The sequence below is a fragment of the Dreissena polymorpha genome, chromosome 11, assembly GCF_020536995.1.
Source record: "Dreissena polymorpha isolate Duluth1 chromosome 11, UMN_Dpol_1.0, whole genome shotgun sequence".
In the NCBI taxonomy this organism is placed as follows: domain Eukaryota; kingdom Metazoa; phylum Mollusca; class Bivalvia; order Myida; family Dreissenidae; genus Dreissena; species Dreissena polymorpha.
Genome location: NC_068365.1, coordinates 33,917,329 through 34,061,507, shown reverse-complemented (window position 1 = coordinate 34,061,507; position 144,179 = coordinate 33,917,329). Strand labels below are relative to the sequence as shown.

General features: G+C 34.7%; 6 protein-coding genes and 2 long non-coding RNA genes across 17 annotated transcripts; 3 read left to right on the top strand and 5 right to left on the bottom strand.

The window, feature by feature from the left end:
• Positions 1-4,352: 4,352 nt before the first annotated feature.
• LOC127851397 (zinc finger protein 862-like) lies at positions 4,353-10,555 on the bottom strand. Of its 2 annotated transcripts, none has more exons than XM_052385159.1 (5): positions 9,537-10,555; positions 7,024-8,785; positions 6,415-6,652; positions 5,908-5,996; positions 4,353-5,690 (listed from the first exon to the last, which is right to left on the bottom strand). In XM_052385159.1, the coding sequence occupies exons 1-5, from the start codon at positions 9,646-9,648 to the stop codon at positions 5,411-5,413; spliced, it is 2,481 nt and encodes an 826-aa protein (XP_052241119.1). In that variant the 5' UTR covers positions 9,649-10,555; the 3' UTR covers positions 4,353-5,410. The 2 variants fall into 2 exon arrangements, with proteins under 2 accessions (XP_052241119.1, XP_052241120.1); XM_052385160.1 differs by having other exon boundaries at positions 6,514-6,652.
• Positions 10,556-17,821: 7,266 nt separating this feature from the next.
• LOC127851417 (vesicle transport protein SFT2B-like) lies at positions 17,822-32,888 on the top strand. The gene is made up of 7 exons (XM_052385199.1): positions 17,822-18,005; positions 21,633-21,719; positions 23,815-23,900; positions 28,232-28,313; positions 28,997-29,032; positions 30,212-30,300; positions 30,625-32,888. Exons 1-7 carry the CDS (start codon positions 17,943-17,945, stop codon positions 30,662-30,664), a joined length of 483 nt encoding a protein of 160 aa, XP_052241159.1. The 5' UTR covers positions 17,822-17,942; the 3' UTR covers positions 30,665-32,888.
• A 15,080-nt stretch (positions 32,889-47,968) lies between these two features.
• On the bottom strand, positions 47,969-88,684 carry LOC127851402 (pyruvate dehydrogenase E1 component subunit alpha, mitochondrial-like). Its single transcript, XM_052385170.1, has 9 exons — positions 88,523-88,684; positions 87,388-87,447; positions 84,409-84,582; positions 69,690-69,816; positions 63,303-63,394; positions 61,823-62,071; positions 57,473-57,609; positions 56,268-56,376; positions 47,969-49,278 (listed from the first exon to the last, which is right to left on the bottom strand). Exons 1-9 carry the CDS (start codon positions 88,568-88,570, stop codon positions 49,111-49,113), a joined length of 1,164 nt encoding a protein of 387 aa, XP_052241130.1. The 5' UTR covers positions 88,571-88,684; the 3' UTR covers positions 47,969-49,110.
• On the bottom strand, positions 78,246-80,876 carry LOC127851424 (uncharacterized). The gene is made up of 3 exons (XR_008035752.1): positions 80,468-80,876; positions 79,229-79,319; positions 78,246-78,960 (listed from the first exon to the last, which is right to left on the bottom strand). It is a non-coding gene; the product is annotated as an uncharacterized LOC127851424 (long non-coding RNA).
• LOC127851423 (uncharacterized) lies at positions 79,431-80,048 on the bottom strand. The gene is made up of 2 exons (XR_008035751.1): positions 79,828-80,048; positions 79,431-79,671 (listed from the first exon to the last, which is right to left on the bottom strand). It is a non-coding gene; the product is annotated as an uncharacterized LOC127851423 (long non-coding RNA).
• Positions 88,685-90,619: 1,935 nt separating the features above from the next.
• LOC127851396 (uncharacterized) lies at positions 90,620-95,722 on the top strand. 3 transcript variants are annotated; one of them, XM_052385157.1, is made up of 6 exons: positions 90,620-91,444; positions 91,536-91,697; positions 92,168-92,388; positions 92,666-93,202; positions 93,299-93,429; positions 94,611-95,722. In XM_052385157.1, the coding sequence occupies exons 3-6, from the start codon at positions 92,226-92,228 to the stop codon at positions 95,547-95,549; spliced, it is 1,770 nt and encodes a 589-aa protein (XP_052241117.1). In that variant the 5' UTR covers positions 90,620-91,444; positions 91,536-91,697; positions 92,168-92,225; the 3' UTR covers positions 95,550-95,722. The 3 variants fall into 3 exon arrangements, with proteins under 3 accessions (XP_052241117.1, XP_052241116.1, XP_052241118.1); XM_052385156.1 differs by having other exon boundaries at positions 92,088-92,388; XM_052385158.1 differs by lacking the exons at positions 90,620-91,444; positions 91,536-91,697; positions 92,168-92,388; positions 92,666-93,202 and having other exon boundaries at positions 93,225-93,429.
• A 2,587-nt stretch (positions 95,723-98,309) lies between these two features.
• On the bottom strand, positions 98,310-120,502 carry LOC127851411 (uncharacterized). 5 transcript variants are annotated; one of them, XM_052385189.1, is made up of 7 exons: positions 120,359-120,497; positions 118,002-118,159; positions 104,427-104,498; positions 103,222-103,307; positions 102,338-102,525; positions 101,651-101,777; positions 98,310-100,676 (listed from the first exon to the last, which is right to left on the bottom strand). In XM_052385189.1, the coding sequence occupies exons 3-7, from the start codon at positions 104,491-104,493 to the stop codon at positions 100,539-100,541; spliced, it is 606 nt and encodes a 201-aa protein (XP_052241149.1). In that variant the 5' UTR covers positions 104,494-104,498; positions 118,002-118,159; positions 120,359-120,497; the 3' UTR covers positions 98,310-100,538. The 5 variants fall into 5 exon arrangements, with proteins under 5 accessions (XP_052241149.1, XP_052241151.1, XP_052241148.1 ...); XM_052385191.1 differs by lacking the exon at positions 120,359-120,497 and adding an exon at positions 119,300-119,405; XM_052385188.1 differs by lacking the exon at positions 118,002-118,159 and having other exon boundaries at positions 120,359-120,502.
• An 11,303-nt stretch (positions 120,503-131,805) lies between these two features.
• LOC127851409 (superoxide dismutase [Cu-Zn]-like) lies at positions 131,806-142,992 on the top strand. 3 transcript variants are annotated; one of them, XM_052385184.1, is made up of 9 exons: positions 131,806-131,979; positions 134,038-134,123; positions 134,932-135,119; positions 135,839-135,965; positions 136,461-138,865; positions 139,515-139,600; positions 140,958-141,145; positions 141,949-142,075; positions 142,612-142,992. In XM_052385184.1, exons 1-5 carry the CDS (start codon positions 131,889-131,891, stop codon positions 136,602-136,604), a joined length of 636 nt encoding a protein of 211 aa, XP_052241144.1. In that variant the 5' UTR covers positions 131,806-131,888; the 3' UTR covers positions 136,605-138,865; positions 139,515-139,600; positions 140,958-141,145; positions 141,949-142,075; positions 142,612-142,992. The 3 variants fall into 3 exon arrangements, with proteins under 3 accessions (XP_052241144.1, XP_052241143.1, XP_052241142.1); XM_052385183.1 differs by lacking the exons at positions 131,806-131,979; positions 134,038-134,123; positions 134,932-135,119; positions 135,839-135,965 and having other exon boundaries at positions 136,603-138,865; positions 140,994-141,145; XM_052385182.1 differs by lacking the exons at positions 131,806-131,979; positions 134,038-134,123; positions 134,932-135,119; positions 135,839-135,965 and having other exon boundaries at positions 136,603-138,865.
• Positions 142,993-144,179: the final 1,187 nt, after the last annotated feature.

Sequence of the window (144,179 nt, the reverse complement as noted above, 5' to 3'; positions counted from 1 at the left end):
GCGATGGTTGGACGGTATTTCAAAAAAATAAAATAATAAAAATAAATATTTGTGTTTTTTAACCGGTTCAAAAAAAATATTTTTTTGGGGGGGTGGGCGGTGGGGTATAGTGTGAGGGTGTGGTGGTCATTTGTGAGATGATCTTAAAAAAAATTAGGGGGGAGGAGGGGGGAGGAGGGCACGGGGGATGGTTTGGGTGGAGTCTATTGTGGTATGTCAGTTTAGAGTAGTTTTGTCAAAGTATCAATCAAATCTAATCATAAATAAAGAAGTTATGGCAATTTTAGCAAAATTTAATAATTTGACCTTGAGAGTCAAGGTCATTCAAAGGTCAAGGTAAAATTCAACTTGCCAGGTACAGTAACCTCATGATAGCATGAAAGTATTTGAAGTTTGAAAGCAATAGCCATGATACTTAGAAGTAAAGTGGATCGAAACACAAAATTTCACCATATATTTAAAATTACTAAGTCAAAAAAGGGCCATAATTCCGTAAAAATGACAACCAGAGTTATGCAACTTGTCCTTTTACTGTACCCTTATGATAGTTTGTGAGTGTTCCAAGTATGAAAGCAATATATATGATACTTTAGGGGTAAAGTGGACCAAAACACAAAACTTAACCAAATTTTCAATTTTCTAAGTATAAAGGGCCCATAATTCCGTCCAAATGCCAGTCAGAGTTACATAGCTTTGCATGCACAGTCCCCTTATGATAGTTAATAAGTGTTGCAAGTATGAAAGCAATAGCTTTGATACGGTAGGAATAAAGTGGACCTAAACACAAGACTTAACCAAATTTTCAATTTTCTAAGTATAAAAAGGGCACATAATTCTGTCAAAATGCCAGTCAGAGTTATTTAACTTTGCCTGCACAGTCCCCTTATGATAGTAAGTAAGTGCTGCAAGTATGAAAGCAAAAGCTTTGATACTTAAGGAATAAAATGGACCTAAACACAAAACTTAACCAAAATTTTCAATTTTATAAGTATAAAAACGGCACATAATTCTGTCAAAATGCACGCCAGAGTTATCTAACTTTGCCTGCCCAGTCCCCTCATGATAGTAAGTAAGTGTACCAAGTTTGAATGCAATAGCATTGATACTTTCTGAGAAAAGTGGACCTAAGCGCAAACTTAACCGGACGCCATCGCCGACGCCAAGGTGATGACAATAGCTCATAATTTTTTTTCAAAAAATAGATGAGCTAAAAAATTGAATATAAACCGACAGAACCGACAGAAATGATTCGATGTACGATGTGAATCAAAATTTAGTTTAAGTAATAGGACACAAAGAAACTTTTTTAGTTTACGGATCATTTCGGCCAGGGACCTATTTCGGCTTAGAGGACTGAGAAAGTCATGTAAAATATCGAATATAATATATATGTTTTATAAACAACTGGTAGCAAGTTATAAATATATCGGCAATATACCAACCGAAAAGCACTTCATGCTGTTTATCATCTTATACGTAAATTGGTGTATATGTTTTAAGTATTTCTAATTGACGTGAAACTCTTAAATAGAAATTGCAGCATGACTTTTAGTTAATGTGCTTTGTATTAATAATAGCGATTTCAATCGTTCCATTAAAACCATTTATTGTGCGAGCATCGAGACACTTTTGAGTTAATGATGTTAGCACAATTCAAGCTGACACAATAGTATCAGTTTGTAATTATGTGTAATTTCATTCGCACCTCTCGCTTAACTCAACGTTCAAAGGCACGCGCACTTTCACACTTTATTAGCGCCGTCTTTAATCTGTTCTATCTCTATTTAAAGAACAGATTAATGTGAACTTAATTAACACAATTATTTTAACTAATGCAAGCTAGAATTAATATATGACTACTTGCTATACAATCAGTATCATTCGAAAATGGATCTTATTTAATTGTGGTTTCTTCTTTGAACTCATGCTGTCCGCCGACATTTAGAATAGGTAGTGTCAGTAATAAATGTATTGCTTCAGATTGTTTGCGGAAAAGACGTGTATTAAACCCACCTAGTTGCAATAATCCAACTCTCAGCTATTGACCCTCTGAGCTGTACGTATGTACTCATAAAAGCTCAGAGCATTTAAGAAGAACTATAAACCCACCAATACAGAATGGACTCATCCGCGTCAGTTTTAATAATATTGAATATAAAATAATAACATCCATATCCACATAACACCGTAAAGCATATTTTGAGATATTTCCAGAGTATGGCAGAATGTATTTCCAAAGCTGAATGCACCCATCACTGTTTCGCTTCATGATTGCTCAGTTCAAAGACGCGCGAAAGTTATGCTGGCATATGTACTGTCTACAACGTCAAATTACACGCTTTGCATCAAAGTTGCTAAAAATAACTATAGAACCGATACAACTGGCCTTGTGGCAAAGTGACAATTTTTGCATGAGCTAATTGATTACAAAATACATGTAGGCGTAATAATTGACCGTTTGATAAGGCATAGAAAACGGCGTGTTTGTCGCACGTCTACCGTGAAGATGGCACATGAAATAATTAAAGGGCGTCGGAATTTTCGATGGGATTAAATACGGAGGCACCTTTATCGGCGAGTAGAAATAATTTCCGATTTATATAGGCTATTGTGTTTAGGTACCACCCGTATGTTGTTGTTTTTTTTGTGATAGCCAGCGGAAATGTTTTTTTTTCACATTTTGTATTTCATTCTTAATTTAATAGCCACGCGAAACGGTCAAACAAAGTTATTGGATAAAGTGTAATTGTGCAAAGTGTAATTGTGCTAGTGCATTCGGAAAATGTCGCAGAGAAACCTTTTCGAATTCGGAATCGGTAGTAACTCTGAAAGTGGGTGTAAGACGCCAACGACAAAGCGTACTTTAGATCTAAATGACAGTGCTCCTAACACCCCCAAACGTGCGAAAGGAGAACATATGACATATTACTCTGCTGTATACATGAAGTTAATGTTGTATTAGAATACATGTTTTGTATTTATTAATCATTGAAATATTGTGTTTAAATGCATAGTGTTGTAGTGACAGTAAAATGTAAGAAATAAATGTTAACATACATGTATCTTTTTATTTGTTGCTTTTTATATATTATATCTCAGTAATTTGCTTAAATTGCAAAAAATCATTGACTCTCCTGCGTTATTATTAGGACTCTCAGAAGTTTGATTTTGACTCTTGAAAATATGGTCCCAAGAGTCCTTGACTCTTGAGATTTGAGGTCTAAGGAAAGACCTGTCTACCGATAAAACAGAAACTTGTTAAATGGTAAATAGAAGTTATAAAAAAGTTAATTTAATCTTTCAGTTTCTCTAAATTTGTTCAGTGATTCGAATTTTCTAAGTTTAATTGACATCATGCCTATTGCAATCGAGTACTATAGCTTTTTTAATGTAACCTTTTGACTCAAGGTAGACAACGTGTGTAGTGTATATTATTTGCAGATGTGCATGGAACTATAGACTTTGCGTAGTTTAACACGCTGTAAATAAACAATTTTTACATGGATTTAATGGGAATGAAATAAATTGTTTGAGGTACATCGTTTATTGCGGCAATGTTTGAATTATTTCAGAAATTATTTTATTTGTTTCCTTAACCGCTTGACTGAAGGTAATTGGAGGATATATTTATACTAGCTGTGTGATCTTATAAGGTAATGTCAGAAGTTGTGCGACAATGCTGGGAATTAAAAACAAGAGCTATGCATAACAAGTGCCACACTCAGCTCAGGGTTTTCAATAGGATTCTTTGTAGCAGGCTTTTGAGTTATTTGAGGAGGCCAACCTGCTAGGGGGGTCCGGGGGCATGCCCCCCCGGAAATTTTTTAAAATAAAGGTGCCAAATCGTGGCTTCTGAGCGATTTTTGGCACATATTTTACATGATTTTCCTCAGTTAAAATAGAGGATATTAATGTGAATTGTTAAGTCCTCAGGTTACATCAACTCTCAGGGGTGTCAATTGCCCCAAATTTGAAATCCTTAAAATTAAATTCTGGGTGCCGATAGGGCCTACGGTGGGTTCCGGGCACACCCTGGACAGGGGTCCAGGGGGCCAGAGGCCCCCGGAAGCACCTGCAATTTAGCTTATTTGAAACAAAGAAATTGCTTCTCCTGAGCTTTAAGACACCTGTATTTTTAAGAGATTCAAAACAGAAAAAAAATACTTTGGCTTGCAAATATGATTATATCACAATCTATTTCTTTAAATTTTCATGTAGATGCATGGGTGTGCGGTGGAATGTCCCCATCGGGGGCGATGGGCCCGGGCCCTAGCTCAATGTATAATTTCTGTGCAGTACATAACATGTATTCTTTACAGTATTAATGAAAATCTGCATTAAACAAACACTGGAAATTTTAACATTTTAATAAGCTGTAACTTCCAATAATGACAATGACATTTCAAAATTATAATGTGGACTAGTCATTTTAATTGGTTTAGTTATATATTTAAAATATATAACTAAACCAATTTAAATGACTAGTCCACAAGTAGTTATTGCAAATTGGAAGAAACAGTACAAACTGTAAACTTCTTTATCACCTGTCAAACAATAACATTCAATATAATTAATCTCTACTTAACACGATCCCATTTTACCACGAGTATGTGACTAGCAATTCAAATAATATTACCAAAGGAGTAAGTAACCTTAAGAAAAATAAAGTCTGATAAACATCACAATAATTAAAACAATAATACTGAAGCATTTTATGAGCAAATACCTGAACATTTATAAGTAATACTGTGTTAAGAGTACACAATAAAACAGTACAATTACAGTGTTAACTCTTAGCACATGAGATCATTAAAACAGTTGCAAAAATTGACCTGTCAGACTACCAAAGAACAATCTCAATATAATGAACCTCCACTTAACACAATAACATTTTAACAAGAGTTTATGACTAGCACTTCAAATGAAATTACCAAACGAGTATATTACTTCATAAATTACAGTCTGATTCAGACTGTAATTTATGAAGTAATATGACTGATATAAGATGAGTATATGTCTGGCACTTTAAGTTACATTAACAAATGAGTACATGAACATGACTTAATTAATAAAAGTCTGATAAAAAGAAGTGTACATGCTAAGCACTAGCACAAATTAAAATACCAAATGAGAATATTGAGAGATAATGAGTGTCTCTGCAACTATCAAGATTTTGATAATAACAGGTATATATAAAAAAAATTAAAACATGTTACACCAATTTGAATTTTAATAGTACATTTTCCAGAATAAAAAAAAGTTTCAGATGATTCTAATCTAAACTAGATTAGAATGTGACCCAGAATCAGATAGTGAATTATTGGATGATGATTGTTGTGGCAACTAGACTAGTTGCCACAACAATCATCATCCGATAATTCACTATCTGATGATTGTTGTGGCAACTAGACTAGTTGCCACAACAATCATCATCCGATAATTCACTATCTGATTCTGGGTCATATTCCTTTGATGCCAGGTTAAGTTTTTGTATTGCTATATCAACAGCTGTCTCAATCATTGTAAGTTCATCATTCCCCTCAGTAACATCAGTTTGGACCCCAGCATTCACAAGTGTAAGAACTGGTGCTGATGCTGAGGCCCTTTGCTGCTTCGGGGGAATCTTCCGTCTCTCCTTCTTGTCTAGCCACAGCTTGACTGCTGACTTGACATGCTGCTTGGCTTCAGGACTTAAATAATAAAATACATGTAATCAATATGAAAATGTAGCATTTTTTTCAGATTAAATTTTACTTTTGAACTTTAATTCAGATTACATTTTACTTTTGAACTTTTTTTTATTTAAAGAAGAGTATGAATGGCCCATTTATTATAGAAGACACTGTGCAAGATCATGAATGACATAACAATTTTGTCAGAGGACCCCTGGAAAAGATGCCATTTTACCTGTTTGGCTCAGGACCATTTATGCACACATGCATCAGGGACTCCAGCATAGTTGTGCTAAGTCTGTTGCGTAGCCTTGTTTTGAGAGCCTATAAATGAGATTTAATGATTATCAAACAATACAGTTTAATTCCATTTTTGGAAAGAAATGACTTGGTATGAGACAGCTGTGATATTTTTACAAATTTTCTCATCTGAGTCCTGGGACTCGATAACTTGCAAATCTATGAACTCCCTAAGTGAAAGAACCAGTCCAAATATTAAACTATATTATATTTTTAGAAATTTCAATGCATTTTTGGGACCCACATAATTCAAAAATGTACATCACAAAAGGTTTTTGTGACGCAGGACTTGCAGGTAAAAAAATCACTGAGACAGTGAAAAGGCTAAAGTCATTTGAAGTGATTTGTATTTACATATGAAAAAAAAATGCTGAAATTTTAGAGAAGCAAGATCTGTTAACATTTAAGTAAATAAAAGACAATCATGTTCCAAAAGTGTAACCTTTAGAGTGCTGGCTCCTCTTTCAGGCCATGCATTTGAAACCGGAAGAGAGGCAACAATCTCTATGATGTGCATCATGGTTGGATAAAGCTGTCTCACAGCAGTGTTTCTCAATAGCTGGAGGATACACCATTCTGTTGGTGACGTCTTGGACTCTGGAGATTTCACAGACACTGGAATATGGGGCTTCATGCCATCTCTGATGTGATATTTCAGTCCCTCCCATTCAGCTTTCAACCTTTAAAAATTTGCATTTGAAGAAAAATGTGTTACGAATTAGATTTTTCTTAGATTAGTTCAAAAATGAATCCAATGGAAATAAGTGGGGGTTTTTTCTCAAAAAATCATCCAAACCTATATGCCTAGCGTGGTCATCACATTTTGCAAAATGATAATCAACCTTAAGGAAATATTTGTAAAAACATTTTTTTTTCAATTGTGCAAGGCTCTTTATCTTTGGTTTTAATAAGTTTTAATAAGCATAATAATATTTGGACCATTAAACATTAATTTAATCAAGATTGAGATTTCGTGCATCAAAGATTGAAAACAGCTACATATCCAAATTGAAGTATTAAATAGCAATACGGTTATGGGACTTTCAGATACCTGTCTCCTTCCTCGGGTTTATCTCGGAAGTAATGTTCAGCCAACACCTGCATCTGAGTTTGACCATAGTAGCGGATCTCCTCTCTCTGATCTGGCACCATCATCGGATCGAAGATGTTGAACGCCTCCAGCACAGGGGAACTTTCACAGAATCTTCGGTCGATGTTCTCGATAAGTGCAGCTATATAACTAGCAAACAAGTTCTCAAGTTCTTTTGCTTCTCTTGGGTTCATTTTTATGTCCGAACAAACATCAGTCAGAGACTCAACATCTTTAGACAGTCTTTCTATCGGTGCATTGTCCTCTAAAAGATCTTTTAACTTATCTTTTGTGCGATTTATGGATGGCACAATGGTTGCGAAGGTAATAGATCCAGTCTGGAAATCTTTGGACAGGTTGGCAAGGATTGGGAGGATGTCGTTCAAGATGTACACTACCCCAAGGAATTTCAGATTCTTCATCTTTCCAAACAAACCAGAGGCAACTGCGTCAGTATCCTTGAAGAAAGCTAATGTCTGCAGCACTGACTCGTAGTCCTCAAAGACAGCTTTGATTGCAGCCTCGAAACTCAACCACCTTGTGCTTACAGCCTTCTTCAAACGCTTTGAAATTTTTTTGAAAGCCTTACCTTCAAAGTGGATTGCTTTTAGTCTGGCCTGTATTTTAAGATATGTGGCCATTCTCTTTGGGGAATTGTCAAGAAACTGCCATACCTGTCTGAGAACAGTTTCCACAGTACTGATGTACTTTAAGTCAGTGTTACTGTCCGTACATGCTAGGGCTAACCTGTGACATATGCAATGGACATTGAGCAGTACTGGATTTATTTCTTTGAGTCTGGCAGCAACTCCTGTTCTTTTTCCCATCATAACTGAAGCACCGTCCGATGTGAAGCCGGTAAACTTTTCCATCGACAATCCATGACCTTCAAGTTCATTTACAATCACAGAGGTGATTGCCTCCGCATTAGGAGAGTCAAAGTTGGCCAGTAAGTTGTTACACGCCAAGAACTGTGTCGCAATGCTGCCTGATTCTCTGGAAAAAAACTGGATAAAGGTGACCAAATTTTCAGTTACGGATATATCTGACACCTCATCAGTAAGCACACCATAAGCACCAGCAGATTTCACCTTATTAATTACATCGTTTTTCAAGGCCTGTCCTAAAGTTTGAAATATTTCTTGGTGCGAACCTTTAGAATTGTAGTCGAAGTACTTCAAGTTCTCAACACCAAATGTCGTTTGTATGTGTGTCAACAATGGAATAAAATGCTGATTTGCAATAAACGACTTCATTTGAAAGTATGCTGTGGCAAAAACTTGCTCCAGAACTATATTCTCAGATTCATGCTTTTTGATTATTTCCTTTTCAAAGATAGAGCTCTTCTGCATAACAGCACTATCCAGAGCAGCTGTATGCAGATTACAGGTTGAGTGAACATTCATGGCATTTATTTTCATCCGCACACTTGGTGTTGCAGCAAATACCTCTTTCTGATTCTGGGGATGTTTCATACCATATTTCCTACACGGCAAACAGTACATACCCTCTCCCTCTATGTAACACAACCACCATCTTTTTGCTGTCATCCAATTATGTTGAAATTTCTTGGGGATTAAACGTTGTTCTTCTTGATGACTGATGGAAGTGCAGTCCGTCTTGCCACACACATGAACATTGTGCACTTTCTTCGATGAGTCGAACAGGGTGGTCAATGCATTCCTACATTCCTCAGGACTCCATGCTTTTGTTTCATTGACATCTGTGAATAAGGAAAATATATCAAGATTTGGAGCAGGAGTGTCTTGCGTAGATGTGACAGAAAAACCTCTGAAGGTTTGTATGGGATGAAAATCCCAAGAATCAGAAATAGTTATGTCTGTCAAATCTAACCATGACACATACAGTACATTCACTGTAACACAAGGTCCAAATTTCACTTTTGTGCATGAAAATAAATGCCATTAATGTGCAGGCCATTTTATGTCGGTCAATAGCGAAACATCGCTAATGTTGTACTTGATATGTACAAACCGACTTAAAACTAGTGACCTAAAAATCAATGGGGGTCATCTGCGAGTCATGATCAATGTACCTATGAAGTTTCACGATCCTAGGCCCAAGCGTTCTTGAGTTATCATCCGGAAACCACCTGGTGGACGGACCGACCGACCGACAGACCGACATGTGCAAAGCAATATACCCCCTCTTCTTCGAAGGGGGGCATAATAAAATGTATTTGTATTTGCACTTTGAATTAAACAGTTGCTTGTCCAAATCTACAGCAGCTGCAAACATTTTGTATTTTTGTCATACAAGAAAAGCATGTCATTTTCTATGTGCAGTATTATTATAGAGCTAATAATATGTTTAAACCATGCAGAAAGATTGCTTCCCAGTTTGTTTGTTTTTATATGAAGTTAGCCTTGGTTAAAAAATCATTTTGCAAAATTGAATGATCTGACGAGTACTAAAAGTTTAACATACTTACTGACCATAAATATTAATGTTACCTGTGGGTGGTGTACATGTTTGTTGTTTTGGTCCCTCAGGTTTAGAGTTTTCTGTACTTGTACCACTACAACTATCCACAACATGGTAGGATTCTTCGTTTGCCTTTGACATCTGCACTTGCACGGGTTCAGATGTCTGTAAATGTATGGGTTCAGATGAGCATCCTGCACTGGCATCACTGTGTGTTTCATGACTGTCTTTTTCTGAAATAATTGATTATTCAGTTTATAAAGATTGTGTGCCTGTTGACATGAGAATAATTGTTTTTATTATATACCTATTTAATGCTTTTAACAAAATACAGGTTGTATCAATCGTTGAAATAAAAAATCCTGTATTACGCTACTCGCTGTTTCCAATTCCGTATTACCATACTAGCCGGACTAGTTCGACCCACTTAATGTCGTCACATTACACAAACCAAAAATAGAAATATTTTACAGTACGAAATATATTACAAGGCACATCGTGTGACGTCATTTCTGTGACAAAACACATAAGTTTTATCTAAACTCTGTGAGGACATGTCGGACGTGGTGTTTATCAGAAGTAAACTATGTGTTAAAAAACGTATTTTGGAGTGTGTGTTTATCATGCAAAAATGTATATTTCGATAGGAATACAATAAAATAGCGTGGTTCAAACTTAGTTTCGATAAAGTCATGGAAGATAGAAGAGGCTGTGCATATTGTTTTAACGTTTTTGTTATAAACATCGGATTAAAGTTGTCAACTTATTAATTGTTATTAAAATTGGATTAATGATGGCATTAAGGTAAGCATGTCGGAAACCTGTGTTTTCCCGGTTCGAATGTTTACACGTTAATTTACATAAACTGTATTCATACGCGTCTTAAATAAACTATGGCGTACCGTTTTAGTCATTGTTTTGTCAGTTTTGTTAAAGTAAAAAATACATTTGTTAACTGTTTTCTTTAGTTTTCGTTAGTTGTTGTATATAATAAAAGGAATATTACGCTAGTCAATTGTTCCAAGAGTTTGTATCACTCTCGTGGCTTGTGCTATTTCGCATCACACTCGAGGCTCCGCCTCTCGCGTAATACGCCATCACACATGCCACTTGAGTGATACAAACTCTTGGAACAATTGACTAGCGTAATATTCCGTATTTATTTGGTTAATTTAGGCAATTTTTTTTTTGAAAAAAAATCGGGCATAGGTTGCCCCAGCTGATGAAATCTAAGAATTTAAATATTTTGATGAGGAAGCTTCTTTGGGCCATTTTTTTTCAAATAAAAATTTGGACATAGCCTAACATTGCACTGCCAATTCAATATATTGAGCATTTTAGGCAACCAGGTCCAACCTTAAGGACATATCACTTTCTGAAATGGTCAGAAGTGGGTGGGGTAATGTTTTCATTAGAACTGGTTCATGTATCACTGAATTATATGTAATTTTAGTTGTGCATATTGTTCCAAACTATATATAGAATGCTTATATAAGGAATTATTATTTTATATTACCCCACCCACGTCTGACTGTTTCAGAAAGTGATATGTCCTTAATCATGAAAAAAATCAGGAGAGTTTGGGGCTCGAGAGTTTCATTTATCCTAATGAAAGACTCACCCTCCTGTAAAATGTGGTAACAAATAAATCCACTTACCGCTCGGAGGATCAAAACTCTGTGGAGAAACCAAACATCAACGAAATCTGTCGAAAATCGAATAAGAAACGAAATGTAAGTGTAGCAGGAAAGTGCATTTAATCGGAGGTGCCGGTAAATGATAAACGTTAACAAAACTTGAACAAGATAACTTCAACAGCGAACTTTCGTTCTTACTCGAAACACAAACGAAAAAGTCGTTAATTTTTCTTTTTTTTGACATATCCGGCAATTGTTGACTTTGCCACAGTTTGTGACCTTGAATCAAAGTCGTACAGTCTCGTTACCCACTCCGCGATTGGACAATTATATCGATACGACCAATGAGAACGCAGTTAACATATATCGGTTAAGGTTGTTTACTTCCGTTTCAGACAGTTAGTATATTAACGAATACTTAATATCTCGTCATCGTCGTGAAAATTTGCCGATTTTTTTTAAATATTTTCTTTCCGAATTTGAGCCGGCCTGAATAACATTTGAGGCGGTCAAATCGGCCGGCGGCCGCCTCCTAATGAAAACCCTGTCAGCTACGGGTGCAGTTTTGAATAAATGAAGGCTTGTCAGATTATTTTTTTTTAAAAAGGTTACAGTGACCTTGACCTTTGACCTAGTGACCCCAAAATGGGTGTGGCGTGTAGATCTAATCAAGGTGCATCTACATATGAAGTTTCAAAGTTGTAGGTGGAATCACTTTGATTTTAGAGCCAATGTTAAGGTTTAAGCACAACGCGGACGGCGGACGACGAGCTGGCTATGACAATAACTCTGGTTTTCTCCGAAAAACGTAGAGCTAAAAAATGATCCAAATATCAGTCTGGAATAATAATTAACTTCAGATTTTTAAACTTTCCTTAATACTGTATCATTGGTTTTGGAAACATTACTTTGTGAATAGATATATATGATCACACACACCCATAAACCAAGGACAGCTGACATGTGACTAGTCTAGAGCCGGCCTTGGACGGAGGCTGGAATTAATCTCAATCAATGCACCAATTAGGTTGTTGTTTACTTACCAAATGTAACCGAAGTATCTACGTCTGATACTGAACTGCTATTTGTAGCACAGTTAGCAATTAAGTTTGTTTCTGGTTTCTCATCCTCAATCTGAACTTCTGCAAGTTCTTGTGATTGCGTTCCAAGCTTTTGCCTACTGCCCCACTTCTCGGTGACATGTAGGCCTACTGTTCGCCGGCTTTTCCCCTTGTACACAGTTTTAATAGAATGAAGCTTTCGCTTCCGGATCATTGACCTGATGTTTAGTTAATTTAGGCTGATCACTTTATTATCCCATAATTATTTGTATTCTATAATTAAAATAACACAGACACGTTTCTCCCGCGAACGCCGGTACGTCAGCATTATCAGACGATTGACTGTATAAGCGCCTTTCAGAAAGGTATAATTTGCGGCCAGATAAGACTTGACGTAAAGCTGAAGCGCAATCGAACCACCCCAATAGCTTTTAAATGCTTATCACTGCGCAGGCAAATTTAATTAAAAATAATATCATTTATAAAAAAGAACAGCGATATCTCGAAAATATTTATTCATAATACTACATAACCGGAAACTATATATTTTATATAGTTATTTTAAAAGTAGCACTAAACTGAATTCTCGTCATAGGTATCAAATTGTGCTTAAATCGTGTAATCTGCTATAATTTATTGAAACCCAACATCCAGAGTTCATATTCGTTCGAGCATTTTAAAGGCAGGAAATACAATCAGCTATGCAATAACGGCATAATTCCTCACACGTGGCACACCATTGTCCGCCAAATGAACAAGCACCGTTTAGCGACAGCATCTTTTATTAGTGTTGGCAGTAGTACTAAAATTTTACCGCGGTAGGAAAGGCATCTTTTATTATTAGTAGTAGTCGTCTTAAAAGTCTAATAAGTTTCTACTAGTAGTAGCTAATAAAACAGGATCGGGTGTTGGCAGTTGACGTTACGAAACGTGTCGTAACAGCATTGTATTAAAATCTGTCGCGGGAGTGCTTTTTGGTCTTCACATGAAGTGCTTTTCGGTAGGTATATTGCCGATATTTATCCAATTTTGGGCATTAATACATCATAATAAACACAAGGTAGTATCAATATGCATGAAATATAACCATTTATAACTAATTTAGTCCGTTTACACACAATAGAAGCGCAAGTTTTCATATATATTGCGAGAAATTGAGTGCTTTTCGGTCTTCACATGAAGTGCTTTTCGGTCGGTATATTGCCGATATTTATCCAATTTTGGGCAAAATGTAGTATAGACATACAATCATATAACCATTAATTAACTAATTAAACCCGTTAACACACACTAGAAACGATATATTACATATATATAGCGAGAAATTGAGTGTTTTCGGTGCTTTTCGGTACTTTTCGGTGATTGTATGCACGTAAATAACTGTGTATAGACATCGTGAACAATATATAGTGAGCAATCTACCCATATATACAATATATAATCATATCATAATATATATACACATATATATAAGTACTGTTCACGGTACTTACCGAAAAGAGAGGCGCAACTTCAAAAACGTCCCTCTCGTACATAAACTGGAGCGTTTTATATCCAGAATACGAGAACACTGAGTACGATCCCTTACACAAATAATCAGATAAGTACTTTGTCTGGCTATGTCCCACTACTAAAGCCAATGCTAGTAAATAAAATCAAACACAACAATTCGAGCACAAGGTCAATTAACACACTTTATATCAACATCGATTCGTAAAAGGTTTACTGTATATGATTTATATCGTGATCAATGCTAGACTTGTATTGCAGTTATGATTTTTTCTTAACAAAAAACTTCTTATTTAAGTTTTCGGATCGGAACGGTTTGACAACAAGCTGTATACCTACCCAAGACAGAAATCTTCGATTGACAGTTAGTAAGAACAACATGCCAAGAGCAGATATACATAAGTGGCACTAACCTGTGATCGCGACCATTGTATCCTTAATTGGCAGTTGTTGTTACTGTGTCCCCGGAAAATTTCAGGGTATTGCATGAGCCATGTCACCAAATTGACATTTTACTGGTAATATCAAGGTCAGATGTAGCAGTAACAGACGGAGTTACCGTGACTTAGTGGTCTAAGGTGCCCATCTACCTACCCAGGGGTTGTGGATTTATATGGTATCTTTTCATATTGGTATAAACACGGCCGTAGGAATAGGTCCATTGTTTAAATTACAATGGTATCAAATTATGTATGGTCGGTTGGGAAAGTGATGATTTTATAACCGCTTTCACCTTTTCCGGGTAGTCCTAAAGGCATTTGCGCGTGTAAAAACGTTAAAATAGGCCGACTTTGACCGCGATTTACAGGCTGAATCTGAACCTGCCTTAAAATATTTTTACATGGTTAGAAACTGTGGAGGTTATCCTGTACAACAATACCATTATAATTAATATCGAGTCAATAATACTGTTTTTATAACCCCGTTTACCTTTTCCGGGTTTCCTTAAGGCATTTGCGTGTTTAAAACCCCCCGTTAAAACAGGCTGACTTTGACCGCGATTTACAGGCGGACTCTGACCCTGCCATAAAATATTTTGACAAGGTTAATAACTGTGGAGTATCTTCTTTATAACGGTACCATTATAATTAATATCGGACGAATAATAATGCATTTATAACCATTTTCGCTTTGATGCTTCGCCTTATTTCATATTATGCTTTCTCACAATATTTTTTACATATTTAGAAACAGTGAAAGAATACCATAACAACGGTACCAAAAATGTATGGTCGGTTGGAAAAAGGATGCTTTTATAACCCCTTTTAGCTTTTCCGTGTTTTCCTCAAGACATTGTTCTGTGTAAAAAAACACGGTATTTTTCGGTCAACTTTTACCGCGATTTACAGGTTGACACTGTCCCTGCCATAAGATATTTTAACATCATTAGAAACTGTGGAGGTCCTTCTTTGCAACGGTACCATTATTATTAATATTGGACGAATAATAATGTTTTTTATAACCCCTTTTACCTTTTCCGGGTTTTCTTTACGGCATTTGCGTGTGTAAAAAAACCGTTAAAACAGACCGACTTTGTCCGCGATTTACAGGCCGATTCTGACCCTGCCATAAACTATTTTATATATTATTAGAAACTGTGGAGGATCTTCTTGACAACGGTACCATTATAATTAATATCAGACGAATAATAATGTTTTTATAACCCCTTTTACCTTTTCCGGGTTTTCTTTACGGCATTTGCGTGTGTAAAAAAACCTTTAAAACAGGCCGACTTTGTCCGCGATTTACAGGCCGACTACGACCCTGTCATAAAATAGTTTGACATGGTTAGAAACTGTAGAGGATCTTCTTTACAACTGTACCATTATAATTAATATCGGACGAAAAATAATGCATTTCTAACCATTTATATCGGTTCCGGGTTTTCTTTACGGCATTTGCGTGTGTAAAAAAACGTTAAAACAGGCCGACTTTGTCCGCGATTTACAGGCCGACTACGACCTTGCCATAAAATATTTTGACATGGTTAGAAACTGTAGAGGATCTTCTTTACAACGGTACCATTATAATTAATATCGGACGAATAATAATGCATTTATAACCATTTATATCGGATCTGGGTTTTCTTTACGGCATTTGCGCGTGTAAAAAAACGTTAAAACAGGCCGACTTTGTCCGCGATTTACAGGCTGACTATGACCCTGCCATAAAATATTTTGATATGGTTAGAAACTGTAGAGGATCTTCTTTACAACGGTACCATTATAATTAAATTTCGGACGAATAATAATGCATTTATAACCATTTATATCGGTTCCGGGTTTTCTTTACGGCATTTGCGTGTGTAAAAAAACGTTAAAACAGGCCGACTTTGTCCGCGATTTATAGGCCGACTACGACCCTGCCATAAAATATTTTGACAAGGTTAATAACTGTGGAGTATCTTCTTTATAACGGTACCATTATAATTAATATCGGACGAATAATAATGCATTTATAACCATTTTCGCTTTGATGCTTCGCCTTATTTCATATTATGCTTTCTCACAATATTTTTTACATATTTAGAAACATTGGAAGAATACCATGACAACGGTACCAAAAATGCATGGTCGGTTGGAAAAAGGATGCTTTTTTAACCCCTTTTAGCTTTTCCGTGTTTTCCTCAAGACATTGTTCTGTGTAAAAAAAAACACGGTATTTTTCGGTCAACTTTGACCGCGATTTACAGGTTGACACTGTCCCTGCCATAAAATATTTTAACATTATTAGAAACTGTGGAGGTCCTTTTTTGCAACGGTACCATTATAATTAATATTGGACGAATAATAATGTTTTTATAACCCCTTTTACCTTTTCCGGGTTTTCTTTACGGCATTTTCGTGTGTAAAAAAAACGTTAAAACAGGCCGACTTTGTCCGCAATTTACAGGCCGATTCTGACCCTGCCATAAACTATTTTATATATTATTAGAAACTGTGGAGGATCTTCTTTACAACGGTACCATTATAATTAATATCAGACGAACAATAATGTTTTATAACCCCTTTTACCTTTTCCGGGTTTTCTTTACGGCATTTGCGTGTGTAAAAAACCCTTTAAAACAGACCGACTTTGTCCGCGATTTACAGGCCGACTACGACCCTGCCATCAAATATTTGACATGGTTAGAAACTGAAGAGGATCGTCTTTACAACGGTACCATTATAATTAATATCGGACGAAAAATATACATTTATAACCATTTACACGATTCCGGGTTTTCTTTACGGCATTTGCGTGTGTAAAAAAACGTTAAAACAGGCCGACTTTGTCCGCGATTTACAGGCCGACTGCGATCCTGCCATAAAATATTTTGACATGGTTAGAAACTGTAGAGGATCTTCTTTACAACTGTACCATTATAATTAATATCGGACGAATAATAATGCATTTCTAAAAATTTATATCGGTTCCGGGTTTTCTTTACGGCATTTGCGTGTGTAAAAAAAAACGTAAAAACAGGCCGACTTTGTCCGCGATTTACAGGCCGACTACGACCCTGCCATAAAACATTTTGATATGGTTAGAAACTGTAGAGGATCTTCTTTACAACGGTACCATTATAATTAATATCGGACGAATAATAATGCAGTTATAACCATTTATATTGGTTCCGGGTTTTCTTTACGGCATTTGCGTGTGTAAAAAAAACGTTAAAACAGGCCGACTTTGTCCGCGATTTACAGGCCGACTACAACCCTGCCATAAAATATTTTGATATGATTAGAAACTGTAGAGGATCTTCTTTACAACGGTACCATTATAATTAATATCGGACGAATAATAATGCATTTATAATCATTTATATCGGTTCCGGGTTTTACCTAAAAGATTTCCGAGTTTTCCGGATATTTCCGGGTTTTATACCTCCCGTCAGAAATGAAGATACGATTTATATGAGTAAACGCTTTCATCCGAAAAGCTAAGACTATCTTAAAATATGTCGACTCATTGCACTATGCATGTCTTTCTTTGAAATATTTACTGAAATAAAAGATACCGATGTAAACTATGATCTTTCAACGTTACTGCTTCTGCCAGTGAGATTAAACTTGTTAAATTATAGTGACGTGTATCCATAATTTGCAATTTACACTACATCAGTTCTTTTTTGTGTCGGAAAAAATTAACAACATCCGGTTTCAGACGGGGGATGTTCATTTCTATTTATAATCAAACTTCGTATAATTCTACAAAGACGGCACACACATAAACAAGTATCGATATGGACAAATTGAAGAAAACACTTAGTGGAGATGACGATGAGGAGAAAGGAATCGTTTCTAGTGTAATTACTGAGAGCTCATGTTTGATAATCCAAACAGCAAATTTTATTTTCTACATACTTTTAGAAAAGCATTTTTTCTTTTTATATTGCACTTCTGTGCATAATGTGCTATTGACTCATGTCTTATGATTTTGTTTCACATCAGTACTTATTTGAACCTGCAGAAAATAAGTTTTATTTTGCTCATTGACATGGTCATATGACACTGATGAAAATGAGAACAATCCAGTTCCTGCTTAAATTCTCGGTGCTATATAGGCCACCATATAAGACATTTGTAGTTTCAGTCATGTATTACTTCAAGCTGCTATACCAATACCTATGATTTATTCAGTACACAAAACAAATCTCTAATTGTTTGATTCAGTTGTCAGTAGGTAGGTATTTCAAGATTATGCATTAATTATGTGAACTAATTCATCTTTAACCAGTGCTCGAGCTAGGATTTGAAAAGGGCAGGGAGGGGGTTGTTTTTTATGCCCCCGGATCGATAGATCGGAGGTATATTGTTTTTGGCCTGTCTGTGATTCTGTCGCAAAACTTTAAGGTTACAGTAAAGCTTTGCAATAACTTTTAAAATATTGAACATACAGTACACTCCACGCGTTTTCCTAAAAAAACGCGCTCCCTCCGCGGTTTTTTTCTGCTAGCGAGTGTTCACGCGGCGTTGGAAGAGCGAGGTGAACTCGATAATAGCTCAGTGTTACGCCGCATTCGCTAATTCCCGCGGCGTGTATTACTTTAGGCTAGTCGGTAAATGCAGACACTTTCCGTTCTTATCAGTGACCGCCGCGTTAGCAGTGTGCCACTGGGCATGCCAAAAAATAAAAACATTGTTATAATAAATTGTTTAAATACTGTAGTACATGTATAAAAAAGATAATTGTATAGAAAATTAATACGTATAAAAATTATGTTTTTTAATTCACAGGTACGTCAACAATATGAATTAATATAATACATTTGACAAATTAATATTTAAATCATAACACATATGACATAAGAATAAATGTTCCGTAAAATTTCCAAATGAGAATAATAATAAGTAATCCGAAACACACTACGATTTTTAATTGTTAACACGACGTTTACAAATGCTTCCAATATACAGTCATCATGTATATTTCCCGACAAAAGCGCGCGAAAATTATGCTGCAATGTAAAAGGTCAAGGTACAATGTATACTCCTGCAAAGCGTGCGTGTATTGATTTTTTTTATACAAACTTTGTAGCGAAGAGAACATTGAATTTTGTTGATTTCGGTTAAAAGTTTCTTAGGTATTTTTTAACGAAATTATATTGCGAATAAGTTGATATTTCCTCTAAAATAATTTCAAATCGAACACGCCGAATCTTTATCGTTACGGTATTTTAGTAGAGTAATTATTTTAACACTAATGGTATTGTTAACTGATTAAAGAAGACATCTGGGCGGAACTGGATGTAAAGTGTTTGACGTTATGAAAACACGCAAAGCTTGTCTACTGACCTATTGTGTAGACTGCTGTCTGCAGTGTTTTGACAAAAGGGATTAACATGTGTGAATGTCACTCTGCCGATTTGGTCCATAATTGCTGTTTTGAATGTCGACGCAACAAGAATACAACTGTGAATATTAAATGCAATTATCAACTCAATAGTTACCACCTTCTTTTAGCAATCAATGGAATAACCTACCTACAAAGAGAAAATCAATGCATTAGCGAGCAGAGAATTGACTTTGTTCCGACAATTAAAACCATTCCTTATGCATTCGTTGAAAGTGTTTACTTGAGTAAGTTATGCCTTTAGACAGGAAGCGGCTTTTCTTTGATTACGTCAAACTGTCAATTCACACAGATTTGCGAGATTTTTAGGGTCCTTGGTCATTTGTTTATCCCTTTTGTCAAAACAACACATAACGCCAAACACTTTATCCAGTTCCGTCCAGATGTTCTCTTTAATCAGTTTACAGTACCATAACTGTTTCAATAATTACTATACTAAAATTCCTAACCATAAAGATATTTGAATTGAAATTAATTTGGAGGAAATAAAAAATTATTTGCGATATAATTGTGTTAAAAAATACCTAAGAAACTTTTAACCGAAATCAACAGAATTCAGTGTTCTCTGCACTACAAAGTTTGTATCAAAAAATCAATACACACACACTTTCCTCGCTTTTCAAGCATAAACCTTGAACTTGTACATTGTAGCATATTTTTCGCGGGCCTTTGTCGGGAAATGTACATGATGACTGTATATTGGAAGCATTTGTAAACGTTGTGTTAACATTAAAAATCGGAAGCGTGTTTCGGATTACAAACAATAATTCTCATTTGGAAATTACAAGGAACATTTATTCTGGTGTTATATGTGTAATGAACTAAATATTAATTGGTCAAAATGCTTTACGTGTTGTATATTCATTCATATTGTCGACGTACCTGTGAATAAAAACATATATGAATTGTTTATACAATTATCTTAATTTTTATAAGCCACAGTATTTAAACAATTTTTAATGTTTTTATTTTTTGGCATGCCCAGTAGCACACTGCTAACGCGGTGTTGCGCGGCGGTCGCTGATAAGAACGGAAATTGTCTGCATTTACCGACTAGGCTAAAGTAATACACGCCGCGGGTATAGCAAACTCGGCGGAACGCCGCGTTTTACCTTGCTTTCAAACTCCGCGTAAACGCTCGTTAGCAGGAATAAAAACGCGGAGTGAGCGTGTTTTTTTGGGAAAACGCGTGGAGTGTACTGTACATGTTAATTTATATGTTATTAATAATTGTTAGAATATATTATTTTATTTTATGCTTTCCGGTGGTTTATAGAGAAATATCAGTGAATTAAAACTGATAATTTCACTGTTTCAAACAGTGAAAATTATCGGTGAAAATTATCAGTGAAAATTATCGATAATTTTCATTGTTTACTGTGAAATTACGTCATTTTTTTACGAAATGATGTCATTATCTACGTGAATTTCTTTGGTTTAACTCTTTAACAATGTACTTTAACGGTGAAAAAAAGCATGATATAAAATTTGTTGGATTCGGTGGAATATCAATTTTAATTCACTCGTGACCATAGAAAATATATATTTTCACTCGTGGCTGCGCCACTGGTGAAAATATTATTTTCTATGATCACTCGTGAATTAAAATCGATAATCCACCGAATCCAACAATATCCTCTATCTCATTTTTATTAAACCATTCAAATATAATGGCTACAATGAGGAATAAATTAAATACAATGTAATAAGAGATGCATAAATTATCATATGTATAAAAATATATTTATTAAAGGGCAGGGGGGCCCTTGGAAGGGCAGGGTGGAGATTCGGAAGGGCAGAGCAGGGCGCCCTTCAATTTAGGCCTAGCTGGAGCACTGTTTAACACTGCTCATCTCAATTTCTTAGATACACAGGAATCCTCAAAACCAAACCTATTATGTTGTTCAGTCTTCTGGCCTTTACTTAAATTGCGAAAAATCCCAGAGAGTACAAGACTCTTATGTATTTCAAAATATTGAATATATTATTAAGTTCACAATAAACCAAACTTACTGGACAAATTTTTTCAGTTTCAGTATAGAGAGAGAATAAGCAATATGTGCTATCATGCGTTTTTCAGATATCAGATGCAAGCACATTAAGTTGGAGCACACGGATCAAGGGATTTGCTATTTGTTTCATTCTTGGTATCTCATTCTCCATATTGGTATGAACTTTTAACTTACATATAGTTTATTTATATAAATGTTTGTACCAGTACAAGTGGTTACTCTGCAAATTAGGAGTTTTCAGCAGAGTGTTTTATAAAAGTAAAGCCTTTATTCCAAAATATGTGAAAATGTGCCTGGATTTTCAGTAAAAGAAAGAAGTAATAACATTGCAGGGCTCTTTTTCCTTTTAACAATTTTGACACGAACATTTCACAAATCTAGTAAGGCCACTTAATAAACTTAAACTTAACACTGAAAAGGCCATTTTAAAATTGTTAAAATTTTACGTTTTGGGCTTAAAACTGCCAAAAACGGCCATTTCACAATTCAAAATTAAAATTTGATTCAATATTTATGCCCCCTTCGAAGAAGATGGGGTATATTGTTTTGCACATATCGGTCGGTATATCGGTCCGTCCACCAGATGGTTTCCGGATGATAACTCAAGAACGTTTAGGCCTAGGATCATGAAACTTCATAGGTACATTGATCATGACTGGCAGATGACCTCGATTGATTTTCAGGTCATAAGGTCAAAGGTCAAGGTCACAGTGACTTGAAATAGTAAAATGGTTTCCGGATGATAACTCAAGTATGCTTAGGCCTAGGATCATAAAACTTCACAGACACATTGATCATGACTGGCAGATGACCCCTATTGATTTTCAGGTCACTAGGTCAAAGGTCAAGGTCACAGTGACTCAAAATAGTATAATGGTTTCTGGATTATATCTCAAGAATGCTTATGCCTAGGATCATGAAACTTCATAGGTACATTGATCATGACTGGCAGATGACCCCTATTAATTTTCAGGTCACTAGGTCAAAGGTCAAGGTCACAGTGACTCGAAACAGTAAAATGGTTTCCTGATGATAACTCAAGAATAATTAGGCCTCGGATCATGAAACTTAATAGGTACATTGATCATGACTGGCAGATGACCCCTATTGATTTTCAGGTCACTAGGTCAAAGGTCAAGGTCACAGTGACAACAAATGTATTCACACAATGACTGCCACTACAACTGACAGCCCATATTGGGTGCATGCATGTTTTACAAACAGCCCTTGTTTTTCATAATTGAGACAAGATATTGACAGTAGTACGGCTTTTCTAAGGGTTTAGATAGAGTTTACCACTCAGAATTTTGTTGTAAGTGGTTGTTTGTTGAAAGAAAGTGTCAAGCAATGAAAATAAAGCTTTAATGCATTATTTAGAGATATTTTAATAGGATCCAAGTATTTAACATGCTTTTACTATACCTATTCTTAACAAACTGAATTTTACAAAATTTACAAGTTTGCACTTGTTTTTTTTCACAACTTTCAGAAGTTCTTGACTCATTTTTTCATGAAGTGAGGGGGCCAGGGCCGCTTCATAAAATCAGGAAAAAAAGCCCTGCCTTTCTGTCTCCGATCTGATGTGACTTAAAAATTACAACCTTAGTTGTTGCAATTGCATATCTGCTTTTAAACACACATTAAATAGATAATTGTAAGCTTTTGATAATTACAAACTTAGTACTAGTAGCTGTCTTTGTGTCTGTCCATAGACACAAACTCTATAAAGAGTTGAATGTGCAACATTCAAACTTGCAGGCATTGATCCTTATGATATGAAGTTTGATGTGTGCAATTTTTATCATCCCACATTTATAAATTATAAATGTGGGATGATTAAAATTGCACACGTTTAACTAAATAATATCATTTTTTATTACGAAAGTTATGCCCCTTTTTCATTCTAAACATCATATATAATCATTCTACACATTACAACATGCAGCATTCCTTTTACATGTTACAACATGCAGTGTTTAATCATGCTACACATGACAACATGCAGCATTCATGCTACATGTAATGTTATTACGTCAAGTGTTTAATCATGCTTCACATTACAACACGCATTGTTCATGCTACATGTAATGTTACAACATGCAGTGTTTCATCGTGCTACCTATTTCAACATGCATTGTTCATGCTACATATAACAACACGCATCTTGTAGAGGATATTGTTCTTGACTATTGTAAGAAATTCTGCCTCCAATTGAGACCATAATAGCACAGTATTGTTCCAATTTTTCAGGGTTCCTGTCTGTTGTGGCTGGCCAGTAATGGGCTGACACTGTTTGCAATATTCTACACCCTAGGAAATATTCTCTCACTTGCAAGGTTTGATATCTCATTAGTTTCTCTTGCAAAGATATTGTTAAACATTTAATTTGTATGAGTCATGTTTTGGGACAAGAGGGCTTAATGCAAGTGTTTACAAGCTTGTCCCAGATTAGCCTCTGCAGTCCACATAGCTAATCAGTGATGATCCTTTACCCTTTTATGGAATATTTTGTTTTATGTATTTCCCAGTTCCCAGGTAATGTGGTTAGCCTATGTGGACTGAACAGGCCATTCTCATTCAACAACTATGTGCATGCATTATACCCCGTTTTACTTGACAGTCCCCATTTTAATTTTTGTCAGACACACTAATTCTATTCTCGCCAATTACATTCAAGTTTGTGTCTGGTATTTATCAAATTATTTTGATTGAGCACATTTGTGTAATGTTAATATATTGAAACTGCTATAAGAAAGCTGCATATACATGTAAGTTGAATTTAATATGTGAATTACTTCTTACTCTTTTTTACTTGATATCATCACAAGATCACAAACTTTCAATGTAAATTAAGGTGGATGTCATGTTGATATGTTATTAAATTTAAGAAAAACATATCGGAAAATGACTTTCTTCATTTGTTTTTTTCCAAAATCTAAAATCTACAAATGTACGTGTCCACCAAATAATCATTTTTTTACAAAATAAAAACTGAAATTTTAATGCCAACAAATATAAATAACTTGCCAGCATAAGGTAATTACCTGATAAAATTCGCAAGTTTATTTAAAACACAAATCTTAATTTTTGTTTTAGCCACCTTCCACACAAAAATAAACAAAATGAAATATTTCTACAGCATTCAGAAGTGCATGTGTCTGTATGAATATCCATACTACCTGAAAACTTATTCAGGTTGTGACTTCTATGCAGGTCAGGCCAACATAAACATATTTCAATGCTGTCAAACCTTCATCCATATCTACCTAATGCCACACATACATGTAGAGGTCAAAGGTCAAAAATGAGCACAACTTGTCTGGAGTGTAACCTGGTCATTTATCAGACATTTCATAATTACGTGTCACAAATGACCTCACTTTAAACAGTGTAAAGCATGTGTCCTTTTAAGAGTCAAAGGTTCTACATACAGTATAAAGTAAAAAATATGACTATGACAGCATGCCTTGACTAAATGCAGTGTAAGATACTAACGGAAGTCCGATAGTCCGAGACTCCTGTAAATGAGACTCGGACTCCTTGTTTTGTGTCAAGGTAGTCAGTCGGACTTTAAAAATATCTTTGAACTATAAAAAATCCCTTTGTTTACCTATTCGTTTTACAAAATCAGAATGTCGGCACAAAAGACTTCTAACTCAGAATAGTCATAGTGGAACATTGTCTACAAAAACGTTTAGTTGCATTTTGTTATTGTCACATTAAAATTGTTAAAATTTAATATTCACCTTGTACATACTGCAAAAAGGAAGTTTTTTAAACGAAGTCATTATGGCACACTTCAACCAATAAGGAATATTATAGACAGCTGGTCTTTTGATAGTGAGAAGTGTCCAATCGAAACTTAGTGATGTCGGAAGCATAGACACAACTAGAACAATACCATCATCAAGTAACAAGGTCGAGGCCACTAGATAGAAAAAAGAGGAGTGCAAAACTAACTTAAAGAGGAGTGCAATTAAAAAAAGAGTGGTGCAGTGAATAAAGGAAGGTGCATGATACAAAAGTCAAACATCATTAATAAGACAATTTTACACTAATTTCAAGTTTTGTCATAAAAAATCATAATGTGAAGACAGCTGCTTGTTCCAATCAACAATGTGTCCCTTACTGAAAGTACAAGGTCACACTAGGAGTGCAAATGAAAAAATCAACATAGCACAGTTAGTCTGGACTGTAGTTTCATATTTGACCAGGTTTTTAAAATAACTTGCTACAAATGATCACTGTGTTGAGCTTGCATGTTGTGCATCACCCAAGTCCCCAGTGCAAATGTCAAGGTCACTATTGCAGGGCAAATGTGGGCATAGAATATCGTATTATTGAATTTTTATGCAAATAATAATTCATCTGCTTTTCTGGTACATTTTGGTTTGATAAAAACCCAATCAAACTCTGGATCTCCCAGTTCCAAATCAAACTCTGGATCTCCCAATTCCAAGACAGATACTTTACTGCTTGGCCATAAAAGCTAGCTCACATATTAATGCAGAATAAGTGCACTTTAAACCCACCCCTACTACAAATCCTCAAGAATAATGATATGTGGCCATAAAAGCTAGCTCACAGTGTTTTTCCCAGGAGGGCAAAGGGGCATGGCGCATTACTTTCAAAAAGGGCATTTTAGCGCACAGTTTAGGCAAAAAAAGGCAAAAACGTTCCGTTATTACCTGAGTTAGGCAGAAACATGTAATCGTATCAGAGGCAGTTGTGGGAAAAAAAACTAAATATAAACAAGCACATTTACTGGTAATTGATGTATTTAACTTACTTTGATTTAAATTAATATATTTACCTTGCAATGTACGTTTAAGTTCCATGCTGTTTCAATACACTGTACAGCACGACAAACATAATAAAGCAATATATGCATATGAATCTGATTATACACAGATGCACACACATATAAATAAAACCATGTTTGTCTTATCCCATTTTCTAACTATACTCTTGTCAGATGTTTAACATTGCGAGTAAAGTGATCGCTAACAATATGCAAACACTCGTTTCCGTGACATACATCCACTGAGTAGATTACAAATAAATATGTTGTTGCTATCTAAAACATTTTTATGCGTCGTTGATTATCACAGACATTTCGTTAATTCCTAATAAATGTATGATCTCCATCGTTAATTCGATTGTTTACGACATTATTTGCCTTTTTTGCCGAGTCACAATTTAATTCTGTATGTCCGCCATCTTGTTAATTGTAAGCAAAATGTGCGCATAGCAACATAAAATCGTATAATACGTCAGCCTAATACGCGATTCGTGTTTTGTTTAAATAGTATACGTCTCAGTAATTATTTAAATAATTAATTATCTTAAAGACGATAACGATAAAGAATTAATTTGTTTGTGTTTTTAAATGTAAATATGCGTAAAAATATATGTTTTGATATAACTGAATTATGCATGAAATGCACAATTTCCACGAAGATAACATCGAGTTTTTAAAAATTCATCAAAAGTCTCCGAAGTAACAGTCCATGATTTTATCATGGAGGAGTACACAACACCGATCGATAAGTTCGCTTGGTATAACATAGCCTCTGACATTATCGATTGAAATTGACATGGGGTTATTCACGCATTACTTATTCACAATCGCGCGAATCTTCGCTGCCTTGGCGCCATAATCTTATGTTAGTCGGCTTAGAAGTTTGGTCAAGGGGCAATAAAGATGTTATCAATAAGGGCGGAAAACAGCGGGTGCTCATGAAAGGGCAGGGCGGCAGCCTTTCGAAAGGGCAGCATGGTGCTAATTGGCTGTGAAAGGGGGCAGCATGGCGCTACAAAAAAGGGCATGGCGCCGCGCCACGCTAAAACGGCCTGGGAAAAAACACTTTCACATATTAATGCAGAATTAGTGCACCTTAAACCGACCCCTACTACAAATCTTCAAGAATTATGACATTTGGCCATAAATGCTAGCTTACATTCTGTATTAATGCAGAATGCGTGCACCTTAAAGGGGACTTTTCACAGATTTTGGCATGTGTTGAAGTTTGTCGTTAAATGCTTTATATTGGTAAATCTAAACATTAAATTTTAAAAGCTCCAGTAAAAAATCAAAAATAATATTTTAAAAGGAAAAAAAAGTAGCCCGCAGCAGGGCTCGAACCAGTGACCCCCCGGAATCCTGAAGTAAAAACGCATTAGCCAACTGAGCTATCCTGCCAAGCATACATAAAATGCGTATTTTATACGTTATATAAGCAATCTTCGTAGTTTCACATATTTACACGACAACAACAGAACTCTCCAAATTATTCAATCGTTTCCCGTTGCAATGCTTTATAATTTTTAGGTTTTTAAATCGTCAAAAGATGCATATAATGACTATATTAGACCATGGCAAATGCTCAGTAATACTGTTTCCTCACAAATATCATAACTAAACCGAAAATTTGCGAATCTGAAACAATTTTTTTCAATTTTGTCAATTTACCAAACTTGAAAAGATCCCTATAAGCCCACCCGGGATACCTCTACTACAAATACTGAAGAATTATGACATAAAGTGTTGGCAGAGTGCTTTTTTTGTGTAAACATGTGTCATTTTGTCATCAGTGTCTATTGCACATCTCATTTTTTTATTGTTTAATATCCAACCACTTGCATGCAGATGTTTGTTTATTTTTAGCACATGTTTTCTGATGGGTCCTCTCAGTCAACTGAAGAAGATGTTTGCACAAACAAGAATATTTGCAACCATTCTTGTCATTGTATGATTTTATTTTATTCAACCTTGATTGCTAGCTAGCTAGCTGTTTAAGTAAACTAATCAATTTCAGTGTTACTTTTCTTTTTATAAGATTTTAGGTAACTGCTCATAATTCCCAATTCAATGTGTACTGGACCCATTTCAAAGCAGTGAAAGCAAAAACAAACATTGTTATCCCTTAACCCTTACAGCGCTGGAACCGAATTTGAAAGACCTTTGCAAACAGTTTGGATCCAGATGAGACGCCACAAAACGTGGCGTCTCATCAGGATCCAAACTGTTTGCTATTCTGATAGTATTCTTTGAAAAAATCGAAGAAAATGCTAATTTTAGAAATTCGGCAGACAACGTTTTAGCAGATGACAAATTTCCCAGCATGCAAAAGGGTTAAGAACTCAACGGTTCCAAAATGCAAATAAGGCTTATAGTCTCTTCTGGCTTTAAGATGGATTAAATTGTGAATGTAAAATAGCTTATGTTAAAAAACAGTTTGACCATGTCTGTCAAAGAATACTAAACTATTTTTTTAAAGCTAAATCTTCAAACAAATAAAAAGTGTTTTGATACCCTTCATAGTAGCCTTTACGCGATAAGGAATAGGGTTAATTACAGTTTCTGTGTTTGTTCCTTTCTGTGTGATGTTCTATATATATATTTTGTTCATTTTGCATTTTGTCACTTTAGGTTATGCTGATTTTGACTTTGGTGTGTGCATTTGCAGTAAGTATTTTCTTTATATGCAAACTTTTGAGGACTTTTATGCCTCCGGATCGAATGATTTGGTGATACATGTACATGTATATCGTTTTTGGCCTGTCTGTCTGTCATTGTCTGTCTGTATGTCATTGTATGTGTCACAGACTTTAACCTTGGTCATAACTTTTGCAATATTGAAGATAGCAACTTGATATTTGGCATGCATGTGTATCTCATGCAGCTGCACATTTTGAGTGGTGAAAGGTCAAGGTCAAAGGTCAAATATATGGCTTCAAAGCGGCACAGTAGGGGGTATTGTGTTTCACAAACACAGCTCTTGTTTAATATTGTTACTTTGTTAGAGTCACTGTAGAATAATATTCCCAATTGCAATGCAAGCATATCTGTATTGTACAAAAACTTCATTATTGTTTGCATCTGGTGCTGATGCAGGGGTCAAGTTTTACTGTCAAGGTCACTGAATATTTGAAAATAGTCTTGTCATTTACACAGTTTGTAAATATAGAAAAAATATCTCCACACAAAATCATGGTAAGTGTGTCTGGTGGGATCTTTTGTAAATAAGAGTAGAATAACAAACCTACTTAACACATAGTTTTTTTAGAAAAAAAGTGCCAGAAACTCTGATGAGAAGAAGAAAGGTCAAGCTCTCATTTAAACCAAACTAACAATGCTCTTTAGCAAAGTGAGATGATAGGGGTATATATAAAACAGTGTCACCTCTATTTGTATATGTTTAACAAACATTTTGCGTGGTCAAAGATGAGTTTTGAACAATTTACTGTTATTATTCGTGACACTATTGTTACCTGTTTGACCTGCCCTAATAAAAAAGCTATAGTTTCCTTAGAATAGGAATCACAGTTAGATGCTAATATATCTAAACAAGCTTGATTGTTTTGAGCATTGCACTGATTCCTGTTACACATCACATGTTCCACTGAGCCTTGATTTATGCGCGTAAAGTGTTTTCCCAGATTAGCCGGTGCAGTGCAAACAGGCTATTCAGGGAGGACACTTTCAGCCCAAATTGGATTTGTGTTAAGAAGACACACACAATTACATAAAAAGGGGAAAGTGTTGTCCCTGATTAGCCTGTGTCAATTGCACAGGCTGATCTGGGATGACACTTTACGCTCATGCATCAAGCCATGTTTTCCCAGATCAAGACTATTGTTTCAGCTGAAGAATGCCGGGCTGACACTGCTGTGTTGTATAGTACAGTTCCTGGCAATGACCTGGTACGCCCTGTCGTACATACCATTTGCAAGGTAGGTGTGACACTGTACCAAAACCATAGAATTATGTTTCAGCTCCAGGCAGAGGAGTGTGTGTAAAACTACTGTTTTGGATTGGCATGTACAACAATTCCATGCTTGATATACTGCCTTACAATCAAGTACCATCTTTTAAAAATTTCTGGACAGATTTTATATAAATCCTTTTAATTGAGCCTCGATTAATGGAAGTCTCTTGTGCAAAAAATCCTGCACAGCACAGTGGCCTGCACAGGCTAATCTGGGTCGACAATTTACGCACATGCATTAAACCCAGTATTCCCTGGGCACTGCTCCATTGTTTTATTTCATTTTCAGAGACGCAGTGAAGAAGTGCTTCGAAAGTTGTGTGTCATGAAAACAGCAATACACTCAGGCAAGAAAGGCTATTTACTGCAAAAATATTGTTATGTGCCTATTGGTGTATCTATGTGTTTTCACCAAGAATTGCCATTTAATTCCGTTTTCATGATTAAGTCTACACATTTTTATTTTCCTTTAAATGTAGTTGCGTTATTACTTGTTTATATTATGAGTTTGTGGATGAAATAGAATATCAAAAGCCAAAGCAATATTTCTGAGAATTTTGTGCTATACTACTGTGCCTTTGCATGGAATATGTAACCAGGGTATACATCTTTTTGACAAGATATTCACTGATTTAAAATATTGACATCACATAGTGAGACAAATATAAAATATTATGTAATAGTATATACGCTACTGTTACTTCTATTAACGTGTCTGAAAATTTAGTAAACTGATAAAAATAGTGAAAATATGAGAAAAATATATTTACTTTTGTTATTACCATTAATGAATGTAGATTTTACTGTTTTATGTATTTTTATTATCCCCCGCCAACGGCGGAGGGATATTGTTTTGGCGTTGTCTGTCCGTCCGTCTGTCCGTCCGGCAATTTTATGTCCAGAGCCATATCTTGGAAGTGCTTTGGCGGATTTCATTGAAACTTGGTATGAGTATATATATGGATAAGAGGATGATGCATGCCAAATGGCATTGTACACCATCTGTTAATAACGGAGTTATGGCCTTTTGTATCTTAAAAAAATGCTTTTTTAGTGTCAAATGTAACACTTTTGTGTCCAGAAGCATATTGGTGGGGGATATAAATTCAACGAATTTGCTTGTTTTCTTTTATTTTTTATTGAACCCAAAAAATGAGAAATTACTCACTTTCTGCTATGTATTTATTGCTGCTTCTTTGTGAAGTTAATCTTTGAAAGAAAAATAAATTTTGTCGTAACATATGTAGGCTTAATCAAAATGAATATAAAAAATCAATATGTCTGCTGTTTAAAAAATTGGATGTGGGAACTAATTAACCATGAGGGTCCACTTAATTTTTTTTATAATTATTTTACAAATTTTAAGTGTAGCAAATTACACTGAAATCTAACCAATTTGTTGGAGCCCTATGTTCTCACTGAACTTAAGCAAGAATCATGCATGATTATGGCTGTATTATATTTTATTTCATATTTTTGTATGAACAACATAGTGATTAATCATTATCTAGAATATTATTGATTGAAACATGTCATTTTTTCAATGAAGTTGGCTTTTGCTTTAAAGCTTTGTTAATTATACAAGTAGAACACTTTAGTGAAAAAAGTGCTTAAATGTTACTTGATGTTAAAAAAGAACATTAATGAATTTTTGGGTAATTATTTACCGGAGTTCAATTTTATTTTATCTCCACGATCACATGGATTGGTGTGGTTTATCTTGATGTTTTTCATACCTCTGCAACGCATTTAATACAAAATACAAAAGTTGAAATAGTATAGTTAAGAATTCAATCAATAGTTGAGGTAAAATAAATATGTTGGTCCACTTGTTTATAAAACATAAGATAGCATTTATGTCATCAATATATGAGCCGTGCTCTGTGAAAAGGGGGTTTAATGCACGGGCTAATCTGGGACGCACTTCACACCAGTGTATTAAATACCATGTAAACTCTGTAAATACCCTTTTCACAGAGCACGGCCCATATATAAACATAGTTTAAAAGTGTGTATCTCTATTTTAGAACCCTGTGTTTGTGACCGCAATGTAGCTTCATTACTTTTATTTGTCTCTTAACTAATTGGTTATTGCTTGTAATGATTGTGCAAAGTTAAGAAATGGTCTAGAATTGATCTTGTTTGTGAACAATACAGATTTTGTTTGTTAGTTTTCGTGTACTCATAAAGCTATTAATTTTTTTAATTTCACGTCATTCTTAATAATTTGAGTGCTATTGATACATATACTTAACAGTAAATTATATTTTCAAATAATATATTTTTCTTCCTCTTTAGTCTCTTAGTATATTACCTTCGTCATTACGTTAACTTTGGATTGTCAAGAAAGGTTTATGGACCATTATAATTAACATATATATGAATGTATTTTCATATTGGAAAGTTAAATCCATTTGTTTGAACATCAAAATTGTTATATTTTCATGTATGTATTTATGTTATTGCCTGAAAGATCATGCATAATTATAATGGATATTGTATATACTAAGACACATGTTAAGTGTTACTGTGTAGTAAATCTATTCATAATTTCGTCTTGTGTTATTATTTATTGTTTTGCAACGTTTTTTTATATTTTATCTACATCTATTGGGATAATACACAAAAAAGCTCAACATTAAGTCTATGTTGAGTATAGTGTTGAATGTTGCCTGTCAGGCTTATGGAATTTAGGTCGATATTCAAGTATTGTTGCTTTTTGTGCTGCATTGGTTTAAGTTGATAATACCATGCTATTTGATATTGGATATGGTCAAGTTTGAAGTTGAAAAGCATGTGTTTATACTCAATAGTCAACACTACATAATATGCTATAATACTCACCCATCAATATTGATGACCAACAACATTTAATTTTTGGTGCAACATTTTTCTCAAAATCTATGGTGAAAAGGCGACATTCAAATCTGCAAATGCTGTGTATGCTGTACCCTTGGGGTCAAAGGTACATACATGCACTTTAGTTATAAATTGGCATAATATATGTATATTTTTACCGTTGGTATTATAAATGTATTACTTTTGCCATATATTTGTAATCATGGTAACATTTTGCGCGACCCAACTTTATTGAAAAGGTTTGCAGTCTCTTCAAACAATGAAAGAACTTCTAACAAAGCACCTTCTCTGCAAATTTTTACTTTGATCTTATAAAAATGTCAGGATATGTAGACCAAAAATCTACAAAATATCTTCTATACGCAATTTAAAAACATAAAAAATCTACAAAATAAATACAGTAAAAACTCTTCAAATGTAATAAGAATCAAATATATTAAGGTTTATAAAATACATTTTATTGTTTTCTAACATTGTCATTGGTGCTGGTTTTGTAACTAAAACAATGATTGGATTATTGACCCACCAAAAGTCATAATGTGTAACCGCAATAACATACTGTAATTGCTAGCATATTATAAATAACCATGGTAATATATTTATATCAGCAGTTACACTATGTAAATGGTTACAATTTTATGAGTGTTGTCACATCTGCTTTTAGCTTAAGTGTGTGTATGTACTTATGACCCTAACAGTATTGTGTATGCAGTGTGTTAAAATTACGTATTGCTTCTCGTATAAACCTCAAACACAGATAACATTCCAATCAGCACAAACAAGGTTTTGCAGTGGTGGAAAATAGCCCTTGTTTTTTTTTTTACTCACACATAGCCATTGTCCTTACACATAGCCCTTGTCCTTACACAAAGTCCTTGTCCTCACACATATTTTTTGTCCTAACACATAGCCATTGTCCTAACACAGTCCTTATCCTCACACATAGGATTTGTCCTCACACATAGCCATTGTCCTCACTCAAAGCCAATGTCCTCACCCATAGCCCGTGTCCTCACACATAGCCATTGTCCTTATACATAGTCCTTATCCTCACAAAAGTTCTTGTTCTCACATATAGTCATTGTCCTCACACATAGCCATTGTCCTCACACATATCCCTTCTTCTCACACATAGCCATAGTCCTCACACATTTCCATTCTTCTCACACATAGCCATTGTCCTTACACATAGAAAATGTCATCACACATGCTCATTGTCCTCACACATAGCCCTTGTCCTCACATATAGCCATTTTCCTCACACAAATCAATTGTCCTCACACATAGTAATTGTCTTCAAACATAGCCCTTGTCCTCGCACATTACAAATGTCCTTACCCATAGCATTTGCTCTCACACATAGCAATTGTCCTCGCGCCTGGCAATTGTCCTCCCACATTTACTTTGTCCTCAAACATAGCAAATGTCCTTTAACATAGTCCTTGTTCCCACACATAGTAATTGTCCTCACACATAGCTATTGTCTTCACACATAGCTATTATCTTCACACATTGCCATTGTCCTCATATATAGCCCTTGTCATCACACATAGAAATTGTCCTCACAACTAGTCATTGTCCTCATACATAGCCAATATCCCCACACATAGCCATTGTCGTCACTCATAGCCCTTGTCCTCACACATGGCCATTGTCCTCACACATGGCCATTGTCCTCACATATAGCCAATGTCCTATCACACAGCCAATGTCGTCACTCATAGCCCTTGTCCTCACACATGGCCATTGTCCTCACACATGGCCATTGTCCTCACATATGGCAATTGTCCTCACACATGGTCATTGTCCTCACTCATGGCCATTGTCCTCACACATGGTCATTGTCCTCACACATGTCTATTTTCCAAACACATGGCCATTGTCCTCTCACATGGTCATTGTCCTCACACATGGTCACTGTCCTCACACATGGTCATTGTCCTCACACATGGGCATTGTCCTCACACATGGCCATTGTCCTCACACATGGCCATTGTCCTCACAAATGGTCATTGTCCTCATACATGGTCATTGTCCTCACACATGGTCATTGTCCTCACACATAGCCCTTGCCCTCACACATGGCCATTGTCCCCACACACGGTCATTGTCCTCACAAATGGTCATTGTCCTCACACATGGCCATTGTCCTCACACATTGTCATTGTCCTCACACATGGTCATTGTCCTCACAAATGGTCATTGTCCTCACACATGGCCATTCTCCTCACACATTGCTTTTGTCCTCACACATGGTCATTGTCCTCACACATGGCCATTGTCCTCACACATGGCCATTGTCCTCACACATGGTCGTCATTGTCCTCACCCATGGCCATTGTCCTCACACATGGTCATTGTCCTCACATGGCCATTGTCCTCACACATGGTCGTCATTGTCCTCACACATGGCCATTGTCCGCACACATGGCGATTGTCCTCACACATGGTGGTCATTGTCCTCACACATGGCCATTGTCCTCTCACATGGTCATTATCCTCACACATGATCCTTGACCTCACACATGGCCATTGTTCTCACACATGGTCATTGTCCTCACACATGGCCATTATCCTCACACATGGTCATTGTCCTCACACATAGCCCTTGTCCTCACACAAAGCCCTGTCCTCACACATGGTCGTCATTATCCTCACGCATAGCCCTTGTCCTCGCAAATAGCCCTTGTCCTCACACATAGCCCTTGTCCTCACACATGGACAATGTCCTCACACATGGTCGTCATTGTCCTCACACATGGCCATTGTCCTCACACATTGCTATTGTCCTCGTACATTGCAATCGTCCTGGTAATTGTCCTCACACATAGTCAATGTCCTCACATATAGCCCTTGTCTTCACACAGGCATTGTCCTCACAATTTGCCATTGTCCTCATACATGGTCGTTGTCCTCACACATAGCCAATGTCCTCACAATTAGCCCTTGTCCTCACACATAGCCACTGTCCTCACAATTAGCCATTGTCCTCACACATAGCCAATATCCCCACACATAGCCATTGTCCTCACACATAGTCCTTGTCCTCACACCTAGCCAATGCCCTCATGCATGGTCATTGTCCTCACACAAAGCCCTTGTCCTCACACATAGCCAATGTTCACACACATGACCATTGTCCTCACACATAGCCCTTGTCCTCACACATAGCCAATGTCCTCACTCATAGCCCTTGTCCTCACACATAGCCAATGCCCTTATGCATGGTCATTGTCCTCACACATGGCCAATGTCCTCATGTGTAGCCCGTGTCCACACACATAGCCTATGTCCTCACTCATTATTAGTTATAGTCCATGTCCTCACACATAGCCAATGTCCTCACTTATAGCCAATGTTCTCACACATAGCCCTTGTCCTTACACATAGCCATTGTCCTCAGCCATAGCCCTTGTCCTTACACATAGTCCTCGTCCTCACACATAGCCAATGCCCTCACACATAGCCCTTGTCCTTACACATAGTCCTTGTCCTCACACAAAGCCAATGTCCTCACACATAGCCCTTGTCCTCACACATAACCATTGTCCTCACACATAGCCAATGTCCAATAGCAGGCAGTGGTTAAAATACAATTCTTCTGTATGCTGTTGATTCTGCCATTCTTTTTGCAGGTAAAAACTGGACTTGCCTTGAAAAAGAACTGACAGATGAATTACAGTCTCTCAGTCAATGGTTAATTGACAATAAACTCTTCAGAACATTTAATGCTGATGACAGCATGACTCCGACAGACCCTCTAAAACTTTGTGGGAATATCATTTATACATGGTAAATTACACTCTCTGGAAAAGAGTTTTGTGTAAATGGAATATTCAGGGCGATAATATGCCTGAATTTTTTTAATGTTGACAGTGCCATAATAACCCCATAAAGTTGAGAAAACATGGTTTAACGGTTATAAAGTGAATTTGGAAGTCTGCGTAAGGTGTTCTATTACGGGTATTAACAATACTCAAATGGACCATTATAGCTGTAAAATTTCATGATAACAACCCTTTCGACCTGTAATTAATATACGTTGGACACACACTGGATAAGTGTCTGTTTTTATTCCCAGCAACCATCTTAAAAAATCTGCATGATTCCAATCGCGTCTTTTGAATGTAGTTTAGAAATGAAACGGTTTAAATTTCATGTTACATGCCCATTTGACATTGACCTTTGACCGGGTAACTTCAAAATCAAAAGGCATCCTCATTTTATCCCAAGTTATCGTCATACCCATTTGCATGATTGTAGGTCAAAGTGTTATCTTGCCTTGGTTAATGGACTATCCAACTCAACTATTACAAACACAGGAACCGGTGTAAATCCATATTGCCCCGCTTCCTCGTAGAGAGCATAGCTAGAGCTTTGTCACAAAGCGACTAAACAAACCACACCGATATGACATTTGCAAAGCAGCTATGCCCATGGCAGCAACTAATGGATCAATTCATCATGTGAACATTGTATCTACACTACATAACCCCCGTTCACACATAGACGCCGCTTCTACTACGATCAAAGCGTGGCCGATCGTGACAAATCGCAGGAGAAACGTAGTAGAGTCTTCATAAGCGCAGTATGATCGCGGTAGAGTCTTCATGATCGGAGAGCTCTACGCTCTCACCACGCTTACTTTGAACATGATCAAAACAAGCGTAGCGGGATCGTGGCTTACAAGAAACAAGACGAACAAGACAAAACAAGTCCAAATGAAGACCAAAATTTGCCAAATCGTTCGTTTAAGTCTCAGATCGGCCTCGATCCGCCCCGATCAAAATCTTTTTCAGATCGTGGCTTGATCGGGATGATCGTCGTATAGTCGAGCTTTGTGAGAACGGGGTTACATTATTTGCTTGAACATATTGAAGTAGTTAGCTGAACAAACTTAGACCAGTTTTAAATTTTGCCATGCAAAATACGAGTATCACATCATGCATATATAGCATTTGCTCTTCGATCCAATTAACAATAGTATAAATAATAAACGGGATAAATGGTGCAATCGATCATCAGAGCAACGGGCGAATTTACATGAATTTTAATTAGCACTAAGGAATGGATACGTACTTAATAGAGGTCCGAACGAGATTACAAATGTTTTATTACTTCCATTGAAAGTTATTTTTTAGGTAATTTCGTTTTGTGACTTTTTATCGATTGTGATATTAGGCAAATCGAGTTTTCTTTACATAACGATCGTTTAAAAACCATTTCAACAGTTGCGGAATATGCTTTCGAAAACAGAAACAATTTTAATAGAATTTCGCAATCGGACATTTGTATTTTAAACAAAGAGCACGGATCTTTGTAATAAACTGATAACATTTTTTAAATCTATTTGTGATGACGTGTATTATTGACGATATATGTACCTGCTGACATGTTATGGAAAGTTGTGGCTTGCGGTTTGTCATTTCGTCATACAATATGAACGTGAAATAATGGTGGAGCGTTAATATGTTAAGTACTACATGGTTACGTAAAATAAACAGTTATAAACCAGACTGGATCAATCTTATTCAGCCTTTTTTCTATTAGCTACAATAGATACATGTTTCTACTTACGGTGTTTAATTTATTGTATTGATTTATTTGTGTTTGACAAAGTTTTTAATTTCATTCCCATCATATGATTGAGTTATTTGAGATGAATAATATTAATGACTTAATCTTTGCATGTGGTTTGTAATTGTGCAATACAATATGAACTTGAGAATAATGGTAAAGCGTTAAGATGTCAAGTTATATGAAGAATTGTCAAAACGCCAAAAGTGTCTAACTACACTGGATAAATAATATTTAAAAAAGTGTATCTATTAAATACAATAACAAATATTTTTGACTGTGTAACTAGTGGGCTTGGTTTATTTGTGTTTGACGTCTTTTTAAATGTGTTGCAATCATATAATTCGAGTACAGTAAGCTACATGCACTGGGCTAGCTTGAACAAGGGACAAAATTGTCAAAAAATATATTTATAAATAGAGCTTTGTCACAGACGTGACGTATACCCCCACATGCTGTATTGACAAAGAATAGTTTTCATGCTGTCTTCACAAAACAAGAGAAGGTAAGTTATGGCGATTTTAAAGAATTCTTATGCCATTATCATTTATGGCCATTTTGACCTATTGAATTCTTTCGCATGACACGCCGTCCAATGACTGTGATCAAAATTAATGTACAGAGTCATTTTAAAATCTCACAATGAATGGCAAAGTTATTTCCCGGACAAGCTCATTTATGGCAATTTTTGACTTTTGAACTCCAAGTGTGACCTTGACCTTGGAGATATCGGCGTAATTCTTCGCATGACACACTGCCCAATTTTTGTGAACAAATGTACCGAATAATTTTAAAATCTCACTACGAATGACATAGCTATGGCCCGGACAAGATCATTTAATGGCCAGTTTTGACCTTTGAAATCAAAGTGTGACCCTGACCTTGGAGATATCGACGTACTTCTTTCGCATGACACATTGTCCAATGATGGTTAACAAATGTGCAAAATGATTTTAAAATCTCACAATGAACGACATAGTTATGGCCCGGACAAGCTCATTTATGGTCAGTGTTTACCTTTGAACTCAAAGTGTGACCTTGACCTTTGAGATATCGACGTTATTCTTTCGCACGACACACCGTCCAACGATGGTGAACAAATGTGCCAAATGATTTTAAAACATCAAAATGAACGACATATATATGGCCCGGACAAGCTAAGTTATGGCCATTTTTGACCTTTGAACTCAAAGTGTGACCTTGACCTTGGAGACATCGACGTAACTCTTTCGCGCAACACAACGACCAATAATGGTGAACAAATGTGCCAAATGATTTTAAAATCTCACAATGAACGACATAGTTATGGCCCGGACAAGCTTGTTCCGCCCGCCAGCCAGCCTGCCCTACCGCCAGCCCGACCACCCGCCCGCCAAAATTCGCCAATCTAATAACCAGTTGTTGTTTTTCCCTTCGGAAAACCTGGTTAAAAATCTTTACAATAAACCATTCTCTTCTAACTGTTCTTATTTATTGAATGCTTTTGGGAGAAAAAAAGCATTCCATACCGCTGGCCGCGAATTGAACTCAAGACTCTTTGCAGCCTTGCGCTCTACAAACTAAGCAACTGGCTTTATTGACAAATGTAAAGCGAGTATATGCAATGTAAATGTCAACACCGTTTTATTAGTATTAAACCAGCTTATACACGAGGAATATTACAGCTGACATTAAATTACCTCTGTGTTCACACAATTGATCGGTATTTCCAAACTGTTAAGTCTACATTTTTTAAATACATGAATGATATTTCGGTTATATTCTACTACTTCTTCGGAGCTTTAATTATATTTTTCCATTTACGTTTCTCTGCTTTGAAGAATAAGTAAGAGAGTATCTATTTGCTGTACTTGTTGACAGCACTCGAATTTTAAACATTTCACAACTCTATATTGAAATTATATTTAAATGACAAAACACATTTCTTGGTAGACACTCCTTTCCAAATGCAATAACGGAAAATCATGTTTGTATTTTATGAACATTCAATAATCCCCTTAAGGGATCTTTTCACGCTTTGGTAAATTGACAAAATTGAAAAAAGTTGTTTCAGATTCGTAACTTTTCGTTTTAGTTATGATATTTGTGAGGAAACAGTAATACTGAACATTAACCATGCTCTAATATAGCCATTATATGCATCTTTTGACGATTTTCAAACCTAAAAATTATAAAGCGTTGCAACGCGAAACGATTGAATTATTTGGAGAGTTCTGTTTTTGTCGTTAAATTTTGTGAAACTACGAAGATTGTTTATATAAGGTATAAAATACATCAACAATGTGTGCTAGGCTGAATAGCTCAGTTGGCTGAAGCGTTTTTACTTCAGGACTCTGGCGGGACTCCAGGGGTCACTGGTTCGAAACCTGCTCCGGGCAATGTTCTTTTCCTTTTTTAAAAATTTTTCTTGATTTTTTACTGGAGCTTTTACGATCCAATGTTTACATTTATTAATATAAAGCATTTAATGAATATGTTAAAAAAATGCCAAAATCTGTGAAAAGGCCCCTTTAGCTTCCCTTGCGGTTTTCAAATGTCAAGACTTTTTGAACGTGGAGGTAATCTATAAAAGGTTTGAATTTCGGTTATTGCAATTCATTGTCCTGCTCCTGTTTAGGAAAAAGGTTTGTAAAACAATATTTAATATATTTAAAAGATTCGTTTATTTATTTGTGATATTGCAGTAAATGGCAGTTTTTGTATAATTGGGCATATGTGCCTCTATTGAATTTATACTGTTAGCAAGGGTAAAACTCTATGACGTAATGCATGTCAGGTTTCAAAACGAGGACAATATTAATGCTTGCTGCCGACATATGGCAACTATTAACTAACATTGAACATGTCATTCCAGAAACAGTGCGTGTTTTCAAAGCTGCTGCGAATGATTTTGTTGTTTTATGGACAGTAGTCAGCAATTGCGTTTGATCAAAGCAGATATTATATTACTCAGTGCAATATAGACATAATTTTGTTTATGTGATTTCAATTAGACCATTGTCATACAGTTAGTTTACTATTGATGTCAATTCGACCATTTGTTAAATCACCCTTCGTATATTAAAGGGATCTTTTCACGCTTTGGTAAATTGACAAAATTGAAAAAAGTTGTTTCAGATTCGTAAGTTTTCGTTTTAGTTATGATATTTGTGAGGAAACAGTAATACTGAACATTAACCATGCTCTAATATAGCCATTATATGCATCTTTTGACGATTTTAAAACCTAAAAATTATAAAGCGTTGCAACGCGAAACGATCGAATAATTTGGAGAGTTCTGTTTTTGTCGTTAAATTTTGTGAAACTACGAAGGTTGCTTATATAAGGTATAAAATACGTCAACAATGTGAACTCGGCGGAATAGCTCAGTAGGCTAAAGCGTTTTTACTTCAGGACTCTGACAGGACTCCAGGGGTCACTGGTTCGAAACCTGCTCCGGGCAATGTTCTTTTCCTTTTTTTATTTTTTTTCTTGATTTTTTTACTGGAGCTTTTATGATCCAATGTTTACATTTATCAATATAAAGCATTTAATGAATAAGTTAAAAAAATGCCAAAATCTGTGAAAAGGCCCCTTTAACATAAATCTGAAAAATTTGCAGAAAAATGACGATGTACGTGCTGATTCTAGCGTTTGTTATCGCGTGCGTCTATTGTCAAACACAGGTGGTTAGCGTGTGGCTATGATATTAATTAGTAAAAACATCAGTTTGAATGATAAATAATCATATTATAACGAAAAATTAACTTTTCTGAAAAAAAAATTCACTATCAAATATATATATAACAAGGTATGCAACTCAAAATCAGCCCAAAACGGGGTGCATCGCTTTGAACAGCCATATCTTCATAACTTGTGCAGCGATTTTCACGATCTTGGTCTTATTCAACGCAGAAATGAATTTCCTTTCTGAAAATGTATATGTCTTGCAATATTTTTACAAATGCTGGGTCAACTTTTAAGAAATAACACGATACACAACTCGCACTACCCAGTTGACAGTGATCATGCTGTCTTTAAGACTGAAATCTTCACGGAGTAAAGGGCAACTTGCCTACAAAGTTCATGTAGTTCGATACCATAATTCAATAAAACGTATGAAAAAACATTATTACCGTTCTTGTCGTTACATTATGCATCAAGACTAACTATCCAGCCCCGTTTGAAACCTTTTTTTACATACATTTCAACTAACTGACATTTAAAACATACGAGTGATTTCATTGGTCCAATGCGGAGGTGTGTCTTTACAACTGGAGTTTCATTCATAAAGACTGCGTGATCACTGTCAATTGGGTCATGCTAGTTGTGTATCGTGTTATTTCTTAAAAGTTGGCCCAGCATTTGTAAAAATATTGCAAGACATATACATTTCCAGAAAGGAAATTCATTTCTGCGTTGAATAAGGGCGCCTAGATGCAGAATGGACACGTCCCTTAAGCCGTGGCAGGAGTTTGGGGGTTAGAGGTCATGTGGATAGAGCAGGGAACTGGGGAGTTGGTGCTACGTTTACGTTCGGTCGTAAAAGGAGAAGCGCTGAGCAGGTTCGATCAAATTTTGAAACATTCTTTACCCAATTATATCAAGAGGATAAATTTTAACGTGATATTTCGATTGTTTATCTTGTGTTTGACTATTACCGAGCACAGGTGGTTAGCGTGTGGCTATGATATTAATTAGTGAAAACATCATTTTGAATGATAAATAATCATATTATAACGAAAAATTAACTTTTCTGAAAAAAAAAAATTTCACTATCAAATATATATATATATTTGATAGTGAAATTTTTTTTTTTCAGAAAAGTTAATTTTTCGTTATAATATGATTATTTATCATTCAAAATGATGTTTTCACTAATTAATATCATAGCCACACGCTAACCACCTGTGTTACCGAGTGACGACCATGTATAACTGAAAAAATAAACAACATATATTTTGTTTGAGTAACACATGAATACAGTAAGTTATCTTTGTTGTTTTACGACGAAAATTGCAAAGTTAAGGCATTGGTTCCTACTTCGAACACGAAACGATCTTAAAGAATGCCAGTAACATCTGCGAAAAAAACTTCTACAGTTGCATGTGTGTTACTTTTGTAAATGCTATGTTATCGGAATAATTAATTAGAGTCTAGTGAAGATCAATAATAAATCGACAAATAGTATAATATTTCATTAACCATGTACAAAAATTGTTCGAAATCTGTATGTTTCGTGTTATCTTAAAAGTATGTAATTGTATTGAAGCTGTGACATATTTCAAACGTTGGATGCATTGTTTGTAAAAAATATCCGCTGATGCGTTTCAGAAGTTTTTCACTCTAAGTTTGGAAGTGGATAAGTGCAACTTCAATTTGTATGATGTCGACAGAGACGATGTGATAACAAAGGAGGAGCTGGTAGCGGTGTTTGGAGACGACACGAAAACAACTGCATTGTTTGAAGCGCTTGCTATGTTATCAGGTGAGTTATTATGTACAAGGATTTCGCACCATAATTCTATCACCGTTATTTCATGCACAACGTTTTCCGTAACTTAGCAAACTTAAAGATTTTATAAAAATTTTCCAAATAGGTTTGCCCACGGACGATGTTTTTGACTGAACCAGTATGTGCAATATAATCAACCATAATCCATCGGATACGTGTATTTGATAACACAATGTATACTTCGTGTACGTCCACTGATCCCCGTTAAGTACACAAAATTATTTATTAAAGCCGCAGTCCATGAAATCAAACGCCCATATTTCGGAATGTTGCTATATGAGCGTTTATTGTGATTATTCGTTTAATAATATTTCGTATTTCTTTAAAGCCTATACAATGTCTATTCTTTTCATGTACACAGCGCTTGGGATGAACTTAACATACAATTACTGACATGCTGTTTTACTCTATATTGTAAACAGTTTCGGCATTCCGAAGAAGAACAAGTTACCAAAGCGTTAAACCATTGTTTACGTACTAATTTCGATGCGCTTTTTTTGTTATTTTGGTCTGTAAGATAACAGCTATTCCTTTGCAGTGTTAGGACAGACAATGACCGCAAGATATTCCTCGCCTTTTTTTTCGGTTCGCATTTTTCGTTTAACATTTTTTTTTTTGCAGGTGATGGGATTGTTAACAGGGAAGAGTTCCTCTATGTGATGCCTAGAACAGTTGAAGGATGTTGAACTGCTGTTGCTGTATTCGTCCTTACAGAGTCTTACCTTGGTTGTAAAAATGTTAAGGCACACTTGAAGGAATATTGAAACAAAAACGCGATTTATTGCACGATTTTAAATGTTGATATTCGAGGAACCAAAAGAGTACACCGATTTAAGAGTTTATACCTATATGTTTGTTATAATGTTCATGATGTAAACCGTTCATACAGTTGTTTCCCAATAATGTTAGAATGTCAGCATTAATTGTTTACGTATTAGAATACTTATTGTGTGCATCTATTTTTAAAGGCAAACTATCATAAATCGAGATAATTTAGAAACTCTACAAAAGGATAGTCACGAGAAAACCCCCTTACCATACAATTTTTATTGTTTATGCATATTTTGAACCTAGGTGTGTTTTATATCTGGAAAAAACCCGTTAAGGGACGAGAATATAGTGCCTTAAGGAAGCTACCCCGTACCTTAATTTTGTGAAAATTGCATATATACGAGTAACATATAAACTTTAATTTAAAAACAAATACATAAGTGTAGATTATATATTTATAATATAGAAAGTATATTTTATGTAGTAATAAAGAGTAAATGAAACGTATGGTATGATTAAATACTCATGTATTTTTTTACGATTGTCTTCGGGATTTTAAAGCTGCTGTTAACAATAAGGCAATACATCATTAATGTATCCTAATTTCATTTACAATTATACCATGTAGCTATTTACACTTAACGACAAGTCATTGCAGATAAGCATATGTTTACCGTAAATGTGTATACTTATTCAAAAAGAATTTCAACCGAAGACAGTCTATCTTAAGAATTATAATAAAAATAGTTCGCATAAATTGCTAAACAACAATTAGAAGTTGAAACTATTATTTGGTTAGACCATTTTTATGTAACATTTGTTATTTGCGGCTTGCAAGCAGAATCGAAACGGTGACATGCTGCTTGCCACGAGCAATACAATGTCTTTAGTGATACTCGCACTGAAATAATCAGGTATGAAATGAATATATGTTATAGACAAACTTGACATTGTGTGCAACAAAGTTAAAAATGATTGTAATAAGCTATTCCAATGACGTATAATTATAATATCTCGTCATAATACAACTAGAGCTTTGTCACAGACGTGACGAATACCCCCACATGCCACATTGACACATAATATTTTGCATGTCGTCTTCACAAAAAACAGCAGACACCATGCTCAATTTTTAAAACGCACTTAGTGACCCCTTGACCTAGTTTTTGACCCAGAAAGGCCCATGTTCTAACTTGGCCTTAAGATCATCTCCATAAAACTTCTGACCAAGTTTGGTGAAGATCGGATGTAAACTACTTGAATTAGAGAGCGGACACCATGCTGAATGTTAAAAAATGCACTAAGTGACCACGTGACCTAGTTTTAGGCCCGGAAAGGCCCATGTTCAAACTTGTCCTAGAGATCATTTCGAAAAAACTTGTGACCAAGTTTGGTGAGGATTGGATGAAAACTACTTGAATTAGAGAGCGGACAACAAGGTGAGGTTTAAAACACACTAAGATACCCCGTGACCTAGTTTTTGACCCGGCATGACCCATATTCAACTTGACCTAGACATCATCTAGATACAACTTCTGACCAAGTTTGGTGAAGATTGGATGAAAACAACTTGAATTAGAGAGCGGACAACATTGTGATGTTTAAAACACACTAAGTGACCCCGTGACCTAGTTTTTGACCCGGCATGGCCCATGTTCGAACTTGACCTACACATCATCTAGTTACAACTTCTGACCAAGTGTGGTGAAGATCGGATTTAAACTACTTGAAATAGAGAGCGGACACCATGCTCAATGTGTAAAACGTACTAAGTGACCCCGTGACCTAGTTTTTGATCCCGCATGGCCCATGTTCAAACTTGGCCTTCAGATCATCTAGATAAAACTTCTGACCAAGTTTGGTGAAGATCAGATGAAAACTACTTGAATTAGAGAGAGGACACCATGCTGAATGTTAAAAAACACACTAAGTGACCCCGTGACCTAGTTTTTGACCCGGCAAGGCCCATGTTCGAACTTGGCCTTAAGATCATCTAGATACAATTTCTTACCAGGTTTGGTGAAGATTGGATGAAAACTACTTGAATCAGAGAGCGGACAACATGCTGAATGTTTAAAACACACTAAGTGACCCCGTGACCTAGTTTTTGACCCGGCAAGGCCCATGTTCGAACTTGGCCTAGACATCATGTAGATACAACTTCTGACTAAGTTTGGTGAAGATCGGATGAAACCTACTTGAATTAGAGAGCGGACACTTAATACGGACCGACAGACAAGTTCACTCCTACATGTATATACCCCCCTAAACTTCGTTTGTGGGGGTATAATTAAGAGAAAACACGCAAAAAACTATTCCTTTCATAAAAAACATCTACTGCAAAACAATGAACATGGTAGAATGTTTCAAAATACAAGTTTCTGAGTATATATAATACTAATAATAAGTGCTGAAGTTCTTGACCTAGTTAAATTCAGATTGAGCCACAACTTTAACCTTTAGAGTGGTAACACACTTACAATTAATGAAGCACCATGCTGGATACAGACTGGGCACATAAGCTTACTTTAAACACTTTGTGGTAAAAAAGCACTTTGTGCTCAAATGAGCTAAACATTATTAAAGCTGGGGTCAACGTCAAAGCACAGCATTGGGGCGATAAGTGCTCCACTTTTTGACAATGATGCACGCTAGACAGCCATACAGGAACACAACATTAAGATATAGCCATTTATCTCTCATTATGCTGATTTTCTGTATTTCATTTATTGATTATGCAAAAGCATAAAAAATGGTTTTGGTGAAGCAAGTTATATCATCCATGGCAATTGTGAGACTTCATTTAATTCCACTGAAAACAAAGTGATGTGTTCCAAATCTTGTTTTTATATCATCAAATCAAATCATCAAATTATACAGAGACTGGTAATAAGGGATAAATAGTATTTATAGTATAAATAAAACAAACATCAAGAGATTCTAATAATGTATTCAGCCCTTGTATAATGACATCCAATCAAATGCACATTATGTATTGTATCACCAAATAACAACATAAAAAGGAGGTGAAACATAAAAAGGTGCATCTTATCTTGTTGCTTCTAAAAAACATGTCAGGTTTAAATATGATATATAACACACCAACAGCATACAAAACAAGATGATTTCTAAAACCATTAACATTTCCATTTAAAACACAACTAACAGACTAAAATGTATCCAAATAAGCTGTCAGAATCCCAAATTGTTAATGAGGGGTAATAAAATACTACAATTAATATTGTTTGAATTGTTTGCATGTACACACTATCAAAAGAAATACAAATACCAGTATGATTCAAATTACTTCTCACTAGTTTATTAACAAGAAGCAATCATAATACACATGTTGACATTCGAATGAACATACTTTCATCTAGTCAATTCCATTTTATTTACAGTAAGCATTCACTTACAAAATGTGCATAAACTCCTAATACATGTATTACTATACCTTATAAAAGATCATATATTTTACAGAAATGATGTATGTGCTATTACAGAATATTACCTGTGCAGTCAAATTACAAGTTGTAAAATTATGTATTGTTTCAAAACTCAATTTCATTTCATTGCCAAACTCCTTATAGTTTGTTAAGTACTTTCAAAACCCAATTCTGGGGCATAAAATGTTTTCTTGCACTTAAATACAAAAGAAAGATGAGTAATGTTGTTGATATCTTCAAGCAAGCATATAAAACAAATTCAATACCATCTGTAAAATGTTAATTTTCCACTCACATGCTCAATTTATGATATTTAATAGAGAAATCAGAAATACATTTATTAATTGAACAATATTCATTAAAGCTCTAATTGCTTATTAAATACAACATTGTAAAATGTAAACTAAACTAACTTCTATTATTTCTCTTTCAGATCAATTCATAATTCAATTAGCTTATATTGTTATAAACAGAAACCAATAGACTATAAAATTATTTCAAAAAATAAGATCTTTTACTAAACTAAAACTTGAGTTTAAGATGTTTTCGTTTGCAGCCCAAATTATCCCAATAGCACAAAGTCCAACAGAAATATGCCTGTGCAAATAACAATCACCACATTAGTATTCTACGCAGTTGTTTTTGCCAAGATAGACACGTCACAACCTCGCACCCTCATGTCAGCTGGTGGGTCAATGATGATGGCATTGTACAGCTCTTCTAGAGGCAGTTCAGGATCTGCTTGGGCCTTGGCAGCTGCTTCATCAACATGCTTCCTCACATCCTGTTCAATATTCTAAAATAAAAAGAGCAAGGAAGCATGTGTCCTGTATTTAGTTTATACTTATTTATTCTGACTTCATTCGATAAAAGCCTTAAATTTATTGAAACACTCTCGAAGATGTTTCAAGAGAAGAACCATTACTTGGTGTTTTAAATGAAGATCTTGAGAACGCTCCTGGAGAGGGGATTGGACCAGGCACTTTATTATTTCAAGGCAGACACTATTTCCACTATGCAGCCACTAACACTATCAAGTAAACTTGCAAACTCTGGCAGTTAGAGCATTTTTTTGAATTAACAAAGCACAACAACTCTGCAAGGCATGGTGCAAATTCGATGGTACTCAAAATTGGCTTACAGTTTATGTCAACAAACATTTCCAGAAAATTTGGTGAACATTCATTAAAAGTTAATATGAGCCATAATTCTGAATTGCAATAAATTTTAGTGACGAACAATAACTAAAGATCCATAAACACTGCCCAATATTATGTTATAAAAAAACTTTCAAAATCAAAAAATGCCATTACAAAACGGTAAATAACAATAAGAAGACTCTTAAACAAGTAACTATGGTAAAACAAGAGGGCCAAGATGGCCCTAGTTTGCTCACCTGAGAGGAGTCAGTTCATTCAATCTTTACCAAACATCAAACTTGACCTAGATATTGTCCAGACAAACATCCTGGTCAAGTTTCATCATTATTGAACCAAAACTCTGGCATATGGAGTGATTTTGTTTTTGTAAGATTTGACCTGGTGGCCTATATTTTGATTTGACCCCCCCTTAACAAACATCAAACTTTGCTTACAAAAATAAATATTATGACCAAGATTCATAAAATCTGAAACAAAATTGTGACCTTTAGAGTGTTTACCAGGATTTTGTATAATATAATATATAAAACCAATCTTTTCACCAAGTTTCATGATGATTGGGCAAAAAATGTGACTTCTAGAGTGTTCACAAGCTTTAATATCAATATAAGAAAACTGTCCCCCCCACTGCTGGCCATCTTATTCAACTGACCGGAACCATTTTCAAAATCAACTCTCATATCAAAGAAACAAATATGTTCTTACCAAATTTCATGAAAATAGGGCCAAAGTGTGACTTCTAGAGTGTTCACATGTTTTCACTATATACATATAGAGAAAAATGCCCCCCCCCCACTATCAGCCATGTTTTTTCACCGAACTGGACCATTTTCGAACTCTTCCGAGATATCAATGAAACCAATGTTTTGACCAACTTTCATGATGATTGGGCAAAACTTGTGACTTATAGAGTGTTTACAAGGTTTCTCTATAGCCAAATAGGGACAACTGCCCCCCCCCCCCCGGCAGCCATGTTATTCAACTGACCGGAACCATTTTCGAACTCAACTCTCATATCAAGGAAACAAATATTCTGCCCAAATTTCATGAAAATTGGGCCAAAAGACGTAAGCATTCTTGAGTCATCATCCGGAAACCATTTTTCTAAGTTGAGTCACTGTGACCTTGACCTTTGACCGAGTGACCTGAAAATCAATAGGGGTCATCTGCAAGTCATGATCAATGTACCTATGAAGTTTCATGATCCTAAGCATAAGCGTTCTTGAGTTATCATCCGGAAACCATTTTACTATTTCGGGTCACCTTGACCTTTGACCTAGTGACCTGAACATCAATAGGGGTTATCTGCAGGTCATGATCAATGTACCTTTGAACTTTCATGATCTTAGGCATAAGCGTTCTTTAGCTTTCATCTGGAAACCATTTTACTGTTATGGGTCACCGTGACCTTAGCCTTTGATCTAGTGACCTTAAAATCGATAGGGGTCATCTGTGAGTCACAATCAATGTACCTATGAAGTTTCATGATCCTAGGCATAAGCGTTCTTGAGTTATCATCCAGAAACCATTTTACTATTTCGGGTCACCTTGACCTTGTGACCTCAAAATCAATAGGGGTCATCTGTGAGTCATGATCATTGTACCTATGAAGTTTCATTATCCTAGGCGTAAGCGTTCTTGAGTTATCATCCGGAAATCAATTTACTATTTCGGGTCACACTGACCTTGACCTTTGACCTAGTGACCTCAAAATCATTAGGGGTCATCTGCGAGTCATCATCAATGTACCTATGAAAATTCATGATCCTAGGCCTAAGGAAACTTTGTCAATCTCTTCTAAGATATCAATAAAACCAATGTTTTGACCAACTTTCATGATGATTGGGCAAAAATTGTGACTTCTAGAAAGTTTACAAGGTTTCTCTATAGCCAAATAGGGAAAACTGCCACTACATTGTATATACATATAAAGAAAAATGCCCCGCCCACTGGCAGCCATGTTTTTTCACCGATCTGGACCATTTTCGAACTCGTCCGAGATATCAATAAAACCAATGTTTTGACCAACTTTCATGATGATTGGACAAAAATTGTGATTTCTAGAGTGTTTACAAGGTTTCTCTTTAGCTAAATAGGGAGAACTGCCACTATATACATGTACATATAGAGAAAAATGCCCCGTTCACTGGCAGCCATGTTTTTACATCGATCTGGACCATTTTCGAACTCGTCCGAGATATCAATTAAATCAATGGTTTAACCATCTTTCATGATGATTGGGCAAAAATTGTGACTTCTACAGTGTTTACAAGGTTTCTCTATAGCCAAATAAGGAAAACTGCTCCGCCCACTGGCGGCCATGTTTTTCAATAGACAGGAACCACTTTTGAACTCAATCAAGATATCATTATGACAAACATTTTGACAAAGTAACATGAAGATTGAACATAAAATGTGACTTCTACAGTGTTTACAAGGTTTTTCTTTTTTTTGACCTAGTGACTTAGTTTTTGACCCGGCACAACCCAGTTTCGAACTTGGCCGAGATTTTATTGGGGCAAAGCTTCTGACCAAGTTTCATGAAGATGGGACAACAAATGTGGCCTCTAGAGTGTTTATGGGCAAATGTTAACGGACGGACAGACGTACGACGGACAAAGACCGGTCAGAAAAGCTCACCTGAGCAATCAGGTGAGCTAAAAAGTTAAAATACAAACATTCTGCAACTTTTAAGTATATAAAAATAGTTTCACAATGCCATCTTGTTTCGTTTTAGGGATGATCTCAAGTCATTATCCTATTAATTTTGTTTGTGTTTATTTGCATAATTTGGAGTGCTATTATTATAGATAATGGGCAACTTAAAAAAAACATGCAAAAACCCCATTCTTTCCTTGACGCATTTCAATTCAGTTATGTATTGCCCCATATACACTTTCATTTTTTGCACGCTCTCTTTCCTTTTTTTTCATGCTGAATCACTAACACTATGTATCATACAAAAATTAAACAAACAGGATGTTTAATGTGATCTGAAATGCAAACCCTTTATAACCCCACATACACTTTCTATTTTGCAACCTCTCTTTCCTCTTTTTTTCTATTGCTGAATTGCTAAGAGCTGGACTTCCTCGCTTAAGCTCTGCTAATTAATAACAAATCAATACTATTGCCAAGCAATTAAAGTCCCCTACTGGCCCCACCATTGTCAGAAATGCCACCATTTTCATAATTTTTTGTTGTTGTTGTCATAGCAACCAGAATTTTTGACGCAGAACAAAATAAAAAGACGTGCATATGTCCATATTGCCATCTATCCATGTTGGAAGTTTCATAAAAAAAAAAAATGAAGAACTTTTAAAGTTATTTTGGGATTCAGAAAACCACCATTTTCAGAAGTATTTCTAGTCTATTTGTTGCCATAGCAACCAGATTTTTTTTACGTAGGAACAAAATGAAATGACGCGCATAATGTCCATATTGCCATCTATCCATGTTTCAAGTTTCATGAAAAAATATTAAGAACTTTTAAAGTTATAGCAGGATCCAGAGAAAAACACTATTTTCAGCAGTATTTCTAGTCTATTTGTTGCCATAGCCACCAGATTTTTTTATGTGAGAACAAAATGAAATGACGTGCATAATGTTAATATTGCCATCTATCCATGTTTCATGTTTCATGAAAAAATATCAAGAACTTTCAAAGTTATCGCTGGATCCAGAAAAAAACACCATTTTCAGCAGTATTTCTAGTCTATTTGTTCAGTTGCCATATCAACCATAATTATTGATGTAGGAACAAAATGAAATGACGTGCATAATGTCCATATTGCCATCTATCCATGTTTAAAGTTTCATGAAAAAATATTAAGAACTTTAAAAGTTATCGCAGGATCCAGAAAAGTGTGACAGACCGACACACAGAGCGCAAACCATATGTCCCCTCCGGTGAAACCGGTATGGGACTAATAATTATTCATGAGAAATATGTCATGCTTCTGATGCTGCCCGAAGCCAATCTCACAATCACTCGTAAATGTTTGGATGCCGTCGCAGGAAATTCTAATGGTATAAATTGCCCAACAAAAAATAAACAAGGGACAAAATTGTCACAAAACCAGGTTTTCATTGTGAAAAAAAATCTGATAAAGGGAGACAACTCAAACTGAACTTTTGAAATGAACAAACAAAATTAACCCCCTTTGTAAGTTTGTTTTAAAATAAATCTATTTTTAGTCATGGCGACCTTGACATTGGAGATATTGACGTGATTCTTTCGTGCGACACACCATCCCATGATGGTGAACAAATGTGCCAAATGATTTTAAAATCTCATAATGAATGACATAGTTATAGCCCAGACAAGCTCATTTATGGCTATTTTTTACCTTTGAACTCAAAGTGTGACCTTGACCTTGGAGATATTGACGTAATTTTTTCGCGCGACACACCTTCTAATGATGGTTAACAAATGTGCCAAATGATTTTAAAATCTCACAATGAACGACAAAGTTATGGCCCGGACAAGCTTGTTCCGCCCGCCTGCCAGCCCGCCAGCCAGCCAGCCCGCCCGCATTCGCCAATCTAATAACCAGTTTTTTCCTTCGGAAAACCTGGTTTTTTTAAAAACGAGCATTTTGTATCTTCTTCAATAAATGTTACCAGACCACATCTAGTGTTGAAAATTTGGCTATTGCTGTAAAGAACACTGATTTTTTTAAGGGTCAACTTTATTTTACGAAGTATTTGTAGATTTTGAGTGTTTATGGATCTGTAAAACAATTTTGAGTTTGGTAATGGCGAATTCAGATGTCTTGTATGAGTCAATGGCGCGGGGTGCAACTTGGCTGGTTATCAACATTGGCCTCCATTATGTCAACAAACATTTCCATAAAGTTTGGTGATGATTCTATTAATAGTGTACAACCTACAAAGCAGATAAACACCTCTCCATCGTCCTGTGTAGGCCTTTTTTATAAAAGGTCCCATCAAGAGAAGAGAAGGGCATTGTGTTTTTTAGGCCATCTTTCCATATCATTAAATTGACATTTTCATATAAATAAGAAGCCAACAATTTATAAAAAATAAGTAATCCTGTTCAGAACACTTGTTCACATACATTTTCAACAGCTTAACTTTTCTATTTGTTTATATGTTAAAGAATACACATCTGAGTTTCCCTTTTGTGACTGTGGCCTTTGTCAACCTCTGTTGTCAACATAATCTAAGCCTCTACCGTAACACATATGTTTATTTATGATTTGTTTCTACTCAGGTCCAGAAAACTTCAACCGAGACAGTCATAATCAGTATTCCTTTGTAGGGCTAGAAGCTGCCCCAACAAATCAAATTTTAGATTAACAGCATATTATTTGGATTCCAACATAGCCTAAAAATGTTGATTTCTTTATATGAAACACCAAACAAATGATAATTTAAACCAGGATAGGCAATAAACATCGTTTGAATAAGTATTACTTAAAAAGAAAAAAATAATCAAAAACATTAAATAACAAGAGGGCCTGAAAGGCCCAAAGTCGCTCACCTGAGATTCAAAGAAACTGACCAGTTCTGCGCAGCCCAAGATGTCATTAGAACAAATGTTCTAACCAACTTTCATGAATGGCAGCAATGTTTTTCAACAGACTGGATACATTTTCTTGCACATCAAAAATATCATTAAATCAAATATTCAGACCAAGTTTCATGAAGATTGGACAAAAAATGTGACTTAAAGAGAGTTAAAAAGTTTTTACAAAAACCATATAAGGCAAAATGCCCCGCCCCTTGGTGGCCATGATTTTCAACCAACTGGAACAATTTTTCAACTCGTCTAAGATATCATTGGGACCAAGTTTCATGAAAATCAGACAATAAATGTGGCCTCTAAAGTGTTAACAAGGTTTTAATTATAGCCATAAAGCCATATAGGGAAAAATGCACCGCCCACTGGTGCCAATGTTTTTCAACCTAACGTAACTATTTTTCAACACATCTAAGTATCATTGGGACAAATCTTTTGACCGAATTTCATGTCAAACAACAAATGTGGCATCTAGAGTATTTACAAGGTTTTACTATATCTATATAAGGCAAAATACCCCACCACCTGGTGTACATTTTTTTCAACCAACCCAAACCATTTTCAAACTTGCCCAAGATATAATAAGGATGAATCTTCTGACCAAGTTTCACGAAGATCGGACAATAAATGTGGCCTCTTGAGTTTTAATAAAGCCATATATAGCCATATAAGGAAAAATGCCCCGCCCCTTGGAAGCCATGTTTTTCAAGCAAACGTAACCATTTTCGAACTCATTCAAGATATCATTGAGACCAATCTTCTGACCAAAGTTCATGAAGATCGGACAATAAATGTGGCCCCTAGAGTGTTAACAAGGCAAATGATGACGCCGCACAATGGACGCCGCACAACGCACGACGGACAAAAGGGGATCACAAAGGCTCACCATGAGCTCGTTGTGCTCAGGTGAGCTAAAAAGATAATGTTTATGTTTTCGGGTAATACTCAGTAATACCATTTACTATTTTCTCAATGAAGAGGTTCATGTAAGATTTCATGAAAATAATTATTTCCACACTTAAATAGGAAAATGAATCATGTTTTTACTCCAAAAGCAAACAAACATCCTCTTTCTATTACCTTAAGCTCGTCTTCTGTGGCAAGTTCTTTAGTGAGGAGCCTGTTTTTGAGGTTGGTAATTGGGTCACGATTCTCTCGTACAGCCTGAATCTCATCTCTGGATCTATAGCTAGTGGTATGAAATAGATCGATAGCTATTGGAATGAAATGAATAGATAGCTAGTTGTATTAAACAAATCGACAGCTGATTAAATGAAATAGATTTTTACAAATCAATAGCTAGTTTTGAAATACAACTGCACAGAAATAATTCCCGTATTATGCTACATAATTCTGTATTACCATACTAGCCAGACTACTTTTAATGACGTCACTTTGAATGCAGAAAATTATAAGAGCATTCTTGTTTAATTATGAACCCATGTTTTTAACTTAAATGATTCAAAGTTGTATATAATAAAAGGAATATTGCGCAAGTCAATTGATCAGTCTCGTGGCTTGCGCTATTTCGTATCACACTCGAGGCTCCGCCTCTCGTGAGATATGTCATCACACAAGCCACTTGACTGATACAAACACATGGAACAATTGACTAGCGTAATATTCCGTATGTATCAAATAGATCTATAGCAAGGTTCAATTGTCATGAATAGCGACAAAGTCACAAAAATGGCAAAAGCGTTTCAAAATTGGCGAGTCTTCAAAAGACAACATTTTTTATTGGTACTTAACACTAAACTGACACAGGCAGTTTTATCAAGCAGCCAAATTATACCAGTCAACTACTGAAGAATATAAAACCAATGCAAACTCGCCTCAGGAGCATTGTTTGTTATCATTAATTAGCCTATTGCTGCAGAGGAGAGCAGGTGTGAAACTAAAATCTCATCTCTGATGTAAAAGCATCAGTTTTCCGCTTAGTTAAGCACAAACACACCTTATTAAAATCTTACTTAACAATATTGATTTTTCTTTGGACTAGTTATTATTTGCAATCATTTGTTTGCAACAGTGTAAGTTTCAATTCAAAATAAGAAAGCAAAGTTTAAAAAAAAGAGGCAAACATGGTGGCAAAAGCCAAATATTTTCCTGCGGTCATCCTAAATAGTTTTTAAGGTTTTGTGTATTTGTGAATTATGAATAGAGCAAATTTGAATTTGTTCACAAATCTGACTTTGAAAAGTACTGTAACTTGGTACCAAAGTCAAATAGACCTAGAATGCTGAAATACAATACAAAGCAAACCACAACAAGAAAAAGCTAACCTTGTGCCAGGGTCACTCATGCTGTGTCCATGGTAGCGATAGGTGGAGCAGTCAATCACCACTGGTCCATGCTGGAGAGCGTACTCCTTGGCGAACCTTGTGCACTCCTTCACTGCCAGGACATCCATACCATCAACCTGGCCATGGCAAGGAGATATTGTGTAAACCAATGGGGTATTTAGTGGCAGCGCATTTTAAGATTGTTGGAATATGACTTATACCGAAGAAATTGAAAAATATAGAGAGATTTTGACTAATTTTGGGAAAGAATATTACTGATTCATTGATTGAATTTGAAGAATTATTGCTAAAACTACACATTAATTACAATATTAAAACAAGAAAGCCTGAAAGGCCCAAAGTCGCTCACCTGAGATAACAAGATATTATAAAGACAAATCTTCTGACCAAGTTTCACGAAGATCGGAAAATAAATACGGCCTCTTGAGTGTTAACAAGATTTTAATAAAGCCATATAAGGAAAAATGCCCCGCCCCCTGGCAGCCATGTTTTTCAACCAACCAGCATCATTTTTGAACTCGTCCAAGATATTATCGGGATGAATCTTCTGACCAAGTTTTATGAAGATCGGACAGTAAATGTGGCCTCTAGAGTGTTAACAAGATTTTACTATAGCCATATAAAGAAAAATGCCCCGCCCCTTGGAAGCCATTTTTTTCAAGCAAACATAATTATTTTCGAACTCATCCAAGATATCATTGAGACCAATTTTCTGACCAAATTTCATGAAGATTGGACAAAAAAATGTGGCCTCTAGAGTGTTAACAAGGTTTTACTAGAGCCATATATAGCCATATAAGGAAAAATGCCCCGCCCCTGGTGGCCATGTTTTTAAAGCAACCAAAACAATTTTCGAACTCATCCAAGATATCATTGGGACAAATCTTCTGACCAAGTTTCATGATGATCGGAAAATAAATGTGACCTCTAGAGTGTTAACAAGGTTTTACAATAGTCATATAAGGAAAATAGCCCCGCCCCCGTGGTGGCCATGTTTTTCAACCAACCGGCATCATTTTTGAACTCGTCCAAGATATTATTGGCATGAATCTTTTGACCGAGTTTCATGAAGATCAAACTATAAATGTGGCCTCTAGAGTGTTAACAAGATTTTACTATAGCCTTATATAGCCATATTACGAAATTTGAAAATTTTCAAACTATGGGATTATTTTAATATGGAAGATACATATTTCAAGTTTAATCGATTAGCAAATCATTAGCTAACTCAAAAACTTAAAACTTGCTCAGATGCTTGGAACATTTTAAAAGTAAAATAGCTTAAAACTAATCTTTTTTGCAAGACTTCTTATCCTCCTAACAAGATTCATATACATTGTAGTTGTTGATGTTCCTTTTGTCTTTCTGTCTGTGACAAGTTCAATAGATTTTACTGTCTCATCTAAAGCAGTAACAGACATTGATTCTACATCTCCTTGATGATTACCTTACACCATTGTTTCTTATGGCTATTTTCAACTCTTTACACCAAACTTAAGTTTTACCTTACACTAAGTTTTACTTTCTTTCTTGATTAGATTTTACTATAATAATTGTGTCTAGCACCAACACTGTTTGACACAACAGTTGGATACCAACAACTAGCACCAGCACTGTTTGACACAACAGTTGGATACCAACAACTAGCACCAACACTGTTTGACACAACAGTTGGATACCAACAACTAGCACCAACACTGTTTGACACAACAGTTGGATACCGACAACTAGCACCAACACTGTTTGACACAACAGTTGGATACCGACAACTAGCACCAACACTGTTTGACACAACAGTTGGATACCGACAACTAGCACCAACACTGTTTGACACAACAGTTGGATACCGACAACTAGCACCAACACTGTTTGACACAACAGTTGGATACCGACAACTAGCACCAACACTGTTTGACACAACAGTTGGATACCGACAACTAGCACCAACACTGTTTGACACAACAGTTGGATACCGACAACTAGCACCAACACTGTTTGACACAACAGTTGGATACCGACAACTAGCACCAACACTGTTTGACACAACAGTTGGATACCGACAACTAGCACCAACACTGTTTGACACAACAGTTGGATACCGACAACTAGCACCAACACTGTTTGACACAACAGTTGGATACCGACAACTAGCACCAACACTGTTTGACACAACAGTTGGATACCGACAACTAGCACCAACACTGTTTGACACAACAGTTGGATACCGACAACTAGCACCAACACTGTTTGACACAACAGTTGGATACCGACAACTAGCACCAACACTGTTTGACACAACAGTTGGATACCGACAACTAGCACCAACACTGTTTGACACAACAGTTGGATACCGACAACTAGCACCAACACTGTTTGACACAACAGTTGGATACCGACAACTAGCACCAACACTGTTTGACACAACAGTTGGATACCGACAACTAGCACCAACACTGTTTGACACGACACAACAGTTGGATACCGACAACTAGCACCAACACTGTTTGACACAACAGTTGGATACCGACAACTAGCACCAACACTGTTTGACACAACAGTTGGATACCGACAACTAGCACCAACACTGTTTGACACAACAGTTGGATACCGACAACTAGCACCAACACTGTTTGACACAACAGTTGGATACCGACAACTAGCACCAACACTGTTTGACACAACAGTTGGATACCGACAACTAGCACCAACACTGTTTGACACAACAGTTGGATACCGACAACTAGCACCAACACTGTTTGACACAACAGTTGGATACCGACAACTAGCACCAACACTGTTTGACACAACAGTTGGATACCGACAAAGCTGCTGCTCACGATCTCCAATCTACCCGTGTCATTATAATTTTAACTTAATCTTGATCTTGACTATTTAAACTCAAACCGCCCATATGTGACTTCTTTAACAGATTTTACAGCTTTTGTTTACTATTACTAATACTGTTAGCCACAATTCTTGAATGCTCTATGTGGTAACAAGGGACAAAATTGTCACAAAACCAGGTTTTAAATCTGAAAAAAAGTCTGATAAGGGAGACAACTCAAACTGAACTGATTGTTTATAATTAACCCACTTTGTTTCAAAATAAATCTATTTTTAGTTTTGGCAATCTTGACCTTGGAGATATTGAAGTAATTCTCACGTGCGACACACCGTCCAATGATGGTGAACAAATGTGCCAAATGATTTAAAAACTCACAATGAACGACAAAGTTATCGCCTGGACAAGCTTGTTCCGCCAGCCTGCCGACATACGCCAATCTAATAACAAGTATTTTCCTTCGGAAAACCTGGTTAAAAATGCCTTATTTGGTAACACATTTGAATTCATATTTAAAACAAACAAGAGTGCCAAACTGTCACAAGATACGCCCGTTCGAAGGTTTTGGACACCATGCTCAATGCTTGAAAGTGTCCTCAAGACCTAGTTATTGACCCGGCATGACCCATATTTGAACTTGACCTAGATATCACTTAGATGTAACATCTGACTAAATTTGGTGAAGATCAGATGAAAACTACTTCAATTAAAGAGCGGACAACATGCTTAATGCTTGAAATGCACTATGTGACCTCGTTTTTGACCCGGCATGACCCATGTTCGAACTTGACCTACATATCATCTAGACACAACTTCTGACCAAATTAGGTGAAGATCAGATGAAAACTACTTCAATTAGAGAGCGGACACCATGCTAAATGCTTGAAATGCACTAAGTAACCTCGTGACCTAGTTTTTGACCCGGCATGACCCATATTTGAACTTGACCTACATATCATCTAGACACAACTTCTGACCAAATTTGGTGAAGATCGGATGAATACAATTTGAATTAGAGTCCGGACAAAGTGGCGCCGTTGAAAATGCACTAATTGACCCTATGACCTAGTTTTTGACCCGGCATGACCCATATTCGAACTTGGCCTATATATCAACTAGATGCAACTGCTGACCAAGTTTGGTGAAGATCGGATGAATATCTTTATTTTTTTATCATATGTCAGTTTCAGATAATTATTTCCCTTCAAAGCTTAATACTTCCCTTGGATTTGTTTTTTTGACCTTTGACCTTGAAGGATGACCTTGAACTTTCACCACTCAAAATGTGCAGCTCTATGAGATACACATGCATGCCAAATATGAAGCTGCTATCTTCAATATTGCAAAAGTTAGGGCAAAATGTTAAAGTTTGACGCAAACAAACAAACCAACAAAGCAACAAACCAACAGACAGGGCAAAAACAATATGTCCCCCACTATAGTGGTGGGGGACATAAAAAAACACTATAAACAATAACAGCAAGTACCCAGATTCCCGGAATGTAGTCTCCCCTGGTGTAATAGTCAGTGGAGGCAGAGGACCGGTTGACACTTGTTCCCATACCGTAGCCATTATTCTCGCAGATGAATATAGCAGGCAGCTTCCATAGCTTGGCAATGTTGTAGGCTTCGAAAACCTGTCCCTGATTAGCCGCTCCATCTCCATACAGTGTGAGGCATACATTGGGTTTCTTCTCGTACTGGAAGGATAGTGCGATTCCTGCACCGAGAGGCACCTGTACGTAATATTCAGACTTGGGTTGTTAAGGAGAGTATATAAGGCTTTAATAAACATGAGCTTTACTCTGGTAAAAAGTGAATAATGCATGTGCATAACATACTGTCCTAGCTTTGCATGCACAGCTTTATCAGGAACAACTTTTTTTGCCTTTATGGTATTTTTCGTTTAACCCTTTCCCACTTAGAAGCAAAGTGAAAATGGCTATGTGCAAACAGCATAAAACCAGATCAGCCTGCGAGTAACTCGCAGTCTGTTCAGGTTTTATGCTGTTTGCCGTTCATCAGTATCTAAGAGTTGGAAATGAAGACTTTAAAACTTGAATTTCGTTATAAAGGTCTTTATTAAATTCAACTTTCTAAGGGACTACACATGTGTCAAAACATGTATCTTAGTGGTAAAGGGTTAAAGAATGTCTTGCCTTAGTCCTGAATCCTTTTCAGGCAGAAAGTTTTATTCCTGATCAGCCAGTGCAGACTAAGCAGGCTAATCTGGGACAACACTTTGCGCACATTAAAGCCCCGTTTTCCCAAAGCGTGACTCATACATATTTTGGTAATTTACGCTTCTCTCAAGATATCGAAGAAGATTAAATTATGGTAGATTCTTTGGAAAACAAATCGAATCGTTGAGTATGTAGAAGTACACAAATAACTGTGAACATGAATGAATGTGTTGAAATAATTAAAACGTTAAAACATTCCTTTATCTTCCTGAAATGTCTCCCAAAAACATATCATTTACTCAATTGCATGTGTTCACCTTTTGCTAAGCAATTTCAATTTCCTGTCTTACATTTCAACTTAAAGTATGGTTACCGCCCCACATTTTGGACCAACTGTACATTTAACCACTAATATAAATATGTATACGATGATATACAATAAATTAGGTAACCATTAACAACAAAGAAGGTATGGTAAACAACTAATGATGACATCTTCATGTTATGGGAGATGAAACATGTATGCTTTATGATTAATTCTGGGCTAGGTGTGAGGATAGCAAAGCCGTTTAACCGATTTAAACAAACAAGTGCTTTTCCTTTACCAATCAAAGGAATTGCCCAAGTTTTAATGATTGTTTATGTTTGGTGTTTTGATAAAAAAAATATAGTTAAATATTTTAAATTCTACCTGACAGTAACACAAATTTATTATCGGATAATTGTTTTTTTAAATTTCTTGAGTTCCATTAATTTTATATATATTCAACTGCTATAATATTACCTGAGCCCCAACAATACCATTGCCACCATAGAAGTTTGGAGCATACATATGCATGGAGCCCCCTTTTCCCCTGGCACAACCAGACACACGACCTATAGAATACACACTCTAAATTATCTACTTTAGAATATAACAACAAAAAAACATATGCACAAATAACAAATGCTTTTTTTATACTAAATTTGAACATAAATTTCCTCAGCTTTAAGACATCAACTTATTCTTGACGATATATATTATACACACTAAATACTCTGCCATAAAGTAAGTCTATCCGCTCCAGAATAAACAAGAACTGTCACCATAGGATGACATATGCCCCCGATAAACGCTTTTTCGAAACGTAAAGGCACATTTCGAAACCTTAACGCGGACCCTACCCTTGTCAAAAAATAACCCACTTTCATACCAAAACACACTTAAACCAACATAAAACTGTGTTTTTTCTGAGTTTTTCTTAGCGGAAGTTGGTTTTGCTAATAAAAGTGAGTTTTATGTGCGCTAAACTGTGCTTAACTGAGTTTAAAGTTGGTTATTTTAAGAAGATGTGTGTTTAAGCGAGTTTTTTTCTGTAAGAAGTCGGTTTTTTTGTGTGTCAAAAGTGAGCCTTTTATTTATGAGTTGGTTTATGTGTGTTTAAGTGTGTCTTTTTGTTTTATAAGCGAGTCTTTTACAACAGAAGTTGGTCTTTTTTTAAACAGAAGTGGGTTTAAGCGAGTTTAACTTGGTCTTTTTGTAAATAAGTTGAGAGATGCAACAAGGCTTAAAGACTCACTTTAACACACTTTTCAACAAGTTGGTCTTTTGTTTATTAATATAACTCATCAATGAAACAATAATTCTTCAACTGGGTCTTTGTTTAATGTTTATAGCCATAAATAAAACAAGTCAATTGTAAAGGGGCTTTTTTTACAGCTTGTTTGCCATTGTCCCTATTGTACATTTGTGTGCTCCCCATAATTTTTAGGGAATATTGGATGAAAATGGCTCTTTCAGAACATCACAGGTTCACAGATGGACAACAAGTATCACTGACAAAAACTATAACAATGGTCAAGCTTAGTTTATACATGAAAATGAAAGAGTTTGTGTTTCACTTTGATTTTTTTCTTTATGTTTGTTTTTATTATAAACAATATCTTATGATTGTTTTATGTCTTAATTTTTTATTTTTTTTAAACAATCTCATATGATTGTTTATATTTGTTTAAAACAGTATTTACTTGTTAAATCTGCATATTTAAATAATTATGGTATTGGAAACATTATTTTGGAAATAATCTATTTATTTTTGTACATAAGTTATGCAAGATTTTGATATTTGCATATGATACCATCATATCCATTTTCTTAATTTGCAATAAAATAATAAAATGCCAAACATGACCTGTGTTACATAAACTGTCAACAAAATAACAAGACAATACCTAAAAACACCCTTATTTCACACCACTAACAATAAACAGATAACAATCTGTCAGGCATTCAGAGCTAAACAGGGTACTGATTATCTAGGGGTAGATAAGGCTACTGATGGGGTTTGCCTAGAGATAAGGCTGTGTGGAATAAGATATAAGGCTTTTGATTGGCTATTGCACTGAGGAAGTTATCTTTTTGAAAACAACAACTTTTGAAAAATAAGCTGGTGTCAGCAATTGAATATTGAGCTAAATTTAATTCAGCAACATTAATATAAAGAAGTTAAAGACTTATAAAGGTAGTGTAAAATGTCTTGAAATTCTGTCAGCATGAAGTATTGTGTGATTGAAAACAATGTGTTATTTACTGCAATGTGGAAATCAATAATAAGTTGGTTGGAAAGGAGGTTGAACTGCCTGTTGTTTTTTTTGGAATACTGAAGAACAGTTTTAACAGGTTTGTATTGTCATTTCTTTACCCCTTTTTTTTATTTAGTTTATTGAATTAATTATGATCATTATCATATTTATGTATTGTCACTGGGAAATGTAAATGGATAAGTTATTGTATTGCAATTTAAAGGATAAACAACACATTTTGAAGCAAAAATAGATAAACTTACACATGAAAAAGTGTAAATGTTGTGTACAGTGAATAATTATGGTTGTGTTTCATGGTTATTGTCATCTAAAATTTTATTTATATCTATTTCTGGTTATTACTGAACGGATTTCTTTCCCTCATACTTAATTAGAACTTATATATTTTAATTTTGAAGGTTAAACTCTTGCCACAAGGCAAAATTGACATCGATGGGAAGATCCTTTGGAAAGAATGTGCATCATCGCCTGCCTGATGTATGGACTTTTAAACCTGGTTTTTACCCTGCACAAGCTGGCAAACTTGAGGGGAACAAGAGTGGGAAAACCTCGCCCTGTCCTTGACCAAGAAAGCTCGATTTGTTGAGAGGTAAACTATACAGGTTATTGCATTTACAATGCCACCAGACCACACAGCCAAATGAGACCACGCATCTTGGTACATTTTCAAACTGCATTTTCTACCAAACGCAATTTCTTTAAATAAATGATGAAAAGTGCTAAGTCACATGTGATCACGGGATTAAAATTTCAAAAATAAACAAACAAAAACAACAAGCAAATAACTTAATTTTTTTTTATTAAAGCAACAAGATTACCATAACAGCAATATTTCATAGTTAAGTGGAACGAAAACATAACCAATCAACATGTTTGAAGAATGCCTTGCCCTTTTGAAAGTGATATGGTATTAATCCTTTGCAGATCAACTGGCATAAGAGATGCTCAAGAGGAGAAGGACACAAGCAGCATCAATGGTACAACTACGTGTCGCTCCAGCGCCCACTTTCCAGGTATCTACCAGCTGCTTTCCAGGTCCCTCCACCCGCCAAGATCAGGTCTAATTCCCTGCACTGGCTGCTTTCCAGGTCCCCTAGCAGTCAAGGTCTTTCCAGTAGCTGCTGTGCAGGTCCCAACACCGTATGCCGTCAAGGTCCCTCCATAAGCTTGAAATCCAGGTTCCTCATTCCACTGCGGTGCAGGTACCTCCAACAGCTGAGATCCAGGTCTCTGCAGCAGCTGCGGTCTAAATACTCCACCCGCAGTGGTCCATTGCGGTCAACCTTTTGCTTTAAAATCTTCCATAAATGTCTATTATTTTATAATGTATTGTAAAAATAATCTGTTTGTATAAATTTGCGGTGTACTATTTTTGTCATATAAACATAATTTTCGTACACATTGTGTTTTTTTTCCCTTTTAACCACATGGGGCTTATAATGAACTGTTGTAATTGCTTCAAAAAAACATTTTTTCTAGAACATATCAGTCCAAAATTTTTTTTTTTCACACTGCAAAATCCCACAAAAGGCTCACAAAAAACCTACTTTCTTAAAAAAACTCACTAAAACACTGTTAAAACCCACAAAAATCAACTTACCCAAACCCACAAATTTCTTTTGTTTTTTTTTCACAGATAAAATACTGTTAATAACTAGGTTTAAAGCGAGTTAAAAGCATGTTTTCACTGTGAAAAAAACTAACAAAGGCGTGCTTTCAGCTCACTTTTCGCTCACTTAAAAACCGTGTTTAGCCTGCTTATAGCTCACATAAAAAACACACTTTTTACCCACTTAAAACCAACTCCACAGACAGAAGTTGGTCTAAGCATGTTTAAAAAACCTCAAAAAACCAACTTGTAGAAAATCATACTCACTTTAAACCCACTTAAGATGGTTAAAAAACCCACTATGTTGGTTTAAAGCGAGTTAAACCAAGATTTAACTCAGAAAAAACCAAGTCGGTAAGCTAAAAAACCCAGTCGGTAAGCTAAAAGCGTGTCTGAAAAACCCGCTTTTAGCACAGTGCAAATACCGCAGAGTTAAACACAGATGCCTGAAAAAAACTCACTTTAAACCCACTTAAGACGGTTAAAAACCACTATGTTGGCTTTAAGCGAGTTAAACCAAGATTCAACTCAGATAAAACCAAGTCGGTAAGCAAAAAGTGTGTTTAAAAGACTCGCTTTTAGCTCGGTGCCAATACCGCAGGGTTAAACCCAGTTTAAAACTGGGTTATAACCGGATTTTGCTCACTTTTTTGACAAGGGTAAGTTCAAGGTCAATGTCAAAGGGGTCAAAATTTGTGTGCATAAGGAAGGCCTTGTCCATATACACATGCATACCAAATATAAAGGTTACAGCTGAAGCGACAAAGAAGTAATGAGATTTTATTTAAACCTTAACGCAATATGTGACGGACAGACAGAGAGACAGACGGATGGACAGACGGACAGATACAATGATAATTGCTGGAGTTATTGAGCGGAAACAAGAAACAAGAGGGCCTGAAAGGCCAAAAGTCGCTCACCTGAGATAACAAGATATTATTCGGACAAATCTTCTGACCAAGTTTCATGAAGATCAGAAAATAAATGTGGCCTAGCTCAAGAGTGTTAACAAGGTTTAACTATAGCCATATAAGGAAAATTGCCTGCGCCCCCTGGCAGCCATGTTTTTCAACCAACCGGCATCATTTTTGAACACGTCCAAGATATAATCGGGATGAATCTTCTGACCAAGTTTCATGAAGATCGGACAGTAAATGTGGCCTCTAGAGCGTTAACAAGATTTTACAATAGCTACATAAGGAAAAATGCCCCGCCCCTTGGAAGCCTTGTTTTTCAAGCAAACATAATTATTTTCGAACTCATGAAAGATATCATTGAGACCTATTTTCTGACCAAATTTCATGAAGATTGGACAATAAATGTGGCCTCTAGGGTGTTAACAAGGTTTTACTATAGCCAAATTAGGAAAAATGCCCCGCCCCCGTGGTGGCCATGTTTTTCAACCATCCGGCATCATTTTTGGACTCATTAAATATATTATTGGGATAAAACTTCTGACTGAGTTTCACGAAGATCGGACTATAAATGTGGCCTCTAGAGTATTAACAAGATTTTACTATAGCCATATATAGCCATATAAGGAAAAATGCCCCGCTCCTTGGCAGCTATGTTTTTCAAGCAAACGTAACCATTTGCGAACTCATCCAAGATATCAATAAGACAAATCTTCTGGCCATATTTTATGAAGATTGGACAATAAATGTGGCCTCTAGAGTGTTAACAAGGTTTTACTATAGCCATATAAGGAAAAATGCCCCGCCTCCTGGCGACCATGTTTTTCAACCAACAGGCATCATTTTCGAACTCGTCCAAGATATTATTGGGATGAATCTTCTGACCAAGTTTCATGAAGCTTGGACAATCAATGTGGCCTCTAGAGTGTTAACAAGATTTTACTAACGCCATATATAGACATATAAGGAAAAATGCCCCGCCCCTTGGCAGCCATGTTTTTCAAGCAAAGGTTACCATTTTTGAAATCTTCCAAGACATCATAGGGATATATCTTCTGAGCAAGTTTTATGAAAATCAGAAAATAAATGTGGCATCTAGAGTGTTAACAAGGTTTTACTATGGCCATATAAGGAAAAATGCCCCGCCCCCCTGGCGGCCATGTTTTTCAACCAACCGGCATCATTTTCGAACTCCTTCAAGATATCATTGAGACCTATCTTCTGACCAAATTTCATGAAGATTGGACAATGAATGTGGCCTCTAGAGAGTTAACAAGGCAAATGTTGACGTTGCACAACGGACAACAGACAAAAGGCGATCACAAAAGCTCAGTGCTCAGGTGAGCTAAAAATGCAATTTTTCGATGATTCAAGGGTTGTAACTCGGGAGTGTCTGGGTCAATTTGGCCGATTATCAAACTTGACCTAGATGTCATTGCCTTACACAGTTTCGTAAAGTGTGGCAAAGATTCTATGACATTTGCTCGAGTTATTGAGCCAAAATGAGAAAAAAAAAAATTTATGATGATTCAAGGGCCTTTACTCAGTAGTGTCTGGGTCAATTTGGCCGATTAACGAACTTGGCCTATATGTTATTGCCTTGCACATTTTCATGAAGTGTGGCAAAGATCCTATGGCATTGGCTCGAGTTATTAAGCGGAAACGAGAAAAAAAATTACGATGAGTCAAGGGCCATAACTCAGGAGTATCTGGGTCAATTCGGCCGATTATCGAACTTGACCTAGATGTTATTGCCTTACACATTATCATGAATTTTTGGTGAATATCTAATGACAATTGCTTGACTTATTGAGCGGAAACTAATCCGGACGGACGGTGCGGACGGACCGCTGGTTCGGGGGCATAACATTTTTTAAATTGGCAAATTTGTTTACAATCACTTCAAAAAATTATAACCTCCCAAAAAGCTGATTGTGTTTGTGTTTTATTATCAAAGCACATGCAAAAGTAGTATTATCCTATTAATTAAACAACCTAAGATTTACACATGCATGTATCATCTGTAAACCCCATCAAGAGGTACAAGCACATCAAGACTCCATACCGGTGAGTTCAGCAAGCACTCCTAGAACGCTGATGCCCCTGATGTAGGCCCAGCCGTGAGCCCTGTAGGCAGTGATCACTGCATCATCCTTTGTGATAGCAGACTCCATGCCAACACAGCAAGCCTCCTGGGAACATACATGTATATGAGAGCAACACATTCAGTGACAGACTTAAGTCAGAGAACTTGTGTTACTAACACTTCAAACTTAAGCAGCACAATATGCTACTTCATTTAATATTTTTACTTGAATAATAATGTTTATGTATTTTCCTTCATGTGACATAACGGTATATGCATATTGTTTATTCCTATAGCATATTGATTATTCTTATGATAGAAATTTAAGTACGGATAGATTTAATAATAAGGAAATATTTTAATAATATGTTTGAGTAATTGATTAGTAACTATTGTAATTACTAATATGTAAGGAAATGTTAAAAGATTATTTACATCAATATTTCTATCTTATACATCAATATTTCTATCTTATACGTAAGCAGAAGTTAAAAGTTTAAAGTGGTCAAACTATTTGAGAGTTCATCTCGTGCATGTAAAGACTAGTTAAAATATTGGAAGGTTTGTCAATAAGCAAGTAAACATGATAAAGTGTGGGGTAAATAAATTGAAAAGTTTAATACAATATGTTAAGATTAGGAAATTGAGGGATTATATAACTGACAGACATTTGATTAACTGAACAGGTCAACCTATTGACATATAGGATTGTTATTACCTCATATTATCATTCTAACGGTACACATGAAAGGGGTCAACAGAAAATCTTATTTGTACAGGCCATATAAAATAATTCACAGGCATTCACAGGCAAACACAACATAAAGTTTTATGTCACACGGAGTAATGAGGTTTTAGAATATTCTATAAGCATGTAAGAACTCGAACAGTTTGGGCTATCAATTCCCAAGGTGCAATGTAACCAATCCTTAATAAGCCCGGACCTTGGTGACAAATGGAAATTACAAGTAAATTTTATGTAAATTAACCTGGGGATAAAATGCAGTGTTTTAGTTAGTAGGGAGAGTCTGCGGGTAGATCTAAAAGGAACTTTGAGATTTGTCACTTCTTCTTGACGTGGCGGCCATGTTGGCCGCCACGCTGTAAAATTATATTTCATGAACATTAGCAAGCGTTGTGTTAGGAAATATTCAACAGAAATAAATTTTGATAAAAACATAAATGAACTCTGGTTGTTACTGTGTGTTCTCCACAAACGATGTGTAATTACGCGACACTTCACATCACAAAGAATGCATGGGAACGATGCACAAATTTGTATCAAAATTAATGTATGATAAAGATGAAAAACTGAAGTAATAACTCATGGAAGTAAAATGTAAAATGCAATTATAGATTGTAGGCATCCAAAAATGGACGACAAATCTAATATCATTTTTTTTGTTTCATGATAAAAATACATAAATGTGTATATCTTTCTTTATCAATTACTTTATCAAAACTGTAACACATTTTTTTTACAAACACACATCTCTCATCAGTTCAGAAGTACATTTGACAAAATTACTTGAGAGCCAAATATTACCAAAATAATTTAAACAAAGCACCTGGGGAAATATCTAGAATCACAAAAAGGACATGTAGCTGTCAAAAACGGGCCAGGTGCAAAACCAGATAAGACTTGGGTCATATTCTAGTTATTTGTTAAATCTAAGGAAGTTCAACACTTGAATTACCTGTAAGGCTTACAGTTTATGAGCATTGTATTTTATATATTTATAATACTACTTGCAGACATCTATCAAATTTCAAAAGAAGTTTACACTTATAATTTGTAATAAAATACCACAGGGGCAGCAGGAGGAGGGAGGGGGGGGGGGGAGGAAAAACAAACAAGGCACAGCATCCTACCATTTCGCTCTAGACATTTCATGTGTTATTTATAACTATAGTACAAAAACTATGGTCAAACAAACATCTTTCTCCTATCCAGAATGCAGCGTGACAATTCTCTGGATAACTCTATTTACAAGGCACATGAATGGGAATTCGACAAAAAGAAAGTTTTGTACATCTATCAAAACATTAGAGTTTAATTACAGGTTTTTTTTTCCTTCTTTGTGACCCGCCAAAAATCAGCCCTTTCCCCTCCAATTTTTTGTTCCCCTCAGCTGGTAAATTTTTCCCTAGATTTCATTTTCCCCTCAAAAAAATTTTATTTTTATTTTTTTTAAACCTTTTAATATATAAGTAAACCTGATCCAGTGTAGAAAATAGACAAATATTGCATAATTACATTTTCTGTTTCCTTGAATTTGTTTTAAAAACAGTAAAATATGCTGAATTGATTATTTAAGACTTTCCTTATTTTCCCCCCAAAATCCTAGCCAATTTGAGTCTAATTGGAATTTTTCAAATCGATAAAATGGCAAATTTGAGCATTTTTCTATCAATAAAAAGGAGCAAATTTGAATGTTTTTATCAACAAATATCGACACAATATAGGTACATCAGGCCTTTTCCTGGCCATTTTGGGAAAAAATGAAATTCATGCGAAAAGTGACCACTGATTTGGGAAAAACTAATTTAACTCTTTATGATAATTCAAAATCATATTAATATTATATTTATTAGGGCTGTCACGATACGCCGTGAGCGTACCGCGGTATATCGTGGTACGGCAACACTGTATCGCGGTACGTACCGCGATATTTTACAGAATATGTATCTGTGAAGAAAACAGCAGAATAACAAGTTTTACAAACTTTATTAAACTCAATAATCAGAAAACACTGATATCATAGTATGACTAGAAACTGTAAAAGAAACTGTAATAAACTTGATAGAAGTAGTCATTGTTATTGTTCGCGTCTTTTTCTAAAATGTCCGCCACGTTGTTTACAATAGCTGTGACTACGATCTGTGTAAATCGAACGCTTCAAGGGCATGTTTAAAATGCGGAGTCAGCGTATTGAAAATCCGTAGCGTTCTGACTCTTCCTCGACTTATTCAGAATCTTAAGATAACATGATTCGGAAGTGCCATGCTTTGAACGATCGATATACTAAAGAAAGAAAATAAGAAATAGAATAAACATCTTTTGGATAATTATGAACTTATTTGCAATGGAAATCTGTCCCTAATTCCAAAAATGGTACGGACCCATACATTGCCGTATTTTAAACATGAAAGTTAAACATCTACAAGTGGAAGCGCTTGCTTGACCTGGATATTTACGGATTATTTATTTAGCCCTTTTGAACCGCTTCTACATTTTTCAAAACGATATCTATATCAAAATAATTATGTAATGTATTTATATCTGTGCTAATATAATAATATTAAAAAAACCGGTGCGGCAACGCCGTACCGCGGTGCGATTTTTTTCACAACATGCACCGCGATATACCGGTATACCGGTGAATCGTGACAGCCCTAATATTTATATACTTTGTTAGTTGTTTATGAAATAAATCTGAAATATATATGTATCATTAGACAGTTCTTTCAAAAAAAAAAAAAAATAATTTTTTTTTTTTAAATTCTGGAGGGGATTTTTTCTACACAATAGGGGAAAAATATATACTATTTTTTTAGGGGAAAGGGGCCGAATATCGGCCCCGAAATTGCCATAAAAAAACACTGGTATTGAATGACAGTTAATAGACTTAATATGGAATGAGTGATGTATTGGACGTCATCATTGATGACGTTCATTCGAACGAATGATAAAGGGGGCTAAGTTTCATTAAGTTGGTGCATATAGTCGCGATTTGGGCGCCTTGAAAACTGGTCGGTTAATTTTGCTGAAATTTGACATGTATGTGGACAAGAATGCGATCTACCTGTTGGCGTAGGCGTTATACCTGGCAAAAATCTAGTTTTTGATTAAATCACGAAAAAGTGGTGTGTTTTTATGGCGCACGCGCTATAAAATGAGTTCTCGCCGGAAGCCGATTCACCCCAGGAGATAATTCACGCGCTAGGCTATTCAAATTTGATTTTAAATAATACATATTGCGATTGTATTCTCAAATTAATTAATAATTTCATCTTGTGTTTAACATACGTTTTAGAAAATATTAACAAAACAAACAAAAACAAACAACCGTTAAATTTTATTGTTGTAAATATGGTAACCTGATTACATATCCACTAGCGTCTATGCATATTTACACATAAAAAATAGTTCGCAAGTAAGCAACAAACAATCAAATTTAAACGCAAATTATTTAACAAAATATATAAATTTGAGCTAGAAATCGAAACTTAAATACAATTTCTGCACTAAAAACACAATACCAATAGTTTTTACAATAACACATTCGACATGTACATGTACTTCCAACAACACGCCAACCGCTATTTTGAAAGCGAATGTGTAGAGTAACATTTCAAACAATAAAGACAAAATGGAACTGGAGTTTAACGTAGTGCGCAAATGGAAAGTGATTAGAGTAAATTATTTTTCAACTTGTCAATCTCCGTAGTATACGTTTAGTTGTGAGATGTTAACGGTTTCCCCCAAAAAACATGCCTTCGCTGCGAAGTCAAAGTGGGTGGGGAACGAGACTGCTTGTGGATTTCGAGTTGCTGGAAGTTTGTAACGAAGCTGCTTTTGTGCAATATTCATCGATTTTGCAAGCTGTGTGTTTGAAGTCGGAGATATATATTGCTGACATTAATGATGTTGTGTACGTTCTTGTGACCACTGATCTGCATATGAAATTATGATACCAGTGGGAGAGCATCCCGAATCCCACATACTATGTGACATAGTCTGTTTCCTGGTCGAGTGGTTGGTAAGTTTAATCGTTATACATGCATATTACACATTTTACATTATTTGTGCTATTTTTGACACCCATTTTTCATGCTGATGAACCAACGGTCAGTGCCAGTAGTCCTACTGTCATTGGTCTGTGTGCTTGTTGAAAGTACATGTAGAAAGGGTTGTTTAGCTCCAATAAGCCATGTTGCTATTTTTTGGATAAAATTTCAGTGGGCTTTTTTATCTTTGTGCAGCAACCTCTGCCGCCTCATTTTGTGAAAACATTAGGCGCACACTGTTCATATTGTGGTAAAAGGAGTCGCGCAATGTTCAAAGTGAGAAAAATTGTTGGTGACTATTCAACATTGTGAAAAATTTGTTGCACATTGTTTAAAATTCCTAAAATATCAGTAGCAAACTTTTAAAAATTGTGAAAACAAGTGTCTCGCAATGTTGAAAATTGTGAAATATGAGTCGTGCAATGTTGAAGATTAAAAAAATGAGCCTCGCAATCTTGACAATTATGGAAAAATAAGTTGCACACTTTTCAAAATTGTGAACAAATGAGTTGTGACTGTTGAACATTGTGAAAATAATTAATTGAGCATTGTTCAAATTTGTGAAAATATGAGTCTCAGTAACGACATCAGCAACCATATGCCACTTAGCGTAACAACATCAGCATTAGTCGCTAACTGTTGAGAAATGTGAAAAAATAAGTTGCACGCTTTTTAAAACATTGACCATTTGCATCGCGAATTCCTTTAATTTGTGCAAAAACAGCTATCACTATTAATAATTTAGGAAAAAAAACAAGTCTATTATAAAAAAGGTTTTCAGTTTAAAGAAATTCATAATTATATTTTATTTAAAGTTGTTAACGGCCATTTCATATGACTATCATATTTTTTTATTATGATATTGTGTGCCTGTCTAATTTGTAATTTGTTCAAGTTGTGCTATAAAAATGTTATTTTAATAATCTTTATTTGACATTTTGTCTCATGTTGGATTATTTGTTATATTTTATTATTATATAAAAATGGCATCGCATGAACCAGTAGTCATAGTATAAGCAACATTGAAGCCTAATATGCATTCATCTATTATTATTTTGGGCACAAATAATTTTACCGTGTGAAGACCCTACATAAAAATGCTGATTTTTTTCTTACTTGGTAACTGGCGACACACATTTTCAAGTCTATTTCATTAAATTTGGCATAGATATTTTTAAAATTGGCATCATATGAACCAGTAGTCATAGTATAAGCAACATTGAAGCCTAATATGCATTCATCTATTATTATTTGGGAACAAATAATTTTACCGTGTGAAGACCCTACATAAAAATGCTGATTTTTTTCTTACTTGGTACCTGGCGACACACATTTTCAAGTCTATTTCATTAAATTTGGCATAGATATTTATAAAAATGGTATCCTATGAACCATTAGTCATAGTATAAGCAACATTGAAGCCTAATATGCATTCATCTATTATTATTTGGGCACAAATAATTTTACTGTGTGAAGACCCTACATAAAAATGCAGATTTTTTTCTTACTTGGTACCTGTCGACACACATTTTCAAGTCTATTTCATTAAATTTGGCATAGATATTTATAAGATTGGCATCGTATGAACCAGTAGTCATAGTATAAGCAACATTGAAGCCTAATATGCATTCATCTATTATTATTTGGGCACAAATAATTTTACTGTGTGAAGACCCTACATAAAAATGCAGATTTTTTTCTTACTTGGTACCTGTCGACACACATTTTCAAGTCTATTTCATTAAATTTGGCATAGATATTTATAAGATTGGCATCGTATGAACCAGTAGTCATAGTATAAGCAACATTGAAGCCTAATATGCATTCATCTATTATTATTTGGGCACAAATAATTTTACTGTGTGAAGACCCTACATAAAAATGCTGATTTTTTTCTTACTTGGTACCTGGCAACACACATTTTCAAGTCTATTTCATTAAATTTGGCATAGATATTTATAAGATTGGCATCGTATGAACCAGTAGTCATAGTATAATCAACATTGAAGCCTAATATGCATTCATCTATTATTACTTGGGCACAAATAATTTTACTGTGTGAAGACCCTACATAAAAATGCTGATTTGTTTCTTACTTGGTACCTGGCGACACACATTTTCAAGTCTTTTTCATTAAATTTGGCATAGATATTTAAAAAAATGGCATCGTATGAACCAGTAGTCATAGTATAAGCAACATTGAAGCCTAATATGCATTCATCTATTATTATTTGGGCACAAACAATTTTACAGTGTGAAGATCCTACATAAAAATGCAGATTTTTTCTTACTTGGTACCTGGCGACACACATTTTCAAGTCTATTTCATTAAATTTGGCATAGATATTTATAAAATTGGCATCGTATGAACCAGTAGTCATAGTATAAGCAACATTGAAGCCTAATATGCATTCATCTATTATTACTTGGGCACAAATAATTTTACTGTGTGAAGACCCTACATAAAAATGCTGATTTTTTTCTTACTTGGTACCTGGCGACACACATTTTCAAGTCTATTTCATTAAATTTGGCATAGATATTTATAAGATTGGCATCGTATGAACCAGTAGTCATATAATAAGCAACATTGAAGCCTAATATGCATTCATCTATTATACTTTGGGCACAAATAATTTTACTGTGTGAAGACCCTACATAAAAATGCTGACTTTTTTCTTACTTGGTACCTGGCGACACACATTTTCAAGTCTATTTCATTAAATTTGGCATATATATTTATAAAATTGGCATCGTATGAACCAGTAGTCATAGTATAAGCAACATTGAAGCCTAATATGCATTCATCTATTATTATTTGGCAACAAATAATTTTACCGTGTGAAGACCCTACATAAAAATGCTGATTTTTTTCTTACTTGGTACCTGGCGACACACATTTTCAAGTCTATTTCATTAAATTTGGCATAGATATTTATAAAAATGGTATCGTATGAACCATTAGTCATAGTATAAGCAACATTGAAGCCTAGTATGCATTCATCTATTATTATTTGGGCACAAATAATTTTACTGTGTGAAGACCCTACATAAAAATGCAGATTTTTTTCTTACTTGGTACCTGTCGACACACATTTTCAAGTCTATTTCATTAAATTTGGCATAGATATTTATAAGATTGGCATCGTATGAACCAGTAGTCATAGTATAAGCAACATTGAAGCCTAATATGCATTCATCTATTATTATTTGGGCACAAATAATTTTACTGTGTGTAGACCCTACATAAAAATGCTGATTTTTTTCTTACTTGGTACCTGGCAACACACATTTTCAAGTCTATTTCATTAAATTTGGCATAGATATTTATAAGATTGGCATCGTATGAACCAGTAGTCATAGTATAAGCAACATTGAAGACTAATATGCATTCATCTATTATTATTTGGGCACAAATAATTTTACTGTGTGAAGACCCTACATAAAAATGCTGATTTTTTTTCTTACTTGGTACCTGGCGACACACATTTTCAAGTCTTTTTCATTAAATTTGGCATAGATATTTTAAAAAATGGCATCGTATGAACCAGTAGTCATAGTATAAGCAACATTGAAGCCTAATATGCATTCATCTATTATTATTTGGGCACAAACAATTTTGCCGTGTGAAGATCCTACATAAAAATGCAGATTTTTTCTTACTTGGTACCTGGCGACACACATTTTCAAGTCTATTTCATTAAATTTGGCATAGATATTTATAAAATTGGCATCGTATCCTGTACGAAAAAGTTTGGGCTGACTGTAACCAGATTATGTGCAGAATAAAATACACAAAATCTGTATAGAACCTGTGCAGAAAATATTTGGTGTCCATTAAAAATGAGTTGAAGCAGATTTCTATTTATAGATTTTTTCAATATAAACAAAGAACGAATTCTGTACAGATTTTACGAATTATTTAAATTAAGCAGAATTTTTTAGGGGCAGAAAAAAACCTGGGCAGAATTAAATGTGGGGTGAACCAAAATGTGAGAATGGGATTCTGTGCAAAATAAAATCTGTACACAAAATAAAATCTGTACACACAAAAAATTCTGTACAGAAAAATGTAGCAAAATGTAAAGCAAAATATATAGACTGTAAATATTAAACATTTTTATTTAATGATATTATGACATGTTTATATATATATAAGAAAAGTAACAAATACTGACAGTCAATAAAATAAAATAATTTACTCTTACACATCCCGTTAAGAAATAAATCCCTAAATACAACACACATTATTGTATCACTGTTATATGACATAAAAGCACAGTAAATAAAGTAAGTTTATGTTTTAAGAAATTACAGTTATTATATTGAGATGAAAATCCCTTTTTCTTCATTTGCCTGAACTAGACCCTGGTGAGGTACCATCACTCTGTGACTGCACTTAACTGAGCCAGTGGTCGTTGTCAGGGGAAAGTTGCTACACAATCTTTTTTGATAGTTGCTGAAAGCAAAAAATACACATAACTATTTTTAAATCATTTTGTTTAGTCAATCTGAATGAAATGATCATATGGGATCTACTAAAATTACAGCTTAAATAACGCAACATGGTTCACCAACTTGCTTCTCTTTATATTTTGCTTTTCACATTATAAAATAAATTTGACATTTTTTCAAATGTAGGTCATTTCATAGCGTGTTTTATAAAAAGAGAATTTGTAATGTTGATTTAGTTACAAACCGCATTATATTAAGTTTTTGCTTCACACCTTTTAAGTGATAACAGCACCATTACTCTGTGACTGCACTTCTGAGGTCGTTGTCAGGGGTAAGTTGCTACACAATCTTTTTTGAAAATCGCTGAAAGCAAAAAAAATACAATTTACTATTTAACAAGGGACAAAATTGTCACAAAACCAGGTTTTCATTGTGAAAAAAAAATCTGATAAAGGGAGAAAACTCAAACTGAACTTTTGAAATGACCAAAAAAAATTAACCCCCTTTGTAAGTTTTTTTTTTTTTTTTTAAATCTATTTTTAGTCGTGGCGACCTTGACATTGGAGATATTGACGTGATTCTTTCGTGGGACACACCGTCCCATGATGGTGAACAAATGTGCCAAATGATTTTAAAATCTCACAATGAATGACATAGTTATGGCCAGGACAAGCTCATTTATGGCCATTTTTGACCTTTGAACTCAAAGTGTGACCTTGGAGATATCGACGTAATTATTTCGCGCGACACACCGTCCAATGATGGTGAACAAATGTGCCAAATGATTTTAAAATCTGACGATGAACGACATAGTTATGGCTCGGACAAGCTCATTTATGGCCATTTTTGACCTTTGAACTCAAAGTGTGACCTTGACCTTGGAGATATCGACGTAATTATTTCGCGCGACACATCGTCCAATGATGGTGAACAAATGTGCCAAATGATTTTAAAATCTGACAATGAACGACATAGTTATGGCCCGGACAAGCTTATTCCGCCAGCCAGCCAGCCAGCCAGCCAGCCAGCCAGCCCGCCCGCATTCGCCAATCTAATAACCAGTTTTTTCCTTCGGAAAACCTGGTTAAAAATTACTTTGTTTAGCCAATCTGAATGAAGTGATCATATGGGATCTACTAAAATTACAACTTAAATAATGCAACACCTTTTAAGTGATAACATAGCTTTCGTAAATATGTAATTGAAAAAAAGGCTTTACATTTTGTGGCAGAGTAGTTATTCATAAATAAATCTAAGTATTGGTTACATTGCCCTTTCATTTGGTCACTGATTAGGCAATTGATTGTAACAACTATATGTTGGTTTTGTAAGATAGAGATACCTTTGACTGACTTATGTCTTTTATGTGAACATACTGCAAAGATAATTGGTTTCATCATTTATTTAAAATGTAAATCACCCACCAAAACAGATCTTTGTAACTGTTAAATTATATCATTAAATTAAACATAACATTATAAGATAACAATGTAAAGAAAAACAATACAAACCTGTTTAACAGTTCAAAGCATTTCCAAAAGGGCCGCTTCATAACTCACTGAATTCCTCTTTTAGAGACTTGTTAATACACAAAATGTTGATTTCCACATTCTAGTTAATTGTTTATGAATGTCCATCAAAGTATTTCAGGATATTGTTAAAACTTCAACTTTAAAAAGTCCCAACATTGCTTTGAAACTACATTTCAGGTCTTGCATGGATCTATGTTTACATGTTCAAATTTGGCTCCCAACCAATCAGAAGAGATTATACACATTCCAGCAAGCCAGTAAAGATAGCCCCAGTTTCACATTACAAGTATCAAGCAGGCAGGATTTGTTTGTTAGGGGTTTATGATTATTTTCAAGTGAACTGTTACAGAGGTGTATACAAGCACTGACATTACAATTTTTCATAGATAGAGTCAGAGGAAGGCAAACTAAACATTTAACCCCAGTGGAAATACATATACCATTAAAGCAAAGCAGTTTTCATAAGTCAGGGGGGGGGGGGAGGGGGAATTGAAAAACAATTTTCAATATGTATTCAACCCTAAATCAAGTTTACTGTAAGAACCTTAATTCAAAGATATTTTATGATTATAGTAGATCTACATGTACAAAGGTACAATTAAAAGGTAAATTATCATTACATACTCACATATTTTAATATTATGACATGTAATATATACATGAATGGCAATTATTGTATAAATTGAACTGAACATAAATATTGTTTTTCTTGTATAGGGCAAATGTTTCTCATAATAAACATTTAGAACCTTGAATCAGGAGTCTATTTTTTCTAATTATCTAAGTCCCATTTTGAAATTTTGTTTCAATAGTTTTCTAAGTCCAATATTCTGCCTTGCTTAATACTGCCAAGTACCAAAATTCTGTCTTGCTAAAATGCAGAGTGCTAAAAATCTGTCTTATAAAAATGAAAAGAGTTTAAAAGTATAAAAATTCTGTTTGGTATAGTAATATGTACAGATGAAATTCTGCTTCATTGTAATTCTGCTTAAAAAATCTGTACAGTTTTCCAGGCAGATTCTGGGTCTGTGTGCTCTTTGTACAGAATAAATGAATTCTGTCTTGATTCTGGGCAGATTTTGTACAGACTCAGTACAGAATCTGCAAAGAATTTTCGTACAGGATGAACCAGTAGTCATAGAATAAGCATCATTGAAGCCTAATATGCATTCATCTATTATTACTTGGGCACAAATAATTTTACTGTGTGAAGACCCTACATAAAAATGCAGATTTTTTCTTACTTGGTACCTGGCGACACACATTTTCAAGTCTATTTCATTAAATTTGGCATAGATATTTATAAAATTGGCATCGTATGAACCAGTAGTCATAGTATAAGCATCATTGAAGCCTAATATGCATTCATCTATTATTACTTGGGCAGAAATAATTTTACTGTGTGAAGACCCTACATAAAAATGCTGATTTTTTTCGTACTTGGTATCTTGCGACACACATTTTCAAGTCTTTTTCATTAAATTTGGCATATACATGTATATTTATAAAAATGACATTGTATGAACATGTCGTCATAGTATAAGCAGAGAAGCATAATACGCATTCATCCATTATAATTTGGGCTCATACAATTTTACCGTGTTAGCACCATATATCAAGTTGCAGATTTTTTAAATATTCGCCACATACCCAAAGGCATTTTCATTAATATCTCAGAAAAATAGACCTATATATTAATACACATGGCATCTAAAGAACATTTTATCATAGTTAAACATGGTTTCCAGCCAACCTGGAAATCAGGGAAAACCTGGAAAAAGACTTTCACTTTCACTAACGCCCAGTACAAATATATGGACAGAATGATTTTTTCACTTACCGGTATGTGGGTGTATGTTGGCTCCACTTCACAAGATACAGACATTGTAGTTTAATTGAAAAACGCATCTTACAATGTGAGATGAGTTCTGGGTTCAAGCCCCAGCAGTGCCCTATCATGTGTGATATACAGAGCCATTATGATTAAATATACACAGTTATCTTTTTAAACAATACAATTAAATATAAGGAATAATGTTAAAGGGGCATTGCTGCTTAGCCATTTTTGGGATTGTATTGTGATTTTTTGCCAAATTTGACACTGAATAACAGGGTTTATATACATCCCAAGCATAAATGCTTCTAAATTTGTAAAAAAAACAAGTCGGAAGTGTGCAGAATATTAAAAATTTGCAACTTTCTGATGTCTAAAGGTCATTAAATGCCACTCAAAGTTTACATTTTTTGTACAAAATGACCCATTTTGTGCTGTCCATTATTGGTTAACGTTTTACGCTGTCAGGTCCAAAAACGCTCATTCTGTAGCTTGTTTGGACTATAATCTATAATGTGGCCAAGTTTCAGCAGATTCGACCCAGTGGTTCTGATTTTATACGCCGTGCCTAGCTTTTATTAGTCCACTACCGGTTTCACCGGAGGGGATTTATGGTTTGTGCTCTGTGTGTCCGTCAGTCAGTCAGTCAGTCAGTCTGTCACACTTTTCTGAATCCTGCGATAACTTTAAAAGTTCTTAATATTTTTTCATGAAACTTGAAACATGGATAGATGGCAATAAGGACATTATGCACGTGATTTCATTTTGTTCCTACGTCAAAAATTCTGGTTTCTATGGCAATAAATAAAAAAATAAAATAAATTCTGACAATGGTGGAGCCGGTAGGGGACAAATTTGCTTGACAATAGTCTTGTTGAGTATTACTCACTGACTTATGCATATGCGCTCGGCTGTTTTCGGAGAATACCTGAGGTATTGTCATAGCCAGCTCATCGTGTCGTATCGTGTCTTTTCGCCGTCCGGCGTCCGCCATGCTAAAACCTTAACATTGACCCATTGTACCCACAATTTTCGTACCCACATTTTTTTTCGTAACCAAAATGTTCGTACCCACATTTGTTTAGTACCCAAAATTTGTGTTCCCACATTTTCTTACCCAAAATTTTCGAACCCACATTTTTTTAGTCCCCACTCATTCCATCCCGCGAAACCCTTAAGGTGTCGCAAGTCTAGTATAACCAAACATACTTGAGTGTTCTTCTGGTGTTAATGATTTATTAACTAAGTTAAATAAATATATTTAATTTGTTTACCTTTCAATATCTTGCATTTCACATCTTCACTCAGTTCAAAGCTATTTCAGTTAACTGAACAGCGTGACAAACATAATAAAGCAGAATATGCATATGAATCTGATTATACACAGACCCACATACATATAAAAATCAAATCATGTTTGTCTATTTCAATGTTCGAACGATACTCTCTAAATTGTTTTACTTCGCGAGTAGACTACAGTCTACACTCCAATTTGCAAACACTGGTTTCCTGACACAAATTCAGTGGGCACATTTCTTAACAAAATCTGTGTTGCTTGTATCTAAAACGTAGTCTTTTTTTGACAAACACATTTCATTATTCCTATCAGACTAGGTGATGTCAGTCGTTTATTCGATTGCTATTTGTTATTTCAATAATCTTAATTTTCTCTTCACAACGGCGCCATTTGCAAACAAATCACAGAGCGCATCATTCTATACATAGATGGTGACGTCACTACGTTATTGTCAGTAAAGACCGGTGTGACACAATGCAGAGCGCATTTTAAGAACACGATTTTAATTGGAAGATTGGGAAACGACAGCCAATTATATGGCTCGTTTTAAAAATGCTTAGGCAGAATCTACCAGTGTAAAATGCGGAGAGATTTCGCGGGCCGCGGATATTTCCGGCCGCTTATGAAATACGTCCGCGGAATCGGTGGTAGCCCCTCTCCCACACATATTTTAAAACGAATTTACGCAAATCTCAGAAGTGACATCCGGGACAACCCGATCCGCGGAAATTCGCGGATTCTTTCCGCGGATTCGCGGAAAAATCACACCCCTGTATACAAGTCACTTGCCTGTCCTGAGTACAGATGACAGAATCCTCGGATTGCTTTAGATTTGTACAGGTTAGCGGCAACTGTCTCCATTCTGCGGATCGTGACCATTTCCTTGTAGAACTGCAGCCCCTCTGCCCTTGTCATCTTCACCGTGGTGCTGGGACCCTCTGTCAACTTGTGCAGCTTGTATGGCTTATGTTAAGAATTACATGTATATTGTTCACTGTTCAAGTAAATTATCATAAAAGATGGGAAGAACGTCTCACAGCTCATTCAAACTTGGGGGACACTTTATAGATTTGTTTGAGACACAAAGTTATAAACTTTAACTTGATATTTTTCAACTTAAAATTTTACTCTTACCAGCATTATACATATAAGAAAGAGTACAGAGCTCTAGAAAATACTCATATGCAAGCCCATTCTTTTACTTGAAGTAGCTTAGATTTTAACCAAGAATTTTGGAAATTCTTGCTCAGTTTTTCCATTGCAACTTTTTAATTTCTGTTGTCCAAAAACATTCTTAATTTTCGTAAATTGTATTAAAAGGCTGCTGACAGCATCCATATGCAACTTTACAATTACTCAATAGTTTTATTCTTTTGCAAAGGAGACAGCTAGTTTACCATAAAATTGCAATCACCATATAATGTTGTCATTTAACAGACAACGTCATCTTCGATATAGACAAAAAACTTGAATGCAATAACTTATTGATTAGATAATCAGAAAGCAGATGTCAATCAATTTTGATTTGTATTCTATTCACTATAAGAGAACTGTTATATTCAGATCTGAGTTTATCCGTAACATAATATCCTAAGAAATATTATCTTCATGGCAATTGAGGAAAAATCATAAGCACTGAAACTGGTCCATCAGCATTAAAAATTGTAATGTTACATGTAAAATGCTGAAAAAAGTTGAAGCAACTGATAGAAAAACAGATGAAAAATAATGCTAATCTTTAACATGATCTAATGTACATGTAATATAATACTAATATATATTAGTACAATGCAGCTGTATTGGCACAATTTTTGATAAACTCTTCTGTTTATCAATTGTCCTTGAATATAGTATACAGAACTAGGTTAGTTCTGACAATTTTTATCCATAAAACGATATCTGTGAAATACATATAACTAATGGTGCCTGCAAAGATTGTATGTCTTTTGTAAGTCTGAATCAACTTGTGTCAAGTTCTCACAATAATGTAAGAACATGGAGTCCATTACTTTTTTCTTCGGAAAAGTAAATGTCCCAGAATATCAATATGTCAAAGCTGAATGCAACCTGGGCATAACCCCATCCACTTAAAAGAATCTAATAACAAAACTTTGTGTACATGATATTATTTCTTAACCATTGTTTATCTGTTGTCATTTAATAATCTGGAAACAAACACTATGTCAACCAAGATGTTTATTGACTTTAATTAAATTTTAACATGAGTTTTTTTGCCCTGCCAAAGTTTCTATACAATCTGTGTGAAGTAAAGATTTTGTTTATCTCTCTAATTTGTAAACACGTGCAGATGTATTAAAAAATACAAGTTTTGAGGTGACAGCATTAGCCTTCAATTCAGCTCCCACAATTTTACAAGTTGAATTAGTGCTTAAAACACAAACTAATAGATTAAAGAATAGGAAATCTTTCTATTTTTAAAATAACATAATAAATTGTATTGCCTTTTTTTTTTAACTCTGACAACATTAAACAGCACAGGATCTTAAATAAACATGCAAAGTTCATGCATGTTCATTTTCATTTGCTACCTGATTGGCTATAATAAAACTGACCTGTGTCTTTTAATGATACATGTAATTTACATGTACATGCTGATGCAAACTGGGAGTGCATTAGTAGGCCAAACAAGTCATCTGTAAATTTTAACCCATCCTTAAGCAAAACCTATGATATTTGACAACTCAGACTCCTCAAATATATCAGATATTTAAGTACATGTACATGCACTTTTTTTTCCAAATGGACAAAGCCCTACCACTGAGGTCTTACACACAGACAGTGATGACTCAACACCCTACTGTCTGGGGACATTACACACTTCTTTTATTATAGAAACGTATCTAATTATATCTTACAGAGAATTTGAATGTCAAGTCATTACTGTTGTGATGACATCACTGACATTTCACATTTTAAAACTTAATTTTACCTGACATGTTTCAAATTAAAACTTTTAATGTAAGTTCATTTTGATGTTGCTTATACCTTAATTTAACAAGAGCAACGCATAACGCGTGCCATGCTCGGCTACGGGTGCCGTTTTGAATAAATGAAAGCTTGTCAGATTTTTTTGATTTTTTAGAGGTCATCAGGGACTACCCTACGGGCGACTAGAGCGATAATTTCGCTCTAAGGCCCGTGATTTCGCCCTACGAGCCCAGAAAAGCAAAGATCAAGTCACCGGATTAATTGAGTTAACAAGACCGGAAATGCTAAAATCAAGCCGCCCGATTATTTTTGCTAAGGCGTGCTACCGCCTGCAGGCAATTAGCAAGTTTGTTTGTTGTTTATCTAATGGTCACACAATTTACCCCCTGCACGGATCGTTAATTGACCGTGACAAAGCAGTCCCTTAATATTGGTTGCTATAACAACACACTTGTGCCTATTCACACTTGCCGTAAGTTGTCTAATGATTACGTGATAATTGATTGACCAACCGATAATTGCAGGTTTTTGGCAGACGGCACGGTGACCTTAACCTTTGACCTAGTGGCCCAAAAATGGATGTGGTGTGTAGAACTCATCAAGGTGCATCTACATATGAAGTTTGAAAGTTGTAAGTGGAAGCACTTTGATTTTAGAGCCAATGTTAAGGTTTTAGCACGACGTGTACGGCAGACGGCGGACGTCAGATGACGGACGACGGGCTATGACAATCCCTTGGGTTTTCTCCGAAAACGCCGAGCTAAAAAATATGTAAATATATGTAATGATACATGTAACTTAAAAACAGTGACAACTTACCTGAGTTTCAAATGTTGCCTCTGTTGCATAATTTGAGGCTTGAACCGCACCATTCATCATCTGAAAGCAAAAGCATGTTTAACTATCTTATGACAGGAAATTTACACAGAAATCAAAATTCCACAAGTTGGCTTTTACATTATAACATTTTCTGTTTCAGATATATGATATCTAATTTCATTGTCATTAAATTTTAACTAAAACCTGTGTACAAAATTTGCCGATACACTTTGGACTTGTTTTCTACCTTTCAGCTGTATAAATATTTTCCTTAAAATCCACAAAAGCCTTTGTCCTTGTAAACCTCTAACTAGAAGTCAACAACAAAACACGACATGCGTTAAGGAACTACAATGCCCCCTATTGCCCTTTGAACCTGCACCGCAACTATTTTAGAGAAAATTGTTAAGTACAAGGCCTATAACTTCGCCAAGAGACCGGAACAAAACTCACAAGTCATCTGTAAGTCATGAAGGTAGACTCACATTCCAAAAATCATGTCAAGATCTGAATAAGATAAGTAAAAAAAATACAGAAAAAGGAAAAATTCTAAGTTCAGGGCCCATAACTTCTCCAAAAAATCAAAAGACTGGAACGAAAGTCATACTTCATCTGTAAGTTGTGAAGGTAGCCTAGCATACCAAAAATCTGCTACATACCTGAAAGCATTTAATGATTTTGTAAAAAAACTCCGGAAATGGTTATTATAGAGGAAATATCTAAATCCAAGGCCCATAGCTTCGCCAACAATCAATGAACCTGAACAAAACTCACTCTTCATCTGTAAGTCATGTACATGAAGGTAGACTCACACACCAAATATCAGGTCAATCTCTTAGTCTTAACGTCCGGAAAATGGAATGCTGGGTGGACTACGACAGATGGACAGACGGACAGACAGTGCAACAGCAGCCAGCTTTATGCAAGCAACCTACCGAAGGCAAAACAATAATAACATTTACCCTGCATTCGAAACATTCAAGATTTAGAGGTTAAATTCATATCAACTAACATGTATTTCTGTTTATCCGAATCGAGTCTTTATCCGATACCGTCCACTTACGAAAATAATGAATTTACATTTCTTTGCAGTCCGAATGTAAATTTGTCAGTTCAATACAATTAAGATACTTACATTCTTGCGAACGAGCACATTCCCCAGCTTTTGCACGGAGGAGAGCATTCTAAAATACTTGATTCTCTCTGGCTGACCGTGAAGGTCAATGCAGGGCCGCTTGTGAACTTGTAAAGTTAAAAATAACAAGCGGCTACAGTCCACCAAACTCCGCTGCAAGACCGCGGTGCTGAATGCATAGCTCCATTTTGGAAACCGAATATTTGTTTAAGATTATTGATTTTTTTCTTGGTTGTCAATCAATTAAACGCACACAATTGAATACATTTTTGCAAGGATATTAACTTACGTGATGCCTCTCCATTTTTTATCTTTGAAATAACCCACTTTAAAATATGTAATAGTATGTCCCCCCACATTTTTAGGATAATCCCCGTTTTGGTACAGTGTATTAAATAGCTTCAAGATAAATAGCACTAATTAATGGGTCGCACATTTCTACTCATATGCACATACAATATCGACAGCTTTAATTTTAATTTCCAATGACAAGACAATGCTTATCGTCAACATTTAAGATAAAAGCTATTTAATTATTATATGTCTTTTTGCAAACTTGTGAGGCATTAAATATAACTTTGGATCATGAGTCAACATGATCATAGAATGTGTTCATGTCTTTTTCCTGCTCCTCTGGGAAAGCTTAAGGTCGCAATGAGAGATTTATGCCATAGATGGATGTTTTTGCTCTTTAATTTGTGTATGCATTTGGTGATTTCAACATATGTTTTATACAGAATATTATTCTCTATTTAAAGAAGATGTTGCAAATACCACTGACATCCTTAAAGACATCCTTATTTATCCTTAAAGATAAATGTCACAATCAAAGGCCAATGTTCATGTGCTAATTTTTCTGATCGGTATCATTCTAATGACACAGAGGATGTTGATATTAATTTGGATCTCCATTATCAGATGATATGTCTCGTTCAGTTCTGATACATTCTTAGTGAAAGGTTAACGTCATAATTCAAGGTCAAAAGTCATTAAATTTGACTTCCATTCTGCAAACTTCAATGCGGATACATGTATATGTTCAGTTGTTATGATATTTGCAAACGACATTAATCATTCCTTAAAACATCGATAAATTTGCGATTTTAAGTCATAAAGAATTTATGGTTAAACGTCGTACAAGTAAGTGTTTATATAATAAACGCAGTCCATTATAACGATCCCATGAAAGATAACTAGACGCCACGTTATTCGAAACATGTGGATCTACAAAAACATGCGCTGTCGATGTGTGTTTGATCTGAATATGTATGCTTTACATACACTTCAGTTTAAGTTTTAAGGCACACAACGTTGCTTATTGCATGATAAGAAAAGGCTCCATTCAGAGTTTACCATTCACATGTCACATTTATTGAATAGCGCTATAATAATAAAAGCCTTAGGTTTTATGTGACAAGTCATTCAAGTTTGACAGAAGATCAATACATTTATCTGATATCAACCTTTAGATTTATATAAAGGGGTAAATCTACGATAATTTCAACCATAACTCTCGTATGCACACATATTTACCCGTATCAAAACACAAATTAACTGTTTTATGACTAATAAAGCTATCTTAAATAATTATATATTTAATTCAAACTAAAGTCGGAAATAATTTTTTTTTTTTTTCGAAAAACGTTTTAATTACTCCTTAATAGCTACAAACTTTAAATAAATGTGTTTCGGTAAAGTCGATTATCCATTCCACCGGATTCTTCTAGATTTAAAATATATTATTTATATTATTTTATTTCGACTTCTTTTGAAGAAAAAACATAACAATCAATGGTTGTCCGTTAAGATTGTAAACAAAACAAGTAGCCTCGTTACACGATCAATAATTGAATACATCAAAATCGAGAATATCGCCCCATCCCACCCACCACCACCACCCCCAAAACAGAAAGAAAATGAAAAAAAAATCACGAAAACACAATAATAAAAATATATATGTATGTAAGAAACTAGTACACCAGTCACAAAGGTTTTACAGATGACACCAATATGTTAAGCTATTCGCGTTAGTATTTTTTGTGTACTATTCCTTTAAGTATTCGTTAAGCATGACACACAGACATAGCCAGCGCAATTAGGAATCTTTGGTATTATACCCACCGATAGAGGCAAATCAGTTTACAAATGACACATTTATAAACTGGTTTTACAGTTTGGTGCAAGTATTTGTATTGCCTAACCGAAGCAAATGTACATTATGATACGAATTACTGAAAAGTACTTAAATACTGTGACATCACTTGTAATTAACGTTGCGGATATAAACTTATGTAATATAAACACAAGCTAAATAGATGCAATACAATAACAATGGCAAATAGAAAACAATATTTCGAATTATGGATAAAGGAGCTCTTTGCAAACAAACAAGGGGAACGTTTAAAACAGTCACCGTTTTTCAACTGGATGAAGGCATGTTTAGCTTTAAAAATTACAAGTGAAGGACTTCAAAGATTTGTTATAAGGTCATTATTGAAAGTTCATGACGAGATTATGAATCATTACAAGATTGGCGGAGTAAAATGTTGCGAATGTTCAACACCGAATATAATTCCTTGTCAAACCGACGGTTTTTGTTTACCTGGTGATAGTTTTGAAATTCACGATGATGTGTCAACTCAGTATAGGCCATGCCCTAAAGGAGTGTGCGACAAAATCAGAGACCACATTATCGGTTGTCATGTGAACAAAGCACCAAACTGGGCCAATACAAATGCGAAAAGATGGTGCTTTGATTACTGGGAGATAGGAAAGTGCTTTATAGAAACAGATGGCTATAAGATGACCACACAGGCGCGAACAACGGATTTCAATGATGTTATAAGCATACTTCGGAACTGCAATCGTTGCCACGAAATTCTGAGCAAGCACGATGGAACTATTGCTTGTCTACTGCTCAAGGTATGATTAATATGAGCGTATTAAAGATATATATATTGTTGTATTTTGAATTAACATAATACATTATTCGGATTATTATTTTCTATTTTAGATCCAAGACATTGCTTCGCGGGTAACATATACTAAGGACTTCATAATTTCTGGCGACGATTTACAAAAGATGATTGACATGTTGTCACAAATGCTTAATATTGTAAGTTCGGAAGAGAAAAAAGCTTCGCCATCAAAGATTAGCAACTTACTTTTAAAGCAGGTTTGTAATCGTACTTTTATAAACATCAATATATTTTTTGTTGTTGATAATAAGCCAATACAATTTAAAAATTAATTATTGACTGTATTAACTAAAAGTATTTCATAAAAATAGTATACTGAGATATATTATTTTACTTAAATCACAACCTCCGTGTTGATGATTGCCTCTCATCGGCGAAAATCGGTATCAAAAGTTTACACCTTTTATGGGGATTTTCAAAAATCGGAATATTAACATTTCACGCTTGCCTTTTTAGTTGGACCGAAACTTCGATTGTGTGGATTAAACTAAACGTTAACCAAATGGAAATATTCATAGATTTGTAACGTATTTATATGACATATAGCGGGTGAAAGAATGTGATGTAAACACTGATATTCGTTTCAGCTTGAATCCAGCGATTATAATTTTACTGAGCAAGAAATAGCATATTTACTTCAACAAATCATTTTGACTTTTCTGCAAAGCTTCAACACCAAAATACAATTACAAGAACCTATTCCAAGCAACCGGCCCGTTCGTCCCATGCGTCGACAGCTGAGTTTATACATGGAACAGACACAGGAAATTATTAAAAAATTGCCAGAAAATAAATCCGAGTGTATTCTGCGAATTATTACTCAAAATGGCGATGAACGCGATAAACAGATAGAAGCTGTTATTCAGAGACAGGCACGGTGGAACAACGGTAAAGTAGAGATTTTTGATGCAAATCAATACATTAATTTCATTTTTTTTTAAAGTTTTATTTCGAGACCAAAGAAAAATGATTCACTGCTTTTAAAAACAATGTCTTCACGTTAAAAAACAATTGACCATTTTTCTTCATCACAAAATAATGATATCGAAATTCTAAGAGCTTCACTTAATAGTGTAGATTGTCAGAAACATTTCAATAAAAAATAATCAATAATTTATTGTTTGTTTTATCGCGATGGCTGATTCAGTAAATTATTTCTTTTCAGACAGATTCAACGAATCTTTAAACTCAAGAAGGGTGAATACAAATAACTTGTCGGCGTTTTCATTTAGTTGTGCAACAATTCAGGGAATCATCAATCGATGTAAAAATAACTTGAACGGCTCTTCTTTAACACAACGAGAATTAAACATTCTCGATTCAACTTCAATGATTGTTTATGCAACTGTAACCTTATCACAAGATATATGGGACGGATTTGAAGGAGAAAATCAAAGAGAACATAGCATACTTAAGATACACGACGAACCAGTATTGATTGTAGCAGAATACAATTTTCAAGAAGCCGTCTTTTCTTTTATTAAGCAAAATAATATAAAAGAACTCTGTAGCGTCATGCTTGTTGACGACGAGGCGCGCACACAGAGTAAAAAGAGGAATGATGACGTTTTGATTGTATATTCCTTACCCGGGAATTTAATGGAGAATGCTGATGCTTTGCTGGAAAGATTTGCATTCCGCATATTAAAGCGATTGATTGAATCGGCAAGAATAACAATTGACTCGGCGCCTAATTTTATTGGTAAGTACAGTACGTGTTGCATTAAGTCGTCCGTAATTAAAACGAGTCACAAAGCTGTACATCAATATTGGCATAAAATCGCAAGTTCTGTTGTAGTTGATATGGATGAGACAATACTCGTAGTTTGTGACGGTATTCATGCAGCGTACAGACGTAGCGAAGTGCCAAGGGAGGAGTGGCCGGTAATTCCGGATTTCGACGTTGAATATCCTCCAGAAATTGACAAGGTACGTTATTGTAAAAACGCTATAATGACATAACAGGTCCACAGGTCCTACATAAGACCCACAGAAATTAAACTGTTCTCAGCAGGAAGTGTTAAGAAAGTTACACAATAGACGTATAAGGAAATTTTTTCAAAAACTGGCAGCCATAAAGCATGTTCGTCATCGGTTTTAATATTATAGAAAAACAAATACTAAACACTCTGAGCAAGTTTTCGTGGCATTATTTTATCCTAGTAAATAAAACTGCACGCCTCATGGAGGCTATGTTTTGCAATGGAAAGAAGTTATATTGCTTGCGACGAATAAATAATTAGAACTAGTGTCTGTGCAAGTTTCGTAAAGTAACAAACGTGACTTCTAGGGTGTTCTTTTTCTTAAATAGTACTCCACGTGACTATGATTAAACTCCTCCGATATATTTAGACAAATCCTCTTACAAAATTTCATGAAGATTGGGTTATAAATGTGACCTCTAGAGTGTTAATAAATGTGGTCTTTACTTTCAACTCCTGTCATAGTTTTTTTATTCTGCGGGACCGAGTTTTAACTACGTCCGAATGTTGTTTTGGCAAATGTTCAGAACAAGTTTCATAAAAAAACATGGTATCTAGCCTCTAAAAACGTTCACAATCTTTTTCTTAAGTTTGACCATCTGAACTAGATTTTGAACATACTAAACCAAGTTTAGAACTCGACAGATATATCATATGGAGTGTCAACAAGCCTTTTTTTTATTTGACCTAATCATTTAGTTTTGGATCACATGTAGCCTAGCTTTCTTTTTTGGAGATATAATAAGGATTAAAGTTGTGACCAAGTTTCATAAACACTGGCAAATAAATGAGGCCTCTAGATTGTTCAAAATTATTTTCGTAAATTTAACTTAAAGACATCATTGTTTACCAAACATAAACCAGTAAAAAATGTATGAAATTTTATCACGACACATGTTATTGTCGACTTTCACATAATGTGGTTTAATAGTCTTTAAAGTGTTAACAAATGTTAAAAACTAACGAGGAACGACAGATAAAAGGTGCTCTCAAAAGCTCACCATGGACACTCTGCGCTGCGCTCAGGTGAGCTAAACATAGGAATAGTGAAACATTTTAAAAAACACGCATTATTTGAGCAACGAACATCTGATCATATGTTGTCAAGATATTTTGTTTTGTTTGCAGATTATAACGACCGTTTTAAAAATTCCGGGAGTATTCGGATGCTCGAAAAAACGAGTAGGACTGTTTATTGACATCAATGCCACTGATGAGCATTTAAGAGAATCGATTTCAAAAAACGTAAGCAAAATAATGGATGAAAATCGTATTCGTCGTTTTGTGTGCCGTTTTTGTACCTTTAAACATTTGAGTGTCCAATCTGGTGATCCGATACATGTTCGCGGAGCACAAGGTACGCTTGGCGGCTTTGCGGAAAAACGCCATGCTCTCGTTAAATCACCCCCATGTCAAACAACGGAGATAAGAGGGAATACAGAAGAAACACTTTATTTTCGGGACGAAAATAAATTAGTTGCTTTAATATCAGGACACTTAAGTTTCCTCGATCATCCACCAGAAGCTGACAGGACAAGGTATTTAACCTCTTGTTCGCAAAACAAAATAATTGGTCAATTTGAAGTACCGGATCAGGAAGAATGGATTGATATGGTGTGTGTTGAAGTTTATGACGAGTTTAGAGGGGTTTGTGAAACTAAGTTTAGAAATGAATATGGCGTTAGCCTTTTTGCCGACCTCATCGAACACAAATCGTTAGAGAATTGGGAATTCTCTCCTGTGCATATTTGGGGAGCTAAGACGTCACCGGGTTCAGGACAAATTCTTGAAACAAATTATGTAGTGGATGAAGCACCCGGTAAATTTATTGTCATATCTGAACGAAAGAGCGACAAGCTATTCAGCACACCTGGAGATAGTGGATCGATTGTTTGTGGAACTGACAGAAAAAAGAGCTTTTTTGCCATTGCGATGCTGATAGGAGAAATACAAAGCAAAGACGAGAAGTCACCAAAAAGATATTTAGCATTGGTTCTGAAAGACGGTCTAAATCATATTGCAAAGAAATGTGGTTGTGAGTTTAGTCTTTGTAAAGCTAGTTCATGAATGTATTTTGGATTGTTACTACCATTTTAACAATGTTTTAACAAATCCCCTATCCCCTAACTATGCATTTACTACTACATACTACTATAGTTATACTGTTTTCGACAATAGTGAACAAGTAAAAAGTAATCCTGACATGACAATTTAATTGGAATATAAACAAAGATTCCGTTTGCGATTTGTTTAGTTTTGCCTAACCGCGACAGACAGAGTTAGTTGAAAACAGGATAGCAATTAAAGTTTGAAAGGAAGACAACCAATTATATGCTAATGTGTAATTCAGTTTATGATTCTTTGTTAATTGAACGAACTAATCAAACAGTTGTAGCTTAGGACCAACCATACTCATAACAAGGTCAGCTTATTGTGACTGCATATAATATTTTGTACTCTTTAAAACATTTAGTCAATAATCAATACTAGAAAAGACTGGTAGATGGAAGTTTATGTGTCAAATCAATTTAATTTTTATATACTATATTATTATATATATATATATATATATATATATATATATATATATATATATATATATATATATATATATATATAGAGAGAGAGAGAGAGAGAGAAGGCTTAAAATTTGGAATTTTTGGGATCAAGTCATTTTATTTCATAGAAATAAAACAAAAGATGCCAGAACATGATTCAGTACGTTATTATGATACTCTTAAAGATGGGTGTAGTTTTTATCATGTTGAGAGGTTTTTTAGCAACATAAACATAAGTTCTTGATGTAACAAAATAGCAGCATAAAAATATACCTTGTTCTAACATAGAATTAAGAATAATTTGTATTCTGTTAGTCACAGTAAGTGTAATAGTTGTATTGAACAATTAGTCCATATCAATAAAAAATGCAGTGGGAAATGTTGGTTCCGCTCACCTTGTCAAGAAGAAATAAGGTCTTAAAGACGTCAATGTTAGATGCCTACTATTGATGTTATTGACGTCTGTATTCAAATCTGTACTATTAAAATGAGAAATCAAATCAATTTTAACATAAACATCTAATCACTAGTGATGCAAGTGAGGAACATATTGTGAATTATTTCACCAATAACGTTCAACTTTGTATCAATAAGCTGAAATTTTATCATCTCGTATTTCAATGTGTATCACTGTTTTGTAAACATCATCATTAAAAAAAAACAATCGGATCACTAATGGGTACTTAGTTACTTTGTGCTGCAAAATGCTTCTTGCCGAAGTGGAAAACTTAATATCCTGAACAACGTCTAATGACAATATCGCTGTTATTGTTCTTTAACTCTTTTAAAATACACTTTGCTAGAAAGAGTGGACAAGTTTGTTTTGATAAAACGCTCACAATTCACATCGGATTCGACTATACATGAAAGCAATCATTACAAAAATCTCTCAAACGCTCGCAAACACTCACTCTTACTATATTTTTCAACTTGAAAATCGACTTATTAGACTTTTTTCCTTTATGAGAAAAACTCATTCAAGAAAGCATGATTCAATAACTTCGTGCCCCGACCTTCGTTTAATGCTTTGATAGTCGGCACATATGAGCTTAGAAGAGTAATGTATATGAAGAAACAATTGTGCAGTATTTGCTAAGCAATTAACTGTATAATATATTTTTGTTTAAATGTCGATACTTTCGGAGGACATAGCATTCGCTTTTTAATGTAATTATGCAAGACCGCTTTAAGTGGGTTTAATGTCAGATTATCTCAGTGGCGGATATCCAGACTGACAAAAGATCTTACAAGTAAATGAAATAAGTCCACCTCTCCGCTCTCGTAAACATACCCATTAAGATTTAACTGTATGATACATGTATTAATAAGGCTTTTTTCGATAGGATATTGATCACATCAAATATAAGTTTAAGTTCGAATAATATTAGTGATTAATGTCAGCAAAATTATGTAGACACACTGTTTGGGAGCTGATCGCTTATTGGGAGCACAGGTGGTACATGTAAGCGTGTGGCTATGATATTAATTAGTGAAAATATTATTTTGAATGATAAATAATCATATTATAACGAAAAATTAACTTATCTGAAAAAAATCCACTATCAAATATATATATAACAAGGTATGCAACTCAAAATCATCTGAAAACGGGGTGCAACGTTTTGAACAGTCATTACTTCATCAATTTTGCAGCGATTTTCACGATCTCGGTCTTATTCAACGCAGAAATGAATTTCCTTTCTGGAAATGTATATGTCTTGCAATATTTTTACAAATGCTGGGTCAACTTTTAAGAAATAACACGATACACAACAAGCATGACCCAGTTGACACTGATCAGGCAGTATTTAAGACTGAAATCTTCTTCACGGAGTAAAGGGCGTCTTCCATGCAAAGTTCACGAACCTCGATACCATTATTCAATAAAACGTATGAAAAAAACATTATTACCGTGCTTGCCGTTACATTATGCATCAAAACTAACTGTTCAGGGCCGTTTGAAACCTTTGTTTACATACATTTAACTAACTGACATTTAAAACACACGAGTGATTTCATTAGTCCAATGAGGAGGTGTGTCTTTACAACTGGAGATTTCATTCATAAATACTGCCTGATCAGTCTCAACTGGGTCATGCGAGTTGTGTATCGTGTTATTTCTTAAAACTTGACCCATATATATATATATATATATATATATATATATATATATATATATATATATGTATATATATATATATATATATATATAATATAAATATATAAATATGTATATATCCCTAGATTCGAGTAAAGGTACAATTCGCTCTGTATTTCAACCTAACCATTTATTGTCAATTATTATGGATATTTTACAATTAAACGCCATCTACATTTCGGATATGATAAATTATTAGAATCTAGGGAAATTAAACTACTTTAGCAACAAAAACACCCCGATGATAATATAAAATAAAAATAGAAGATTTTTTGCTAAATTGATCTCAATATTAAAAACAAGAGGCCCATGAGGGCCTGAATCGCTCTACTGCTATAAACATGCAATGTGCAAGTTTGGAAAGAATAAGATGGAAACTGTGTACTTAATCGCGCAAACAAGGAGAATTTCCTCAAATTCAAGGGGAGGTTATTGTGTACTTATTTATCCGATACTGCTCATATTCAATAGGGGTCAAGTCCTCATTGATATAAAGATACAGTGCAAATTTGGAAATAATTGGATGAAAACTGTGGAATAAATTGCGTAAACAAGCGGGATTTCAAAATCGTCTCATATTCAAGGGTAAGTCATTCTGGACTTATTGCTTTGATATTGCTCTTTTTAAACAAGAGCACCGCATAACGGGTGCCACGCTCGGCTGCGAAAGCTTGTCACATTTTTTTTAGAGGTCACAGTGACCTTGACCTTTGACCTAGTGACCCAAAATGGGTGTGGCGTGTAGAATTCATCAAGATGCATCTACATATAAGGTTTCAACGTTGTAGGTGGAAGCACTTTGATTTTAGAGCCAATGTAAAGGTTTAAGCACGACGCCGGACGGCGGACGGCGAGCAGGCTATGCCAATACCTCGGATTTTTTCCGAAAACAGCCTCGCTAAAAATGGTTTGAGTCCTCATTGATACAAAGACACTGTGCAAGTTTGACAAGAATTGGATGAAAATTATGGGCTTTATCACATAAAAAACTGAATTTTCATTTTTTACTCAAATTCAAGGGGAGATAATTCTGGACTTATAACTACGATATTGCTAATTTTCAATAGGGTTTGACTCATCATTCAGATAAAGACACTGTGCAAGTTGGGAAATAATTGGATGAAAACTGTGGACTTTATTGCGTAAACAAGCCTTATTTCACAATGTTTCTCAAATTCAAGGGGAGATAATTCTGGACTGTTTACTCTGATGTAACCCATTTTCAATAGGGTTCGAGTCCACATTAATATAAAGACACTGAACTAGTTTGAAAAAAATCGGATGAAAACTGTGGACGCGTAAACAAGAAAAAGTCTAACGCACGCACGCATGGACGGACGACGGAAACCACGCCATGACATAAGCTCTTCCGGCAAATTTGTGCAAAACATAGAGGCCTGCTTCATGCACATTATCATTATGAAAAATGCACACGGAGGTTTCGGGCGACTTGTACACATATTTTCGTATTTTTGCAAAATGTCATAAGATGAACCTGCAACCGGAAATGCACAATTTAGAATATTTTCAATAATTGTTAAAACCAAGACAAAAACAAAATAATGAAACAATAAGTCTGTCTTGGGTTTTGCATCCTAGACTTCTAGAAGTACAGCAACTACACCACGCAGCCTTTAAGTTTTCATTCGTTGTTCAACGCCATGTCATAATACACCTTTTTGCTTAACCCATTTATGCCTAGCGTATAGAAAAAAGGCCTTGGCAAACAGCGTAAACCCAGATGAGACGCCGCATGATGGTCTGCGCTGTTTGCTTAAATTAATTTCTGTAAAACAATTCTAAATATAGAAATAACTATACTAGACTTCCCTTATTTTGGAAATAAATTGATCCAAATTAAAAGGATTGGTTCGTCCACTACGCATAAATGGGTTAATTATATATGAAAAGCGCAAAACTATTTTTCCAATGGAGATTGGTGACTATCAATCATGAAACATACATTGATAACATTTTTTTTTTCATTATTTCTTAAAAATCGGGGACGTAGAGGTATGATAAACAGAAAAACAGGTTAGTTACTGATCTTTTTGAAATGCATTAGTCTCGACACGATTAAAATAATGAAACAATGTTTGCTTAAAATAACTTTGGGATTTTCGGTGTAGTTCGATTTTTCTTTTCTATTTTAAAGAAATAATTTACGACTAAGAAAATTGATGGGATAAATCGAATACTAGGTCGGTGCCGAATAAAGCAAAGTTTATTTTGCTCGGCACGAAAATCTGAACCACTCGCCAAGGCTCGTGGTTCAGATTTTCTAAGCCTCGCAAAATAAACTTTGCTTTATTCGGCACCGACCTAGTATTCTTTATTTATTTAAGGCATAAACTTGTCGTCTGGGATGGGAGCCGAACGAGCGATGACGCAGCACGCCAGCCTTGCCCCGGAATTACCGGTGCTTGTACTGCCAGGATCTGTCTTGTTCACTCCAAGGTCGTCCTGACCAGCATGCAGCTTAAAACAATCAATTGTGACATAAAGTTTCCAATTACAATAACTTTATAATGAAAAATGTTTCACAGACATTCATACACAGACGCAAATGGTATTTGATATGGAATGGTGCTTTTAACAAGACAATAACAGTAATGTTCACATGCTAAACAATTAAGCACTTCTTTTTTAATGCTATGAATTTGCCAAAAATGTGCCCATAACCTAAGTTTTTCACATATTAAGTATTTATTTGAGAAATCTGACACGGGTGGGGGGGGGGGGTAATATTCAAAGTTGGAATATCAATACATCGATCACGCATCATTGTTATGGACTTTTGACGTTACGCAAACATTCTGCCGTAAATGACGACTGACTGCACATTATTAAATGGATATATAAATGCACATAACGAATAAAATTAGTCCACATGAATCCATTTCTATGTAAACCATGTAAAGAGCGCGCAAAGAAATGTTATAACACAGTTTAAATGGGGGTAATCAGAGAAAATCAGAACAATTATGTCAATTTCCCAGTTTCTGCCTTTTGTGTCACTACATTATATCTTGGTTATTGACATTCAAACGTTGCCTTAATTAACAATAGTGTTTGTCATTACCTAAATAGGATGTTTAGCTATAACACTTTTCTAATTATCCGAGGTAGAGAATTAGCGGTAAGGCATGTAACCAAGCGGGCATAAATTGGCGTTAACAAAAATGACTTATGTGCAAATTCAATATTTCAACCATATTCTGAACGTGATTTGAGACAAGAAGTTACATTCTTAACTAAAATAAACGCCCATTTCTATTAATATCCAGCCCCGATTAAGACATAAACAATTTTGCAAACTATCAATGGTCCTTTATTTTAAGACGTTCGTTTTTTTAGAAATTACAACGGGAATGTATATACAGCTAGTCATTGACAAGTATCTATAAGCTGTTATTGTGTTATTGTGTTACAATCACTTAAGTGAAACGTACCACAACTCCACGTCCTAGTATGGACTCTGGTCCATGAAGCTTTGTCAGATAGTCAACGAAATAGACTTTGATTTTTCCTGATACTGGATCCTGCTGGAGATTTCCCCAATCTCCGACGTGGCGATCGCTAAAAATGTTTTAGTCAATATTAAAACAAATCGCATATATGTATACACTAATGTTATTGTATTTATTGAATTTGTACAATAGCATAATGTTACTTACTTTTGCTGACTAACATGTTTAGTTAAAGTATAATCATTTGTTTGGGCTCGAACTAAAAAGACCCTGATGTAATAACAATTTTATTTGAATGTAATACCATTTTTTGTTTCTTACCTTATATCACAGCTCACTTTGTTACGAACAATATATTAAGTTATATTGTTATTGAAATGCGATCGCACGAAGGGTTGGTAGTGAAAAAAAATAACTCTCCATTTATAAGAGTTATCACATTCAATCACGTATAAGTACATGTGTATACAGTATGTGCGCATATATATACTAACAGTGCGTATACATTTTTACTTTGCTAGGGGTTTGTAAAGCAGCTAGTTCGTGCATCCACAACTAAACTGTCATCTTCATACATACATACACACATGAACTGTGATATTAACGCAAAGTTGCGGCTTGACTAGTATCGCTCATACAGTATACATATGAACTGCAGTAAAGACATACGTTGGCTGATTCATAATATCTCCATGCAAAGTGCCTCGAGGATTGTAGTGAGGTCCCATGGAAGGACATCCAGCACTCGTGTCTCCGAACTCGTGCACGTGAAAACCGTGCTTGTTTGTGTTGTCGAGGAGTGATACATTGTCGACGTCAACTTGGACCTGCATATATCTATCCTTGCGCTTGCGGGCCTAAATTATCAAAAAATCAGTGTGCTTATATGTATGGATATTTGGCGCTAACGTACTCACACTTTTCCCGGATACGAGTATTGGTCTTATCGGTCTATACGTATATATCAGAAACCCCATGCGGGAAACTTACCATTTTGATTTTTATATTTTAATCAATTATAGGGACTGATGGCCGTTAAGATCATTACATAACTATCTTACACAATTGCTTAAGTGGGGAAAAGGAAAACAAAAGTGTATAGATACAACATCATCGTTTGTAAACGGTGGATCCAGTGGTAAAGCATTCAACTCTCGGCTTTGGCAATTTAATCGAAATGAGCACACTCTATACTTATATGTTTGTGATTGATGTGAGTTTTTATTTTCAGTCGAGTAATTGTGCGATAGACCGATCGTGAAATTCGCTAGATACTAAGACACTAAAAATCACTTATCGATAGTGTTTGCAATTATAAAATGATTGCACATGCGAAATATGCGTTGTTTCAACCTTATTTGTAGTTATTTTGCAAAATCAAGCACATAATTGATAAGTCACGTCGTCATTTTCCATATGCATATGTTCTTTCTTGCTAATCGAACTGAAGTTTAGTGCTGTAAACATTTAAATATAACAATCTTTTTTTTATTGATTATGAGAAATATTTAACATTACAAAAGACCATTAAAACATTAAACATTTAGTCATACTCCGTGTGTCTGCCTGAAGTAAATGGTGCCAGTGATGTTATTGGGTAGGACAGACGACGGTCGTAGGTTGCACACAGCGTAGTGAACTGAAATTATAGCTAAGAGTAGTAACCTATGGCTCTTTAAGAATAATTGATTTAAGGGTCGCCCTGAAAACTTTTCGAGCGTATATATTTTTGGAAACACCACCCAACATTTACATTAATGAAAATATGACAGCTCTAGCTCTTGTAGCATGATATACATTTAGGGTAATCCATTTTCCCCTAAATTATTTAAATTCATAAATATAAAAATAATGTTCATAAACATTAAGGATGTTTCAATTAAGTTAGTATGTTGGGAATTAGATAAATGTTCGTTAATCAATATTAACATACCATTCTTACTTATGCCATTTTACAACGATAACTTTTGGTCCAAATACTGACGGTAACAGAATCAGCTGTTCCGAACCCGGTTTTACCTGTGTTAACATTTTTAAACGAATACTGACATATTTTGCTTTTTTGGTATTCATGTATTGTTGAAGTTTTTGTTTCTAGCACAAAATATATGTACCCGCAGATATACATGCTTCAGAATACAATTGATACAGAGCATAAGAATAACCCGTTCCCCCGTGATCAATTAGTTAAATAGATTCATGTGTTGCGAATGTATTAGTTCGACAAGATGCAAGGAGGAATCGTCGCACGTTAGAAGTGCATTGTGAGACTTGTGCAATAATTAGGAAGTAGACAATAAGATTAATTCGGTGGATTGTGTGTCATAAAGCACACTACGGTTAATTCTATGAGAGAATATCTGTCATTATTTGGATTTCGTCTCAAACATACTAGAAGATGGCACTACTAAACTCATAAAACCTAACATGTAAATCTTAAGATAGACGCAGAGGCTCGTGTGAATTCGATCTGATTATACAAATAAAATAAAATATTTTTTGTAAATATATATGTGAAATATATAAAACTTTAATGGCAGTGAAACTACAAGTAGAGACTTGCAGATCAAAACATTCGCCCAAGCCTGTTAATTAAACGATATGTTTACAAAAACGATCGGATAGTGTTTCCGACAGAACATTATGATCATTCCTTTGTTGGCGACACATTCCTCACATTATGCACAAAATTAAAGTTCGACTTTGCTTTATGGGAATAATATTTAGTGCACGGTGTGCTTACATATCAATTTCTTACCACTGGGTTCGCGCATGCGAGTCCAACCCACCGTCAGAACAGCAAAAAAGAAAATGGTAGTCAGCATATTTGCTGAAAAAAAAAAAAGAACAAAATCCTTTTAGTAAATAACATTCGAATTTCAGTACCAATGCGGTTTTATTTATACAGAAAAAGTTAATAAATCATAAAATAACTGTAATTATTGCATTGGTTTAAACATATGCTTTAAAGTGAATAATATGTCAACTGCTTGACATTTAGGTGAACACTGTGAAATTCGTGACTACTCTTAAAAGTACAACAGCAACAAGACAAGAACAACAAGGTTATCAAAATTACTACAACTACTATTGCTACCATTAAAACAGAATGACGCAACTTCTTCTTCTACTTATATTTTCACTTCTGCTACTTATGCAAATAATAAAAAATGAAAATCATCAAGATGGTAATTATAGTACAATAATAATACAAATCTGGCTAGTTATTTCTTCCTGACGTACTATCGAACTCGCTTGGCTCGAATAGCTGGTTGGCTCGAACTCAAATCGAAGCACCGATTTTTTATTGCTATATATTCATATAATTTTCTGTCGGGTGGCTCGAATTCGCGAGGGTCCAATTATCGGATGGCTCGAACTGTTTTTACTGTCCCGGTCACATTTTCCACACGTTGTTTTGTCCGTTTGGCTCGAACTCGCGATGTTTATTGATTATTTATGTTTATTGATTATGAGCACGTGATTAAAGGCTCGCTATAATTGCTTACATGTCATAGACTCAATCGTTGATTGATTTTAGTAAACGATTGCTTTTTGTTTACAACCTTGCAGTTTTTTTTGTAGACACTGTAATATGATGGCTGGAACGTCTGAATCACGACATGTACTATGTCAACTTGATGGAATACAAAACTCTGTTAAGCGTTGTTCCATAGAATAACCCGGCAATGTTCGTCGTAAAAAAACGGGCTGATATAGTGTATATTTAAAATATGATATAAGTTTGGTTGTATGTTTAACTGGTTCAAAATATTGATTAATTAAAAACTATTTAGTTTATATTTTGGTTCTTAATAATTCAAAAGGAGAAACTGGTACGGAGTTAAGGCTGTTATGAATACTCTTCAACTGGAGATGTAAATCTATTGCAGATTCACAATCTCCACGCAGAGTTGTCGTTCCATGCTCTCACATACACCTCTGCAAAAGGCTCAGCATGCCATCTTGACAAGAATCTTGTCAAAACCGATCAAACGCATCCAAAGTATATTTGATTGCATATTGTGGATCAGAGGCATTAACTAATGAAATAGGACTTCTAAATTTACGATACATCGGGCAAAAACCTGGTAATTTGAATGCATCTTTTAAGAACTTTTTAATTGCCAATTTACCCAAATAAAATTATTACGCTCAATTCGCTAATGTAAACAAATGAACAAATTGAGTGACGTTAGGCATTGCTTTAACGGCAAACGTGTAATTACAGAGAGGAGACGGTCAGTTTTGATGTTTTTATCGAACAAAGAAGGGGACCTTATTTGCTAGGTTGTATACGATAAACTAATTTTTTACCATTTTACATGTTTAAAATCATGTTTATAATGTGATCAAATCTGATAGTAATTTTAGTATGGTCTAACGTTATGATTCGTACTTAGTACATGTAGTAGAAGGCTCTTGAACATTATTCATACGGACCAGTTGGTTTGTGTTAAAAATCAAAATATTTCAGCATGTAGTATTTATAATTATTACTGTATTACCCATACCTAATTTTGTCCTTCCTTTAAACTTAAAGATGACCTCCGTACACACTTGTTTTGTACCTCTGACAAAATAAATGTGAATTAATTTGAAAATGAGCAAAATGTGCTCTCATGTTAGTGATATAAATACAAAACTGTAAAGACTGCCTGTGAAGAATGGCATATTTGAGATAATGAAATATCCTACTTATTACAATATAATCAGGCTCCGGTCTTTATCGGTTCAGGTGCTACATGTACTTCACTTGACAGTACCCGGGGTGCTTTGAAGTATACTACAATTTACCGGGCATAGGAAAATACTGTTAAAGGCAACTGGTCGTACTCTAGGGGTACTTTTTAGTACCGGTATACTTAAGAATACTCGGGGTACTAAAATGTTGTACATAAGCCGACAATTACCAAATGAGCATTAGTGGTTACTGTCATTTCTCAACACTCCAGTTTCAGATGAGCATTACTGAAATTACAAAGATGAGTTCAAACATTACCACCACCTGTGATTGTAGCGAACGGTCAACCTTTGGCCCCTTCATTTAAAGTCATCTGACCTACATGTAACATGAAATTCCTCACTTCAATTATTTCATTATGTTCTACTTGTACTGAAAGGTTTGATACAAGCAAATGTATATTTTTAATCAGAACTATTCGCAGACTGAGATCACAAAACTATTTATTTTTTTCTTATTAGATTCCAGTAATTGGTGTTTCAGTATTTTGATATTTCAATTGTGGTAGTCAAACAAAATTGATATTATTAAAAAAACAGAAACATAAGAACAAGTCCCTTAAAATGGTGGCATATTTTTGGGATATTAATAAAGAAATACTAACCATACTATATTGTTAAATTTTAATAACAGTATTCAACACCGGTGTTTAGGAGACCTTTCAATAAGGATAAACACAATACTTGAAAATACATGAACAATTCAAAAACTGAATTTAATTTAATAAGCTGTAATGTATTGCAGATTCACAGATATGTGAACACAGCATAATGCAAAAAAAAAGATAAGAACGAAATAAACTCAATAATTACATTTTAAAACAATTTCATATTTTATAACAATTTAAATAACTTGATAATAACTTATTATAGTAATGTACAGATATTTTTATACATCTTAGAAATAAAAACTGGACAAATGTAATACTATGACTCATACAACCATTACACCATTGATTACATTGCCTAAAATTCCTATTTATTCATGACCACATTTGTGAATTTGAGGTTTGAAATTGTTGGTGAAAAAAAAAGAATTGTGTTTGTGTGCACATGAACCGCCTAAAAAGAGGCAAAACAATTGACTGGGATTTCAACTGAATTCTGGATATCTTCTCATTGAAGTCATGTAGCATGTGGCTTGGAACTTGATTCACATGTTGTTGAAAAGCCATTATCTTAAGTCCTGGGTTTTGGAAAGCAGATCAGTGTAGAAATGAGGCTACTTAACTTTTTCTGTAGAATGTTTCTTCATTATCACTTATCCCCTTTTAAGCTCATCTAATTAAAAAAAAAATTATGTGCTATTGACATCACCTGAGCGTCGGCATCCGGTTTTGTGTTAAGGTTAAGTTTTGTGTTTAGGTCCACTTTTCTCATAAAGTATCAAAGCTATTGCATTCAAACATGGCACACTTACTTGCTATCATGAGGGGACTGGGCAGGCAAAGTTTGATAACTCTTTCTGGCATTTTGACAGACTTATGTGTCCTTTTTATACATAGAAAATTGAAAATTTAGATACGTTTTGTGTATAGGTCCACTTTATTCCTAAAATATCAAAGCTATTGCTTTCTTACGTGCAATAAATACTAACAATCATAAGAGGACTGTGCAGAAAAAGTTATGTAACTCTGACTGGCATTTTGACAGAATTATGGCACCGTTTATACTTAGAAAATTGAAAATTTGGTTTTGTGTTTAGGTCCACTTTTTCCTAAAGTATCAAAGAATTGAAGTATTGAGACAGGTCCATTCACCTTTAAAAAGCAAAAATAGATGGACAGTGTGCACACTCTAAGCGGTGCTCTTGTTCACATTGACCTCTTCAACATTGTACAAGGGGGACTGAATATCTCATGTCTGACTTTGGCACTTTTCTAATGACCATGTTACTGGTGAACAATTGCCTTTCTATTTATGGGGATTTTTTTCCAATAAATATCCCGTGTATTTCCTGAAAACAGACATAATTTCATTTTTATACAAATTTTAAGCTATACATTAATGATGGTGACATTATGTGTTTCATTATTGATATATTTTGCAGACAAAAAAATAATACCAACCCTTGCCATAAGAGTTGCTAAATGACAAATTGACAGTGTATCACTTGACAATTGCCTCATTTTGAAACAAGGCCATACAATTTGATTCTATGTTTATCGTCTAAGGTGTGCCCAAACTTTTTTGGATCAAGCGGAAAATTGTTATTTAAAGTGTATAAAAAATAACTACACTGACCCATATGACGACAATACCTGCGTTATTCCAGAAAAAAAAATGTACCGGTATTCATGTTTGGTGAACAGGTGTTATCTTCACCACTTTGGAAAAACTTATTAAAACCTTTGGCACAAATAAGGTTGACTGATTGAATTAACCAGTGATAGATTCATTAATATAATAAGAATTTATATGGTAAGTGATTTGGAAAGCATTGTACCCACAGATTAGTAGGTTAACAAAAATCTAGCCTTTATGGAGTAAGTCTGTACTTAAATAGCTCCAAGAGACTGCCAAACAAGTGTTTTGTTTCGATTAAGATATAAGCACTTCCAATATTCATCGTTTAGAGTGGTGATTTTTCGCTGATTATCAATAACTGCATCGATTGAACATTGTGAATTTGCTGTTTTGTCTCCTATACTACCTTTTTATATTGTATTTATTGCCCTTTAAGGATTTTCTTTTAAATATATACCCAGTAATAGTAGATGTTAAATATTCTGTGATACAAAAATGTAGGGTTTGTAACATCAAACAACCATATCCATATCATTATAATGAATAAAGACTGATCTAAGATATTATGGTACAAGATGGTTTTCTTTAAAGCAGTGAATGTAATGTAACCGTCGTGCAAGAGATTGTTTAGTATACTGTAACCTTCATGATGAACGCTTAGAATGATCATGACATGATTGAGACGCTCTCATAAAAATAGTCCGTTCTGAACCCATCACAGAGGTGAATGTAATGTAACCGTCGTGCAAGAGTAAATGCAATGTAACCGTTGTGCAAGAGATTTGCAGATTCGTGTAAGTAAACATAAGTGTAATATGATTATAGGTGCTACCTAATTTACGGGCAAAAGCTTTTAAGTTTTTTTGATAACCATGTATTTTTAATAAATATATGGATATATGATTGTGTTCAAAATATGATAATTGTTGGAATAAATAAGTAATGCATCCAAAAAAATCAATCTTAAAGCGAGTTACATGTTCCAAGCTTAAAGATCTAGCATCTTATTTTTTATTTTATTTTTTTTTCTAGCCACAGGAATTTATAGCTGGTTCGGTGTCTGTGGTATAGTGGATGGGGTGTCTGCTAACTGGTTTAGTCACTGGGAGGTCTCTGTATTGATCCTTTAAGTGGGAGCATTCTTTAGATAACCCTAAAGACATACTATGGCGTACCATTTGGGTTGAAAGTCAAAAAGACCTACACGTTAACAAGAGAAATGTACGTCGAAGTACAATAATTGTACGTCGACATGAATATAAAATACACTTCGAAGTATATATTTGTACGTCAAAGTACAATTTGTACTTTGACATACATGTTTGTACTTCTACGTACACATTTTCTGAAGAGCCAATCAAAACACTAGTCTCTTGAGCCGCTTTTCCTTCAGATTTATTCATAATAAATGTTTAAAATCTCTTTTTTAGTTGAGGACAAAATGAATAAAAATATCAGAATGACAAAAAAACAACACATAGAAGTTTCAAGTATTTAATGCATTGAAATAGATTATATACAAATTTGAAGAAGATTCAATTGTTACCTTTTTAAAATTATAATTATTCAGCATATTGTGTGTATGAAATGATCATGCGGGGCGGAGTATCACGACCGTCCAGCGCATTACTGTGTAAGAAATTCCCAATGGTAACCAGTTACCAAGCATTAATGGGATAAATAATGTATTATAAACTCCCCGTTGGTCGTATTTTGTGATAACCATAACTTGCATAAGTCAGAGGTTAATTCCGCCACGCCAGGTCAATAAATACGCACAATATCTATGAGTTAGCGGTCGATAGTCGCATAATTTGGTATAAATTATACTAATAATAATGTTTAATAAATACGCACAATATCTATGAGAAAGCAGTCGATAGTCGCATAATTGTGTATAAATAATAATAATAATAATAATGTTCAATATCAAAGATCTCTAAAAGCAACAGACGTAAGGTGTCTTCTGATTGGCTAACACTCAAGGGTCGGTGAAAATTGAACGTCAAAGTACAGTTCTTGTTCTACTTAGTAGGTCTTGTAGACTTTCAACGTCATGTTACGTCATATAGACACTAAGTACTGGTCCTACCCAGGATACAGTTTGCTTCATCAAATGTCTCAATTCAACTTGACAGCTTGCTAAAGCAGTTGCATTTAGCATACAGTACACTGATTTAACATAATCAAAATCATGTGATGTGTCAAATCAATTTTGATTGAAAAATTTGACAGGATTTTTTTAATCCAATAAGTTTTAGACTGTCAAATAACACACACTACGTATTGAAAGCCATACCTGGAGCTTTCGTCTGTATATCACTGACTTCATCAGAAGAATGATTTCTAGTGTTGGGAAACGTTAACACCACTAATTGTCTTCTTATTTATTATCAATGTATAATTATGTGTAACAGCGTAACAACATACTTGATTCGCAATTAAAATATTTAATAAATACAGGTATCTTGCAGGTTTCTAATTTTCTTTCGCAAACTATTGTTGAATAGTTTAAATTTTGTCGCCACTAAAAAACTAGCCATTTTGTAGCAATTCTAAAATCACAGTCTAAACTGCATACACTTAGCTCTATAGTTACAATTTGAATGAAAATATTAGAATGCATCATGTTATATCATCCATATTTTATTTAAACATTCAAATAACACATAACACAGTACATATATAAAAAGGTATGTGGTATTGTGTGGAGATACAAAACACTTCACATCATTTATTTGCACATAAAATAATAGTTACAAAATAAGTAAAACTAAAACACTGTCATCAACCTACATTTCAAGAATATTTACGTATATGAAATTACAAATTGGTGTTATTGTATTACCATTTACAGAATTTACATTGCTGGTTTTGTACTAGCCATAAAACATTTATCATGGATGAACAAGTAACAACCAATTTATTAATTACACAATAGAACGGAAATCATATTAATTGCATTATGCATTTACTAAACAAGCTATTTGCTACTGTTTAGAATAACACTATCTTACTAAAAATGATCACAAGTACTTAGTGCTTTTACATACTTGTTGTAAGTTTTGTAGTACTAGTTTGACAATTATCGGCAGACACTTGTCGATATACAGACAAAATTTGCATGGGAACTTTCATATTTTTTCAGCATAATTGCCTTCAAATTGTTAATTTAACAACCCTTTGACATTGTTTGCACATCTGATCTTATTATACAATAGCTGAGTTTTGTTTATAGATAGACATATATAGACTTTTCAAAGTACTATAAAAGTTCACACATGTTCCATCCAAGTAAACAAACAGAACCAATACAGATCACCACAGATAATAACTGTGTGTATATCTTGGAAATTTGATAGTTCATTAATCCCTCCTTTGTTGATTTCTGTAAACCAAAACTGTCAGTTTTGCTGGATAGACTGGCTTGTATGATGCCCAGCTCTTGCCTTCGCAGAACAGCTTCTAAAAACGGAAAACCAACAAATATCTTAAAATTTGATCAATAATGCAGACAATTTACAAATGTCTTGTTTTTTGTTGATTTTGAAGCTGGAAGATTTTATACGTAAGATTGTGGTACGAAAATCCAACGGTATCGGATTTTGTGGTTTTAGGCCTTAACTAATTATAGTGATATTTAACCTTTCGGGATATCGGTAAAGTGCGAGCAGACGAGGTGTAAATACGTTAAAAGTTAAAGCTAAAAGACTAAAAAGTTAGATCGGAATATCTTTAAATTTTGTGAATAAATGTGTTTCTGGTGGATAACAACGACAACTTACCAGAATATTGCTCATGATCACACGTAAAACTTCTCTCTGAGACATTGTGTACACACCGGTCTTACTGACAATAACGAAGTGACGTCACCATCTATGTATAGAATGCTTTCTGAGAGCGAGTGGAAAATGCGTCACATATTCTGACAAATAAACAGTAGGGTGTCGTTATTGAAATACCGCGAGAATACTGGAAGAAAAGAGATGCCAACTATAATGTTTAAAACAAATAATTTTTTAACAAGCGTTTGTGATTTGTCAGGATGTTAATAACAATAAGATATCAAAAAGATCAAAGCAAATAAATTCGACAGAAATCTGAGATTCGGAAATATATTAAAGACGGGTTATGTTCACCTAAATTGTGTTTGGTAAAGACTGTCACTATATGTAGTAAACCAGTCTTCGGCTTATACCCACTGAAGAAGAGCATTCAGGGGAGATAATTGAGTAATGACTTAATTCTGGAACGGTTGCGAAGAAAAACAATTAATGCGAGAATATTTAGTGCGATTTGCTACACAATTATGATGTCATTGATATACAATTTCCTGAGGTATGTATTTACACGTGATTTAGCATATGTCAAAGTGTTTTTGATTTGTTCAAGGTCATAAATAGCATCGCGAAAATATATGTCGCGTGGCAAATTTTTTTGAGACGTATCCATATGTGGTATTCTTATGTAATTTTATGTCAAAATTCCCATATGTATGAACGGTCAACGCCCGCTTCGCGGGCTTTTGCCCGTATTAGAAATCGGTTGGCTCAATTTCCGGATTGCTCGAACTTTTGATGTCGGTCCCGGCGAGTTCGAGCCATCGGGTTTCGACTGTAAATTTGTATTTGAACTTTAAATAAATTCCATAGAAAAATACTCTGGTAAATACCCTGTTCACTTTTTTAAATGATATTTCGAAACTTTCTTATAATAAAGAATGGTTAATTTGTTATGTTAAGCGAAGTCATAAATGTTCATGAGCAGATTAAAAACCTTAATAAATCGTTGCATGGTAAAGAATGAGTTTATAATAATTAGCAATCAACATAGGCAATAGCATGTCTGGAAAAGCTATTGTATTAAGGTCGAAGAAGCATTTATCAAATTACAGAAATAAACCGAGGAAGGATTTTACAATTTAAACTATTTCATCAAAGTAAAGTAGTTTATAAAAATGTCTTTGTTTACCTAATAATGTTGTGATAAGCAAAAGTAGCATACTTATAAGGAAAAACATTTACTCATTAACTTCATAAACTGGGTAAGTCTTTGAAAGGTCTTTTAAGTAGAATCTTTAGCAACTTTTCGTTATTTTTAATATATCTTTTATTTAAATGTTTGCAAAATAAAAACTTTTTTCTGGTTGATCAATTTAAAATCGATAAAATATATGTGCTACAACTGTTTATCACCACACACACCAACAGTTTAACCTGCTTATAGCATGTTTTATCGACTCAACCAGATAACAGGTGGTAACATGTTGTGCGAAAATGGAGTAAAGAAAAACACAATTGCAATTATTCATGAATACTAAAGATGCATGTGTCTTCTATTATAGTGGTATAATATGTTTTCTAAGATTATAATTGATGACTTATATATGGTGAACCTGACCCAGATTATAAACGGGTGTAGATATTGTCATGATCAATTTTTCGGACCAAGTTGCATCAGATTGTGTCATATATCCGACATCAACTGTGGTAACAAGGTGTTTCTTAAAATTTTACCTGATCACCTTATAGTTAGATGCACGTTACCAAGATTCAAACGTGCTTCATAGACACTGTTAAGAAAATCATTCGGACCCAGTTTTTTTGAGATTGATTAAGAAATGTATTAAGAATGGTAACATTGATTCTCACAGATTTGTGTCTATGTAAATAAGGATATAAATATTATAAAATCGCGTATACATAGTACATATTGTAAAGGTAATCATTTGAAAAAAGTGACATTAAGATTGAGTGATTAATGTGGAATTCTAATGAAACTTAAACAAGATTTGACCTGGTGACCTAGTGTTTTAAAGCACGTGAAACATATTCAAACTCAATATAGGGATTGTACAGAATAGCATTCTGACAAATTTCATTTATATTGAATCAAACAGGTGACCCTTACAGTGTAAACGAATTTAAAGTTACCGACACATGAGACACGAAATGCGATGCACGACGCCGAACGCCGGAAAGAACATAATAGCTTACCATCAAAACTTAGTGCTACGGGCCTATTTTATAAATCATGCCCCGCATTCTATTTTGTGAATTTCAACTAAATAGGGCGGTTACTCGCTGTTGTTATCAGGAACACTGATGTGCGTTTAGTTTTTACGGGCAATAAATTGCAGGTTTGACTAAAACAGTATTATAACTATGTTATGAAATAATACCATATATATAATTGCATGGCCAAAAACAAGATTAAAAAATTGTGTATTTGTTTTAAAATGGGTATAAGTAAACTTTTACCGGAATAGGTATATATTATAATCTGATATAAGTTTTCAAAAAATTACTTGCTAACGTATCTTACCAAAACTTTAGTAAATAAATATTTAAACTATTTGAAAAATATATGTACACAATTTCTTTTTATTATATCTCATAAATTTATATAATACAAAACGCGAATCGTGGTTTTCATTTGAAATATATTAAAATACATAGATCAAAATACTACATATAGTTATAACAACAAGAAAGCATTGGTAACATTAATAATTCGAATCTGCCATACGTACTTGTATCAACTGGCTTTATATTTACAGTGCGCAATATGCTAACATATTAATTTAGATGTATTTCATTTTCGAAAATCGTGTAGATGCATAATTGTCTAAATTAAAGCATCAAATAAAAACAGATGCATTCGTACATAAAGTCAAGCTTTTATTATTTTCAAGTACGGCAACGTTGCTTAGATATTTCAAAGTTTAACATTGTAAACTAGAAGTGGCGCGGCAGAGACAAACGCATATCCCCACGACGCATAGATGTTTTATTAAAAGGCAATTTTGGGTGGTCAAGGCCTATGTTGATGGGGCCCCGGAGTGGGCATGGATTGTCGAGGTTGACCGTGTTGTCATAAGAGATGAAGAAATTATGTTAAAATAACATTTAAGGTACGGACACAAATTTGAGTACGAAATTTTCAGTATGAAAATTTTATGCTAAAAAAATTTCGGTACGAAAACAAATTTGGGTAGAAAAAAAATGGGTAAGAAAAAAATGTGGGGCCAAAAAAATGTGGGTACGAAAAAATTGTTGATAACGCAAACAAATTTGGATACGAAAGAATTTGGGTACGAAAAAAATATCCCCAAACAAATTTTTGGTACGAAATAAAATTTGGGTAGGAAAAAAAAATGGGTACGAAAAAAAACTGGGTTGCAAAAAATGTTGGTACGGAAAAAAATTGGGTACGAAAAATAATTTGGTACGAACATAAATTTGCTACGAAAAAAATTTAGTACAACAAAAATTTGGGTACGAATAAATATTGGGTACGAAAAAAAAGGTGGGTACCCAAAAATGTGGGTATGAATTTGATTAGGAAAAAAAATAGTAACGAAAAAAAATTGGGTACGAAAAAAATTGGGTACGAAAAAAATTTGGGTTCGAAAACAATTTGGGTACGAAAAAACATGTGTGTAGGAAAAAATTGGGGTACGAAACAAAATTTGGGAACGAACAAAAAATTGGGTACGAAACAAAATTTGGGTACGAAACAAAATTGGGTACGAACAATTTTGGGTACAAAAAATAATTTGGGTACGAAAGAAAAATTGAGTACGAAACCTAAAATTGGGTGCGAAATAAAAATGGGTACGAACAATTTTGGGAACGAAAACAATTTTGGGGTACGTGGACCTGTCGATAAATTCGAAAGAGGACGGGAACCAAGCTGCCTTTACCTTTATCAATGACCCTGGGGTGGGTAGTGTGGACATGGCTGGTCGAGATAGACCGTGTTGTCATAAGAAATGTTCATTATTAATATGAAGTCATTCACTACAACCTTGAAACTTACACACATTGTAGCTATGAGCATATGTGCGACGGTGCACTATTTGGAATTTTGATCTGACCCCTGGGTCATAAGTTATTATCATATGCGTCGCATATTGTTAGTAAAATGAGTTTTTGTTTAACCATTTTAAAGTTTTGGGTTGGCGTGGTTCAGCACTATCTCCTCCTACAATATTAGCACTAGAATTTTGAAACTTACACACATGGTAGCTATGAGCATATGTGCGACGGTGCACTATTTGGAATTTTGATCTGACCCCTGGGTCTAAAGTTATTATCATGTGCGTCGTATGGTGTTAGTAAAATGAGAGTTTTTCTAACCATTTTACCCATTTATTTACCCATAACTTTTAACCCAGGGGTCAGATCAAAATTTCGTCGCGGTCACCGTCGCACATAAGCTCATAGCTACCGTGTGCATTAGTTCAAGGTTCTAATGCTAATAGTGTAGGAGGTGATAGTAGCCGAACGGACGGTCTGAAAAGCGAAAATCAATACGATATCCCCACGCTTTTAAAAGCGTGGGGATAATAATCGAGCGCAGAGCCATTCCACAGCTGTTTATAAGCAGTTCAAACGTCTAATATCTCTATTATAAAAGCTGTTGTGGGAGTTTTTTTAAGAACGTCATTGTATTCAATCAATAGCACAACCGTAGATGTTTACTGGAAGTTCATAACACTATAAAAAGCGTTTCCAATTACCCAAAAGTTGTATATTAACGCTGCCTCTTAGCTGTTTAGTAGATGATAACATATACCTACTCAATCGAGTTTTTTAGCAGAGCCGCATATGCTTCACATTAGTATATAATTTTATATTATTTGGTCCTCAGAGGCGTCTAACAGATGTCCCACACCCACAATCGATCAAGTTCAATCATTACTAATAGTGTGATCGCACAGCTGGTTCGTAGAGACTTAAATCTAAATACTCTCTCTAACCCACAGCCTTGTCAAAGATTTCCCTCAGATATTCAAACCTGCATATTAAGTTAATCCAACAGTTGTGTCACAGATGTTTCGCCGAAGGCCAATCTCACATCTGATTCATGCATGTTTCGTAGATTTTCAAATCTAAAGACATACTCTATTACGCAGCTGTGTCGCACATTTGATTAGGATTACTCTCCACCGGCGACTGGGCGATTTGCCAGCATAACACACTTTTAGCGCATGTATGATAACTGCAATGGAGCGCGAAATGGCAGCGTGTTTGACTGTCTAATACACATTTGAATGTTTAAACGTAAAATTCTCATTAGTTTCATTGTCGTATATGTGTGACGCAAATGCGGATATAAATGCTTTTGCCCGTGTCATAATACTATCTTATTTGTTCTGTCGTTGTTGGATAACGTTTGATATAATTTTTGAGTCGTTGATGGTTAGAGGGTCTGCATTCAATTTGTAGATCCTCGTTCAATAATTATTTGTTCACACACGATTGCAAACTTAGGCTAGTGCACATATAAACTTCTATGATCTCGAAAAAACCACATCGATTGGCGTTGAAATTAATACCTATGTTTTGTAGTCCTTAATAAGCAACTCCTGAACACGGTGCTTTGGACGCGTCTTGTCGTACTCCTGAACACGGTGCTTTGGACGCGTCTTGTCGGCAACTCCTGAACACGGTGCTTTGGTCGCGTCTTGTCGATTTTCCGATTTTTGCTCCCCAGCTATTAAAATTCTTTTACACTTATTTGTTTGAACACCATGAACTAAAACTTATTGTCGTTTACCCCATCACTTTTAATATTAATTATGGAACGTGAATCATATCTCACCCCAAATTTGTGCAAGGGAAAATAACTTTAATACCACAGTATTAAATTCATTAATAATAGTCAATCTAATGAAACACTAAAAAGATACTAAAACCAGCTGTAAGAAACAAAACGATTGTGAAAAGGAATACCTTTTGTATCAATGAAAAAATATTTAGAGTAAACTATTTTATACAATGTATTTCACGCATCTTTCGTATTAGATCTTGTGTTTTCATGATAGGTGCACAAATATACATGAAAACATTTCGACTTAGCACACAAACAAAGATAAACTTAATCTTTTTCAGCAGCATAAAACTGTGGGCCTTTATTTCATGCAAAGAGCGAAATGCCAAACAGTACCAAAAGACAAAACAAAATCCGCATATATGCAACAAAAACACAAACATTACTGCACCTTTATGAATAACACTTTTTTTAATACACTTAACGTTAAACTTAACACGTGTTTATACAGAAGCAACTCGCGCTAAGTCTTAATATCGCGAACTGATTTTAACTATAAATTAATACTAAAGCTAATTTAAATGATGAAATCATAGCGTCAGACCAAATGCCTCACAAAAACCAGGGTCCTTACATTCGTACTTAGAAAAAAATAACGTTAATTAACGCGTTTATTTACAATCACATGGTTTAATTTTCCACCCAAGAATTACGAAATAAAAGTCTTACCAATGTGAAACACTATACAGAATAGCTATTTAATAGTTTTTATCAATTACAACCCATGTATGAGTCAAGTAAAAGCGACGTTTTACAAACTTATTGAAGCATCTAAAGTGTTACACATTAATAGACGTAAAGACTGCTGTTTTCATTCTTTGCCTTCTGTGCAATACTCTATATTTTCAAACCTATTTGTTGAAAAGATCATCAGTCACCGACATGTGTATTCACTGGACTAAGACGCGTTTGAAACCCAATCATAGTTTTAATTAATTTTCAACATAATATTAGACGTATCCTTTTATTGCTGAATTCTGAAATGGTCAATTTTAAAGATGTGTCAAAACTTAACACACTTACTTGCAAAGGTCGATGAACGGTTGAAAATATCGGAATTGCTAAACCAATCACTTAACCGTGTTGATTGTGTTTAAATCAAATCAGACGTTTTACGTTTGACTACCGTTAACGGCCATCTTACATAGCGGCGTAGCTATGTTGTGAAATGGGCACACTAGCTGTTATTGAATGCAAGATGTGTTTGAAAATGTACCATGATAATTCGGATGAATACGTTCAAGCAACTGTCAATTAATAAAAAATATCGACGATTGTTTACACCAATAACACAAACAATGAATGTGTATTCATATTTAAATGATTCACATTTAGAACAAATTTGTAACCAATGGAAGATTGAAATATTACGACGACAAATAACGTCTCTTTTAATTCTGTAAATGTATGTGATCAGAGAGCCAATATGTTCACACCAGATGTCGAACATTGGGTGATTTAAAAACAACATTGTTAAAACTGAGAAAAGGCTTATTTGGCTTTATAATGAAGTATTGCTAGTGTACATAAAACGAATATGCAATCTTTCATTTATAATATGGAATTAAGATTAAAAGGAAGTTTCTTGTTGCTTGGAATACTGTCCAAACCTAGTTATAGTAGACCAGCATTTGAATCAAGCAAGTGTGTCATTAGTTTGCTTGTATTTGTGAACTATGCGATAACAAAATGCAATTAAGTCATAAATAGGTTTCTGGTCTACTGCGGCCACGGAATATTCTAAAGTATACATGTGTATTTATATACGGTCATAAAGAGTAATACGTATCATTCAAAGAATTGATTCGCTCAGTTTAAGATCTCATTAGTGCTGCACAAAAAGACAAAAGCGGCTTTGGATTTGTTTATAGCATACTTTTACCAAATGTGATTTTCAGTGTTTGTTTTTGTTCTTATTGTTCGGGTGAAAAATATTCAAGATGTGTTACCCTTCAACCGCATTTTTTGTTCATTTTGTTCAAAAACAGACAAGTCGAACGTCAAATCTAATCATTTGCTAGACAACTGTTTCCATTAAACAAACACTATTCTTGCAAAATCACTTATTATAAATATCTATACCTTCTTTTAAGTCCACACGTTATTCCAGCGTTGTCATTGCATTCAATAATGCAGCAGAAATATCAAAATTGGACCATAAAATCTGAGCAAATCGATCTACTTGAATATATACTTCTTAAACCTATATCAATCATGTATGAATGCATTCTTTCACGAGCATAACAACAATCCGTTAAGTATTTAATCGTGCAAATAGAGTTATCTACAGCTGTTTACCGCAGATGGATATAACGCGGGGGAAGTATTGAAGCAGTAGGATAAAAGTATTGTTAAATCAGGAATCGTTTAATCAGCAAGGCCTAAATAAAGCTCTACAGAAATAATAAAAGGTTAAAACGAGTTTATGCGAGATGGATTATGTGCTTAAATAGTGTTCCGGGTTAAATTCCACTCTCAAATTTACTCCGTATATTCACTAGCAGTTACATCTCTTTACCAAACAATTTAAAACACTTTTATTAATTTTTTACTTTTAAACATGGAGGCCAGAAATTTCGACGTGGCGTAATGGGTTAGGTGTCCGCTTAGCGATTGGGATTTCACCGGTTCAATACCCAATCTGGAAGTGTTCTCTAGATCTTCCCCAAAGAAACCAAGATCTGGTTATAGGCCCAGGAAACGCACTCGAGAGCGTTGCTATAAGCCAGAGGCTTTCGATGCAATCGAGCTAAAATAAATAGGTTTAAACAAACTAAACTAAACAAAGGCCAGAAATAATTTCCGTAGAGTGTTATTTTGGTTTTGTTCAATAGAGGTACAACAACAAACGATTTTGATTATATTTGTTTTGAACATAAACCTGACATAAACATGTCCGATATTGCATATAGTAAGGTCAGTATAAACTTTAACCCTAATAAATTGCTACACAATTTACTTTTACTGATCGTGGCGAGGTTAAACGTACTTTATAACATATCAAAAGTTTATCATCATCGAACATCCGGAAAGTGTTTTTGCAAGATGGCCGCCAAAACCCATTCATTATCCTAACCTTGTAACTTTCCACTCAAATTTGATTATTTTGGTCTCTATACCCGGATTTTGGAGGACAATTAACACGTAAAGATCATCAGATGAACTCTCTTTTTTATTGTACACAGAAATCTAACATGGTGTCCCAAATGGCCCCGAAAAAATACGAAGTCATCACTAGGCCATAATTTTTAACTCAAAAGTGATTATTGTTATGTCAAACGCAATGGTTTGGAAGACAATGTACACTTAGATTGAATTTTTGATATAACTAAGCAGTTGAGTAATCATGGAATCAAATGTATGGCATTCAGCTGTCTACTATCACCTGATACATAGTCCCCTTTGTCCATTACATTTGTCTCAAAGCGTTTAATTCTCAATGAAGTCCTCCTCCTCAGTACCGACCACTTCAAAATTGTTTGGATTCTCACCATTTTCAGTTTGGCAAATGTAATATACAGAAGGAATGGGGAGTCCTGACCGTCGCCAGCTGCATCGAGACGATGTATATCCTACAAAACAGTATCCGTGTATGATTTTCAATAGTTCGTCAATTGCAGCATTGTTTTGGGTAATTATTGGAATTAATCGGTCGTTGTGCTGTTTCCACTCATATTCAGTCGGTTTCATATTATTTGCCATCCCAAACCATACGATTATATGATATAATAAGAGTTGGCTATGGAATACTGTTGAATGCATGTTGGGGGAACGTTATATCAGTCGTCTATTTATATGGTAAAAGAAAGAGAAAAGAGCACGTAACAGTCTGTTTCAGGAATACAGTTCATCGCAGCCCCACTTAATAATTCTGAATCATTATATCTAATTGCTTGAGCGATCTAAAGCTTGTCTGTTTTACTAGGTATAATCTTGACTTTAAAAAGAAAAGAGGTATGGGGGCTAAGTTCATACGACAGTAAGTCTTCAATGAAAGGATCTAAAGATTTTTACACTTCAAGGAAATGCTTGAACAAATGGTTAAATTCAATAGCACGGTAATAATCAATCATCACGGCTGTTTTTGTCTTAAGTGTTTTGGCTCAATCTTTAGTCTCCAATTTATAAACAAAGGCCGATCTCCCTATGATATCGCGTATGATCTAGTTTCGAACCGCCTCAAATACATGAACATTCACATCTGACCCAGCCACTATCCCATTAACAATGTTTCTTAGAATAAGCTCAGCATTGAAGAGTGATCATGTTGTAATATTTGTCTGCATTTTCTCGAGATCAGAGGCATCCCATTTGATGCGCGCAACAGTTGACTTTCTGTGTTGTATTATAGGTCATTACTGTGAAATCCTGCATTGCATTGTTGGCCTGAGGTCTGGGTTCATTTTGTTTTCTTTTTCTATAGCCATCTCGCGTTTGATACAAAAGTCAGAACATGTAGCCACTGCAAGCGTCGTCTCAATCATAATTATGGAAGAATACAACTTCTCGGCATGATCCAGCAGTTTCTGAATCTCGGGGTCTTCCTAGTTGTTTCGGCTATTAGCGGACTGTGTAGGCACTTGTCAGCAAGGCAATGGCCCAGCAAAGCCCTCTGGACAGCTTTCCCTGTCACAATATGCAAAGTTGCATTTTCTTTATAGACAGTTTCAAGTTTGATTTTGAGTCCGGTTCTTTCCATGATGGATCCTAAGGCCACCAGCAAGCTTATTAGTGTATGAAAACACCCCGACATCAGAAAATTGTTTTTAAGGCAACTACTTTGTGGCGAATTAAGAATGATTGCGGATTATTTCGGCAGCCTTCCAATGAAAGAGTTTACTATTAATAACTTTAACTGAAGAATGTACACAACAATGCTGCAGCTAGAAGATGAACCTCATAGAATGATCTTTTAATATCTCATCCTTAACCTAGAAATCGAGTTTAAAAAAATCAAATCTGGTACTACTGGCTTACGGCAAATAAAATATAATAATGCTTTTAACAATAGCATCTGCATTAAAGGTTAAGTATACTTGCAGACGGATTAAAACACCTTATATTCACAACAATAACAAGGAAAATTGTAATCTAGTTACCTTAATTTGATTAAAATGTATATGTGTTTAAATTCAAATGGTTTACTAACCTTCAATGCAGAAAACTTAACTCAAAACGGTATATGTCAGGTAAAGACTAAACCTCAAACAGGACACGAATTCTTTGACACAAAATAAAGCAATTCATTAAGATTGCAATGCTTGGATAATATGTACTGTCTGGAAAAACGATTTTGTGACATTGCAACATGGGGATCTATAGGGTTAATTTTAAATGCTTTCTCAATGAGGCTTATCAGTCTCTTCAGCCGACTAAAACCAGGTTTGGGTCTAGACCCGTGTTAAGTCAAATAACGCGGACACGTTCGTCGCATGGTAGTGCGATGCTAAACATATATTGAAAATATATTGAAAATATATTGGAAATGCCTAACAATGCCCCACTTTCGTGTTTGGTGATATTATTGTGTTTTCTGTCTACCAATCATTGGCGGTGAACATAACAATCATCACGTATGAGTAAATAGTTTTGCACTCTCGGCAATTTTGATAGCGATCATTTAGACGCATTGATGGATTTCGGTGTTGCGTAATAGACTAATATATTTTTTCATTATCTTAATGTTGTTCTTTCCACCAGAAACCTACGTATAGACACCAATATCATAAATTTGAAAGGATACTCACATAACTCAAAAAATATGTTTTGCGGCCATAATTGACGCCATCTTGAAAACAAACAACAGACAATTTAAAATTGAGGAAGTACAATCTTCAACTATAAATTTATATTATAAAGTAAAGTTTTGATCAATACTTTATTAAGAGTTCTCACACAATTCATATGAAACTAATTACTAACAAAATGTGTGGCCCAATACCAGTAACATTATGGGTTTTTTTTAAAGAAAAAAGATGGTAGATACGGGTTGGTGATTCGATTCAAAACACAAACTTGCAAATAATTTCAAGGTTTTTGTTTAGAATTGTATTAAAAAGAATTATCTTTACAATAAATTTAATTGTGTTGTATATGCATGTTTTACATACTCTCATATGCATGTATATGTTTTTTGAAGTTGTGTTGTTGCTAAACCATAAATACGAAAAATACTGTGCATGATGGATAATGGACACAAAGGCTTTAGTGAAGTATGTATATTTGTATAGTATACACTCTTGTGGAGTGGTTATTTTACAAGTATTAAATATTTACAAATTGACCGTCTATGGCAATAAGTGTTGTCCAATATGAACGATAACATTATTATTTAAGTGTAATGGTTTCTTTGGTAACCAAAAATAATAACGTTAAAAACACTGCGCTCTGGATAAAAAATTGTGTTGTTTTTCGCAAGGATACATTCATACATTAATGCAATATTAAAGATCTCGACGTTCTTAGTCTGGCGTCAGCCACTCCATTTGTTAATTGTGAATGCCTATGGGCATTTTACAATCGGTAACTTATCCCGCTATACTATGTATGGTATCTTATAATTTGTACTGATGTCTGAACTTTGGCAAAAATAAATAGCACGTGTATGGTGACAAAGCAACCTATTTAGAAGTTAAATTGGAAACAAAATTTTATACTTGTTGATGAACAATTACATAAAAGTGCAAACTTATTATATACTTCACATTCAATGAAACTGCTTGGATATATATATATATATATATATATATATATATATATATATATATATATATATATATATATATATATATATGTAGTACTTAATAAGTTGTTCTCGAAGTCTTTCGCAATACCTGAAATGTGAAGCGTGTGGGGGTTGCTTTTTTGTTAAATATCTTGTTGCGTGATCATGATACTTTATTATTATGAAGAATGTTAATTTTTTTTGTGCATGGGGTCTTTCAATGTATCTCACCTATGCGATTTTATCTCGATTATTTATGTACCTTAGACAGAAAAGCAAAGTAAACGCTATCAAGATATGGATCTGAGGGATCTTTTGTTAGATCGCTGGACTACAAATTCGATGATCATGTGGTTAGATTGATGCACCATCTTCATACATTTTGTATGGATTTGTCTAGAACTAGCTCTTACGATGCTTTAGCACTTTCATTTGATTAGATAAGGGCAGTTGTCAATAGCGTAAACATGCAAACTGTGTACTGGTTAACCGGCTGAATTAGGATGTGTTATAATGTTAAAACAATACACCAACACAAACACACGCGCGCTAATACCACTGCTCATTCGGTTTTGCAAGTTTTGATTTATAAGTTAGATAAAGTGGAAAATGTGCGCATCATATCGTATATGAGTCAAAAGCAGTACAGACGCAGATGGCAGTTTGAATAAGTATTAAACATTTACAAGTGGCAAAAGCCATGCAATTATGGTTATAAATATGGTATTTCTAAACTGCACCTTTTTCAATAAAATATAGCTAGTATTTATGTTTCATGTTGATACCTCCGACATTTTTCCATGATTTTGTCATACAGAAATTGTTATTCCAGTATAAAAACCTCTTACATTGTTCTTGTGATGGCATATAATACTATCACACTTTTTATAGAGAAAAATAATTACTTTTTGTAAAACATCTATTGTTACTATTAAAATATCGTATGTTTGAATATTATAATTTAATGAATGTACTGGCAAAACTGTAATATGCGATAAAGTTTTGAATCTTTATGAAACATAGAAATAACAGATACAATGAGAAAAAAAGCATCAACTCTGGGGCTCGGACTCGGCTTGTTTAATACACAAAAAGATCGTGCTGCTAAATTACCACCCAGGCTTTTGAATCATGGTTGTTGAAACACTAAATTATGGATGAAAAGCGTTACATAATGTGTTATTGTTTTTCTGATTTCAATTGATGACAATCAATACAAGAATGCATGTGTATATATGCCAGCATTGTTCTAAGCCAAGCGTGTTATTTTGTTTAAATTAATATAAAGCCTACGTTTTTGTTTTGTTTTGATAACTTTTTTTACATTTTCATATTTCCAATTTTTTTTTTTAAATGTATTTTTACAATGCTAATCCTTGTGTAAGCGTTTTAAAACAAAAGTATTCACTATAAAGATATGATTCACAAAAAAATCAGAAAGTTAAACGTTATTCATGTACACAACGCCATAACAATGCCTTGAACGAACAAATAAATAACTCCTTTAAATCATCCCTTAATAACATAACGTTTTGTCGCCATACAGTGTTAAACCGGTGTTACCATATTAGATTAAGTTGATTATGTCACTGTATAGTAAATTAAAGTTCGGGCAACAGCGTTTTATAGTTTTATGCAATCCCCAATCAGAGTTGGTAGTTCAATTCTTTTACATACATGACTGTAAGACAACTGTCGAGCAAAAGATTGAGTTCTATGCTTTTTTAAGATTTTATTCAGTTATCAGTGTGCCTACGCTTTCCATGCTTTTCGCGTGGATGACGTTACGTTGTAGATGTTTGCATATAATTATTCGGTTTATGCACCAGAACAGCCTTTAAATATTTCGAGTCGTTCATAACAACCAGCAAAAACATGTTAAGCTGCCATCTGTTGAGCATACATAAATCGGATTAGCTGTATATAATATGCATAAAGTCCTAGCCAACAAGAGCAAAATGACCTGCAGAGTTAGTTATCGGGATCAGTAAAGTCCGGGGATCCGTTAGCTAAGGTAGTTGCAATGATCGTTTTCTCGGCTGTTAAATATGCTTGCCAAAAATATTGCTAGGTCGCTGGCAAAATGCATTTAGTTGAGTTCAACATAAATAGCAACTGATATGGCAACACAAATCCTATAAATTGAAAATCGATGAACACTATAGCTTTATCAATATCGTGCCTTATAGCTCCGAACCGGTTTGTCAGTTTGGCTGAGGGCAAAAACTTAAGAGGGTTTGGATAAGTCGCATGAACATCAGTCGTTTGAACACGTGTCTTGCACATCTACACTTAGCTTTATTGTGGTGGCATGCATCGTTTTTTTAACTTTCAAATAGTAAGAGTAAGAAATAATAAAATAAATAACCTCAGAAACTTACACAATCATATGCTGACACAGGCTTTTACCAACAAACTGACACCAATATACATATTCTTTTAGTGAGAGTGTTAGAAAGATTAAGGCTTTTGTTATAAGTTATGTGACTTCAGTATACCGTGTTGCTTTTAAAGACGTTGCCCAGTCTTTGTTTATATGAAGTGTTGAAAGTATCGTGTTATGCCTTCATTAACAGCAAACATAACAGGAGGTAATAAAGGCATAAGACAAGGCAAGACATGGCAAGCCTTTTATTCAAGATAAGACCATAGTTCATAATGTGTAAAATAAGGTGATTAAATACAAGAAATCAGGGGTCAGTTGGTTAAGGAAATATTTTTAACAGAATAATACAAATATCGAATCAAAAACAATTTACAGCCTACAATACATGCACATGGATAAATATGTATTACACGGTAAAATATTTTCCTATATCTTTTGCATATTTTATATAGTTTGCAGCTCTTATACGAGGTATAAGAGTAACCGATCTCATTAGAGAATTGAATTTATATAGTGACGTACAAACGTTAAATCTTGTATCGAGAACGTGCCGCCTTATAAAAATATAGAATGCATATAAAATTGTATACGTCTTCTTAATCGTGACAAACACAGTAAAATCAGTATATTTCGTCTCTTTATATATATCTAGAGCCATAACGACATGTGCGAATTTGTAATGAGTGTGGACACATTCTGTAGTGTTACAAATTTCCTCAGGTTTACAGGAAAATATAGTTTTTGGATTTAAAAACACTCCTGACAAGGCAAAAGTATCTATAAGATCATTTGAGCAGGACACCCAGTTAAAGTGACATCATTTACAATCTTCTAAAGCTCTAAAATCGAATTTGAAGAAACAATACCGTTTTGATAGATCATACATCAATACGATATGCTTCTTGAAATTGATTCGCAAAATGTTAAATGCTCACGTTCAATATATTTAAACTTGATAAAACCCCAAATTTTTTACGCATCATTAAGAGTAGAACCTACAAAAAAATCGGACAATTCACACTAAGCATTTAAACTTATCATTTGCAGTACAATTCACAGTACGTTTAAAAAACAGAGGCAAGATAACTAAATTTATCAACAATGTTTAAACAATTAATAAATATTAGTTTTTCTTGTATACAACCATCGCTCGTCCTCACGTAAAGCACAACGTTTTTCTGTAAACCATAAGTTAATTTCAAACTACAGTCAATCGATTAACTCTGTATAACTTAACCAGTGAATAACTTTTGGTTATCTTCAATTTTAGGATCTCTTGTTTGGTTATATGAACATTTATATTTAAACAGGTGCACTGTTTGGTTACGTTTTGGATAAAATTTAGCCAAGGTATTTGACTTCGGTTATCGTTATTTGAATAAGGTTATCTTTTGGAAAGGCTTAAGTTATCCATATTTACACATTACATGTACCATGCTACTGCTGGTCATTTATACAAGTTAAGTCAATTCTTGATGTTTTATTGTTCAGTAACGGACACTAAGCTATTATTAAAATCATCCTTGACATTCAGAACGGACTATTGTTATGAAAGCGTCACATTCATGTCATGATCATACCAAGCGTTCATCATTGAGGTTACAGTATACTAAACAATCGACGGTTACATTGCATTCACTGCATTAAAGAAAACCATCTAATTCCATGGTATCTTATATCAGTCTTAATTCATTATTATAAAATTGATATGGTTTTTTGTTGTTAAGAAACCAACATACATACACACGTCGAAGCAATTGACATGACGCCTTATCAGTGATCGCTCCGCCCACTTAATCACATGGCTCAGCGGGAAGAAAACCTAGACAAGCTAACACCAAAATGGCTTCTTTGCTTATAGACTGCATATAGATTTACGCGATATTCCGGATGATTTTATGGACTTGTTTAACACCATATTACACTCGTAAAGGGGTTGATGCCATTTAGTTATTCTGCAAATGCAGAAAATATACGATTAAAGAGAACATCAGCTATTTATAATGGGTAAATCGGTACATTAAACACGCTCTCAAACGCTTGTGCGCTTACCGAAATCGAACCCGTTATTACGTGTAATGGTGGTATTTGCAATAAATTAACACTTCACCGATATTTACCCGTGTTATTAACAAAATTATTACCGAAACATTCCCCTCTACCCGTGTATTTGACACGAAATAGCGCTTTATAACTGGGAATTCGGTGAAGTTTTACGCGCTTTCTGACGCCGGGTGGGTACCTCAATCCCACATGTTATTGCGTATAAAAGTGATATTAATCATATTAAACATTGCTTATGGGACATTTATCAATCACTATAATTTAAAGCGCAAAAACAACACAGTAAGTTTGGACATTGTCTGATATAAAATTTGCGTTGTACGAAATGGAATACGGTCAGGCTATTATAAGTTAATAAGGCTACCAATATCAGACGATCGCGCAGGTACCGACTTCCCCGAAGTTGCCGCATTTATTGGTTAACTAATATCAGTAATAATAACTCTTTTACAATAGCATTTATCGAACCGTCTTTATTAAAAAAATAACAAAATGGTTTTCACTTGTTTCTGACACACACAGAATCGCGATTTTTAACGGGGATTTCGTAAAGTTACACGAATTGGGTACCAAATTTCTCAATTATTTTACATGCACACGTGACTTATACATACTTAATAATGCTTAGTTATTGCTTATATGACATTTCAAGTTTGTGAAATAAATTAATGTTCTATAAAGGGGATCTCGGTAATTCTTGAAGCTTCCACTCGCTCTTGTCAAGACCGCATTGCCGCGTTGGAAATGGTATAAATTTAATTCATATAACTTATCTTTCTGGATAACAAATGTCAGAGTTGCATTAACCCTTTTTACACCGTTTTTGTCATATTTCATTTCCGTTTTTTAATCCAAACAAAATAAACGAACCTCGTTTAAAAAATGAGATCTATGCATTCGAGCTCCTAGTGTGGATTTAAAGCGTTTATTGGTGTCACCACATGAGTGCAAATGTGTAGATACCGTTAATAAGATAATATATCACATGTCACCTTCAAATAACATGTATGATGTCAATTAAGTGCATTGCTATCAGAGAAATAAAACACAGCATGAATTACGCTTCATGCTGGGTTTTATTTCTCTTTAAGTAATGCAGATGAACCTCGCTTCTGACCTAGTAACTGATAAAACTATTTTTAAAAAAGTGAAATATTATGTGATAATCAGATCGATAACATAAACTATTTAAATCTGCTAGTATATCCGATAAAAATATATTATAATTGTCTTTGACAGTGTTGACGTTCAGTTGTTCGTGGTGACGACCGCATGTATTTATACAACTCTTACAGTTCTCAAGATCTCTTTTCGGCTTTGGAAACGATATAAATTAAATGTCACCAACTAATCTTTCAGGATATCGATTGTACGAGTTACATAATCCCCATTGACACCGTTTAACCATTTTTAATCGTTTTTTTTAAAGAGGAAAACAAAAGAAACTCGTTGGAATAAAAGTGAACCTTAACATGTAGCTTGTCTAGAAAATGGCGGACAGGTCGTTGCTAACGAGTGCGCCCGATTAATCGATCGCTGATTGGTGGATCAATTCTAGTGGGCGGAGCGATCATAGATAAGGCGTCATGTCAATTCCTAACGTCACTCAATAAACATTATGTTCAATTATTTACATATGTAAAGTGCGTGGAATGATTCCATCTGCGTAAATGGGCAATAAAATAGTTCCAAAGAGTTGCATTAAAACTCGCAAGTATTTGCACGATTTATCGTACATTTAAAAGTCATATTTCTTAATTTAATGCATGCGATCTTAAATATCCAACAAATATACTTTGAATGAGTTTGTTCGGTTTTAGCTATTTTATAGACAAAATGGCGTGCTGAGCCTTCCGCAGAGTTGTATGTGAGAGCAAGGAACGACAACTCTGCGTAGAGATTGTGGCGCATGATGACTCCACTGGTTACAATTTAATGAGGCGAAATCAGTGATCGGAGTAAAGTGAGATTCACGTGCTCGTAGATAACTGACAGTACCTTTACGCAGCGCAAATGTATAAGAACCTCGTTAAAACTGATTGCATTTTAGAAGATTAACATTGGTTCAACATTTTACAACCGAATTTGTTACATGATTCGTCCATTGATGACCTGCTTAGAAAATTATTTTGGATATAACCTTCACAGTCAAGTAAATCAACACAAACAAGTCAAACACTATAAGACCTTTTTAAGTACAATGCACATGTAAGTTGTCAATTAACAGTCGCGCCTCTAATTGAAACCCATCACACGTGCATTTGACAACCGCACGGACTCACCTTAACTGACGCAAAATAAATGAACCGAGATTTACACATGAATTATACCATTAAGTCCGTATGCGTACATACTCGACGCTTGTTAACATTCGGATCTGCTCTTGTTCAACTTCGCGTTGAGGTAGCATGTCTTTATTAAAAATCTGATCGGTAAAGATGGATGTGCATCTTACTCTTGTTTTGTGTTCCTTTGTGTATCTCGTAAGGTCTGCTGTCGATGTTTCGCTTGGTAGTTGCAAAATTAAAGGTATGTACGGAGGTTTGTTGCAGTAGGTAAATGGTCATAATATAGTTTGTAAGGCATTTTTACGCATTCTAGACATTAACCTACAATGACGGTGTTCTTTTATGTTATGCTTTTATTCCTTACGATCGCAATATGCTTCTTATTTTAAACCGGTTTTAAACTTTAACTTTTCCTATGTAATAAACAGGTGACATTTTAAGTAGCACGTTTAAGTGTCAAAATGTCCAAACCTTGAAATATTCGTTAAATCAAACAATAAAATTTTTACGTATTGCATTCCTGCGGATAAAAATTAGTCAAGTTCATAAGCTCCTTTCATACCAAAACATTTTCTTTCGAAAATAAAAGATGTTTAATACCTGTTAATACAAGCCTTATAATTTTCAGTTAAATAAATTAAATCGATGCACTCATTAGATATGTTTTCGGTGAAATAAAATAAGAATATCAATAATTATGTGTTCAAGTAAAACGCCATTATGCAATGTGGTGATTTGATGTTTTCTGGTAAATAGATATATGAAAATATCGCTATAAAATATACAATGCACTTCATCAAACGATTGAAAGTTGTATGACATGTTTAAAACATAGACCGTTTCATTACAAATTCCGTATCGTTTGGTTTGCAATAGCTGTGTGTATACTCGTCAATTAGTTCATAATTAAAAGCCATTTTGCACTGTGTTATGCATTGATACGTGTCTCAAAACATTTATTAAAAAATAAGTGACACATAACGTTTCAACTGATACTGCTGCTTTATGAATATGACTCAAATTAAAGAACACAATTATCTCCTGACCAAGGCAGAGGGATATAGGATTGACGCTGTCCGTCAGTCCGTCCGTTTGTCACAAACTTGTGTTTTATCTCAGAAACTATATACGATATCAACATTGAACTTCATGGGAATGTAGATATATATCAGCAAGTGTGTCATGCATAATAATCATAACCCCACTATACTTAAATAGTTTTTATTGTCCCTTGTTGTATTATGTAACTTTTCTGGGATTCATCTCAGATACCATAAATGGTGTCAACATGAATCTTAATGGTTGTATTGATATCAACGAGAAGAAAAGCAACTGAGTGAAATTGCCGTTCACAATAACAAAAACCCTACAATTTCCTAAATAAGAGTTATTGCCATTTGTTGTTCTTATATGATGCAGATTTTGAGGACTATATTTCTTATACGATTCAATATTTATCATGAAAAGCCGTTGGCGTATACAATTGGGAACATTGAAATGCTTGAAAAAAATAACCCTACGTATTCGTTTTAAGACTATACAGTATCTCATGGGATTTGCACCCGTCCATAAACATTGTTTTTGTTTGGGTGGGGGGAGGGGGATACATATGAATTCAACAAATTTGCTTGTTATAACAGGTAACCATCTCATCAAAAGTAAACCTCGCTTTGTGTTTCTTATTTTAAATGCATAATAAATGGATGTTTTTCAACTGTGTATAATTATGCACATTTACAAAATGAATTGCATTTATTTATTAAGGAATTACATCACCGTAACAGGAACAAACTGTGTTGTCCGTTTAATGTGTTTAGTCTCGAAAACGTTGAATTATTTTCCACTAAAAGGTTTAATAGTAATGTTATTTACAAAGAGTGATACGGGAATGATTTTATAACAAAAACACAAATAGAATAAAAATACATTTTTTTAAATTAAACTTGCAAGCAATGATAAATCACATAAGAATACATGCTCAAATGACATTAGAGATCGCTTCTTTTACTGAACGTTCATGATTTGAAAACAATCACAGTGTTATCTCAATGACTATAGTAAACAGTCGCATGACGTCAGTATGAAAACATACAGTTATGTTAATACATGTAGATGCATATTGAAATTGAATTTACTCAATTTCGCGAACACTGCTCTTTAATTATTAAAACGTTTTTGTAATCATTATTATGTGTCAGAATAAATATACTGATTTCATAGTTTTAAAGCAAATACCACCTTCATAAGCGAGGACATTTTAAATGATATTGTTTCTCGTAAGATACTTCTGCTGTTTCAGAAGAATTCGCCGTTTGCAATCTACAACCGTCATCCGATAAACCCAGCAACATCAATGGGACAATTTACTTCATGCAGAAACTTGTGGTACATTGCATATGTTTTATCTTTAGTATATGTTACACTTAACGGTCCAATACTATTTTAATTTTTCTTTTAGATATGCGGTGGACATGTACAAGGCATACACAGAATGTTACTATATAATTGTCTTTGCAATTTAACACCATAACAAGATGATGTTCAATCAGACAAACTTGTGTATTCAAAGCAACATTCTAAATGCAAATGTATTTCCTGACATTTGTGTTAAATGATTCAGACAATCATATGCGTCGGAGACTTATGCCAGATCTTTTTTTTAGTTCAAGTGTGCGTTGTACAAACGTTTCATGACATTTAGAAATACGAATCCCTCATAAGAGTATTTATTTAATATAATGTCACAATGACTTACAATAAACCCCTACTACAAAAGTACCAAATACGTCCCACCGACATAAATGTACATGTATTAACCAGCCAGCTTTACGTTATTCTAACAATATTGCGTATGTACATTGATTTGTACTCATGAGTGCATACTATTGCCATACTATGTGTTGCTCAATGTATGTTATGATCTTCACACAGTTGTTTTGTGTTGCCTATTTAAAATAAGTTATTTATTTAACGTTTTTTTTTGTAATGCAACCATCTATCGATATTTGTAAGTACTTCTACAAAGTGAAAACCTGATAAAAAGGTCATATTATTGCACTGGATTTGACGCGATTAACTGTATAGATGCTATATTTAACTGAATAACATGATAATGTAACCACGTATTGTATTCTAAAATGTAAATTTGAGCCACTAAATAACATGGTTTATGTCCTTCCTTTTGCTAATGCAGCCAGGCGAGTGCAAGGAGGATTTTCTGAGTATCCAGGTCTACATTGACAATCTCCCCCTCGACGACGGGAACGACAAGCACGGGTTACACGTGCATGAGTTCGGAGACTCGCGCAATGGCTGCGGCTCAATGGGCCCTCATTACAATCCCCGAGGGTCACCGCATGGAAAACCCTGGAACTTACCAAAGTAAGGTCAAATGTTTAAAATAATTCCGTTACCTGCCTTCCATTCGACCTTTTATCACACTGCCCTCTTTACATATACATGTATTTGGTCCAAGAAATGAATTTTCGCTTAAATCTGATGTAATTTTAAGCGACAAAATAGTAGATTTTTTTTCAATAATTTTATAGTTGTTATCCTTTCTGACTTCAACTTGTCAATTTGTCGATTTTCGGTCATACACAAACATAATACATGAAACGCTCTTCATAAGTTAAACGCAAATAGCTGTTGTTGGAAAGTTTAGAAATGTGTCAAGCTCATCATGTTGTGAAATACAAACTTAGAATAAAGTGGTTTGCATACCAGCGTTATATGAGAGGGTTTAAGTGTTTGTGTTTGTTTTGCCGTAATTGCAATATTTTCTGTTCTTTGTACTTTTGGCGTAATTTTCTAATTAAAAAACAAATACAGAAAATATTATTAAAATGCACTCAAGACATCCAATAATAGTGGTAATATATTTTTACATATGCATCAGCCAACATGCAATAGTAAATGCTTATTTGTGGAGATATTATGATAGGTGTATGTTGATCAGCTAGCTACACGTGTAAAGGGAAACTTGTGCCATATTTCTGCATTTTGCATTGAAATAGTTTATACTGTCACATTGACTCAAATATTCTAAAAACAGTATACCATAGTTTAAAATGGACGCGTTTTCTTTTTACATTTTGAAGCGCTCGCCATGTTGGAGACTTTGGTAACGTACGTCAAAATCCCAAAACTGGAAAAGTAAGCGTCAGACTGGTTGACTACCTGGCAAGACTGACTGGACCAGAGTCAATCATAGGACGTGGAATTGTGGTAAGTTCTAGATGACTTTTAAATAAAAAGTATCTTAAACGAATGATCCGATTGTAGTGTATGCCGGTGTCATTCGAACTGGTGTAGTTCGAAGTAGTTCATTTCGCTTACCGGTTTCTAATTGTCTTTAAAAGCTTTGTTTCTGTATGTGACTATCTTCCAATATGGGGAAATATACTCATCAGGTTTGGCAAACTACTTTGATATACATAGTGACATATAAGGCGGCTCTTATAGCTTAATATCAATTTACTGATGCAATTGAAAATGCGTTGATGATGGACCAGTTCAATGAATGGAATACTTCATAGAAAGGCCAGTCATCAATAAACCTGCGCATTTCATTAACATCGCCGTTTTTCTGTTTATGTTGTTCATCTACCACTGATAAGGTTTATCTTTCGTCGTCTGCTATGCTCTATCATTTCGTCAAAAGTCATATTAATTGCATTACCTATAACAAAGTATTAAATCTCTCTATTTCATTGTTTTAAGCTTCATGCAAAGGAGGATGACCTTGGAGTGAACAAGAACGATACCGGAAGTATAACCACCGGAAATGCTGGCGCTCGACTGGCGTGTTGCGTCATCGCCCGCTCGTCTCCAATCTATGAGGACAAGTTTACGCTTTACAAATAGATTTGCTGCCTGAGGAAAATGTACTGTCCATATTCGATTAAAAAATTAACATTCTTGAGACAAATAAAACTGCTGTAATTCATGTATTTGCATATTGCATAAACTTTAAACAGAAGTCTGTCAGAACGATCTTTGATTCTTTGCATACAGTGTTTGCAAAAAACCGGATACTTGTTCTTGAATGTGTATTAATAATAGAAAACGTGGTTTGGTAGATTCGGACTTAATACACTTATTAATGTCTATAATAACACTTTAAACACATTATTATCTGCCTATTATATTTAATTAAAAAATGCCAATTGTTTATTCATCATGTTAATGTCAAAACAGTAATTTGGACTTTTCTTTTCGTGATGTCTTTGATAAATCAAAATCATAGGTGTATTTACTAGACACTAGGGCAACAATTTCCATTAATTTAGATTTGTTTAAATTGTGCTAATAAAATGTAGTCACAAACACTTTATTGCATTGCCAACGTTAGGTTCAAGCAAATTTTTATCTGAAAGAACTTTTCTTTTTTTTTCTTTTTACCAAACTTTGCAGGAGTGTTTCCAGAATCGTCTGTGACAAATTTCATTCATAACATATGTAAAAAATGATTTAGCACCCAAAAGCCGTAATATGTTAACCGATTACTGGATTTGAACAACTATGTAACAAATATTGGATATGTTATACCCTTTTTATACCAACCTCGTAGACATTTTGTTAAACGTAATATGTCTAAACCAAATGTTCGGTTCTTACACAAATGATGCAGTATTCAAAAAATTAAACTTGAATGAAATAAAAGCAACAATTTCAACTTAGCACAAAACATACTCTTCGCTAATTTACGCTCATGAAGTATTATATCAACATAACATTATAAGGGCTATTCAAATGAATCATTTGGTAGAACTCTTGAACTCCGGGAATAGCCCCTGATAGCCACATTAATTTGTGCAAAGATGTCAACTGACCGGCGCAATTTTTCTCACAAAGAAAATTATGCATGTATTGGTGCTATCGATAAATTTCAATTCGAGTTTAAAACGTATTTCTTATTTTATCTTCTCGAAATCTAGCGAGAACAGACACACTATCTTAATCACTGAAAAAGCCAGGATTTATGACAATTAACATTTGTCAAACAGATTAAGACCAATTCCGTTCTTCCGCTTATGAGGAAGTCACTGTTTGTTGAAGACTACAAAGTCAGGTCTGTTTGTCATTTACAAGAAAATCGCAAATATATTATACAAATGCGTTAATTCCATAGCGTTAAATATGCAATAATTCATATTGAAATATTCAAAATGTATGTTTTGATACGTATGTCGTTAGATATTTTAGACTTTAGGCTAATAATTCTATAGCACACTGACATAGAGCGCTACAAAAGGCGCTTTTATATTGAAAATGTCTTTTTGTCAAAATATGTCATTTTTTCATCATTATAATTTAGTAAAAACCTGTCACAGCATGTCTTAATAGTTACCAAACGCTCTTAAATCATTTGTTACTGTCTTCTGTTAACACTACATTCTTCAAATTAACAGATTGGGTCGAATTTGTATCATTATATGCCTATAATTTATTAAATATTAGGGTTGGTTTCTGCATCTGCTCGAACACTTGTTATTTAATGTAAACAAAAATATGCTCAAAGGAGTTATAACACAGGAAATGGATTTTTTATATTAATGTTTGGAGCGTATTATGCACAAAATAGAACTTGCGTACTTTCTATGATTATAATTAAATAACGAAAGTTCAGCTTTGTTGAAGGACCATGTTGCGTATCCCCCGTCTCTATCAATGCTAAAATCTATTTTAATCATCGTGTTAAATGTTTTCTACAATCCCATTTAACCATGTTACAGAAGGAAATAATAATGCGACTACAATTCATACGTCAGTTGTCAATTAACTTAACAATTGATAGACACCTAAAACCAAAACACAAACCACGTACGTATGACAAACGGCCTTGCTCACCTTGTAAAACACTTTAAACGTAAATAGTCGGCGGTTGGCAAAATTAGCATATCATCAATGCAATCTTCTTAACGTTAAAACATACGTATGCATAGTTGACGCTTGTTAAGAATAATAGCGTCTACACACTGTTAAACAACGTTCTCGTTGCATTATCTTGTCTTAATTTACAATGAAGTCGAAGAAGGATTTGCGTCTGATTCTTGTGTTGAGTGTTGTTGTTCATCTAGTAAGCTCAGTTCCAGAAGTTTCTCCTGAACGTTGCACAATACAAGGTATTTACAGAGTTTTGTTGTAATAAGAATATGGTCAAAAATATCTAATATTTTATGTTAACATTTGCTGTGTAAATTATTATGCAACACGGTTTATTTCATGATGTAGTAGTTTATTATATACGCTTTGTAATATGCTAACATGTAATTAACTTTTACAATAAAATTATCCCTTATCATGCCAACAACGAGTTCATAATTTATTAATCAAAATATTAAGATAATTGTAAAAAAAAATGGTCAAACTTAAAGATTTTGTTAAACAATTATCGTTAATTATCATCTCAAAACTGGCTAGTATTGGCTAGATTTTTTGGAACGGAAATGTATTCGTCTGGGAGGGTATTTGTCCGTTTTCGCTAAACATTTCGGGAGGGAAAATTACCGGGACGGAAGTACTCGAAATTCGCACAAGCATGATCGGACACATGAAGAATAATATATGAATGGCTATTAAACGTACTCACATAATCTAAATTTTGTAAATATTAAAAAGCGAGGAAAACTAGACCATTATATGCATTTTTTTTAAATCTTGTAACAAATGAGCTATGTTTCCGGCTTTTTTGATAAATGTTATATGTCAGTTTGTAAATCTTAACATTTTTTTGTCTTCAAGTATCTGTAAAGCTATATCTTGCTCTTACAGAAGAATACGCCGTCTGCATCCTTCGGCCGTCATCTGACAAACCCAGCGACATTAATGGGACACTCTATTTCGCGCAGAAACTTGTGGTACTTGTGCATACTTATTTAACTATATGTGTCTTGTTCTGAGAAAACTGGGCATTATGCATGTGCGTAAAGTGTCGTCCCAGATTAGCCTTGGCAGTCCGCACAGGCTAATCAGGGACGACACTTTCCGCTTTTATGGTATTTTTAGTTTCAAGGGAGTCCCTCCTTACCGAAAATCAAGTTTAGGCGGAAAGTGTCGTCCCTGATTAGCCAGTGAGGACTGCAGAGGGTAATCTGGGATGACACTTAACGCACATGCATTAAACCCAGTATTCTCATAACAAGGCTCATATAATGACAGTATTATTTACCACTTTTATGTTACATGAAATGTTTTATACGTCAGACATTTAATATTAGCAAATGTCAACTCTTTATCAATTAAATGTGAACTTTATAGAAACAATTTTTAATTTAAATTGTATATAAGACAGTGATGTACTCGATATTAACAGAATGATATTCCGTAATGGCGACGCAATTTATTACCTTTGTAAGAAGATTTGTCGTAAGACGTATGACTGCAGCGTTACACTCATACTCAAATATATTTTCCGACAATTGTTTCAGCGGACGAAACTGTGATTTATTGACTTATGTCAGCTTTTGCTTTATTTTAAGAGTTCTAAAATAGAATTCGTGTTGTACATGTAGTGTAAGTTGCATTAAACGTCATGGTAGTAAACGTTATGGTATCACACTTAATTTCTTCAAACTAAAAATAGCAACGTATGTCACAACGGTTAGCATTCAGTAATGAGCTATTCTTTATTTCGTAAATATGCTTACATACAATTTAATTTAGTTCGTGTTTATGTTAATACCTTCTGAGGGAATACAATGTTTAAATAAGTGTATTTTTACACAGATTTGTCCATATGTTAATTTGAAGTAAATGCTTATATACAATTTAATTCAGTGCGTGTTTATTTCAATATTCTCTGAGGGTACAATCTTTTTAAATATATGTATTGTTACACAGATGTTTCAATATGTCAATTTGAAGTAAACGTTTAATTAAGGTGTTAGTTTGTTTTCTTGATTCAAATACTTCTTTCTCGCTCTGGTCCACTTTTGTCCAAAGTATTATTAAGTTAGTGCAAAATGATTAATATTCACGGCCTGCATAATTGCATATTTAGGTTTTGAATGCTGCATCAATTTATCTTAAATTTCAATCATATATGTATGTGCCTTTTTAGAAAGAGAATATTCATGATAATATGCCATTATTTACAATAACATGGGCATGTTGACCATTTTTTAATTGTATACAACATTGACTTAAAATGATTATATAACTTCGTATGTAAGTTCAATTAGTAATTGTAAAGAATGTTTTGCTCTGGTAATCTAGCCAGGAGAGTGCAAGGCGGACTTCATAAGTATTCAGGTCTACATTGACAATGTTCCCCTCAACGATGGCAACCACAAGCACGGGTTACACATTCATGAATTCGGTGACGTGAGTAATGGTTGCGATTCCATGGGACCTTACTACAATCCCCGGAGTGCTACGCACGGCGGACCGTGGAACTCGCCAAAGTAAGGCATACTTCATCAACAGAACCGTTTCTGGTTACTTATGCTGCCGGTCCATGAATTGATGCTTTATTTCTTGGGCTTCTTGTATTTGCACAAATGTTTGATATTTGTTGAACTGAACTCTTCACACGTGTCTGACAAGTTTAGACCCATGGGACCCTTTTAAACTAGCAATGTGTTATTGGCAAGCTAGTCAATTGCTTTGGAATTGCAAAAAAAATTCAAAGAATTGTTCTTCCGTATATTCCTCCGAAATATACACCTATTTGAATTATGAACCACATACATGCCAGAAAAATGTTTTCAAATCCTACATACACATAACTATTTTAGTACATATGTGTTTTCGCTTTTCGTAGTTACATATGCGCGAAGCTCTTGTTTGAGAGTCATGAATAAAATGTTCGCATGTAATAAACCTATCATGAAATTAAAAAAAAAATACCGTAGGTGATCACCGACGTTTGCAGCATTTCAATTCTCTATTTTTTGCGGCGTGATTTCATGTTTAAAAATGTGGAATATTGTATTATTTATTTATTATCAAAACGTTAAGTTAATATTCCACATTTGAAAATCCCAACATGTATTCGTTTTTTAGTTTATAGCACTGATGTAATGATAACTAGAATTAACAAAGAGATCAGCTTAAAGTGTGTTGTTTTTTGTTAATTAAATCGAAAGTTATACTTATGGTAAGGTCGATTTTCTTATATAAGTCATATATTTAAACTGTTAAAATGTCACATTTAGTTGAATATGCTGACAATTATATACTGACATATATCTTTTCTATTTTGGAGCGATCGCTACGTTGGAGATTTGGGTAACGTCCGTCAAAATCCTAAAACTGGCCGGATAAGCGTCCGAATAGTTGACTACATGGCACGACTGACTGGACCAGAGTCGATCATAGGACGTGGAATTGTGGTAAGTCCTGACTAGTTTTTTATTCAGAAAATAACGAATGCCAATATTCTTTTCCAGTCTCGTGGTAAACAAACGAATTTATGGGTTATTGAAGTTTGCAGTATTTAGTTATTTATTCTCTATTATCATACCTGTATGAAAGGAATACTGTGCTACAAATTTGGACAATGGTGGCAACTCTTATTAGCTTATGTCTATTCTCTGCTGCATTTGCAGATCGTTTAATGCTGGACCGTTACAATTATAAGAACAAGTTATGAAGACAATAACGTATAGAAGGCATTTATTAACGCACGTTTTTTAAGATGAAATTGTTGATGAATCTTTGTTTATTTTAATCGTCAGCTTTAAATCTATGTACATCGATGACACTTTATATATACATATCTACATCAATGTATAGAACATTACCGAACGGTCATATATCTTGGAGTTGCCATATTGTAACTACTATACATTTTCTAGTTTGTCCACCTTTATAGTAACTCATAGTTATTGTATGTTAGTCGTTAAAAGCTCTCGTTGGTTGTTTTAAGCTCCATGCCAATGAGGATGACCTTGGTGTGAACAAGAGCGATCCCGAGAGTTTGAAAACCGGAAACGCCGGCGCCCGACTTGCTTGTTGTGTCATCGCACGTTCGCCTCCAATCCCTGACGACAAGTTTACGCTTTACAAATAGATGTTCTGCGTTCGAAAAAAACAAGGGTCGATACGCGCCAACTGACTTTGCATTAAAAAGATTACGTATAATATTTAATAAAATCGGAATAGAAAATTCGTTATATAAACAATATATAATAACGGACATGTGTGTATGGGTACCCTGGATACTATTATCAACGAAATGTTATGAATTTGTTTGTTTAAAGATCGTACAATGTCGTAGATAGATACGGGAACAAAACGTTAAACTATATTTCGGCGTTTTTCGTGAATTCGTGACAGATTCTTAGTCAAGTCGCGGTCACACCGCCAATCACGAATCCCTGTTTTTAATTTATTGTTTACGTTTAAGATGACAGGCTACACAACTCATATTATTTTTATTGCAACCAGCATGTTAAGAAAATACAAATTCGATTCAGCAACTCACTATTAAAAAATACACGCACATATTTCAAAATGTTTTAACCTAAAATGTAATAATGAACACATAATTATTTTAAAACAAACTTACCTAAACAAAATGTTACTTACTTAAATAAAATACGATTTCTAAAGTGTTATTGTATTAAGATATTGGTGTATGATGCGACAATGTCTGTAGTAGTTCCCCAAATATATACAATTTAACTTTTTGGGTTTTTCCCCTTAAACCATTAAAATTTTATTTAAAAGCAGATCAACACTCAAAATAAACGAATATTCCGTACACTATTTCGAAAAGTAAAGTAAACACAAACAATATCAGTGTGCATTATATAGTGTGCAGGATCAACTGGGTTTTCAGGGGTTTACATATGGGATGGAAAGAATGGTAAAAAACTGTTAAAGAATGTAACTACACCGTTAAGGACTTTATTTTTGCAAAATATCTCAAATGATTGAAATACATTTGCACAAATTGTTTGTGCATAAAAAAACAGTTTTTCTTGCAGGTTGTGCCGATATCTTAAGATAAAATAATAAATCCTTGAATACGTCTGAAATTGGTGCTAAAATTTCGCGTTGCGTGCTGCATAACTGTATACATGAATGCAGTATAGATCGATTTTTTGGCTAATAACACAGTCTTATTAAATAAAGTAATTCTGATGTATTTCACATTACCATTAGCAGCATAAAATTGTCTTTTATGTACTAGTTGAAATTCTGAAGATTTTTTTTTAAAACGTACTTGAAATAAGTCATCGCTTACCGTTATGTTTACATGCATTTAAGTTTAATTGGAACCCCACAAAGTCGTGTGATCCTGCACCCTGTATATCAATAGCCAATATTTTAACGCGAGATGCGGATGTGGTCTGGTAACATAGATTTAACGCGATACAAATGCCTATTTGTATTTGTGTCTTTCTCACAATATGTTTCATGTGAATTTCCGGGAACGATATCCGAACATTTACGAGCGAACGTGAGGTTGGGTTCGGGCAGCTTCGGAAG

Bases quoted from the DNA above. Each gene is read 5' to 3' on its own strand.
- LOC127851396 (XM_052385156.1), top strand. From the start codon at position 90,854: ATGGCAAATAGAAAACAATATTTCGAATTATGGATAAAGGAGCTCTTT. The intron at 91,698-92,087 runs GTTTGTAATCGT...TATTCGTTTCAG, and splicing joins GCAACTTACTTTTAAAGCAG to CTTGAATCCAGCGATTATAA. The intron at 92,389-92,665 runs GTAAAGTAGAGA...ATTTCTTTTCAG, and splicing joins ACAGGCACGGTGGAACAACG to ACAGATTCAACGAATCTTTA.
- LOC127851411 (XM_052385188.1), bottom strand. From the start codon at position 104,493: ATGCTGACTACCATTTTCTTTTTTGCTGTTCTGACGGTGGGTTGGACT. The intron at 103,308-104,426 runs GTAAGAAATTGA...CTATAATTTCAG, and splicing joins TCGCATGCGCGAACCCAGTG to TTCACTACGCTGTGTGCAAC. The intron at 100,677-101,650 runs GTACGTTTCACT...GATTGTTTTAAG, and splicing joins TACTAGGACGTGGAGTTGTG to CTGCATGCTGGTCAGGACGA.
- LOC127851397 (XM_052385159.1), bottom strand. From the start codon at position 9,648: ATGTCAAAGGCAAACGAAGAATCCTACCATGTTGTGGATAGTTGTAGT. The intron at 5,997-6,414 runs GTTACACTTTTG...TCTCATTTATAG, and splicing joins GAGGAGCCAGCACTCTAAAG to GCTCTCAAAACAAGGCTACG. The intron at 5,691-5,907 runs GTAAAATGGCAT...TTATTATTTAAG, and splicing joins AATGGTCCTGAGCCAAACAG to TCCTGAAGCCAAGCAGCATG.
- LOC127851417 (XM_052385199.1), top strand. From the start codon at position 17,943: ATGGACAAATTGAAGAAAACACTTAGTGGAGATGACGATGAGGAGAAA. The intron at 18,006-21,632 runs GTAATTACTGAG...TGCGTTTTTCAG, and splicing joins AGAAAGGAATCGTTTCTAGT to ATATCAGATGCAAGCACATT. The intron at 30,301-30,624 runs GTAGGTGTGACA...TTTCATTTTCAG, and splicing joins TCGTACATACCATTTGCAAG to AGACGCAGTGAAGAAGTGCT.
- LOC127851402 (XM_052385170.1), bottom strand. From the start codon at position 88,570: ATGCTCTCCTCCGTGCAAAAGCTGGGGAATGTGCTCGTTCGCAAGAAT. The intron at 87,448-88,522 runs GTAAGTATCTTA...TTTTGCTTTCAG, and splicing joins ATGTGCTCGTTCGCAAGAAT to ATGATGAATGGTGCGGTTCA. The intron at 49,279-56,267 runs GTAATAGAAAGA...TTTTTATTTTAG, and splicing joins CCACAGAAGACGAGCTTAAG to AATATTGAACAGGATGTGAG.
- LOC127851409 (XM_052385182.1), top strand. From the start codon at position 138,763: ATGAAGTCGAAGAAGGATTTGCGTCTGATTCTTGTGTTGAGTGTTGTT. The intron at 141,146-141,948 runs GTAAGGCATACT...TCTATTTTGGAG, and splicing joins GGACCGTGGAACTCGCCAAA to CGATCGCTACGTTGGAGATT. The intron at 142,076-142,611 runs GTAAGTCCTGAC...GGTTGTTTTAAG, and splicing joins TCATAGGACGTGGAATTGTG to CTCCATGCCAATGAGGATGA.